The sequence below is a fragment of the Lycorma delicatula genome, chromosome 1, assembly GCF_047948215.1.
Source record: "Lycorma delicatula isolate Av1 chromosome 1, ASM4794821v1, whole genome shotgun sequence".
Lineage (NCBI taxonomy): Eukaryota > Metazoa > Arthropoda > Insecta > Hemiptera > Fulgoridae > Lycorma > Lycorma delicatula.
Window position 1 is genome coordinate 219726854 of NC_134455.1, and position 100986 is coordinate 219827839.

A 100986-nucleotide genomic window follows, 5' to 3' on the forward strand; every position below is an offset into this window, starting at 1 on the left:
TTGACTGCCTGTCTGGCATGTAATACAAAATCCATGTTTCATCGCCAGTAACAATTGAATTAAGGAACTCACCTTTTTCTGTGAAGCGCATCAAAAATTCCAAAGCAGACCCATTCGGATATTTGTTATGTGGCACTCAACGTGCACAAACCTTTCTGAAGCCTAAATGGTCATAAGCAGTGTGATAAGAAACAGCCTTGAAATATCAGGAAAAAGAAGGGGAGGGACAGAAATCATTAAGTGACAATGTTTTCTGATTTCATCATCGACGCGTTTGAACAAGTCCTCGGTGATTATTGAGGGCCTCCCCAAACGTTCTTCATCATGAACATTAATTATGTTATTTCTAAACCTTTCGTACCATTTTTGGATGTTTCTTTCACTCATTACATTATCACCATACACAGCAACCAACTGTCTGTGAATTTCAGCTGGCTTAACGTTTTGGTGGTTTAAAAAACATGTCTATGTATTTCACAGTCGGCAGCAACATTGATTTTCCTATTCATTTTATACACAACAACTTGCATGTAATCAAAGATACTACAACGGGACAACTTACAGATAACAATGCAGTGTGTAGTGTGGCTTTGAATGACACAGGTTCACCAACCTTAAGGAGAGAAATTTCCCAGCAGTCTTTACTTAAGAGATGATATCCACATTGTATGTTATCAAGGAGGAAAGAATTTCAATCATCCTTTAATTTGCAAAAATATACCATCATTTTGATGATAACTACTTTTGTAACCTAAATATTCAGCAGTATAAAGTCCTTTGAACCAGATTTCTTTGTTACCATCTAATATACACTATAATACAAATTTGCATACAATACAAAAATACACGTCAAAATTGTTTTTTACAAGACAAATATAAATGAAAGATCAGTTTGAATAGCATTTATACTCAAATTTTATGAATGGTAAAAGTCTAATAGGAGACAGCTGTTGAGCAGAAGGCATCATCCTCTCAAAAAACATGCTCCATGTTAATATTGATACAATGTTGTGGTCTCTGAAGTACAAAATTCACGTTCTACATTTTGAAGATAAAAACAGTAACTTGTTTTATGTTACGGGTAAATTTATTATTAATTATATGAAATTAAAAACTGTATCATGCTTTTTTTTTGACAAAGTCACTTATACTGTTTTAACTCAGAGCACTGTTTAGATAACATACAGCTAAAATGACTGATGATTAGTCATTTTAATAATTAAACCTGATGTGAAATTGTTTTTTTCTGTGTTATTTTTACAGTTAACTTGATAAAGGAATTCCATTCACCATTGCATAGTTTTCATATGGAAATACTAACTGTAACATCTACAGTTAACAGAACTTGTTTGGCTATTTGATCACATACTAAAACCATCTAAGGATAATCTAAAGAAAATTGAAGATTAATTTTACACATTATGGAAATTTTCTTTTTCTAATTACATTGGGAGCAATTGATAGTACGCACTACAAAATTAAATGTACAATCCATTCTTAATTAGCATATTGTAACTGTAAACAATTTTTCTCTATAGTGCTCCCTCCAGGTTTTCACATACACAGCAAAAGATTTTATAGAGTATTAAGGAAAAGAAGAAAAATTCATTGGAATTTTTTTATTATTCAGTTTTAAACGACTACTTGAAAGTGAAAATTTCAATTTACCATCACCAGAATAATACCAAGAAACAACATACCATTTGTATTATGTGTTAATTAGGGATGAGGTATATCCACAGCAGAAACATCTGCTAGCATCTATTTACAGGAAAATCCAATAAAAGGTCATCTTGTGTAAATTGCAAATTCATCAGAACCTTTATGCAAAATGGTGATTTTTATGAAGACTAATAGAGACTAATATTAAAAAAGCATGTCTGACAATAAAAGCTGCTTGCATATTACATAAGATTATAGATATTTAGAAGGTGTTGATCATCCTAACAATGTAACTACATTGTAACTGGGGTTTCTAGAAATGTAGGAATTTGTTTGTAACTACTTTTTGTAAAACAGATATCTACAGTGAATTGAATAAAGAAAATATGTTAATATTTTTTTTTTATGGTAAACAATAATAAATAGTGAAGATTGCACATTTCTGGTTTTAGTTTTTAGTTGAACAGCAAAGACTATATAATCCCTCAAATGATGTTGCACAATTCTTCAAAACACAAACGTGGCTGAAATGAATGCTCGCTGCTCTAGTCAACTCTGCAAGCTCAGATTTAAATTCTTATCACAAAGCTGTGCTAATACTTCCCAACATATTTGTCTTGCAGGGTCCATTCAGACTACAGACTTATGAAAGCATCCATACAAAGCTTATCACATCTTTTGTTCTCGCATTCCTTTTCAGCCCTCTTAATTAACAGTTGTTTACTCATAATAATTACTGCTTACTTTTCCCGAAAACCTTTTTTGAATGAATATACCAAATTTTAGATTTTTAGGTAGCCAGAATAAAAGGAGTGCAGAAAAGATTATAACCAGTTAAATTTGCTGACTAAAACATTTTAAACATGGCTGAAAGCGTACTTTAGAATGAGATCTTCCTTATTTTTTCTATTAGTAAAAAATTTGTTGGTTATTTGAACAAATTACCAAAGGGTTGATATGTTTTACATTTTTGATTTATTACAAGTCCAATAAAAAAGATCATTCTTGGTCATCTGCAAACAAAATATTTAATTTCAAAATATTAATTTCATGATACTAACTTGACCTTGCACAAAAAAAAAATTGTATTTAACGGCTAAGGCATAATTTTTCAACTGGTCCATTTTATAGAAAGTTTTATTCACAAGTTGGTAATTATATATTACATGTAAATAAAGACTAAATCCATCTTCATGTATAGATTTAAATTTCAAACTGAATTTGAATTCAATTTAAAATTTATAATAGTCAAGCGAAAATAAGATAAGTTACGGGGTAAATCGAACATAAACCGGAATTTTTGTTTATAATTTATTGAAGGATAATAAAAATATATACAATATTATTTTTCTACAAAATTTCTCTTTCAGAAATACATTTATCCCAGCAGATAGGTAACATTTTGATCCCACTTCATAAAATGAAGGTGGACATGACGTCAACCAATTGCGTACGTGTACCAATCCTTCAACAGCAGCACCGTCTTCAAATTTCTGTTCTTCAAGTGCTTCTTTTGGTGGCCCAAACACATTATAATTGCAGGACAATAAGTCCAGACTGTACGAAGGGTGCTCTGGTGTAGTCCAGAATAAGGATACAATTTTTTCTTGAGTTTGAGCTGCAGTACGGGGCCAAGCGTTGATATGAAACAGAATAATGTCTTGGATTGGAAATTGACATCTTTTCTGATGATATGCAAGTTTTGCTTTGTCTAAAAGTTGTCAGTAATACGCACAGAATTTACTGTTATGGTGTTCGTGGAGAAAATCAACATGCAAAACTCCTTTGAAATCAAAAAGTACTGTGGCCAGAACCTTACCAGCTGACAGTCGAGTTTTGACTTTAATGAATGCATTTCTTCCATTTTTTGAATTTCCATACTTGCCTGTTTTGATTCTGGGATGTAAGTGCTAAGTTTCATCGCAGGTCATGATTTGATGCAAAAAAATTCTCCAGCAGCTTGGTGATGACTCAACAACAGCTGGCACACCTCTAGTGGATAGAAGTTCTGACCTTTGGTGAGAAGATGAGGAGGCCCATTGTGCTGCCACTTTTTTAAATTGCCGGTAATAATTGTCTGAACACTGGCGCAACATACTCCGATCTCAGAAGCTATTTCTGTAACTGTTAATCAACAGTCATCCTCAATAAGTAGATGGACCATGAAAAGATTTTCAGCAGTAGCACTTGACCTTGGGTGATGGTAATCTTTTCAACTAGTTCTCGTCCTGAAAAGTGGTTATGCCAATCATACACTCAAGTTTTTTTAAATGTGTTGTTCCCAAATTGTGCCGGAAGTTTTCGCAAAATTTCGGATGGTTTTTCACCCTCTGCCATGAGAAATTTAATAATAATATGTTGTGCAATGCGTGATGATACCTTCTTCTCTCACACTGTGATACAGACCAGAAAAAAGTAGTGAGCTAGCTTTCTAAGAGAAGGATCCCTTCCATGCATCCCTATGTACAAAATTGAGTAGCCTCACCCCTCTTCATTAGCTATGTGTCAATGACAAGAAACCTCCGGTTTATATTTGATTCACCTTAGTATAATAAAGTTCAAAAATTAAATTAACAAAACTCTATGTTTATTAAGTGAACAGACCATTTTTTTCACCAAGCTAATAATTACTAGTATTAGTTATCTATGTTACAGCAGTATGCAGTACCACAAATTGAACATTGGAGTAATTTGAAGTAAACCCAATGTTTACTTCAAACAATATAGCGCACCACCAATTGCAATTTACAAGTTAGAAACTACCTACATCAACAATTTCATAAACATTGGACTGACTATGATGGACCAATTCCCTGGCCACTTCAATCCCCTTATGTTACATCACTCAATTCCTTTCTTTGGGTATTTGTCAAGCCAGGTTGTACGTAATGAAGATCATCAACATCAATGGATTAAAAAGAAGGAATGAACTTAATGGAATAACTCCAGATATTCTTTGTAATGAGACGTGAAGAATATTATATGAAATTGAATATCATCTAGACATTGCTGATATTTTTTTTTATTAAAACCTAATATGCACTGAATAATTTATGATCAACTGTATATTACTTATTTGAATAAAAAATACTTTCACTTAAATTAGACAATTTTACCAGACACATTGACTTTTAAATAACGAGTTTTTTTTAATAACTTCTTAATCATTAACTAAAAAAAATATTGTTTGCTGATAAATGATACAATTTAAATATATTTTACATAGAAAAAATTAAATAACAAAATGATCAGTCATCATAACGGATTAGTAAGAAACCATAAAGAGCAAAGGTGAATGTCATCTTACTGATAGTTACACTATTAGTGTGCAGCTGTCATTATCAAAGAAATCAAATTAAAAGATAATGAATATATTGAAAATTCATTTAAAAATACAAACATTGTTGATAAATGTATTTGAATATAAAGATACCAGTTCAGTTCTATACCTAAAAAAATAAGTATTGGTCAAATAAGTTTGATAAAGTACATTTACTTATTTGAATAAGCAATAATTTCACTTAAAAAATTTCCAACCATTATTTTATTCTGAAATTGTTTTCATGTTTGGTTTTTGTAACTAGGTTTTATCGTTATTTTTAGTTTTCTTGTTGAATCCTTGATTACCTAATGACATAGAAAACTTTAATACACATTAACTTCTGAATAAACAACTCTACAAATTAAAAATAAAATAACTCATGTTTTCAATATATATACACAATTATGAATCAATCAATTTCCATTTCTGTGGCATCCATGTGCTTCTTCTTCTTCTTCTTCTTTTTCTTTGGAATTTCTTCAGAATTTGCTTCCACTTCTATTGAATCATTTACTTGATTATTACAATTTATTTCACCTGAACAAACAAACCAGCATCAATACGTTTTGTTAAATCATTAATACATAAGGTGGTAAATTAAAAATCATTTTCAAAAAAGAGAGTTCAAAATACAAAGTGAACCAAACTAAACATGAAATACCTAGCCAACTGATTAAACAAATGAAGAAAAAGTATCATTTACATGAACATGGCTCTTTTATTATTTTTGTTTTATTAGTATGTTCATTTTTCTTTGAAAACCTATCATATATGAGAGCAATTTATGGCTAATGTCTGATCACCTATAACCATATGGTAATGCATGTCTTCTAAAGCACATGCAGCAAGATTTGGGAAATGTATGTAGTGTAGCTTAAAATCATTTAAAATTTTTTTAAATAAAATAAATTAATGAAATCAGTTCTTTTGGCTGTCTCTGATCTTTAGAATTTGTTTAGAAAATTGACTCCATATTCCACATTTAGAAAATAAAGAAGTATAGTTTATTAAATACATGTTAGTAACCTAGATCATAATGTTTGCAAAAGAATTCTCCACCAAGTCACAACAAGGTGATGTGTTATATTCTTCTATTAGGTTCTTTCATTGATTAAAAGAACTATTAATCAATTCAAAACCACACATCATTCAACAACTTTTCCAAAAAAAAAAAAAAAACAATGTTATCAAGTATTATTGTTTATCAAGTATTATTATGTTTGCTTCTACGTATTAGAATTCTTCCAACAAATTCAGTTTTATGTTATATTTTTCTTTCATAAGCATGCCAGATGGACTGATGTAAGCTTGGATCACGTTTGCATCTTCCTCTTCCATCATGTAAGTCTATCCCTTTTCCTTCTATAACATACTTGGTCTTGTTTTCCTTCTAAAATCTTCTTTCTCTTTCTTTTCATATAATAAAAACATGACCCATCCTCTCTGTCATTTGACCATCAAATTTAATAAATAACTATTCCACTTCAAGTTACTCTCAAAATCTATTATTTTATTTCAAACAGCTACTTAGCAATATGTTCCTCTCTTTCCACTTATTGTCTGTAATATTAGGGTTTCCAATGCTTCTAATTTGAATTTACATCGTTTCCTGTGTTGAGGTTTCTGGTGACTAACTTAATTTTAAAAATAAAATGGCTGTATGTTGATTGCAGTTGCAGTTAAAAACCTTTTAATTTTTTTTTTTAAATGTCAATTCATAATAAATTCTGACATCTAGTACTTAAAGTTATGAAAATACAGGGTGATTCAAAGAAAAGGGAAATTTTTAAAGTTGTGTTTGTAGCCGTGGGCGATTGGTACCACTTGATAAGTGGCGCCAGCCTCTCTAACCTAACCTGCCATTTAGTTGTCATGGATCCTTGTAGTGGTGCGCAACGTGCATTTGATATCAAAGCGTTTTACAAAAACAATGACAGTGTGGAGGGAGCACGTAGAGAATTTCACCGTCATTTTGGGACGGCACGACCATGTTCCATCAGCACATGCAATTAAAATATGGATATCTAATTTTGAGGAAACTGGATCGGCAATGAAAAAGAAACCTCCAGGCCGTGAGCGAACCGTCCATACACCACAGAATGTTCAAGCTTTACAAGATGCTGCCACATCGGTCAATCCGTCGTCTCTCAGCATCTTTACAATTGCATAGTTCAAGTGCTCGAAGAATGTTAGCGAAGGACTTGCAATACCATCCATACAAGTTGCAGATCGTCCAGGAACTGAAACCGAACGATGCAGTTGTGCGAGCACAATTCTGAAATGTAATGCTTCAGAAGATAAATGATAACAAAGAGTTTGTTTACGAACTGTGGATGTCAAACGAAGCGCATTTCCACCTCAGTGGATTTGTTGTTCAAGCATGGCTCGTTACGTAGCCATGCTTGAAACCTTTGTTGTGGAACAAAAGAGATTTCCACCAATTCTTAACACAGCCTGGTTTCAACAAGACGGAGCAACGTCACATACTGCATGAATATCGATGGCAGCTGTACGCCGATTGTTTGGACAACATGTCATTTCACGAAATGGTGACATTAGATGGCCTCCCAGAACGTCTGATCTCTCAGCTTGCGATTACTTTTGTGGGGTCAGCTTAAAAGCAAAGTGCTCCACAGTAGACCTGCTACAATGGAAGTACTGAAGGCAAAGATCCGAGAAGCAATTGCGGAAATTCCAGTTGAGATGTTACGTCAAACCATGAACAATTTAACGAAGGTAACCTCCTCTTCATTTACATAGAAGAGGAGGTCACCTGTTAGATGTCATCTTAAATGTTAATTTAAAAATTAACATTTAAAAATGTTAATTTTTCATTAACGTTTTTTAATTTCCCGTTTCTTTGAATCACCTTGTACAAGATTAGACTCAAAGCTGTCTGACCTGGACATGCCAAACAATATATATTGTACTTTTCTCTCTGATTGGCTTCAAACTCCTGAAACAATATAATAAAAACTGTTCAAGTTCAGTTTGTATCCATTCAAGAAAATGGTTTGTATGCTCTTGTAAATCTTTTAAACAAATTAAATGTGTTAAAATTTCAAGATTGCATGAACAGTGAAATATTGCAAAAATTAACATTGTGTTTTACTTAGTTTAATGAAAATTCTTCATTTTGAAACAGCTGCTGCTATGTTTCTTACATACATGCAGTAGAAGGTGTTACCAAGCCACTGCTACTACAGAAAATATATGTGCCAACCCCTGGTAGCAATTTCCAGCCTGTCTCTCAGTGTCTATGTATTATACATTTTAATCTTTATTTAATTTCCTAATGTTTATCTCCAAGACAATCCTCCTACAGTTGTACAGTATTAAGAAAACAAGGAATGTAGTAGAAGTATTTCCTTGACATTCATCAGTCGCTGATGTCCAGTTTTCATGGATATAGTGCTTACAATATTGCTAATACAGTAAGATTATTTTTTGTGAAACCTATAATTGGTTACAATTTATAATTGTATTTTATACTTTTAGTTTAATTTTTATTTTTTTTTAATTCAATTGTGTTATAGAACTCAATCAAATTCAGATTATATAAAAACAATGTCAACAATTCACAAAGATATTAATTAAAAAAGAAAGATTTACAAGCAGCACATTACTATAGAGAAACAAAGATAATAATTTCAAATCATGATACTATAGTCAAACTTACTTTAACAGTGAAAGAGTACTGTACATTACTCACCATTTTCAAGAGATCTTTTCTTTTTTTTTTTCTTCTTCTTTTTTTCATTTACCTGAAAATAATATCCTGTAGTAAATAAAAATAGAAAATCACATTGAAAAAATATATTTCTCAAACAATATCCCCACAATTACTAATCTGAAAACATATATATTAAGTAAACACAAAAATAGCTAGTAGTGAAATAAAAATGGGCAAGACATTCTTAAATAAATAATAGTGATCACTAACTGGACTATTTTTTTCTATTTCTATACGAAACTGTGACCTAACTATAAAGAATTTCTCTCCGGTGATAATTTGTTTAACAATTTATCAGTAAATTCTACAGATAAATAATGCAGTAGTGGCCTATATATTAATATTATCAAAGAACTAATTATTAATGCTCTAACTGACACTGTTAAATATTAAAAAAGCTATTTACAATGTTAAAATAAAGATTGCAAGTTTATATCTCGAAGCATATTAGAACATGATGATCTGAAATATTTTCAATGTTTTTCCAGAATGGTGGAAATGCCGCTTGACTGTTAATTTTCAATTCATGAAGTGAAAATAAACATGAAGTGGAGTATACAGAAACTATCTAATATGCTTCTAATACCTGGAGTATACAGAAATTATCTGAATAAAACTTTTGCCTGAAAACCTCTTGAAAGTAATTTCCACTTTTGTATTTTTTCACATTTAATACTCTCATGGAGATCTCTGCTTCATCTACTTTATTTTGAAATTAAATTAAAAACATAAATTAATTAAAAATTGTATTAAAATATAATTTTTATAACAGTGACAATGGTGTGCCACCAAATAGCTGGCATTCCTTTCCATATTTTTAACAGTTTAATTATGTTATTAGTTTAATTTCCTCAAAAAATATTCTGATGAAGCAGACATCTTATGAAAGTACTACATATGGAAGAAAAAGAAAGCAATAAGTCTAAGAAGTAATTTTTATAAATAATAATTATATTCTGCTGTTAGGATGCAATTTGTTAGACTATTTATTTTGGAATAGTCATATCATTGATAATGAAAAGCCAATCCTGCAGTCATTTTTCCATCTGGTTCTTGTAATCAATTTATCACATGATTCTGTTGCTTTTGAACACCTCTGTAAGAAGCAATGTATTTTGTATTTCATTCATCAATACATTTAGACACCTGAACAAATATATATGATTTCCAACACTTCTTGTCTACAGAAATGTAATATTAAGAGGCAGATGGCGGATTTATTTGGCAATTTCATTCAATCAGGATAAATAAGATAAATATTCTTCACAATTTACAAACAACTGCAATCTTAAATATACTTTACAATAAAGACAGATTGAGGTTATGTGACAACTATGTTAACTTAATGGCAGTTAGTCAGTAAGTGAGTGATAACAAGTCAACACTGTTATTACTCATCAAAGCTTATAAAACATAAATGTCTGGAATGTCTAAAACAGTAGTATTGGCAATTCTAATAGTACAATTGAACAAACAATTTATAACGTACTAAGAGAATTAACAGTAATCTATCAATTATTATTGATAGAAAAAACAAAAAAATTGATTGATTTCTACAACTTCATTATAGTACAGGATGATTTTTTAGTCCTGTTACCCAATTGTTAATGTCTGGTAATTTTTTTCTAAGAAAGGGAAATTTTGTTTTGTACAATTTTATTTGAAACAAAAAAGAAAGTTTCCGGTCATGTTATCAAGAGAATATCTTCCACCATAGAATGAGTTTTCATTCTTGAACAATATTTTGCTACGAAATCATACGCGAATGTAAAAGAATCATTTCAAATTAAATTTTTTGGTGTTCCTCCGCCAGAAAAAATGTGATTTTTTCCGCTAGCAAACTGATTTCGAGAGACAGGTAGTGTTTGGGACAGAAAAAAAATTATTTAATTAAATGCTTCAATTAGATGTTTAATTAAAATAAATTTAATTTTAGTTAAATAATTAATTTATAAGGATTTAATTTAATTTCACTTTTAATTAAATTAAACAGGATGTTATTTAGAATAATTTAATACATTGAAATAAATTTTTAAGTTTAAAAAACCTAAGGAAGATGGAAGATAATTATATTAGAATAAGTATATTTAAAAATACATAATTATTAAAAAAAAACTCATGGTTTAACTTTTATTTTAAGTTTCAGTTTAATAAGATAATTATATTAAGTTTATTTTCATCTATTTTGAACCATTGCTTTTTTTTTGTATTAAATTGGGATAATGTTAGGGGTAGCTTTATCTTCTGGTTTTGATGCTTTAAATTATTAGCTTTTAAGTTTCCAACTCACTTGACAGATGATGTTTTAGAGAATGTGAAAACAAGATTGCTCAATTCTACACGGAAAAGTTTACGAAAACTTCCACGCAAGGCGGTTTGTTACATTAGAGTCTTCAGAAAGCTGCTAAAAAAATTGAAATTGTATCCATATTGCGTACGATTAGTCCAAGAGTTTCAGCCTCGAGATTTAAACAAGTGATTGCAATATTGCCGTTGGTTTAGGTCTCCCATAAATGACAACGGAATCAAATTTTTAAACACAGTGTTCATTTAACGAAGCCTGGATCCATCTCGATGGTTATAGAACAGTCAAAACTGTCAAATTTGGGAGGTTGAAAATCTAACGCTTTAAAAGACAAATCTTTGCAACCTGAAAAAATTGGTGTGGTGTGCGATATCTCGTCATCGTATATTCAGAGCCATATTTTTCGAACGGCAGTAAATGGTGAAGTATACAGGAATATTGTGTGCCAAATTGTGTCCCTCCTGGAACCTCAAGAACGGTATTGCTGGTTTCAGCAAGACGGTGCTACATGCCACACATCTCGAGAAACCGTGGATTTTCTGCAAGAGTTCTTTGATGATTGAATAATAAGTAAGGGGGCTTATGGCCTCCAAGGTCCCCAGACCTCACATCTCCTGACTACTTTTTTTGGGGCTATATTAAGTCCGAGGCCTTCAAAAACAATCCTCACACTATTGATGAACTTATTGACTTAATCACGAATATTTCCAATGCAACTCTTAAAAAGGTTTCTGCTAATATGCTGAAAAGAGTCCGTGCGTGTATAACTGCAAGGGGTGGGCATTTTGAGCATATTCTTTAACAATTATGTAAGTAATAGCTTTTTATTAAATCTCTTTTGTAAGTAACAAATACATTTTTTATTCCACCAATATTTCCCTTTCTTAAATTACATTTAAAATTGGGTAACAGGACTAAAAAATCACTCTGGAGAATGTGTAATAAAACAATAAATAAACTTTATTGTTTAGGAGTAGCTCAATAAATTTAGATTTTAACTTTACTCTCACTAGGCACCTCAGCAACTATCTTGGCTTTCCGACCCTGGATAAGAAACGAAAGTGTAATAGATACAATCACCACTCCACTGACCTCAAATACAAAAGCAGATGTTCTGTCTGCTCCTTACTAAAAGGCGCTAAAAAAATGAAGGGATTAAAAAATTAAAAACAAGCTACAGGAAGATTATGTTCAACTCAAAGAAGATGTATCAACTGCCTTTGATAAGTGGAGAATCCTAATCCTGTCTTTTTCAGTACCATACCAGGGAATCATGGCCTTAAAGAACTGATGGGTTAGTAAGCTTTTTCAGCATTCAGTCTATTTTTACTTTCCTGGCATCATAGCTCTAGAGCTATGCTGCAAGAAGGAAAGTATGGTAATCAGTCAAAAAATGGGATATGGTTTTTGCCTCAATGTTTCATGACAAATGGACCTCCCCCCCCCCCCCCAGAAAAAATAGGGGAGTAATATTCATATGTACATGTATAGTCATGTGTACATGTACAAAGCTTAATGCCTTTTGACTGGATGAACCAATTTTTATAAAATTTGGCACAGACTTGTGAGTGTGGGGAAATTTGTTGGTAGAAGTTTGGGGTCAATTTTCTCAAAATTTTGCAAATGTAACCCCACTTTATATTAAACTAAATATATGCATGCGTGCTTGTCTTACTATTTAAAAAAAAAATTGTCCTAAGATTCTCCCTTCCCAAAAATTGAAAAGGACTATCGTTTTATTTATTGTAATTTTTTTAAACAATTTTTTTTTAATCTTTCTAGGCATACAAGTAACCCCCCAAAAAAATACTTTGAGGCAATACTGGAAGTGGGGTAGAATCTCCTCAAACATTATGCAGTTTTTATAATAAATCTTTCTTGTAAAAAGCCTGTTATTTCCTTTTCTTCAATTGCTTTGCATAATTTTATTTTTCCACAAATCATTTCAATTTATCAAGGTGATCAAACACGATAGTTTTCAAGTGATCTTCTAAATATCAACTAAAACAGCTAAACAATGGAAGCATTAGCAGTATTAGGGAACAGTAAATTTCCAGAATCATTTTTGAGTTTACAGTACTATTGTTGTTAACAGCAACTACAAAATCTTAACTTGCAGTATTTCAGTGATGTTCCCAATGTTTATACTGAAGCAACAGTTTACTTTTATTAACAGTCTTGAACTCATCATTGAGAAGTTAGAACTTACAGGTACCGTAATTGACATGTCATGAAGCATTTCACAAAGTGAAAATTCAGTTTCATTCTTTTTGGTTTTTTTACTAAGTCAAAGAGAATCCCTTATAGAAAAACAATTCTTAAATCTTGTAATGTCATAAGTTTTTTAGACTAAATTTGCATAATATTAAAAATAGTAATAAAATTCCATAATTCATATTAAATAAAAGATTATATAATTTTAAAAATGTATTGGGATTTCAAAAACTATATTATCAGAATAAAAATTGCTTATTGGTACAAAACAGCTTCGTAATAAATTGCTGATATTTCCATCAAAATTAACATCTACAAGGGCTATTTTTTTTCAACCTCTGGTCATGTATCTAAGTAAACAAGAGATAGGTGGAAGCCAGATCTCTGCTTGTTGTGCAATTGCGCCCCCCCCCCCGCCATAACCTCTGCCACTGCATCATTCTGAGCCAGTTCCAGGCAATTGTACACGGCTGCTACGATTGATGCTCCTGCCAAGTGTGAGTTGTGAAGTGTGATACATTTTCTGCAAGCAGAAGGATGTAGTACTGCTGAAATCCATCACAGAATGAGCCTAGGGTATGGTGAAAAGTTTTTGAGTGATTGCAGTGTACAGGAATGGTGTAGGAAATTTAAAGAAGGGTGAACAAACATCCATGATGAAGATGAGCAATGTCACAAGTCTGTCACTACTGTAGCCTTGTTGAGCATGTTGATGATCTTGTCCGCAACAAATGAAGGTTTACGATAAGTGAACTTTCTGCAGGAATCCCAGATATTTCAAGGTCTTCTCTGTACACAATTGTGACTAAACACCTGGGATACCAGAAACTTTGTGCAGATTGGATTCCAAAATTGTTGATGACAATTACAAAATGTAGCGAATGGTGTCAGCCTTAATGTTTCACACGCATTATGACAATGAGGGGGAAGAGTTTTTAAAGGCTATTGTTACTAGTGATGAGACTTGGATCCAGTATGACAATCCAGAAATCAAATTAATAGTATAAAAGCAATCGACGCACACTTCTCCAAACAAGCTGAAAAAGTTCAAACAGACACTGAGCAACAGGTAAACAATGAAGTTTATTGTGAATCTTTACGTCACCTCCACAGAGCGATCCAGAACAAACGAAGAGGCATGCTCATATGGTATGGTTTTAACCCACGACAATGCACGACACCAAACTGTGCCAACGTGACAGAAGACCTTCTCAAACAATTCAATTGGGAAGTTTTCAACCACCCACTGTACAGTCCAGACCTAGCACATAGCAATTTTCACCTCTTTTGATAACTGACAGCATGGTTGGGTGGACAAACTTTGCCACTAAAGAAAAACTTCAGGAGGCTGTCTAGACTATACTTCTTACCTCACTGGCGGCAAACTTCTTTGAAGAGGGCATCGGAAAGCTGGTGTCATGATACGACAAATGCCTCAATGTTTTGGTGATTATGTAGAAAAATAAGTTAGATACTACTCAACTTTAGTAATAAAATAATTTTATGTCAATCTGTCTTTTTCTTCACAGCCCATTGGAGGTTAAAAAAAAAACAGCCCTTGTATCTGTATAACAGTTCAGTCTGATGAACAAATATCTTCCGAAAGAATTCTTTCTTCTAATTCTAGATGGCTGGCAGAAGAGACTATGTATTTTGTTTTAAGACCTTCACAGAAAGTTAATTCTATGAACACAAGAAACAAGAGAAATCTGTAAACAAATTACAATAGCATCTAAAAAACCTGACAGCAGTTTTGGGAATCAGATAATTTTCAGATGACATTTCTAAAACTTGAGAGCCTGCTTAAAAATTAATTTAAAGATGTAACATAAGTTTAATCAATAGTGAGCTTATGTTTTGTTCCAAATAATACAAATCTTAAAAAAAGCATAGCATAGTAATTAGAAAAAAAACAAGAGCTGGGAAAATCTGAAGATAGAGTTGAAATCTTTAAATAAAATTCAATGCTCTCACTAAAAATAGCATCTCATTTCATATTTCTCTTTAAACTAGATATAAACAGAACGGTCTTTAAATAGATCAATAATACTCGTACTGAATATAACAATTACATACTGAATGATATATTTATTGCACTCTAACAAACTACACTTTACATCAATTATAATCCCTTTTTTATAATGGAAATCCATTATTTTCCAGAATGGTGAAGAGAACTATAAATGCTACCACTCAACCACACAAGTCTGTATGTGACTGCAACTACATCATACAGTAGCCCCTATTACCACATAACCACTGTTATTATGTCCACGATAACAATTTAGCTGAAAGGTTTAGTTGTAAGATTTATCATAATAGATATGGGTAAATCCCACAATATTATTTTTTTATATATGCTCTTTACAAGGCACAAAAATACTAGTTTCCCACAACAGACATAGAATGGAAAGAGAGAACAAAGAACATATTTGATTCTTTCTCTCCAGTTGTCATTTGATGAATCAAGAAAGACATTATTCGAAACATTCTCTTCTTTTCTTAAAACCACATTAATCTGAATACATGAAATTAGTCTCTACCAATTACTTTGGATAAAAAAGCTTCTATTAATGTTTAGTTAAAATTAATACAATAAAATATCGGTCGCACAATAAATTGTTTATAAATATTCTTACCAAAGAATTCACTTCTTCCAATGCTTCCTTCATCACATCGATATTTTTTTTTGGCTTTTCACCAGTTTCATAAAATTTCAATCTGTCTTCAACTTGTTGCTTTAGCTTCTCACCAAAAATATTTGTAGGCTGCTCTATAAACATTAACGTAAAATGATGCTTGAAACAAAACTATGTACAAATCTTACCACATATTGGCTGGTTCTCTAAATCAATTACAATTAAGGTTAAATAATATTTATTTCCACTAGCAAATATTTGAATATAATGATTAAAGAGCCTGTGCCCTGCACCTTTTCTTACAATTAAATTAGAACAGAGTTAAATATTGTATCACTTAGATTTGAACTGAATGAATAGTACTAAGTCATAACTGAACATGCTCTGCTATTTAAAACTATATATATTTACTATTTATATTTATTTTAACTATATATATTTAAAACTTATTCAACAATACATATTAATAATTCATTAATTTATAAAGAAAAATATTACTGGGTTACAGGACTCTTAGAAAAATAAACTTAAACCATTATAATGTCTACAAATATGAATCTAAAATTAGCTATGAATACTAATGTAACATCCATTATACAAAACTTTTTACAAAGCAATTTTTTTTTAAAATAATAAATTCATTTAATGTTTTGTTACAATAATAAAAGCAACTGTCATTATTAGAAGCAGTTTCACCAATCCTGAGAGTTGTATGGTGGTAATTACCTGATAGTCAGATTCTTCTTCAAAAAATAATATTCAAAATTTAAATTGTAAAATACAAAGATTATCTTAAATATGATATTAATAACAGTGGATTTAAATATGGTAATTATGTCAATTCTATTTTAAAATGGGAGTCCAGTATCCAAAGCAAGTTTTTAAAAACGTTTTTCTAAAGGTTTGTATTTTTGGATAGATATCATTCTGCAATCAGTATTATTGTTTGACAGATTCTGATCTGTCAGCCATTACAAAATTTAAGCTATGGTTTTATGATCACTACTAAATATACTTGTTCATTTATTGCCTAAACTTCAGAAATCTATTTTTTCTTTATCTTCCATAAAGTTAAATTGCCCTGAATAACAAGTTGCAGTCTCCATTTTTGTGATTTCAAGGCTGCTGCTCGTATTGTAATCAGTCCAATTTGGGCCAATGCGGTTTTCACCAGATCTTGATGTTTTGTCCCCAAAAAACTGGATGGAAATTTTTTGGATATTCATATGTATGTGTGTTTGGTGTCACACCTTACATCTCCAGAACTACTGGATCAACCTTAACCAAAGGTGGTCAGACTACTTCTGTATATTGGGCACTGACGTCATTAAATTTTCAGCTTAAAAGGTCAAGGGGGTGAGACTGTAGGGCAAGGTCACCCTTAGTATCTTGAGATTTCACCTAATTAAGGTCTTATTTTTCTTGGGCACATTTGTTAATTACAAAATACTATTTGCAAAACACATTTTTTTTATAATTACACCTCGACCCCAAAAAATGCTCTAAACTAGTGGCTAAGTAGATATACTGTGTCAATAGTACCTAAGCTTGTGACAATAGCTCCTGTCACCACAAAAGCACTAGTGCAGCACTGACGTACAGCTGTTATAAAAAAATATTTTATTTAAATAAAATGATAAATATTTTAAATAAAGTTGTTCATGTAAGCCATGCATCGTAAAAAAACCCATGTGACAGGTAAGTCCTACAACTGTGTTGTCGGCTTTTTAATATTAACTACAAAATTTTTTTCACAAATGTCAAAAATAAAACATTTTGTCTTTGGATGAAAAAATTAATGTAATCACAAGTTAGAAAAGGGTGTTAAAACAAATTAGGAATATGAAAAAAAGTTATTTACCTAGTTTGTCCATTAGTACGACATAAAAAAATTAAAATTTTAATTAGAGTAACTTTAAAAGAATTTGTGAACCAGAATTTGAGCAATTAATCAAGCAGTTCTGCAGTGGTTACAAAATTTGCATTCTTAATAAAAAAAATTTAATTTCTGAATTTTGAAGTTTCTTTGGTTGTGGAATAATGAATAATTAATTACAATAATCGTACAATAATTACAAATATAATAAATAATGTATTCATAATTAACTAACATAATGTATACACATAACATATAAATAATGTGTAAATATTACTTTTTAATGAATTTTTGATAGATATTTTCTTAGTGTTTTTGAATAATGCTGTATTGAGTACAAAAATATTTTGCTTAAAACTACATTATTAAAAGAAATATTTTTACATGTTGGTATCTTCATTTCTCTGAGAAAGTACAAGCTTCTTTCCTTTATGTTCTAATTTAATTTACACGTTGAAAATTGTTTTAAATTGCATTAAAATTCTAAAAATTATTCCAGGGTTCAAAATAAGTTAAATATTTATCACTTTTTAAAGATTGCATTAAACCATCTATAACAAGCATCTTGTTATAGTGGTGAAAATTGTCAATTCCTTCAATCCCATTACAGTGAGCTTTTATTGTATAATATAATCTGAGTTTTACTGAAAACTTTTAACACTCTATATTAACATAATTTTTTGTCTATTGTAAACTTTATTCTTTCATTCACAGTTTGTTACAATTGTTTAAATATCTTTTTTGCTCTGAAATTGGTGAAAAAAAGTAAATGTGTGCAATTATAGTGACACACTATGTTTTTGTTATCTATTTTTGTGACTCTTAACAAATGCTGACATTTTCTATCACTCATAGCCCTTTACACACATTGTAACTCACCATATCATTAAAACATATGAAAATTTTTTTAATGAAAAGCAGAAAAATATTTTTAAAAAATCTTACCTATAAAACAATCAATACGAGATGCTAGAGAACACTTGTTTGCCAAATACCTTGAAATTCGTCCTTTTTGCTTATTTTGGGCTCGACCAATGAACGTAGAATGAAACAGAAGTCCATACTTTGGAGTGTTACCTCTGGTTTTTAATGCTCTAAAAAAAAATCTCAATGCAATCTTTTTTTAAATAAACGGCTTTTATTAAATTAACTTAAATCCAAAAAACTTTTTATAGTTTTCTTAAACAAACAAAATCTTTAGTCCGGAGACCAAATGCCCTCCTCAAAGATCAGAAAGCACACCAGAACTAGTTAATTTCCCTTTACACTTGATTACCAAATCCCCAGAATAAAAAAATCACAACAATCATATAAAAAATATCCAGCATAAATAAACAATATAGGTATATAAACATAAAATATACTAAATACTCTACTTTTATGTAATTTGATATTTCAATAGAATTTTTTATTGAGAATCCATTATTGTACAACAATAATCTGATATTATTATTATTAGTCTGAAACAGTAATCAGATTAAAAATAATAGCGCTGAACTAAAAACTATTTTATAATTTGTAGTGCCTTTACTAAAATTTCTTAAGTAACTGGGAACATTACTAAATGAAAACAAATAATAAAAACAGGTCAACAAAATTAAATGAAAAAGATAAAATTTATACACATTTCTTCCCTACTGATGGCTTTTAGTGAAAGTAACTTGGCTTTTAATATCAACAGATAAAGCAGGTAATCAATTTGCATATATCACGGTCACTCTACTTCTACATATTTGTCTTCTAACATATAAAATTTTGATAAACCAGAAACACATATTATAAAGCATATAATTAAAAATAAACCATATTCCTACTAACATAATTGGAGAAATAATACAGATTATCCCAAATTTTTTTCCCTCTTTATTTCCTGATGACACAATTTTCATCATAAATACTAACCTGAAAAGGGCCTTTTCTGCTCCCAGGATCTGAACAGTAGATGCTGGATATTTAGCCAAATTTGTAAGAGAACCAGCATGAGCAATTAATCGAGCTCCAACTTGATCACCAATTAAAGAGGAAAGGTTTGGAGCAATGCCAGTCATCTTACTTTTCAAATATGCCATCAAATTTCTTCTGTAATCAGCTAGGGCAATAACCCGTTTCGCGAAGTGCTCTATATTGATCAAATCAATTGGAGCAATGTCCATACCTAAAATTCAAAACCAGAGAGGATTTAAAAATAAAACTACACTATGGATTACATTATAACCAAGAATATTACTGAGATTAAGCATAGAATTGTAATTAAAATTTAAAGTGTGCAATTAATCCAGGCAGGCTTTAAATTCTCAACCTACCACAAGGGAATTCAAGGAGGATAAGGTTAGGTGAAACAACTCGGTGATGAATCTAACGAAGAATAAAATCTGTTTAATTCTCAATACATTTAATTTATAAAAAATATACTATATATTAAAGGTATTAATAATTGTAACTTACTTGTTTTGGTACATCCCAAGATGTTCCTTTAAAATTGATTGCACTAAGCCAAATGAAATTCCTACTTAAGCTCTCCAGTTATTATCTGATGATCATTTATCACAATCTGTCATGAACTTGCTCAATTTTTTAAGGATTTTTCCTGTGCATGTCCACAGTTCAGCCAACTTGGAAACAATGATACTACTCTTTAATTTGTGTATTATCCACAGCTTGATCACCAAAAGCTGTTTGAATCTTCCTTATTATCTCTACTTGCATGTCAGCAAGTTTCTGACAAAATTTAATGCAGCTTCTCTGCTCAATCTGTTTAGTCATTTTTAATGCCAATGAAAACTTGACAAGCACTACTTACATGTTTTACTTTCACTCCTGCTAAGCAGTGACTTGCTGCAAATGCAACAAAACAGTGAATCATAAGCAAGTTCTCATTCCTCAACAATCTCCCTCTCACTACAACTGGTTCCCACAATAATAAAATAAGGTCAGATAACTTTTTATAACACCTCATAGATTTAACTACTACCTAATCATTGGATGATTATATTTTCTCAACAAAATACTGACCATGCATCAGAACAACCATCTGGTTAAATAAAACTGCTCAGTATTTGACAACTTCCAAAAGAAACAAATGAAAGATATCAGGACATAACACTTTAATATTTTATCTGAGAGAAGAGATCCAAGCTAATATTGTTAGCAATGTTTTACTGCCATGTAATAAAAAAAAAAATACCTTGTTTATTATTTTTAAATTACATACAATGAAACATTTTAATAAAAATATCATTAAAAAAAAATTAGTTACAATTTCTGCACAATTATTTGAAATTTAACACTTAAAATGAGCATCTGAAGTTTGCTTTAGATTAAACTAATTTTGTTATACATACCCATAGATGATTCAGCAGCTGAAATAATATTTGATGCTAGTTCTCTATCCATTACAACTTCTTCAAGATAATCTAGTTTGTGCTCGTTTAATTCTTTTCTGTCTTTAATAGCCTGTGCCACTCTAGCATACATATAGTTATCTGGCACTAATTTCACCAGTTCTGGAAAATGGTATGAATACCACTCCCTATAACAATATCATTTATTATCATTACTTAATTTCTGCATTTAACAAACATTTTAATAATTTCAAACAGTTCCCAAGATAAATTAAACAAGACTTAACATTTCTAAGATATATCATTCAAAAAGATCTGGTCAAATAATAGGTAGAAAGATAGAAGTAACAAACTGTTCTTATTAAATACTTGTAAGAAAAATATTTAGTCTTTAGTTTTCTATCTTCCACCAGCTTTTTTAATCAGCTCACTTACTACCTGTACATCTTCTAAGTCCCAAAGATTACATTTCAATTATTTAATAAATTCAAGACTATGAACCTGGGTAATTATACTTTTATTCATTGTGTTTTGACTCTATACATCTGACAAAATCATATCCTTTACCAGCATGAACATGTGATTGTAACCATTATAAATTCTGACCAAAATTTAAATTAAATTAAACTGGCTTATATAAATTGGTGAATTTATTTGTATTTTATTGTAAATTATTTGTTATATGGATTTCTTAATATGTCGACAAACAATATTTTATTTTTTAAAAAACGTAAAAATTAAATTAATAGCAGCATGATTCATTAGTTATCAAATTCCTTCTTAAATAGAATTTTAAGAAATATGACATCATGCATGAAGAATGAGCAAACGTTTTCTATACAGTGTTACGTTTGCGTGAGTACACATACTCACACAATTCGGAGAAATAGTTGTGGGGTTAGACCTGTGACAAAATCGGAAAGCGCAAGTTACATGCGGGACTTGGTCGTAGTTAGATGAGCAGAGTATTTAAAAAAAAAAAAAAAAAAACTGATCAGGAAAATCATAGACTGTGATTTGTACGGAATACAGGTATGAGAATTTGATATCAAAGTCACTCCATAAAGACATACAAGGATTTATCAGAAGATTTCTTATCCGTCAATTTTTTTTAATAATATTAAAAAATATTATTATTGAAATTATAACATGTTGAAATGACAAATTATGTTTAAAATTATTAATTCAAATTAATTTAGATTGGCCAACTCCTTACTATCACTATCATAAGTATTAATAAGATGCTTTGTTAAATTTTGGTGTATACGAGTTATGTAGTAACGGTTCTAAGAACTTAAGTAGACTAGTTATGGGACTTCTGAGTCAGATACGTTTATTGTCATTTTTCTTTATTTTTATAAGTAATGTGTATTACCCATCGCTGTTAGAAATATTTTCTGATGTGTTCAGTTATTGTATTTTTTTTTTTTTTTTTAACTTGAGAGAGAGCATAAGCAACATAACATAGTCATAGAATATTGTTTCGCAAATCCCAGCACAGTAAGTTTATTTTATTTGTTTATTAAAAATTCAGTCATAAAATAATAAAATTTTGTTTATGTGTTAAATTTAAATTTGATGCATTAAATGAAGCTCACATGATGAGTTGGAAAAATCAATACCATGACAAAAGAAACATGACAGAAGTCATCAGCATCATCATGTTGAGATCTACAAAAATATAATAACGTAGATAGTTTATAAATAATTTATGATGTTCACATAAATAACTAAATATAAAATGGAGGCTGCTTGTTGTGATCTTTTTCATAAAGGGATTTAATAACAATAATTGAATGACTGTAACTATATCTCAATTGCTACATTAAATTTTATAGTTTTATTACATATTTAGTTTAAAAACATTTAGAAAAAAATAAGAGCCAAAAAATAGCTTAACAGATGGTAGCGTAACACCTGTAATTCTTATCTTATAATTCCATATTGTTTTGTAGAAAAATTATCAACAAAATAAATTTGTTGAAAAATTAACAAAAATGATCCATCTTCATTAAGCAATCTTATAAAGTGTCTTATTCAGCTGATCCATCTTCATTAAGCAATCTTATAAAGTGTCTTATTCAGCTGATTCCAAAATATTATTCAGATGTACAGCACAGCTAGTAAAGTATTTATTTTTTTCAATTCATTCACAATCAAGGAACAAAGTTCTGTATTTTCTAGCATTCTCAACAGTTTTTCTTGGTAATAAGGTTTTAGAGTCATAAATATTCTGGTCACATGGTTGAACAAGTAATGATACCCAAGAGGGTAAAACTACTTTATTTCAGTATTAAGATACTGTGCTGCTGTCATAAAAAAAAGTAATTTTGCAATCCAGCGTTTTCCCACTTATCAGCTGTTCATTAAAATTTTCTGTAATTCTCATGTAACATGGTCTTAATTCTTTAAAATTTTGCATAAGAGACTGCTATTTTTAACTCAGTTAAAGCTCTTAAAGCTTTTTAACTCAGCATTTTGTTGACTCATTTTATAGTTACAAAAGGTTATTTTTTTGTCTTTAAATTATGTTTTCTTTTGAGATTAAACATTTTTTCTAATATTTACTCATAATTTATTTATATATTAACAACAATTATATTATTTTAACGTTGCTCATTATTATATTAATTAGTTGTAGATGTTATAGAGGGAATTTAGCTTGGTAAATCATTACTGATAACATTACCATAAATGTATAACTATAAAATAGATTACATTACACAATGTAGAATGTGTAATATACAGAATGTTCCATGTTGAAATGGGCGCAATCACTTAGTTTAGTCTATAAATAATAGTTTGCTGACAAAAATTTACCTAATAACTTACAGAAATTGTTGAATTATGTACTCCCACTTCTACACACTTTTCAACATGTTTGACTATATTCCTGGCTACTCTTGTTAGCTGTACTCTGTCCCTTCCTGGATGGCATTGGTAATGTTTGTCTTAAATTCCTGCAGGGTGTGCAGATTGCACCTGTACACAATTTCTTCTTTTAAATAACTCTACAGAAAGAATTCTGGACTAGTCAGGTTATTTGATCTTATGGGCCACAATCACTTGGAAATGATTCTTCCACTGAAAACATCCAACAGCATCTCCACATTATGGCAAGTGGCACTGTCCTATTGCAACAACCAGTTCTCTTGCAGCAAGTCTATGAACTACAGCATAATTGTTTGGTGTACGGCAGCATCTATCCAGTTTTTAAAAAAAACTAGTGTCCTATTATTCATCGCCTTGAAACTGCTCACCATACATCTATTTTTTGTGGGTGTAGGGGAGATTCAAAGAAAATGTGTGACTTCAGTACCCCAAATCCAGTAGTTCTGACTATTAACGGTATGTTAATAGTGGTGGGTATCACAGATTTTGTATGTATGTATTTTTGTATGTAGATTTTGTATGTAGCAGATTTTGTATCTGTGGTGGGTATCACCACAGTGAAACCATGCTTCACCTGTAAAAAAACACTTCATCTAAAATACCAGTGTTGCCTCTAATGTTCTTCTGAACCACTGACAGTAGTAAATCCTTTTAGCATAATCAGCATCAGTTACCTCATAGAAAACCTGTATTTGATATGGATAACATTTCAGCGTTCTTCTAACTGCAGTATGGGCTGAACTTAATGATGTTTTTTTTCCAGCTTAGTCTCTGCAAAAATTTGAGATCTTGTTAATTGCCATTTTAATGTCCTATACGACCTGCATCTAAATCTGTGCTGGACACATTTCTGGTCTAACACTCACAAAATCTTTTAACTACCTCTGAATATCTTCTCACCGATTGTTCCTTTTCAGATTTCTCCCTGATCTTTACCTGACACACATGAGATTTTGTATCTAAATAAGTTTCCATCACGAATACATGTTCTTCAAATGTGTTACCACATTTTAACTAACAAAACACAATTACAAAACCATGTTCAAAGCCAATACTAGACACAAGACTGGCAATACTCAGATGTGAGCCAATAAGCAGTCCTCCCCACTCCAGCTACAATCATACCATCTTCCACTTTACTTTATCCATCTCACATCAATACAAGAATTATAACACAAATATGCATTTAGTATCAACTACTGAGTGATAGAATCTCTTTTAAGTTGAACACCCAGTATTATAGTATGATAACTTGGTTTGCTTGGCGTTTCTCCTGCCACCATCCCATTTGGTCGCCCTAAAGCATAAGACTGAATGTCTGCCACGCATAGCTACTGAGCCTTGAAACAGTTTAGTGACCAATGTCCTAACTAGCTCCTAGAGCTTACCTAACAGCGGTGCTACACATCACCAGCTTACATGTCCCAACTGCTCACTTGTCATATATTTACTAAAATAGGTAAGCAGCCTTAATAAGCCATAATATGGCTTTCCAAGAAGCCCATATTACCGTTTTTTTCATGTAAGAAATCAAAATTTTTTAAATAAAATATTCCTACAACTTCACTAAAAATGTTTAATTAATAGAGACATATTTTTTTTTAATTATAATTTTAAAATATATTTTCTCATTTTATTCAGTAATCTTCAACAAAGTCTGATGCCAGCATAAACGATATGTGTACGCATTGGAAATGTATTTATAATTTTAATCTACTTCTTATGTCTGCTACTTTGTTGATTTGTGTTTGTCTTTTCAGCATTCACAATAATGAATTTCCATTGTTACAGAGAATATATAACCTGCCAGGTTAGTCTAGTGGTTAAACTCATCGCAAAATCAACTGATTTTTGAAATTGAGTGTTCTAAGGTCCTTGTCGGGTATTTCCTTTTATACGGATTTCAATGCTAGACTGTGGATACCAATGTTATTTGGTAGTTGGATTTCAATTAACTACATGTCTCAGGAGTGGTCAACCTGAGTCTATTCCAGACCATATGTTTACAGGTACATTTACACTCTGGCTACATCAGACCTGGCAGTAGCTGGAAAACTGGTTGGAGAAAACAAAGAATATATGTCATAATTGACACACTGCTCATTGGTAACGCCAGATTATTGTTATAAGTATAACACTATCGGTTCATATAGGGTTATGATATATTATCCTGAAACATCCATTCATGAATAATTAGTAGCCAACATAAAGTACAGTTTCTATTTTTGCTATCACAGACATCACTGAACACGAGTTCTTGAACTTTTTGTGGAATATATGTCTTGATATAATTTAGTATGTATTATATACATCTGGCAATTTAGTGTACCCTTCATCTGGTATTCTTTTAGATAAACCTGCTGGGTACATTGGTTTGTCTGGAATTTCTCCCACCACCACCCCATTCAGTCGCCCTAAAGCATAAGACCGAATGTCCATACCACAAATGGCAACTGTTCCTCAAAACGGTTTAGCGAACAATATCCTAATTAGCTCCTAGAGCTTACCTAACTGCATCAGCAGAATAAGGGTGGTGCCCTACACCATTCGCTTGCATGTCCCACTGCTCACTTGTCATATATTACTAAAAAGGATAGGCGCAACCCATCTGCATACTAAAATATATGACCTGTCAATAACTTAAAATTTATTCTGTCGATAGCAATTTACTATCATGCCTGGGTTGCTGAATGCCAGCAAATACCTGTCCACCATATTATAGCGCTTGGAGCTATATTTAACCAATGGCCAGTCATTTCTCAAGGGTAGCTTCCTATGGCTACCAGTAGGAATCTTATATCCCTTAAACTACTGATGCCGGTTGAACAAAGCAATGGCATCAAGGAACTCCCACATGGTCCGACATTGTGGCTCACGCCACACTGACTTGCCGCTTATGAGTGACCAATTTTCCCCTTGACCTCTAAGTTCCAGGGTGGCCTGAGTTCTGCCAATCCCCCCCCCCTGCAAGATCTGGGCAGTCAAACATCATGTGTTCTTTCGACTGGACCTCCCTGCAGAAGCACAGCTCATCAGCTGCCAGTTGGAACCAAAACAAATATTGGTTAAAATTCACGTGGTTCGATAACACTTGGGTTTCCGTTGCTCTTAAAAACGAACTAGAGGCGTACGATCCCCCAAGTCCTGTATTAATCTATACAAGGATCTACCCTTACTTGTGGCATGCTATTCTCGCTGCCATGCTTCCATCGCGAGACTGTAAAGCCTCCTCTGCAGGCAAGAGATGGGCAACTGTTTTAAATTTAGAACTAGTGCATTGCGATCACTGTCCCGCTCAGGTATAAGCCCAGCTCAACACCGCATCCCAAATACCTTGGCCTCCCTACCTCTTTGCAATTTCCACATGCCGCCCGAACCTTTACCACTAAATCGATTGGGAGAGCCTTTCCCAATACAGTGGTAGCCTCATAGGAGGTTGTTTTAAATACACCAGTGCATACGATTTAGGCTCTGTACTCCTTAAATTTTGAATAAGTGCTCGATTTCTTTCCAACCTATGCACCCAAATGGACACAGCAAAAGAGGTCATGCTTTTGAAGAACCTTGGTACACCATGTACAAATGACGGCTCAACAGCCTGTAATCCTTTCGACCAAACCTCCTAAGCTTGTGCATCACAGAGACAGCGTCTGCCGCTAGTTGTCTAATGTGGTTGCTAAACAGCAACTTTTCATCAAACAAAACACCTAGGTACTTATGAACTCTAACTCGGCTGATTACACAGCCTTTATACTTAATATGGGGGTTACAACAGTACGATAATTTGTCTGTACCTAATTTACGATAATTTGTCTGTACCTAATTTGTCAGCATAAACTTCAACTTGGGCACAGAAATCTTTAAGTTTTAAATGTCCATCCAGCCTTCTGCAGTTGACAAGGCCGCCTGCGCCCGGTCCTCTAGCTGTGGTCGTGAATTACCATGAATTAGAAGGAGATAGTCATCAGCAAAAGCCTGGGCCATGAACCCTTCTGGAAATGTTGTTCGCAAAAATCCACTGAATACCAGGTTCCACAGCAGGGTACTGAGAGCGAAACCCTGCAGGCTTCCCCTGGCAATCGATTTTGCCACAACTAGGTGCGCATCCTTAAACAGAGCTGTATGGTTAGACAAATAGTCATGTACCGCAACCTGAAGGACTAGGGGAACATTGCAGGGTTCCAACTCATAGAGGATATATTATAGTATGTAATATAGTGTATAAGCAAATTTATTACTTTACATGAAGTGAAGATTTTCATTTATATGTAACTTGCTTTTGTGAAAGGGAAAGGCAGAAGTAGTGGAGATACTGTGAATTCTTAACAACAGAAGGAGTATGTTCAAAAGCTAAATGAACTGATAGTATTTATGAATATAAAATTAATGCTATATACCAACTTACCTTATCCTCATTGAAAAAGTGTTAATATCCTTTTCAAGTTGATCTAACAAGGCAATACTTTGAATAACCATATTATCTACTCTGTTTACATTGAATTTTACTTTTGCTCTTGAATAACTATGACCCAAACCAAGTTGTGCTGTTCCTTGTTTGCCCTCCGTGATTTCTTTAACAAGATTATGAAAATGTAACCTAATACCTAAATAAATAACAAAATCATTATACATGTTAAGCATTTTCAATCTTAAAATAACATCTATTACTTATTAATAAAAAAAAGCAAAACCAAAAAAAAACCTAACATAAAAATTATTTTCAAATTTATTATTTTATAAATTTATTATTTATTTTTATTTTATTATATTTATTATTTTAAGAATAGAGTGCTTCAGAACAAGGTGCATAAACTAATGGTTAATTGTTATTATTTGTTTTTTTCTGATCTAGGCTGATCAATCCTGAAACAGTCATTTTGCAATGACTATAACATACTTCTTGATTAAATTTACAGCTAAACAGTTTATGGAAGTCAAGAATTGATGACCATTACAAATAATACTTTCTTTTAATCAAAAAGCAACAGGGGAAACAGAATAATTAAAATAGTTATGCAATATATACATTTGTACTCATACATTAATGCTACTAAATTTTTTAAAATACTACAAACTTTTCTACAACTTGACATTGTGACAATGTGAAAAATGGCATTTTCTCTTTTACATAAGGTTTCCAAATTTCATAACTGATGAGAAAATGTGCAGTAGGTTTTTAAGTACATCATCCCTTAGACAACTCTTGTACTTACATTTGATGAAGGCATTATACTGAAATGCTACTGCAGATCCAAGTTGATCCACACACTGTGAAAATTTTTATGAAAGTGCGTATGATAACTATGAACTCTTTTCTTTAACTCAGTTTAGTCCAGTTTTTTTTTTAGGCAGTCGACCCTGGGAGTTAATTAATACTTAATGTCACAGAAGAATTAACTCATTTCCAGTTTAAACCTAACTCTGTCAAAAGCGAATTAATTCTTGAACTCTCATAAGAGTTCTGGTGTGAGGTCTGCAAAACCTTCTTTAATGAACTGACAAAATACATTTTTCTTTATGAATCTCAAAAATCTCAGAATTTATGATTATTCAAATATTTGATAATTTTTTTTTTGCTGCTTTATCTAAAGTAAGCTCTTCTGTGAACTCTTCAAACATTATGATCTTGAATGAAGATTCCAATTGGTTTTTTAACTTGTGAAAATTCTATAGTTCATAGAATCCAATGTAGAGTACTGATATATCAGAGGATTTTTAAGCTGATGAAAAATTTCCCAGAACTAAAAAAAACAAGAAGGAGTTATTTAAATAAAAAGGTTTATTGTGGTAGACTTTACTGAAAATTTTTGCAGGCAAGCAACTCATGTAATGATTGATTTTATTTTTTTATAATCTATCAATGTAACTTTTATAAAAAAAACTCAATTTTCTCAGCACCCAGAGAGCAAGACCTTTACCAAATAGAAATTAAAAACAACACATTATCTGATTTACTGACTAAACTACCTACCTTTACCTTTAGTAACTTGATTCTTTTTTCAAGCACTGAATTGATACTTAAGATGTATTAAATCTGATCCTATGGCAAATAATGAAGACAATTTACCAATTTTTATAGGACCTCGCTGATGTTATGGTAAAGAAATTCTGTAAAAGGAATTTATATTTCTTTTTTTTAGCTATTTAATGGTTACACAAACGCAGGTTAACAGTCAAAAACACAAATGTAACATATTTTACACTAACAAAATATTGTTTTACCTCTCAGAAGTTCTGGTACAACTCCAGTAGTTTGACATGATATCTCCAGAGATTCAGATAATGCAGCACCAAGTTTTGTGTCACCAACCCCTAATATTACTCCTGACTTCTTTGAAGTTTTTGGTAAAGTTTTTTCAATGAACAGCTGAAGATCCTCAGGAATAATACCTAATCATAAAAACAAAAGATCTTTTAATGCATCTTTTCTGAAAATGACTGCAAAATTACTGATTTGATATTTAAAAAAATTAAAAACTGAAAAAGGTAAAAGAACTGAGGTTTTAGCATAGATGAAACAAGCATGCAGGATTACACTACACGATTATTATTATTTACCAGTATTATATTATTATTATTAATTTTTGTTTGATACAATTTAGAGGTTCAAAAATAGAACGGATTAAAAATATGTATTATTTTTAATATTTTATACATATATATAATAACAGAAACCTACTAGAATAAACAAAGGGTCATAGAAGCAACTCTACACATGGAAAAATGTTAAGACTATAGAAGAGAATTTGATATCAAAGGCCTCTCCATAAAGACATTTATTGATTTATCAGAAGACTTCTTATCCGTCGATTTTTTTTTATAACATTAAAAAATATTATTATTGAAATTATAGCATGTTAAAATGACAAATTATGTTAAAAATTGTTAATTAAAATTAATTTTTGATTGGCCAATTCTTTACTATCATAAGTATTAATAAGATATTTTGTTAAATTTTGATGTATACATGTTGTTATGTAATAGTGGTTCTATGAACTTAAGTAGACTAGTTATGGGACTTCTGAGTCAAATAAGTTATTGCTTTATTTTTATAAGTAATGTATATTATTCATCACTTAGAAATATTTTTTGACACTCGAGAGAGAAGCATAAGCAACATAGTCCTAGAACATTGTTTCGCAAATCCCAACACAGTAGTACATTTATTTTATTTGTTTATTTGTTTATTAATTTATTCTCATAAAACTTTAAAATTTTGTTTCTATGATCTATTTAAATTTGATGTTTTACATGAAGCTCACAGCTGCTTTAACATTTGAAAAATTTTAAATAAGAATATTTTTTTTTAATGTTCCACAAGGAATGCTGGAGTAGACTAATAACAATAACAGCTTCTTAAGTTCATGGTAACTGGTAATAATCTATGGTGTAGTAGTATGACCCAGAGACGTTCTGTCATCGCAGTGGAATTCATCATCTTCAAGGTCAAAGAAACCAAGATAAGTTAAGAACAAAGTAAAAATAATAATGAGGTTTTTTTTTCCAGCTACTCAGAATTGTGTATCTGTAAATATTCACCAGAAGGCCAAATTGTCACCCAACAATATTACTATGTAGAGGTTCTGCATTGTATTCATGATAATTAGTGCATGAGAGCACATCTATGGGAATCGCACAAACAGCATCAAAATAACCCACAAACTTATTTGTTTCATCTCAGGTTTCTTGATCAAGCAAAGAATTCCTCAGGTTTGAGATGTCTCGCTCAACACCACACATGGATTCTTGTGATTTCTTATAGTTCCCTAAGCTGAAGAAGCTGCTGCATGGATCCTAACTTAACAGCTAGGAAGACCTAATGATGAATACAGCTAATCATTCCAGAAGAGGACTATGAAAAATGTTAACAGCAATGGAAGGATTGCTGAGGTAAGAGCCTGGATTATAAGGGGACAACTTTGAATGAAACTAAAAATGTAAGCCACAGATAGGTTTTTTTTTTTCATCGTCCATAGTTGGATACGTTTTGAAGAAACCTCATTCACTTTGTTCCACTTATCCTGGATCCAAATGACTATTTTAAATATGTAACTTGACACAATAAGACAAAATTGTAAAACTACATCCAAAATTATAATGAAAAATGAAAGACATTCTCCTGAAATTTAAATGGTGAAAAAAGAATAATTAAAATCACACTGAAAACTAAAGATAGTAAAATGTACGCCACAAAATAAATGACGATATGAAATTAAATGGCATCACTTTAGAATGATTCAGGATGTAGCATCCTGGAAAATGATTAATATGCCATGAGGTTTCAATTATCCCCCCCTGGAGCCAGATCCACAACTAAACTTGTACACAGCTCCAGGGGGTACTATCACCTCAAACTACCTCGGCAGAAACTAAGGTTCCCCCAGGTCACCGGGACTCTGTCTTTAATCATTCGCTATGCCTCTAATGAGGGACCCAAGGAGGTCTCCCCACCAGGAGTTCAGTCTTGATGCCATGCCTCTAATGGGAAACCCCAGAGGGATCCCTCGCTTGTACTACGCTTTTTCTTTACCCTCCCCCCCCTGTCATGAAGTTCCAAATGGAGTCACTGTCCAATCATCGAAAGTGTGACAACTCTGCTCCCACCCGTCCTCAATGAGGCTGTCCCAATCCTAAGACATCCCAAAAGCAAAGGTGGGCGTGTTTCATTTCTTGCTGCTGGTCCTACAGCCACAGCCCCCAAGTGAATGCTGTCAACCTTACAGAAGGAGCATTTAGCCTTGGTTTGACAGTCTTTCCGAAGATGCCCTTCAGCTCCACAATTAAAGCAGTGTCCCCTTTTGTCAGGCCACTGCAGGGACCAGCCCCCGGAGTCCTACCCCCTAACACCGATGACATTGCTCTTCAACTGACCTCTTCGACACTCAACAGGACACTCAACCTTCAGCAACTGATGAGCCAGCAGCGGCAGAACTGCCACCATCAACACCTTCGTCTCTCCGTATGATGACCTCAGGGAGAGGAAATTGATCGTTACAGAGTCACCAGCGATCTTTCGCATGTCATTCACCAATACTTCCTCCTTGGTAAGGACGTCGACATCCTTTATCAACAAATACTCACCGCACGCCCCTATCTGCTGTCACTATCGTACCATCAACTTTATCCATTAATCTCTAACTTTATCGATTTTTAATCGTTTAAGTTTAAATTTTGATAGTGAAAATGTTTCTATGATATTCTATCTAAAACCAAATATTTTCCAAATAGTTATTTGACAAAATCACTAAAAGTGTTTATAATCCTGGATTTTAAAAAATTGGAAAACTGCCAATTTAATTTTGAGTTGAAACTTGGATCAAAGGAGAATATGTACATGCATATTGCCCTTTACAAAGAATTTCTTTTACTTTAATGTTTTAATTACATGTATTCTACATATTCTACCAAGACCGGTATAACGAACCTGAGTAACGGATTCCTGCCAATTCAGAAGAAAGTAGTAGAAAATATAATAATGGGAGGAATCCAGAAAGAGGCTAAAAGAAACCCTTTTATTAAAGATAACAGATCCGTTTAACAATCGTCTTTTGTAATATTGCCCATTGACACACTAAACAGATGTTTGTTCAGTGAGAAGAGTTACCGGACCAAGGCTAGAATGCATGGGAATGAAAGGGCTTGGTCAATTGTTCTCAAGCTCTGAGTTGGATCCAATCGGCAGGTAAAAGGCTAGTAGTATAAATCCTCCGGGGAAGACCAGTTAAAAGTCAGTTTCACAAGGACAATCTGCTAGATGAGAGTCTGCAGATGTGAGTTCTGCGAATCAGTCCACGAGACAGTTTCAGTGAGGAGGTCAGTGAAGGAGCGAATTTTAAAGAAATCTAAGTCGGCGCACCTACGGTAACGTTACACGTAATGGTTCGGTGAGTTACTATAAGACTATGAGTGAAAGAGATAATGACTAAATTTCATTCATTAACTGTTACGGTAGTTTTATTTATGAACAGCAAAGGCATTTGCAGTTCATGTATTTTTACTGTCTGTTATTATTATTAAAATAATAATTGCCACCAACAATTATTATTATTTATTAAAACAATTAATTATTATTTATTAAACAATTATTTATTATAATGTATATAATGTATTGCTACTAAGTTCAATTACTGAAATTAAGGCTGATTGTTCAAATGATGGGAATATTAAACTATGTCCCATAATAGCAAGATACTTTACACTGAGAAACGGAATTCATGTGAAAATTTTAGAAAACAATCAGCTGCCATGGGAAACTCAAACTTTTATCCGAAAAAATTAAAAAAGAAAATTAATGGGAAAACATGGGATACAAAAATAATACATATTATACAATTTTAGTTCATTCTCATTAGCGGTATCTTTAGGTTATTTTTTTACATTTCTTCCTTTTTTATTTTTATCTTTATACATCTCGTCTTTACGTTTCTTGGAAAAGTATTTTTGTTAACGAACAGCAGTGGTTTTTTTAATCTGTTCAGAAAACATTTAAAAACTTAAAACAATAAAAGCTATTTCAAAGGCAATCAACGAAAGAAACATATTGATAAAATTTTAACAAAAAAAATCAATTTTTTTATCTTCAATGATTTTAGGTCAACCCCAAACAATGTGGATAAGATATTAACTAATTTTTAATTTAATACCTACTTCTAAACGTTGAAATTTAAAAAGAATTGAAAAACGTTTGATTGAAGAGGAATTGCAATTATGTATGCATTCATTAGAAATCTTAAGTATTAAAAAAAATTGTGATGAAACCTACTTCCACTTCGTGTGGGTTCTACTGGACGGAATCGAAATGACTTTTTTATTGTTCCGAATTACCCAGAGATATGTCATCAAGTGTCATCGGAATACAAACTTGAGTCTCCTCTAAGAATTACTAAGAAATCCTCCCAAAGCCTTTGCGTTTCAATATTTTAAGATAACATCAAACAAACTGTAATATTTAGAAAAATAAATAAATTAAAGCCTTTGCGTTTGAATATTATAAGATATCATGAAATAAATTGTTATATTTAAGAGACTAACCTTCAGATATAGCATTAACACCTTCTAAGGCAGCTATAGCATTCTTAAAAGGTGAAAATCCCACAAGCAAAACTACTTTTTTAAAATGACTCAATTCTACAACTGATGACTCCAAGCGAGCATCCAGCATCGATATTTCCTCAAATTCAATTACTTTAAAAAGTGCAAAACCAGCTGCATGTTCAAACAAGATGAACAACTGTGACTGAAAAAGACAATACTAAATCAACATAATTATGTTTAATTTATAATTAACATTAAATTACATAAAATAAATTTAGTAATTATTTACAGTAATCCTTAGAAAAAGTAAAATGCATAACATAAGTACAGTAATGTGCAAATTAATCTGAACACAGGGAATATTTTGTTTTGGTCACTGCTTGACCAGACCCCAATCTTGTCTATGTAATGTAAAGTTATAGTTCTTTGGTTATTTAGCAATTTTTATGTTATAAATAGTGTTTTGTGAACGTTTCTTTCATTTTTTTTATTACAAAATCATATTTTCATATTATTTATTCTGTGTGTCTTCAATAAATAATAATGGAATAACTCCAAGAAGCATATGAAAATTGTTTCTCTTTCAGACCAGTATGACATAACAAATAGTTTACGAGTGTTACATTAGTCTAGGAACAGTGAATGCTATTTTAAAACAATTTAAAGAAACTGGTTCCTATACTACCCAAAGGAAAGGCAAATATAGGCATAAAAGATAAAATTACTCAGAGTGGAATTAAATCGAGAATTAGCAGCCAGAGGAACAGATTTACAAATGTCAATTGTTAGATGCCTTCTTCTTGCAGCTGGACGGAAAGCTTGTCAAAACAAAAAAAGGCAGCTTTTAACACCAGTAAAGTGCAAAAAAAAAGCTTTAGCAGGCCAAAGCACATGCTAATTGAATCAAAGAAGACTGGAAAAATGTTGACGAGTCAGTTTTATGTTCAGGAGCAAAGGGTTCTATACTTTAGAAAAGCACCAGATGAAAATACACCACCGGCTTATATCCAATAATCAGTTAAACATCAGAAAATAATATTTTGGGGTTGTTTGACATTTGAAGGCCTTTGTTCATTACTTCCAATAGATGATATGTTGAAAAATGATATATGATTCATATATATGATTCTGAAGGAAAGGGTTGTGACATAACTTCAAAGCAAATTCCCACAAGGCAACTGAGTGTTTCAACAAGATTTGCCACCAAGCCATAGCACCAAAAAAATGGAAAAATTTTTCAAACAATGAAACATCAAAATGCTGTTCAGGAAACTCCCCAGACATAAACCCAATTGAAAATCTTTGGACAATAATAAAAAATGACTCAAAAATGAATTGGAACACAAAAAATTGACCTTATTTATCAATATATTTTTGTTTTATGATGAAGAAATAAAAAAAAAAGTAGTATACTTGTTGAATTGATGACAAATAGTGTTATGTGAAGTGATTAAGAATAAAGAACACAATTATATTAGACATTGACAAATTGAAAAAGTATGATTTTTTTCTTCTAAATAGTTACCTTTTATAATAACAAATGTGTACAGATTAATTTGCAAACTAATTTAAAGTAGTAAATAATAACTTATTTATAAAAATGAAATTCTCCACTTACACTTTATTTAAATTAAAGAACATGGTTAAAGTATTAAAAATAAACTCAGGAATCTTTACAATCTCAGTCACCAACATAAAATTTTATACGAAAACATTTTATGTTTACGTATAAAATTAAACATAAAATTACGTTTACATATTTAAAATGTTTAACATAAAAGTGCTAAAAATACTAATTGTAAACGTACTAAATAAAGTAGAATAAATGAAGCAATAAGTGAAAAAATGAAATTTCATTGATAATATGTAACAGAAAATAAATATAGTTAAGTAAAATTTATAGGAACACTGTCTTGAATATTCTTACAACTTATCATACAAACATTAAAATACATTTTAAATGCAAGAATATTGTCTATCAATGAATCTGCATATGTGTGTGTGTGTGTGTGTGTGTGTGTCCGTCCAATGTTAACTGAAACTTAACAACCAAAACACAGTAAACAGGCAAGTAAACTTACACCAATAATCAACTTTCGCAGGATCCCACAATCAATTACACTGGTTAACATGATTTTTGTCTCACGAGTACCACTAGGTGTACTTATGCAGTTTTTTTATCCTGTTTTCAAATATACATTCAGAATTTCTCCAACACCCACAGTTTTTTGTTATTTTAATTTCTTTATATATTTTAAAACTTTTTTTGTCCATTTGTCCACTGTCAAGTAAAAGCTCCTACAGCATTGTAAATAACATGGAACCAAATGAGCTAACTCAAAAAGTAGCACTGCTACTGTTGTGTAGGTTCAGATACGTATAGACATGTACAAACATGATTTAGTGTAGCACACATTCATCAGACAATGCCAGTTGTGAAATAGTAGTGAACCAGTAAGCACGTCATTGTGAGCGAATTTTTATGTCTGAATTATAGTGTATTACATATTTACAACTTTTATTTCTTTTAATTAGTCATTAGTTACAAAATGCCTAGTTTGTTTAAACTGTCGTAACAATTTTTTTTATGTATGTGGTGAAGTGATGCTCAAGTCCCAAAGATGAAACCTGACCATTAATAAAAATGAGTTATGAACTTATTCTGGATGTAAAGTCAGAGACCAAGCAAGGGCCTGGACCCAACATATCTGTTGTTTATTGTGTTCTAGACTTCTCACTGCATGGAAAAATGGCACACACCACATGCTATTTGCTATCCCTATGATTTAGAGGGAACCCAAAGATCACTCATCTGACTGTTATCTCTACTTAACAAACATTAAAGGAATCATAACATTAAAATCAAAACATAGTGTGGTGTATTCTAACTTGCAATCTGCAATGAGACTAGTTCCAGGCTGCGAAGAATTGCCCATACCAAAGCCTCCAGAACATGTGACAGATGAACAGAGTTCAGAGTCTGATAGAGATTCTGGAGATACAACTTTTGAACAAAGCAGTTCACTTGAGCCCCCCCATTTACTGATTCAAGAAAATCTTAACAATCTCAAACGAGATTTAAAGTTATCCAAAAAACAGTCTGAAATACTTGCTTCCCGGCTAAAAGGATGGAATCTTCTTCAAAAGAATACAAAGATATGTACTCATCATAATCGTCATTCTGAATTTAAAGAATATTTTTCTGAAGAAAATGGCTTAGTGTTTTGTATTGACATTTCTTCTCTTATGGAGACACTTTGTAACAAACATAATGCAACGAAATGGCACTTGTTCATAGATTCCTCTAAAGTTAGTTTAAAACATGTGCTTCTGCATAATGGCAATAAATTCCCATCAGTACCTGTGGCTCACTCTGCTAGTATGAAAGAAACATATGAAAAATTTTAATTTATATTGGAAAAACTTCAATATACATTGTATGAATGGAATATTTGTGGTGATTTGAAGGTAATTGCACTTATTCTTGGTCTGCAGCTTGGTTACACAAAGTACTGCTGTTGTATGAATGGGATAGTAAGGACAGAAAAAACATTTCATTACAAAAGAATGGCCTAAACGTAAATCACTCATTCATGAAAAGAAAAATGTGAAACATGATCCATTGTATAATCATCAAAAAATGTATCTACCTCAGTTAATATAAAACTAGGATTAATGAAGAATTTCATCAAGGCCATGGTCAATACTCCTGGTTCCATGTACTAAAATAAGCGATGCAAAAATTAAAGAAGGAATATTTGTGTATCCACAAATACAATCACTAATGCATGATGAAACGTTTGAGGAACTACTGAATCCACTGTTGTAAGCAGCTTGGCAAGCATTCAAAAATGTTACTCAGAGTTTTTTGGGAAATCGAAAGGCGGAAAATTACAGTGACATTATCAACCACCATCTTATAAAAATTTGGGTTGTATTATGTCCTTAAAAGTACACTTCCTGCACTCGCATCTACATTTCTTCCCGGAAAATCTTGGCGCAGTGAGCGATGAGCACAGGGAACACTTTCATCAGAAGATTTCAACTATGGAAAAGAGGTATCAAGGCAAATGGAATCCTAACATGCTGGTCAATTATTGTTGGACCATCAAGAGCAATGCTCCACAGGCAAAATAAAGCAAAAAATTGTCATTTCTTACTTTCTAGGCAAGTCAAATGTTTGAATACTATGTAGTTAAGAATGCAGAAAGTATTAAAATGTTTGAAATTATAAATGACTGTCTCTGTAACCTTGCACAATGGGGAACACTGATACCATATTTAAATTCAGGAGAAAAAAATACTATCACAATCACGTACCTTTCTTCCAAAGACAAAAAAATTATTTTTTGTTCCCCAGTGTTATTGGTGTTAATTTCTAAATTTACTTATCTGTTAATAATGTTTTGGTAGTTAAGTTTCACTTAATATTAAATTTTATTAGCACAGTGATCAATAAGTTAATGAATATATATGTATAAATATTAGCTTTTAAATTATGATTTACCTAAAAACAACAATAAAATGGGCATGTAAAATTACCTAACTGTAAAACAACACTGCAAAAAATGGCTTAAGTAGCCATTAATGCAATTTCAATAACCTTCTGTTTTAAATGTAAAGAAATCCTAAATTTAGTTCAATGCTCTTAGACATTACAATTAAGAAATAAATTTTATTAATTAGTTAATAAACTATCAAAAACAAATACATGCATTTGGCACAGATCTGTTCATAAATTTATCATCGTATTGCTAGTAAGAGTTCTTCGGTCATATATAAGATGTTTAACTATTATCTGGTCACACAAAACATATCATAAATTTATATTCTTATAAATCAAATAAATAGTAAATTTAATAGGTATTATCAATAACAAATAAGTAAAATGATATTTTTATTTTAACAATGATTAACTCTAAAACTATTAAATTTCTTATAAACTTAAATTTCACATTTGGGCTAGGTAAGAAATGCAATTAAATTTTAGAACTTCACCAAATCATAATAAATGGAAAAAAGGAAAGTAGCTTGCTGAACTTTTGAGACTTCTCACTATTTCAGGAATTCTTATATCAGCAATGCTAGAAAATTAGTTTAATTTTTTATCAAATAACTTAGTATGGTTTTTTGTCTGAATTTTGACAAAACAAACTGGAAAAAATAGACTTTCAACATAATTTATCATTAAAAAGATTTTTTGCTAGCACATTTATGGAAGAGAAAATGATCATAAATTGTTTTTAAGATTTGAAGGTTGAAGATACTAAATTAATGTGTTATACCAAGCTTAATGTTAAGAGATTAAATGTTAAATCACAAACAATATTTATTAAGAATAGTTCTGACACTGTAAGACATGCTTGAGAATAATGAATTCACCAGGCTGAGTGCTACATTCAACAATTTCTTTCAATGTAAGTAGTTGTCTTAAATTATAAATAAGTATTAAAAAAATAAAAATAAAATAAAAAATCACATCAAAGCAAAGTTATCAATGTAACTTTTTTTAAATGTATTTTTATTTTGAGTTGTATATAACTTGAGATCAACAGTCAAATTTGCTTGTAAATTTTTTAGCACTATGAGGATTTTTTTTTATGTTTAAAATTTAACATTTTTCTGCCAGATTTCTGGTCTGTTTTGTTTTAAACAGCTGAATTTCTGAAACCTCTATTTTCCTGTTGACTTTATTTACATGAATTTTCTCAGAATTAAATTCTCCATAAAAATTTATTACAAATTTATATCTGTTATTGCTTATTTTACTAAGAAATTTGCAGAAAATCAAAAAGATTTTTTGCTATAATTTTCGGGCTTTACAACAATTTTCTACAAATCTACTGGAGATGCAGTTCTGATCTTTTTTGTTCAATTTTCAGGTCACTAAACATACACTAACACCACCATATTTTTTCCCCAAAAAATTCAAGTTTTCACTTAGCTCTTGAAGCTGATATCAGGGTGTAGCCATCTCAAAAACAAAGCATTTCTGGACTTAGTATAAATCTGCCACCTATCTCCAACAAAATATATGACAGGTTTCTATAATAAAATTGTTTTCTTTACATTATCTCCCAGTTCCTTAATATTGCTATGTAATTTAAAATCACCCATATAGAGCAAGTTTTAGTAAAGAATCACGTACAATCACAGCAGAAAATGCATAATGTACCTAAGTTTATTATTTGAAAGTAGTCTTTAGTACCTACATAGGTAATTATAACAATCAAACATGTGGGAAAAAGAATAAAAAAAAATACAGATAAAATATGTCTTGGTCCACAGCTAGTTAAAGCAAACCTTTACAATTTTATTACCACAGGCATTAGAATTTATCTGGAAAGAAAGATAATTTTTCCTAAAAAAAAAGTCTTAAAAATAATATCACATTTACTATGCTCATTAAAAAAATGCAAAACGATTCAAAAAAGACTAACATAATACAAAACGAAATGATTTTATCCTAATGACTCCACGTATTACCATATAATGAACAAAAAAAATTTTTAAATCAATAAATCATTAATTAATAATGCAAATATATATGGTATATGTATAAAATATATTATTAATATTACAAAATAAGGATAATGTTTCTTCGTACCTTCAACAAAAAAAAACCGAGTTCTGCAGTAATTTCTAGCATGAAATAAAGCAATTTAATCATATTTTCTCAAGGTAAAAAACTGGTTCAATGGTTTATTTACCTAACTCTCTTCTTTCTATAAGAAAATTACCAATAAAATTGAACATGAAAAACAGTGAAATTTCACTTTTGGTAATTTTTTTCAAGAGCCACGGATGGCATAAACAGGTTGAATTATTTTTTTATATGTAGGTATACATTAGTAGTTTTAACATAAATAATATTAATGGTGATATACGTACCACTAAATTTTTATGAATTTTCTTAAACAAATTTAAAAAAAAAAATGGGGCTGGTGATAAAAATCTCAATTTGCACAATTTACAGTGTTTTTGTAGATGTTTATGCAAATAAAAAAGTCTCTTGTATATTGTACTAATAAAGAAGTTATAACCTCTCAAAAAAACATGAAAACCCTGTTAAAAGCAATACCATTTTGACTCGCTAAGTAAATGCAACACACGGGTTTCTTGTCTTCTTGGCACTTTAATATTTTTTACTTAGTATTGTAGTTGAAATATAATTGTTTGAACCATTCAACTGTAGTGTTCATGTTATATAACAGGTGCTTGAAGTCATTTACAGTCATCAGGAAAATTCATGTTGCAACAAGCTCATTTATGCTTGTTGTATCATTTAGTTTTGCAGTTACAGACTGGTCAGTCTGATATTAGTCAGTGACCTGTTCATATCTTTACAGAGTGTCTCAAATTTCATCCTGTGTATGGAAGTATTTATTAACTAAATAAGTTTTATTTAATAACATTAAAACTACAAATTTTAAAATCAGTTATAATGGAAGAACAATGTTCCATGGGAATTTATGTGAATGAACAGTGTCATTAAACAGAGTGGTACAGTGCCAGAAGAACTCATTAAAAATTTGTCAATTTAGTGATGAAAACCAACAACTTATTTTTTTTACGCGTTTATTCATGTCATTATTGTTTGTAAATATCATGAAAAAAGGTTTTTGTCAAATTCAGTCACCTGTATGGACAGTTCTGTTGTGACCCTTTGAGAACTCATAATAAAAACAGTTAAGAAAAACTTTAAGACAAATAATATTAGAGCAAGCTCTATAAGAACACATTTTTCCAAATTTAAATTTAGTCCTGGAAAGTTTGTTTGTGTTAATTGTTTTAAAAATATTATTTCTAAGCAGAACAAAGAACTGTATAAATGGAAAGATAAAGAGCAATACATTGCCCCACATCTCAAAATTGAACAATTGGATGCTGTTTGTAGCACTTTGGGTGCATCACCTCCATCAAAATTGAAAAAATTAAGTATGGCTCAAAGGCCACCAGCATTAAGTATCTGAAAAATTAAAAAAGAATCTTGCAATTGTGTTTTGACTCAAAAGTTTCTGAAAATGAAAATCCAGCTCAATCTTCTTCACATGAATATGATGATATTTAAAATTAAATTAAAAATGTGTTCTTGCTTCTAAAGAAGAAAAGTTAAAATTATCAGTTTACTTCCCCAATCTTGGACCAGATCTAAAATAATATCAGAGTTCACTCTGTCTGAGCGTTTGGTTAGACTTACTACAGAATTGGTTAATGAGCAAGGCATTCTACCAGAGTTAGGTAAAAACAGGAATTAGTAACAACACAATTAAAAAAGTTGTGTTATATGAAGACAACAATAATAGCAGGCTGTGTCCTGCTATTAAAAAAGGTAAAAAGGATCGTGTTAGCATGCGTGTTGATGGTGTCAAAGTGCATAAGCAAAAGTGCCTTGTTCTGATAAACTTAAATGAATTATATGTCTCCTTTAAAAGTGAAAACCCTGAGGAAAAAATTGGAAGATCAAAGTTCTGCAAACGTCATCCAAAATGGTGCATCTTGGCTGGAGCAACCAGGACTCATACAATTTGTGTCTGCTCCCACCACCAGAACATCAAACTCATGATTGACAGTCCCAAACTTAATGATAAGGACTTAGTAGACATCTTTGTTTGTGAGAAGGATTACTGCTGTATGATGAATGTGTGCACCAAATGTCCAGGTAAGCAGACAGGTGTTTGACATGCTCAACTTTTGGGTAACACAGCTGAAAGGGCAGATATAATTACTGTTCTTAAGACCAAAGATGAGTTTTTCGAATCATTAGTGGAAAAATTGAAAACTCACTATTTCATGTCAAAATCTCAAGCTCAGAAAAAACCAGAATTAGGTGAAGAAGAATGTTTGGTGCTGGCAGACATCGGAGAAAAGTTTTCATTTCTTGTTGAAGTTGCGATGCAAAGCCATTCCACTGGGTCAACAGCCAAGCTACAGTTCACCCTTTTGTATTCTATTTTAAGGAAAATGATGTATTACAACACAAAAGTGTCTGTATTTTAAGTGATCACTTGAAGCATGATATAGCAACATTGTATTGATTTCACTGTTGAAGCAAGTTATCATGGTGAATATATTTTACCAGTTGAACATTTAGATTTGGTATGTGCAGTTTTTTGGCATTTCCCTTATAAGAAGTAACTGTTGAAGTTAGTAAAGTAAAAAATGACTTGAAAAGAAATCGATTAGTTTTTCTTCAATTTCATTAGAAAGTACTTCTTCTATTCCCCATCCATTAGAAATGAAAATGGATTAAAAAAGAGTTAATAAAAACAAGTACTTTTATCAATGAAACAATTATACATACAATCAAAAACCCTTCTCTAACTTAAAAACTAGATTTTATAAATTTACTTCAAATAAATTATAATGGAGTATGAGTTTCTGGAACATATTTTGTATAAGTTCAAACCATTCATCCCTTCATTAGTCTTGTTTAAGTGTTGGGTTTCAAGAGACTGCTTCAGAAAAATAATAATATATGACAACACAAGATGCATGCATGTTGAGCGACTTGCCTTCTGCATCCAAGTTCTTTGGCAGTTTTACTATTTATTGATGAGAAAGATAAACATTATGGATTATGATGATTACAAAATGCTATTGACTAATGCTTGCTGAAACTTTTGAAGAATATCTTAAAGACTATTCGGAATTACTATGGATACAAAAACCTTCCATACTGAATTATCATTCCTCACTCCTGGAACCCTAAACAACAAAGCAGAATCTTTGATATCATACAAAGCAGAATCTTTGATATCTAAGTTTTTTAGTTGCCACGCATCCAAAATAGATTAAACACCATAGAGTTAATTTGGATAGCTGTTTTACAAACACAATAGCAAGGGTGAATATACAATAACAGAACAGCAAGCAATAAAGCCAATGTCTAGTAAAAGATAACTCAATGTAACCTGTATGCTATGACCAATTTACTGGCAGCCATACCAGAGCTAACAAAGAAATGTATATAACACTAAAAAAGAATTAAAGAAAACTATTAGGAAAAAATAATTTATCAAAGTTAGCTTCCAAAGTACAGCCACTACACACCTATACCTCATCCATTTCTAGTAGTGACAACTCTTAATACTGATTTATTTTAATAACTATCATTTTTACCGATAGTATCTAGCATGAAGAGTAATGAAATTCTGTATAAATAAACAAAAAAATATTCTCTTAAAAAAAATGATCAAAAAATATATTTTTTTTAACACAAAAGAAAACCTCCAAAGATATATAAAATTAAAACAAAAAAAAAAGAATAAAAATATTTTCATTATTATAAAATTAAAAAAGAAACAAAACTTAGAATATTCAAGAATAAATAATAATAAATCTGTCCTACCATTAACTATCATTCAAAAACAGTAAAGTATACATAAATGAATCATTATACGAGAGGTCCACCCCAGCTACTACATAGTAATATACGACTCATAACAGAAACAGTTTGATAACCTTGTACTAAAGACAAGCAGGGCTGAGGGAAAGAACTTTCTATTACAGACCTACTCTATTGTTTTTCAAGCGGCTGTATTATAAAAGAATTGTTCATTCACACAGGTTAGTAATAAGTTTTGTAATATATTTAACAATTTAAGATTACTATCAAAACATACAATCTTGACACGTTTCTATGTCATACAGATAAAAACATAAAATGGTTTTACAAATTGAGAAGAAACTCATAACAGTTAAAAGATATAAGTCTGAAATGTATGGGATGATAAGTAAATGTCCATAAAAATATTTAATGGCAAGCAATCAAAATGTAGCTGCATAACAAAGACTAAAAAAATGTTGTCTTTTCCATTCACAGCAAAAATATACCCTAAAAAATTAGTAAATAAAAGTTCAACAACACAGAATAAAATCACATAAGTTTTTATGCGCATTGTTTTTAAATCGGGTGGATAGTTGTTTCTGTTTTTTATAAGGCCTCAAACTCGAGTGCATGTAATCTCTAAGCACACAGTCTGTGTTAAAATGTTTTTAATAGCAATCTTTTTTACATCAAACAATTTACAATTCTCAAAACCAACTTATATAAATTAATTAATCCTCTCAATATAAAATATGTCATGCAATTTAGAATCACTCAATACATATTTCATTTAGAAATATTAAAGTACATAACTTTTTTAACAAGCTGCATAATGGAAGCTATATAAACACTAATACACGGGTAGGACAATATAACTGTAACTGAAACCAACCTTTAATAAATACAAATTAATACTACATTAGCAAGATGTTTTGGATGTCGACCGTGATCTGTATTTATCAATTTTTTTTATTCTGTGTAAATAATAAACACATACAACAGATTTAGCTTGCTATTACCGAAAATTTCGATTCAAATAGCAAACTCCAATTAAACAAGGTAAATATAACTGTTTTCATTTGAAATAAAATAAATAGGTATAGGATATAATTTAAGAAACCACAACACACGCATAGCACATAACCTAACTGTACAACATGCTTCAAATTAAACTAGCCTGATAATTAAGTTACACGGATAAATTATTGATTTGAAAAGTAGAACGCATTTTGAGTTCCATACTTACCATTATTCAACTAAATTACAACATTCATTACAACAAACAACCACACGTTCTTCGAACAAGCCTTACCCAAACAATAACTATTTCCTTTCTGTAACAATTTTACCAACAGAAGAAATAAATGCCATCAATAGAAAAAATAAAAATTCATAATTTTAAAAATATCTTCAAACGCCACATACTTTAATGAATATTAAAAATATAATTTAAGTTAAATCAAATAACCAAGTATCTGATATTCCTTTAACAAAAAAAATATTAAGTAATTTTATCCAGATAAAGAAGCTAAATGCAGCAACAAAAAATTTTGTAATTGTGATCAAGTTTCCATTCCACTGACATGGCCAACAATTTCATATAATTCTCACGGTAAGCAACTGGTAACCGCCAGCCTCGGTGATCATGCAGAGGCTGTACAAACCATATGGCTTAGATCCGGCCCCTGCATAATAATAAGGGAGATTTTTTAGTGTGCGAGAGTCCCGCACTGGCAGTGAAGGCATGACGGTGGCTGGCGCTCCTTTTTCTTCCCCCTGCGAGGAAAAAAATAAATAAAAACTGCCGGCCTCCGTGGAGCGAGTGGTGTCGTCTCGGCCTTTCATCCGCAGGTCCCGGTCAGGCATGGCATTTTCACACACGCTACAAATCATTCATTTCATCCTCTGAAGCATGCTTAACTGTGGACCCGGATGTTGACAAAACAACTGGCAACCACGACGCAATTTGAATATTATTTTTCCACATTGTAACAACCAAAAACAAACCACTTTTTATTGTTTTAATACCAATATTATTTTCTATTATCAATTTTTTAGGTATTAAATAAACCTTGATGTTGGTTGAGGAACTTTTAGTGTTCATTGTAAATCTGTTTGAATAATATTGGAAAGAGACCTTAATATTTAACATCCTAGAACTTTCATCTGGGTTTTTAAGTTGTGAAATAATAACTGCACTATCAGGACATCCTATTTTTGGACAGCCGAAATTTTGTTTGAAAGATTTATTTGGTGATTAGGATGTGACTGTAACTTTGAGAATAATGGCCACAAAAAAGAAAATGTTTGCCCCCACATTATTTTTTAAGGTTGGCAGTACAAAAATAAAGTACTTATAAGTACTTTATTAAAATTGAGTGTATATATATATATATATATATATATATATATATATATATATATAGCACTTTTATTTTATTCAACATCACTTACAAACATGTTTGCTGATTTCATCTAGATCCTATTTAAAGCTATCAACTTATTTATTATAACAGAATAAAAAAGAAATATAGAAATCTGTGAACTAAATTCAAAAATATTTAATAAACTATTCAATATTTATACCTGGAAATTTAATGATAATTTATGACATGAAATAAAAATTGTTTCAGAGATTTGATGTAAAAGAACTGGCAGGCTAGTGCTGTTATGTGTAATTTTAAAGTAGTATTAAAAGGTTAATAACTTTTTTTTCTGGGATTTTGTGTATGAAATTTTATTTTCACAAAATTTGTATCACTAGATACAATACAATCTTATCATATTATTCTTCAGTTTTATAATTCTATTAACATTAACCGGAATTTTGTCATTCACAGTATTTAGTAATTGATCATGTATACTAGTTAAGGCAAAGTACTTTACAAAGGTAAAGTATGGTACAATTGTAAGTAGAACCTTACAACCAGAAAATCAGTTTTTAACTACATAGTTTTGTCTGTAGTATATTATAATCTCAAAGGTTCTGCGTAATTTGACTCGTCAGAATAATTAACATTTTAGTTTCTATTAATAACAAATTTTATTGCTATCTAAGTTATTTATTTATTTAAGAATATTTAATTTTTCTACAATTTTTTTTCTAATATCATATTAATATCTTATTTAGTTTATTTTATTTATAATCATGATTTTTTTTTTAATAATATAATCAAGTAAATTAACAAAAATAAAAATAAAATAGTCCCTATTCCTAAAAAACATAATATCCATGTCTACCATCAAAATGAGAGACCTTATTTTTTATGAAACTCAGGAAAATACTTTGGCGTGTTATATTTCCATTGCTAATTTGATTAAATAATTGATTCATTTGTAAGGCCTTGCCACCAATTTCTTTAAAATAAAATCAAAAGCCTTTCTTTTAATTACCAGTAATACTCAGTTGATATGTTTTGTCGATGTATTGATTATAAAATAATAAAAAATACACTTAATTTTTTAAATTTTCATTTAACTTGTACAAGATCTACTGAAATAATTTTCATTAGTAACTTTTTAATTTTTATTTATTCTGTACTTATTTTATTATTTCACATAATTAATTATCTTCATATATGAATAATTTTATATATTCAGTTCAATTTTACCCCATGTTTTCATAATTTTTAATTAACTTTAACCACTTCTATTTTTAAAAATTATTAATTGTGACTTTTTAATACTGCTCTGATCAAGCCAGGGTTTATGACATTTTCTTCAACCATCTAGGCAAATGCTAGGGCAATTTTTTGTATCTTTTGGTGTGGCACACTTATCCATTCCTGATTACCGATCCTGATTTTCCCATCATTCATGATTATCTAATATATTATTATCTAATGATCAGACTGAGTATACTGATACTGATTATAATAATTATATTAAAAAATTCATTAACATTAAACATGATGCTGAACAAGTGGATGGAGATCCCAAGTCATGAAGTCAATTACTTATAAATTTTGATGAAGTCTGCCATTATTATTCTTAAAAATTTCTTTAATAAAATTAAACTTGAACAAAAATGTCTTATTAAAAACAAAATTATAACTGACAACCACAGATTAATGATAATCGATCAATTGGTCATGGTAATTACTTCTATTTTCTTTCTAAAAAAAATACAAACAAGTAAAAATATTAATAATAAAATATCAGCTGTTATTAAAAAAAAAAAAAAAAAAACAAATAAATATGTAAATAAATCAGTGTTTAAGGTAAATGATTAATCTATTTCAAAATTTTGTTTTTATAATTTACAGAAATATCTACAATATAACAATGTAACAAATAAAACAATAAAAATCCAAAAATAATTAATGCTGTGGTAATTGATGAAGGGAATAAATAAAGACTACTATATTGTTTTTAACATAACAAATTAACAATAAAATTTCCAGAGAATCTCTTCATTATAAGGTACTAGTACTACTACCTCAATAGTAGTAGTTTTTATTTTAATTAGAAAAACTAATGATAAATTAAAAAATTAAATGCAAGACTGAACAAAGTGATAAACTTTTAACAAATATAACCTTTTAATGTTGACTTCCTACATATAATTTACAAACACAAGAGACTGACAAAGAATTCACTCAACTATGAAAGGTTTAAAAAATTAAAAGAGTAAAAACTCCAAAGGTTACATTAGTTCAAATGAAAAATATTTTCTATCCAGAATGATAACATTAAATGAAAACCCCTGACCACAGCATACAAACACACACTTTCACAAACTGTCAAAAATATTTTGCTCATCATTAAGCTTGTATTGTCTCTGCATTTTTTTTTTTTGTAGGAATATAGTAATGTTTTCATGTTAGCACCAGACAATGAATGATGGGAGTATTAAAAATTCAATTGCTATCATTTTAATCATCCATTGACTATAATCTTTTATTTTATCATTTATATAGTTAAAAATTAATGGCTTAATTAATTAATGATTTTTTTTTTCAATTCGAATGAAAAAGTAATTACTACTGCTAATTAATTTAGTATCTGAAGAATTCAAAAATATATAATATCTGATTTTATTATTCCTTTTTAATGAACAACAATTTAACTGATAACTTTTATTAAGACATAATTCTTTATTGAATAACATGCAAATCACCTCTTTTCTTACTTTATACCTAAAATCGAAGGATTTTAATGATTGTCAGTAAAACGTATGTAAGCTACATCATTTCTAGATCACTTCTATGTAAGCTATAAGTACTTCACGGTTTCAATTTTTTAAAAATTATTTTTCTGTTACTACCACTTTGTTTTAGTGTGTTTTTCCTTCACTTATTAGGTCAAACAGAAACTACAAATTACTTTTCTCACAATATGAGACCACGCTATGCACTTGTGTTAATAAACAATTATTATATATCAATCACTTTTCTTGATGCATTTTATTGACTAAGCGTTTCCTAATAACTTTTTCCAAGAGTTGTAAGTATAATGTGTGGTCTGTTCAAAAAATATTCATGTAAATAGTAATGTACCACTTACGGTCAGTTCATTCTGCCTAAGACAAGGATTAACTAACAGAACTTCCACATTAAAATAAAATAAAATGGAAACAAGATAAAAAGAGCACAAGTAGTGAAAAAAAAGAAAAAGTTTATTCATGTAGGAAATTTTTTGTAAATTATAAAAGTATAAAAAAAGAAACCAGATTTAATTTTTTTAATAAATATAAGAAAAACAAATCTAATTTGTATGAACAATCATCAAATCAAGGGCTAGATTACACTCATTAAAGTTATGCTATGCTGGAATGCATGGATTGTCATTAAATTAAAGGCTAGTGTGATTTTTTCCACGTAATTAGATAGTGCACTCAGGAAAACGTTTAAGGTATTTGTAACCATTTTCTAAGAACATTTTACCAATTAATGATTAATTATTAAATGTAATCTAACCACTAAGAAAAATACTACAGAATATATTTTCATCATGTTTTGATTATAAAGCAGTTACCTACCACTTAGGGTGACTATTTGATAAAATCATTTTTAAGTAAACGCAGTGAAAGGTAATAAGTTGTTTTCTAAATGAGGGCTACAAAAGCTCTGAAATGGCAACAGATTCATTTAAAAATTACACAGAAATTTACATTTGCTTATTTCTAAGTAATTAGTATTTATGTTATTCCCAATATTAACATATTAATATAATTCATATGTATACTTACATTCTGATGCTGACTTTTTTCTTTAAAACCAATTTTGAAAAATGTTGGTTTGAGATGAGAACCAATATATACACATATTTTTTTTTTTTTTGAAACTTTAATCTTCAACCAGTAACAGATTTAATTAATAATTTTAATATTGCCATGGAAGTTTTTTTGGTATTCCTGTCATGTTTTTTATCACATAACCAAAGTAGATCTTTTAAATGGAAAGTTACCTTTTCTACATGGAAAGTAATAATTATAATGTGTTTTTCAACATTTTGTCATTATTGTTACTTAATATTAGATTGTTCATTGTAATGATATTCAACCTTATGTAATTGACAGTATTTTTGTGAAAAACTGTCAAGAGAATTAAATGAGGAACTTAGATAAAAATGTAATACAAGTACAAACTTCCACTCTAAGAGAAACTTGTTTCAATCTGCAGGAGTCTTTTTACATCGTTTTTCAGGATTCCTTTCTTATTTTTTATCAAGACCAAAATTTATTTGCATACATTATAAATGGTTTTTTTTCATCAGCAGCAATTTTAATACCTAATAATATTATGTATAATATTAACAATTTTCTTCAATAAAATAAATTAATAAAATGTAAAATAAGATGAATCCTTTTTTAATGAAATAAAACGAATCTAAGAAAGTTACTGAAAAAGGTTAAAAAATATAATTTTTCTTTAAATTTTGGCTTTTAGAATTGACTTTTTTTTTTTTTTGTCTTCAGTCATTTGACTGGTTTGATGCAGCTCTCCAAGATTCCCTATCTAGTGCTAGTCGTTTCATTTCTGTATACCCTCTACATCTTACATCCCCAACAATTTGTTTTACATACTCCAAACGTGGCCTGCCTACACAATTTTTCCCTTCTACCTGTCCTTCCAATATTAAAGCGACTATTCCAGGATGCCTTAGTATGTGGCCTATAAGTCTGTCTCTTCTTTTAACTATATTTTTCCAAATGCTACTTTCTTCATCTATTTGCCGCAATACCTCTTCATTTGTCACTTTATCCACCCATCTGATTTTTAACATTCTCCTATAGCACCACATTTCAAAAGCTTCTAATCTTTTCTTCTCAGATACTCCGATTGTCCAAGTTTCACTTCCATATAAAGCGACACTCCAAACACACACTTTCAAAAATCTTTTCCTGACATTTAAATTCATTTTTGATGTAAACAAATTATATTTCTTACTGAAGGCTCGTTTAGCTTGTGCTATTCGGCATTTTATATCGCTCCTGCTTCGTCCATCTTTAGTAATTTTACTTCCCAAATAACAAAATTCTTCTACCTCCATAATCTTTTCTCCTCCTATTTTCACATTCAGTGGTCCATCTTTGTTATTTCTACTACATTTCATTACTTTTGTTTTATTCTTGTTTATTTTCATGCGATAGTTTTTGCGTAGGACTTCATCTATGCCGTTGATTGTTTCTTCTAAATCCTTTTTACTCTCGGCTAGAATTACTATATCATCAGCAAATTATAGCATCTTTATCTTTTCACCTTGTACTGTTACTCCGAATCTAAATTTTTCTTTAACATCATTAACTGCTAGTTCCATGTAAAGATTAAAAAGTAACGGCGATAGGGAACATCCTTGTCGGACTCCCTTTCTTATTAGGGCTTCTTTCTTATGTTCTTCAATTGTTATTGTTGCTGTTTGGTTCCTGTACATGTTAGCAATTGTTCTTCTATCTCTGTATTTGAACCCTAATTTTTTTAAAATGCTGAACATTTTATTCCAGTCTACGTTATCAAAAGCCTTTTCTAGGTCTATAAACGCCAAGTATGTTGGTTTGTTTTTCTTTAATCTTCCTTCTACTATTAATCTGAGGCCTAAAATTGCTTCCCTTGTCCCTATACTTTTCCTGAAACCAAATTGGTCTTCTCCTAACACTTCTTCCACTCTCCTCTCAATTCTTCTGTATAAAATTCTAGTTAAGATTTTTGATGCATGACTAGTTAAACTAATTGTTCTGTATTCTTCACATTTATCTGCCTCTGCTTTCTTTGGTATCATAACTATAACACTTTTTTTGAAGTCTGATGGAAATTCCCCATTTTCATAAATATTACACACCAGTTTGTATAATCTATCAATCGCTTCCTCACCTGCACTGCACAGTAATTCTACAGGTATTCCGTCTATTCCAGGAGCCTTTCTGCCATTTAAATCTTTTAATGCTCTCTTAAATTCAGATCTCAGTATTGTTTCTCCCATTTCATCCTCCTCAACTTCCTCTTCTTCCTCTATAACACCATTTTCTAATTCATTTCCTACGTATAACTCTTCAATATATTCCACCCATCTATCAACTTTACCTTTCGTATTATATATTGGTGTACCATCTTTGTTTAACACATTATTAGATTTTAATTTATGTACCCCAAAATTTTCCTTAACTTTCCTGTATGCTCCGTCTATTTTACCAATGTTCATTTCTCTTTCCACTTCTGAACACTTTTCTTTAATCCACTCTTCTTTCACCAGTTTGCACTTCCTGTTTATAGCATTTCTTAATTTCCGATAGTTCCTTTTACTTTCTTCATCATTAGCATTCTTATATTTTCTACGTTCATCCATCAGCTGCAATAAATCGTCTGAAACCCAAGGTTTTCTACCGGTTCTCTTTATTCCGCCTAAGTTTGCTTCTGCTGATTTAAGAATTTCCTTTTTAACATTCTGCCATTCTTCTTCTACATTTTCTACCTTACCTTTTTTACTCAGACCTCTTGCGATGTCCTCCTCAAAAATCTTCTTTACCTCCTCTTCCTCAAGCTTCTCTAAATTCCACCGATTCATCTGACACCTTTTCTTCAGGTTTTTAAACCCCAATCTACATTTCATTATCACCAAATTATGGTCGCTATCAATGTCTGCTCCAGGGTAAGTTTTGCAGTCAACGAGTTGATTTCTAAATCTTTGCTTAACCATGATATAATCTATCTGATACCTTGCAGTATCGCCTGGCTTTTTCCAAGTGTATATTCTTCTATTATGATTTTTAAATTGGGTGTTGGCAATTACTAAATTATACTTCGTGCAAAACTCTATAAGTCGGTCCCCTCTTTCATTCCTTTTGCCCAGCCCGTATTCACCCACTATATTTCCTTCCTTGCCTTTTCCAATGCTTGCATTCCAATCTCCAACTATTATTAAATTTTCATCTCCTTTTACGTGTTTAATTGCTTCATCAATCTCTTCGTATACACACTCTACCTCATCATCATCATGGGCGCTTGTAGGCATATAGACGTTAACAATCGTTGTCGGTTTAGGTTTTGATTTTATCCTTATTACAATGATTCTATCGCTATGCGTTTTGAAATACTCCACTCTCCTCCCTATCTTCTTGTTCATCACGAAACCTACTCCTGCCTGCCCATTATTTGACGCTGAGTTAATTACTCTAAAATCACCTGACCAAAAGTCGCCTTCCTCTTCCCACCGAACCTCACTAATTCCTACTATATCCACATTTGTCCTACCCATTTCCCTTTTTAAATTTTCTAGACTACCAACCTTTTTTAAGCTTCTAACATTACACGCTCCGACTCGTAGAATGTTATTTTTTAATTTTCTGGTGACCCCTTCCTTAGTAGTCCCCACCCGGAGATCCGAACGGGGGACTATTTTACCTCCGGAATATTTTACCAAGGAAGGCGCCTCCATTATTGCTATGTGAAAATGCAGAGAGCCACATTTTCTTGGAAAAAAAGCAGGTGTAGTTTTCCATTGCTTTCAGCTGCGCAGTACTCAGAGGACTGAGTGATGTTGATACGGCCGTTTAAGTCGTCCTGACTCACGCCCCTAACAACTACTGAAAGAGCTGCTGCCCTCTTTCAGGAATCATTCCTTAGTCTGGCTCTCAACAGATACCTCTCCGATATGGTTGCACCTTCGGTCCAGCTACTCTGTATCCCTGAGCACTCAAGCCCCCTCACCAACGGCAAGGTCTCATGATTCATAGAGGAGGTTAGAATTGACACTAAATTAAAATTCCTCAACCTCTTTAACTTATACTGGTTAACTTTTAATCTGGTGCTGACTTCAAACAGTCAAAAGCTGAAGATTTGTTCAACTTTTGAAAATTCTTGGTTATTTTTAACTTAATAATTTTTAACAAATCAAGAGTAGTTAGTAAGTAAAAATTAAGAAGTAATTGTTAATTTTGTACCAACTTTTAAAAGTCAAAATCCAAAGAAGAAATTAAAAAATGATTGTATTATCTTTTTAAGATGATTTTAAAAGTTTATTATATTTAAAAAAAAAAAAAAATTATTTTACACTTTTTTATCCTCTTAGCAGCACTCATCTTTAAACAGTATGGAAAATAACAGCCCCAAGATACCCTTATTGGTTGCAGTCTTTCTTTAAAATAAACACAGGTACATACTTACTGACTTTTTGGCACTAATGACCAACCTAGTTATTCGTCATTGTTAAAAAAAATTACAAATTTTATTAAATCTTATTAATAAACAGTTGAGTAAAAATCTCCATTAATTGTTTTGAAAATTTACTTCATTCTTTTACTTACTGCATGAATTATTTAAAATTGGAAATTGAAATAATCTACCCATAAAGTGAAAAAGTTTGAGGTGTCACAGGATGTAGCCTTAAATATGTTCTCAGTGTGCTCCACTAAAAATATAAGTTCTAAGTACTATTTGTTTTTACAACTGTTTATGCAGAAACCTATAAGGTGATTTTTTTTTTCAAGTAAGACAGTAGCTATACTTCTTACAGTCTGATAATTCCACAACACTTGGAAAAAGACAGCAGTACATTTCAACAGAATGCATCTTGGAAACTGAAAGTTGTGAAAAAAGAATAAAATGGGATCAAAGTCAATGTTAGGTAAATAATGTTCATGTACATCACTTATAGTAATTTGTGTAAATTTACACAATATTAGATCCAGGTTTTCTGGCTACTATTGGCATTTATTACCAGCCAACAACCATAGCAATTAATACTACTTTAATTAAAAAATAAAATAGTATAATTAACCTTAATTGACTTTTGCTGATATGAAAAGAGAAAAATGTTTTTTTAAATTAAACTTTAAATAGCTTTAACATAAAAATATGTATTAGAAATTTAAATTTGATATATTTACTTAGCTAAAATTTCTTTATGACTCAGCGGGATTTTAATTTACTCAGTGATTTTTAAATACTCTAGAGCTTTTTTATAACATTCATACTTTTGTGATGTAATGAATATTACTTACAAAGGTGATATCTGGAAACTTGGAAGAGTATGAATCTAATTATGGTATTTTGGAAATAAATAATTAAAGAATAAAAGTTAGTAATAAATTTGTAAAAAATAAAAATTTAAAAACATAATCAGGTTATTATTAAAGTTAGGTATTTGCTTCAATTTACAGATCCTCATTCAACTGTTCTTGATACCTTACTTTTTTTAATTATAAGATTTAAAGTATAAAAATAAATTTTTCTCTATTTACTTGATATAAAATTAAAAAAAAAAAAATTGTATACAGTTTTGTCAATAACTTCTCTTGTAGTTATAGTTTCAAAAACATTTTACAAATCCTCTTGTCTGAACTCTCTCTCACTGGTTCCATTATGCCAGCTCTCTAACATCTGACCTACTCTGTTTAAGGTAAGGTGCATAAAGAGCTTTAAACAAATATTCACAATGAAACAGATTGGTTGTGGTTCTGAAGCAGTTCAAATGTTTTCCTACTCGAAGGATTAGTATTATTTAATACTCCTTGAATAAATTTGGTAGTCTTTGAAAAGTGTAACGACAGGTCATTTAAAAAACTGAAAAGCCCTCTTTGTATTCAGACCAAAATAAACAAAAAATTCAGGGAATATGTTGTGTGATCCAGTTGCCTTCCTCTTTTCTGATACTGGAATGTGCAACTACTAGTTCTTCAAAAATTGTGCCTGCAGTACTGTTTTCTACACTGACGTCCAAGGTCTTAATAGTAAGATATTTATGTTTACTTTACTAAAGAACTGTCAACTTCATTTTTGCCTTTATTGGAAGATTTTATGATACTTTCAGTAATTAAATTTGGATTTATTTTACACATTCTCTTTTAGCATTATTTTTTAATAATCACACATTTCAGCAACAAGCAAAGTTCTCCTATTATAATTTTTAGGTTCAGCTATTAAACAATTTCATTTCACTTCTTTTTTCAGCCTGCATTCAGATACTCTGCCTGGACTATAATGTGCATTCAGAGACTATAAAAGAGCTTTTACAGTTATTGGATCCATGTGTTTATACTGAACATAATGTTCCTCAGATTCAAGTTGCTGAAACCCGTTTCTCAAATTTCTTCTTTGAATGATTACTTGGCTATTTGGTTGTGCTAATTGTGATGCCCATAAGGTCATAATTGTCTACTTTGGGAGAGATCCATCACATTTGAATCATCATATATTAGTCATTGAAAGGCTTCAAGCTCTTCAGTTAATAAGGGTGCACAGCCTTTTAATAAATAAAAATGTATGAGGATAAATCAGTAATTATCCATATTGTATTTGCATTTGTGTCTCTGTAAAAATGTTTGTTGCTGTGTAAAAATGGCAAAACTGCCATTTTTACATGGAGATGTTACATATTGTTTTCATTTTAACATTTCTGTGTTGATTTGAGGTTCATTTGCAGTTGAAAGAAAAGGCTATATTGAAGATCTGTGCTAAGCAGAAAATATCCTTTCCTGTGAAAATATCCTTTCCTCATCAGGAATACAGAAAATCCCTCAGCATGAGGAATCCTGTATAACCCAGTGTTAGTTATGTCCAGGCTGTCCCTAACAATGTGAAAAATGGAAAAAATGCACATTGTGCAAAGAACTGACCAAAATGGTCCAGGTTTTGCTGGACCAAGTAAAATCCCCTCACATCTGCTATTACAGTATTGATTACAGGAAAGAAGAAGAATACTTTTACTAGAAAGACTGATAGTAGTTTTCCAAAAACTACTTCAATCAGTACACCGCCAAAAAATTCCTGCTACACCAATTATGCAGCAAACTACCAAGATCCCTGTGATGGGATTTATTAAAACATCATTGCCTGGTACATCTCCAACCTCCAAGGCTTTTCAAGTCCCTACTACCACCTCAAGGTCTCTTTGAAGATATGGGGGCGGATTACTAAAGCACTTCCTAAAAATTATAAAAATACAAAAGAAAAACTGGATAGTACTTGATAAATAATCTATACACAAGAGTTTTACATAAAACAGGAACAAAGTATTTTATATGGGTACAAATATTCTTTCATTGGATTATTTTCTGCCTCTGTTCTCACTATGAGGATGTTGAAATCCTACTAAAGAAGAAAGTCGTTTAATACTGTGTCTGCAGGAAGCTCATTTCATCCCCAGGATGAAGTGTCTTTTCATGGCTATGTCTGCGAGAGATGCAGCCAACAAACAGAGGGTAGAGGATGTGGAGGTGTGGTTGTTTTCCAGAAGGAAGTTGTATTAGTCATGTGGATTCCACTGGCTTTTAACATCCTTGTGATCTCAGTGAATGTTTGGCACCATTTAAAATGAATATCTGCAACTTGCACCTTCCTCCAAAATCCAATATCAGTGAGGATGATTTATCCAATTTGTTATCACAAATTCCTTTGCCCTACCTAATAACTGGCGATTTCAATGCCTATTGCTCAACATCAATAAGGCTCAACATCATGTTTTTCTAGAGATACTATAGTCGATCGACTGAGGCAGAAGTTGGATATCTATTTATATAATGATGTGTTATTTATATAATGTAATATATGTAATATATTAATTTATATAATAATATAATATAATATATTAATATATATAATAATATAATATAATATATTAATATATGTAATAATATAATATATAATATTAATATATGTAATATATATAATATAATATATGTGTTATTTATATAATGATCATCTAAGTCATCTTCATCAGGTACATTTTCATGCATTGACCTGTCCTTGTGTTCAGCATCCCTATTACCATGTCTTAGTTGGTGCGTGTTCAAAGATTTATTTGGAAGCAATCATAGACCAGTTATAATCTCATATTGTAATAGTGATTTACCTCAGAGTTGGCCATGCAGATGGGTAGTTGGGAAAGCAGATTGGATGGGATAAAAAGATTCCTTCAGGCATTATGACATTAGTGGTAGCAGATTCACCGACTTGGATATTTACAAACCTGATATCCGGTAGGGCAAGTGAATTTATCCCCCTCACATCTGAAAAGCCAAGGTGTCCTGTTTTTCCTTGGTGGGGTAAAGACTGAAGGAATGCACTCAAGGATCGTCCTACGACAGTATTACGCTGCGCCTTCCGGAATATGAGAACTGTATGCCATCGATTGTTTCAGTGTGCTAAGTAGAAATCGTCACTGAATTATGTTTATACCATTTCTCGAACAAATCCATCACCGGTTGTGTGGAGAAAATTTCGGGTGATATCTGGATTAGGACAATCTTCGCTGCCGATTGAACTGGAAAATAACTGCATCGTAGTCACCACATCAATTGATAGCGAATACATTATTCATTGTTTACAATGTATATTAGTTTCCCTTACATCGTCATACTATCCTCAGTTTCTGAGGTATAAGTTGCAGATAGAAAGTATTCCATTTAATATTGAAGAGACTCACAAAATGAATTGAATATTCCTTTTTCTTCTGATAAGCTAAGGTATGTTTTGAGTAATTCCCATGACAATTCCTCAGAAATGATAATATCAGACTTACTATATTATCTCTCTTCCCAGATATATTACAACATTTTTTATCTATTTATAACAAAATATTCTCTGACCAGATTTTTCCAGTTTCTTGACCACAAGCATTGATGACCCAATACTGAAAACTGGTAAAGAAAAATCATGCCCTTCAAATTATCATCCGGTTTCCTTGACAGTACCTTGTGCAAGTGATGGAACGAATGGTAAACCATCATCTAGTGTGATGAAACACCCTAATTGCCTCCGACCATGCAGTTTCCACCAACGTTAATTGTCTCGATCATGTAGTTGCCCTGGAATTTGTTATTCAAAAAACCTTCCTACTTTGCCAATGCCTCGTCACTATATTTTTCAATATGTGAAAGACATATGATACAGCTTGCAGAAGAGGGATCCTAAATCCACTGCAAGAGTGGGGTATGCAAGGAAATCTCCTAGCATTCATCAGGGAATTCCTCAGTAGTCGGTCCTTTTGAGTCCAGGTTGGAACGACTGTATCCATCAATTTCAAATTAGAAAACAGAATACCACAGGATAATGTCCTAAGTGTTACCTTGTTTGCCATAGCCATAAAAACTGTAGTATATTACATGTGGAAACCTGTTATGTGTTTGCTAATTATAGAAGATTTTTCAATTTACATTGGATCTAGAAGTTTAGGTATGCTGAGAGGATACTTCAAACACAATAACCCATTTACAGTCGTGTTGTAAAACAACTGGATTCACCTTTTCACTGGAGAAAATAAAATGCATTTTCTTTCTCTGTTTGAGGAAACATGTTGGCCATTAACTATTTGTGTGGTGTTCCAGTTGAGCCATGCACGAAGGTTAGATTTTTAAGATTGTGGTTTGACTAGCGACTGACGTAGGTAACACATTTAAAGTAACTAAAAATAAAATGTCTAAAATTGCTACACATACTGTGATTTCTATCTACTACTTTTTGGGACCTGATCGAGTATGCATGTTACGCTTTTACCGAGCTTTGAACTGTTCCCACTTGACCTAATGATGCTGTGCACAAAAAAAAAAAAAAATGAAGTTGTTCACACAGTTCAATTGTCACTATTATAACATTAAGGATGGCTTTATGATTGAATCAGAGTCCATTATTACATTTTTCATGATCTGAAGGTGTATTAGGGACATAATTCTCTCGAAGATGTTTAGCACATTATAGGTACAGTGTTTTAACTTTTAACACAATGGATTGCCTGAAAGTGGATTGAAAAATAAAAAAAATGATTTTACAAATGTTATGCACAAGGAAGAACCCATATACCTGACTAGAGTTACAACTAACAGCAAAGTTGAATGTGTACATGTCATGGTTCTGAAAGAAAGACAAGTGAATACCAATGAAATGGCCAATAATCTTCAAATTAATGGGGTTTTTATCCCACAAAATCTTCCTTAATAGATTTAACTTCATAAAATTTGTGCAAGATGGGTCCCAAAACAATTCAAAATGTATCTGTCAACAAATTTTTTCCCATTATGATAATGAAAGAGATGTTTTCTTGGACAGAACCATCTTGGTGATGAAATGAATCTACCATTTTGACCCAGAGGGTAAACAGCAGAATATACAAAGGATATAACCATAATCAATTACAAAAAAAAGTTCAAAAGTCAACCATCAGCAGGAAAATTGATATTAATTTTTTTTAAACTCATAAGGCCCAGTTCTGAGGGATTATCGGAAAAGAAACTCACAATAAACAGCACTTACTACAGTGAAATGCTTACTGCTAAGTTGAAGCTGAAATTTGAAGAAAACATTAAAAATGTGTCAAATGCCATTGTTTGGTTGCATAGTAATGTCCTTTGTATACTGCTGAGTCCATATAGTTGAGACTCTCCAGAAAGTCAAGTTTGAGTTGTTGGTTCTCAAACTGTAGAGTCCTCTGACCTTACTTTTTCAGATTTTAGTGGTTAGATCCATTCAGTGATACATTAAGAGGTTGTTGATTTACCTCCATCTAAGAAATGAAGGAAGTGGTGCATCTGTGGCTTATTGCTCAATCAAAAACGTATATTTTTTTGAGAACATAAAGAAGCTTGTCCAATGATGGAAAAGGTTCACTGGAAGAGATTAATTTTAAAACAAGTGAACTAGATTGAAAGATGATGTTATTTTATTTTTATTGTCAGATTTTTTTTGTTTATCAAATTTGGTATACAAATTCATATTTTTCAGATATGTTCAGTATTTATGGCTTTTACATGTCATTTGAAATATTTGCATGCAGTGGTTAGTATGTTTTTAACTTTTTTACACCTGGATATTGCATTTATCAACGTGCACTTTATTTGTTTTACATATAATCTGTATATTTTGTTATTTTAAATAAAATGCAGTGTTCTTTTTTGTTCTCTTTATAAAATTATGACACTGAATTCAGGTATTTTCTTTTGTAAGTCAAACCATAACAGAAACTAAAGAAAAATTATTCACAGGGGTATTTACACCATTATCTTCTGTATAAAATATATTATCTGTAATGAACTTATCAATTTGTAAAAAACAATCTTTGAATAGACCTATTTTATAAATATTTCTAAAGAAAATATTTTGTAAAAGAACAGTTCATGAAGAATTCTAAAAAAATCTTTGAATTTTTAGATAATTAAGTCTTGCGATGTTGAGCAATTAATTTTAATGTATTTGTTTCAGTATGTGTTTTTATTTCCTGACAACTTGTGGCCAAATTCTTAACCTATTCCAAAAATACTACACTAAGTTAAATTAGTAATTGTTTGATGTCAACTACAGCAGCCACAAGTGTATATATCAATTATCAGTCAGTATTTTTTTAATGTCTGTAATTTACTATAGTTAAAGCAATCTCAAAACAAAATAAGTAAATTTTTAAAATTTCATAATGAATGACAAAAAACTTACAGAATTAATGCGTGCACATTTGGATTCTAACAAAGCATACAGTAAAAAATTCAACAGTTACATAAGAAAGGATTATCTGTGGAAGGAGATTGAATCATCTTTAAATCAACCAGGTATATGACTTCGCTATATATTCCTATAAATAAAGACCCACTCTATAAATAGAGTCTGAATTTTACTTGACCAGAGTCAAGTCTAAAATAACAGTAGGTGGCTTTATTTGAGCATAGTGCATAAATCCAAATTTATATTTGGAACTCAATTGGATATTTTCTACTACATGAAGCCTTAAATATTTCCAGATGTATCTTTCATAAATTTAAAAAGCATTTTTATTTATTTCTACAGTATAAATAAAAATAGCACCACATGACTGAAAAATAGCTTATTGAAGCTATGATAAAAGAAAGATATACTAAGGAATTTGTGTACCTTAAATTCTACCATTTGATAGAAGAGTTAATGACTCTCCAAAAAGTAAAAATATGAATAAAAAGAGAATAGCTATATGAAAACAGTCACCAAATATATAACTATTTTTTCTAAATCTATTCATTCCATTTACTGTAAGTTAAAAGTTTAAGAATGCCAGATAAAGATAAGGTAAATTTTGATTATGCAATATGCTTGTAAGTACAATACAACTGGTAGATAAAAAATTATAAATGGGCCAACATATAAACTATAAACATTCAGCAAATTTCTTATGAGCTTAATACAATAAATGTGTAAAACAGTCCACAAATTTGTACTGAATTTTAGTACATGGAGCTTTTTGAAAAAGTTAGAGTAAATGGAACTAGAAGTTTCACATCAGTTAAATTAACAACAAAGTAATTATAATTTTATACAATAAGGTAAATGAATATCAATAAAAACTAAAAATTGTCTTATGTTTCTAATTTATCATGAGAATAATAACCTCATATTATTCAAAAGAACCCTTGGTATAAATTTTTACTTATTCAATTTTTCTTTCAGTTTTCAAAGTTGGCTAACTTTGAATGGAAAGAATTTTACCCTTGGTAAATAAATCACTAATATTCTGAAACTGTAGTCTTTTCAGTTGTTCAAGAAACAAATTTTTAATTAGGGAATGAAATTCTAATAATTGTTTTCGCTATTTTACATAAAGATTCATGTCCATTTTCTACCTCTCTCACCCCAGATCTTAATTAATATTATTTACCAGTGCATCAAATAAGGAAGCAATTTTAATATGACCCCTGCAATATCTAAATAGATGATGATTTTAAATGTCTGCATAATTGTATATTAAGCTTTCCATTATTTATTTTATCTGCTATCATTGACTTTTTTAAATAATTGTATATATGTCATATGAAATATAAACCATCAAAACACAGTAATCAGATAAGTTAAAATTTCATAAAATAAAACATAATTTCAAATAAAATGACAAACAATTAAAAGAATATGTTTTAATGTAACAGAATGATACCAACTGTTTTAATGATACAGAATTTAATACCAACTGATGCAGGATACCATGAAAACTAGTTATTGGAAATATGTTAGCTTATGTTATTACAGTGTTTTGGCAGTTTATATTTCATGTAATATTAAATTTTATTAACCCAGTGGTTAATATGTTAATGAGTTATTTGAATATTAAAAATATATATATATATATATATATATATATATATATATATATATAAAATTGTATTTATTTATACTTTATTGCCCTTCCACATTGTTTTTTTTTTTCAATAAAGATTTTAATCTTAAGAATAGATGGGGACATTTTAATGAATTTCAGTGTTGATGTATCAACATCATCTACAAAATAAATAAGTATGGAAATTTTACAAAAATTCCAAAATGGCATCCATTTAATTTTTTAAACAATAGTAGCTCTATAAATATTAGTTTTATCAAATTGTATTCTGTTAAATAAAATGTTAAACCTTTTATTGTGAACAAAATGACATCCTCATTTATTCAAATCAGCTGACAAACAGCCGAGATATGGCTAAAATTGTTAAAGTGGATCGCAAGATATACGCAGTCGGACAATTTACTGCATGATCAGTGCATACAATTTTTTGTTTTTAGTTTTTTAACTCAATTTTTCTTTTAGTTTTCAATTTTTTTGTGTTTCAGTCTTGCACTTTATTTACATATTCACAGCTGATGTTTTATATACCCATCTATTAATACCAACTTCGTACAGTATAATTCAGAACAATTTCCAATCATTTAAAATTAAAATCTTTCCATAAAGCACAGTTTCTTGAAGGAAATGTGATTTCTACTGTAAGCCTGAAAATAATATCAATGCTTGCTTGTGAATGTCTTATATTAATTTATAACATAAATTACAAGATAGAAAAAATAATTTTTTATTTAACATTGATTGAAAATTTAAATACTGAAGAAAGTGAATACATTTACAATCTTTACCCAACTCTTCACAATAAAATGTCAAAAATAGTGATGAGGAATGTACAGACATGATATAGAAACAGAGATCCGCAGCAATGATTCTATCCTGAACTTTTAAAAATCAATTATGAAGTCCAAGCTTATAAGGACAGTGCAGGTTTATATACCAAACTCCTTAGCAGAAGAGAAAAGATAAAAACCATACATGATGAATTAGATAATTTAATCAAATATATAAAGGGAGATTTTTTTTGAATTTGGTAGAATTGGGTGTTTGAAATGCCATAATAGTATAAAGGAAAAAGGGATAGTAGTTAAAATTTCAACTAGATCAAAGAAATAAAAAAGGAAATAGGTTTCCATGATTTTGGAAAAATTATAAACTAGAAAAAGGATAACAATCACATTTGGAATAAATAAATAAGTTCAAGAAAATAAATTTAAAAAAATATATTTTGATTTTTTTTATTATATCTTATCTCGGATATCCCTAAAACTACAAATTAAGACAGGAATAAGAAACAATTGTAACAAATGTAAAATAAACTGCACCAGTTCAAGATGCTCCATTATTTAATAATTAATTCACTCATTCAATTATGTTACTAAATTACAAATTTTCTATTTAAAAAATATAAATCTTAAATTTCTTTTGGTTAAAATAATTCAACTGAATGAATGAAGTGAGGTCACGTTTTAACCTAATCTTTTGGCACTCCATCTTTGTCTGTAATGCAGTTAAAGCCCAAAGTATTTACTGATTTTTATGAAATTTGACATTAAGATTCCTTAATGCAAAGTATACGAGGGAGGAAGATGTATTTATGTACAATTTTGAATGTATTACTACATAAAATTTCCTATCTCAAAATTGGCACTCTTATCTTTATTAGTCAGAGCCGATGGTGGAGGTGTGTGATGAGGAAATTTATATTGCTATGTGGTTGCTTGAGTGAATACTTTGTTTTTAGTTCCAACTAGAATACTTGTATGTCATCAGCTCTGTTTATCTGGTAATGAAAGAAATAAATCACTAGATATAAGACAAAGTGTAACAGTTTTTTTTTAAAATTAAAACTTCATTAAACAATGCATATTTATTCCAGCTTCATTTCAGCCCTCCAAAGCTGAACACATAAAGGTACCACTACTTTCGTTGGGTTGAATTGGATAAGGCATCTCGTTCCTGTAGAAAGGCTCTTGAGTTCAAAGCAATGAAAATTATCTTTAATGATTTCCAGTTCAATATTGATGTTTATTTTCTTTACTGAAAAATTATTTCTAAAAACACATTTTTTTCTGGGAAAATTTACATTGTGTATTTGTACCAAATTTGATTTTTGCAAAATGTGTTTTATTAGTGAAAAAGAAAAAAACATCTTTTTAGTGAGCTGATAAAAAAGAAGGAACTTTGTAGTTTTTAACTTGCGAATGGTTTCCTGATCTTAAAAACTTTGAATCAACATTAAACACATATAGTGATTTTTTATATTTCATAGTTTTATTTACCTTTTTTATCCAGTGCAGTGAACTCTACAAGTAATATACCCTCAGATAATACACACATCATTGGATTTGTTATGAATTCAATATTGTAAATTAAATTAGGTTTGAGTAATTCCATTTACTCAAATATAATTTTTTTAAATATGTTAATACAGTATAAAAAGAGAACATTAAAGAGTTTGTCATACTTTGCAGTTCATGATCTATTCCCTTATTTTATCACATAGGCATTCTCCAATTGCAGAGATTATTTTTTTATGATGATGATAAAGAAATTATGAAAAAATACCATAACATACCCTTGCTGATAATTGAACAAGGGACCAGATAAATTATAAATGAAAATGGTGAGAACATAAACTGGTTGTGTTGCATATATGTTGCTTCACTGGCCTGTAAATTGTATTTCAATAAAAAGCTTGATAAAGTGCACTCTATTTCTTTTATCTCTCATACATACCTATGTATATACAGACATTTATTCGTATTAACTCTTTTCTTCTATCTTCTATGCATGTAATTTAAAAAACCTCGCTCATTCACTGATGCAGATTCTAATTAATAAGGAGGTCTTTATTACAGGAACCTTTTTCATTCCCTAACAATGGAACTTAGAACAAATCTCAGATTTGGAGAAAGACTTTCCTGCAGTTCCCGCAGATTTTTTTTTCTAGTAGAAGAAAAATTACAAAAGATCTTTTTGTTGGAATAAAAATACCAATCCATTCTTGGAACCGTTGGCTGAATCGAGGCACGGTTTGTAACATTTGAGGAGGTGTTTGGAAATTTAATGAAAAAGTTTGTTTCACTAAAAAACATAATTTTTGTACTTTTGTAGTGATCAAATTCAGTGAAATAAACTGCAAGATCTTATCAAGACTACTACCGAAAAAACTGCTCATGAATTAATGCAGGTTAGCCCAGAAGCCACTGGGCATAACCATCGCAAATTTTTATGTATATAGTACTTGGAGTACAGAACAGGTAGGACATTCTTTTGACAATCATTTTAATGATACTTTTAAATAAAGAAGAAAAGAAATTGGTCCTTAGCAGCTTGTCCTAATCTTGTGAAACATGTAGGAATTTTTTGTCTCTCAGAATCTTAAAATGACAAAAATGAACAAATTCTGGTATTTCATTACTATACTGCGGTTTTTCATTGTTGTGTTCCTGAGGCTTAGTCCCTTGAGAGAATTTCTTCTACATATGAGGATTTGGAGCGAAAAAGCAAATGATCATTTTTGTTTTGCATATACCATTCGCCAAATCAGGCTGTGTTCCACTGAAGCACCTAGCCCCCACCACAAACTGTTTTTTTGCTAATATGCAAACAAAATAAAACTCAACACAACTGGCTTTACCGGAAACAGCTTGAAACTGCTAAAATTGCTGGCTAAGTCGACTGTGACTAATCGCAAGTAGAAGAATACTCCATCCCAAAACATTTTTCCACTTCATGTATCAACTGAGTGTGGAAATATAATGCACCATGACCTCCACTGCATGTAAAAGAATTGATCAATTAACATACCCCAAAAGAATCAATGAGTAAGATCACTAAATAAAATTACAGATGTCAAGAAAATGGAAAAACAGTTAATTTAAAAAAAACCACTCTTACATAATTTATATATCAACATATTCACTCCTATTCTGACTTCAACCGCTTTTAACACCGTAAGCACAAAACATATTTTTCATTATAATAGTGAATTGTTTATTTTTTTTATTTTATAAACTGTTCAATTATAAAAGATTCACACTTTAAAATAGAATTTTATTTTATTACTTTAATTAATGCAAACTTTGTTGCTACAACTGTTAAATATACTTGTTAGTTGGTACATCTCTTATAGAAATGCTCATACATTTTTTATTTATTTATGAATTTCCAGAAGTCTCCACATATCTCATGCAGCTGTCTGTATTCAGAACCCATAGGCAGCCGCGTCACTTGTTTGTCATGTGTGAGTTTGGTGTAGTCTTGTAGAGATTCAGGTCAACCATACCTGAGACTGTGATTAATTGAAACCCAACCACCAAAGAATACTGATATCCATGAACTAGTATTTAAATCTGAATAAAAGTAACTGGCTTTATTAGTATTCATACCTGAGAATTCTCGACTTCGAAATCAGCTAATTTACAATGACGAGATTTACTACCAGACCAACCCGCCGGGTTGCTGATGTACAAGGTGTTAAAAGAAGCCCCATCACACTTATAAATATTTAGTGTGGCATTTAGTAGTTTATATGGTACTTTCTGATTAATAGAGGCCACCTGTTTTCAGAAGGAAAAACAATTTGTTAACAGACACATTTTGTGTCCATTAACACATTGTTTTGAAGTTGGCAAACACTCTTTAGACTGAAGGAAATAAACAGTTTCTTCCTCAGTTTTGGGCAAATCCTAAATCAACACACAGTCACTCATTTCATTAGTAAGCGTACACTAAAAACAACAGGTAGGAACAACGCAAAAACAATGCAGTGACAGTGACAGATAGCGATCATGATAACACATTGTTGTCACATTGAGCAATGAACTTGGCCTGACTAACTTGACCTTGACTGCAATAAGCGCCAATCTATTTAGAAAAGTGTTTTCTCCAACATAGATAGCAAGCGAATCTCATCCTAACAGTTGCAGCATGCTGTGTTAGGATGACCTCCGATTAATCAGAAAGTACTGTTTAAATGCATATATTGATCTAATATGGGTAAAATAATGTAGAAGATGTTGGTGCAACTGGAGCTGGAGTGGGGAGGACTGTTTATTGACTACACATTTGAGTATTGCCAGTCTGTATCAAGCATTGCCTTTTGAACAAGGTTGCATAATTGTGTGTTATTGAACTGTTGAAGAATATGTATTCACGATGGAAACTTATTTAGAAACAAAATCTCATGTGTGTCAGTAAAAGTTCAGCTAGAAATCTGAAAAGGAAGTACCAGTGAAAAGATATTCATAAGTCAGTTAAAAAGTTTGTGAAACAGGTTTGGTGATTACACCAAAAACTTCTCTGACACAGGTCAGGTTTAACGACGCAGGTTGTACAGGACATTAAAGCGGCAGTTACAAGTTTTCTTCTTAAATCTTTGTGGAGACTAAGCCGGGAAAAGAAATTTCACTAGGTTCAACCCACACTGCAGTGAAGAGAATGCTGAAATATTAACCATATTGAATGCAGCTTTTCAATGAGCCAACTAATGTTGATTATGATGAAAGTGTTCATAATTGTCAATGGTTTAAGAATTTCATTATAGGCAACATTGGCATTTTAGATGAAGTTTTTTTCACAGATGAATCATGGTTTCACCTTGGTGGATATGTTAATAGTCAGGACTACCAGACCTGGGGTACTGAAAACCTACACATTTTCTTTGAATCTCCTCTACATCCTCAAAAAATAGGCATATGGTGTAGGGTTTCAGGGCAACAAATAGGAAAAGCAGGAACAACAGAGTGGAAAGTTGTACAGTTTTTGGAAAACTGGAACAAAAAAGAATTAGAATAAGACAGTGCTCGGGAAACTGTAGCTTCTAAAGAAGAGGGAGATAGGAGGAAACTTAGAAGAGTAGAAATGTGAAGTGTTTAAAAATGGTAGGTGATGAATTGCTTACATAATGATAATGATAATGATAATATGAATTTAAAATATTCAATTGAACTACAATAAATAAGAAAAGGGTGAGATATGTACAGTTGGAATATTGAGTTATAGAGAGAACTATTGAGATCAGGTGGGTTTTGTGTAATGACTTCCAGAAATTTTTAAGAGAAACTTAAGATGGGTAAAGAAAGAGAAGGAAGGTTTATGGGAACTGGGAATGAGTTGAGAAGTTTTATCAGGAAATAAATTGAAAATGCATTTCAATCAATAAATGGTGGGAATTATATTTAATATAATTTTGTCCTTTGTCCTTGTCAGACTTCTTCATTTTTCTTCTTCTAGATTTGTACAGATAGTCTTAGAATAAACTTGATGTCCTTCAGATTCTTTTATCATTACCTACAAGTATATAATCAGTTACATTCTGTATCATCCTAGTTGTAGTTAATAACTCTTAAAATTATTAAATAAATTACAATTATTATTGTTAAGTATAATTAATTATTCTTCTACTTAAGTTTCAACTTTCTTGCACCATCCATTTATTCCTATTGAAAAAACTGTGATGCTGTTGTTGTCTACCAAGAAATTATTCAACAGTTCAAAGCCTTAATGCATGAAAGTGAGTGTGACTGCTGGTTATAACAGAACAGCTCCACTTGCCATACAGCTCGCTCTAGTATGAAGATGCTACAGGATTTTTTCAGTAGAAAAATCATTTTTAAAGGATTGTGGGTTATAAGATCTCCTGATGAGACTAATTCAGACTTCTTTCTGTGGGTTACTGAAAATAAATTGTTTAAAGGAACAATCCACACGCCCAGACAAACATTACCAGTGCCATACAGGAAATAGATAGGGTACAGCTAACAAGAATAACCAGGAACATGGTCACACATGTTAAGTGCATCGAAGTGGATGGACATAATTTTCAACACCTTCTGTAAATTATTATGTAAGTGTTTGCCAATAAATTATTATTTACAGGCTGAAAAAAATGATGATTAAATTGAATACTATGTATTTAGAAGTGTGTGACAAAAAATTAGAGTAAAAAATAAAAATCATTTTATTTGTACAAAGATTGCCTGCTCCATACAAATTACTAGATAAACAAGGTTGATGACACACTATTTTGCTAGTTTGAACCCTGAGTTCCCCACTGAGTACGGTATTATAAATTTTTATATCTTTTCAGTATTAAATTTCTTTTAAACCACTTTTTCTGATGTCCAAACTTTAAATCTACTGTCAGTATTACTTTCACTTTCTCATTCACTTGTACATGGTAAAACATGTGTGTATGTTAAAAGCAGTTTTAATCTATCCCAATAATCTGGCAAAGCTGGCTCCAAAACAATAGTTACCCATAAACATAAACACCATGATAAATCTGCTATTAAATAAACCAAAGTTTTTCCATCATCCATTACAATACCAATGTCAGATTTGTAAAGCACCTTCCTATTTCAAACTGTCTTCTTGACTTTTTCTGTTTGCATGCCGCTTCTGATCGAGATAACTCTCTCAAATAGCCTACATTAGCAGATGACTTATTCAATCAGCAGTTTTTAGAACTCTTTATGTTTCCTTTCTTGAAGAATAGAACAATCTCACTCTCGCATCAATCATAGGAATTCTGTTATTTGCTGAATAGCCAAAGTATTTCTAGTGGTCTTTATAATACCTGATGCTATTTTATTTTATTGTAATAATTGCCACCATTTATTGATTTAAATGCCTTTTCAATTTCTTTTCAAATAAATTTTTTCAACTCCTCCCCAGTTCCCATACATGTTTCTTCACTTTCTTCAACCATTTTAAGGTCTTAATGGTTTCTGGAAGTCATTACACAAAACCCTCCTGATCTCATTAGTTCTGTCTATAACTCAATATTCCATATCTCATCTGTACATATCTCACATTTTTCTTATTTAGGTAGTTCAATTGAATATTTTCATACTCATATTAACATTGTCATTAACATTATGTGAGCAATTCATCTCCTAGCATTTTCAAACACTTCACACTTCTACTCTTCTATGTGTTTCCTTCTATCTCCCTCTTTCTTCAGAAGCTACAGTTTCCCAAGCACTGTTTTATTCTAATTCTTTGTTTGTTTCAGTTTTCCCACTTCGATTATTTTCCTTTTCTCTTTTAAAATATTGTGCAGTATTCCAAATTTTGTTAGTTGTTTCTGCCAAAGAACTTACAAAAAATACCTTGCCTTCTTTTCACTTCTTTAAATAGTTTAAGGATGTTATCATTTTTCTCTGTTCCTTTGAATCTTCTCTAACTGTAAGTTTACAATCTTTTGTCTTTGTCAGACTTCTTTATTTTCCTTCTTCTAGACTCGCACAGACAATCATTATTATTATCGCAAGCCAATTATTATGTTTTTCTTCCTTAAATAAATATAAAATACCTCAATGCATTTTCATATACACCAATCTATCTCTACCTGCTCGGGCATTAGAATATTAAAAAAAAGTGCAATTCTAATATTCTTCAGCACAAAATCAACTTTACTCTAAAATTTATTTTTCCCTTTAGTCGAACATCTTAATCAAGGAGTATAGAAGAGTGTTTATGTAGATTTATCGTCCTCAATTCTATCATCAGTTTAGCCTTTCATAGTTCAATGACACACTACTTAATCTTTTTGAAATACTCATTTATTACTATTATTGACTATCTTTCTGATGTGGTTTACCTTCAAGAATGTTTCTATTCTATAATATCAGCTTTCCATCCCAAAATTGAATTTTTCCACTGCTCTTTAAATTTCCGTATGTTGTAATCAACCCAAACACATTAAAGTTTCTTTTCTTCATACTTATTTCCCAATTTTTTCTGTCAGGATATTTAATATAAAATCCAAATTTAAGTCAGGAATATTTTGGGAAATCCAGACACTTACAACTAGTTCTTTTGTAAGGGTTTGTTTTGATTTAAAACTGAATTTTAGGTCACGTGAGATGTATACTCAGCCGCACTAAAAAGTGTATCTAATGTAATCAAGCTGCTGTAATATAATGCAATGACAACCATTAATATACTGACTCAGTAGAGCATAATTTTATAGTTGAGTAATAATACTTCAACAAATCCTTATTGAAGTAGCAGGCCATTTTTAACAATAATTTTCTGTTATTCACCTACAAAATTATGTTCTAATCATTTGGTCAGTTTAATGGTGATTTTGTCATTGCATTACATTATGACAGCTTACTCACCATAGGTAAAATAGGCTTTATATTCATTGTAAACTTAGTGAATTTAGTAATAATAAATTTAAAAAAGAAAATAATATTAGCCTTTTTTGTATGAAAATTATCATATTGCTTTTAATTTTATGATGAAATTTTGAGGGCCTGCATGTAAGAACAGATGGGCGTTCTTAAGAGACCAATTCAAAAAGACAAAAAGAATCCCTAAAGGAGGTCAATCAGCAGAAAATTCAAGAAAATGGAAATATGTTGATCAGTTGTCATTTTTACGATCTTTTATTTGTGATAGACCATCTGGGACCAATATCAATAGCCATTCAAGAGAATCTGACAATAAAGAACAACTAAATATCAATTTTCAACCAGACTCTAATAACCAATGCATCATTTCAGAAGAACAGAATCTAAATATTGATCATTCAGTTGGCAGGAATAGAAAACAGTCAGAAAAGCAACGTATATCTGATCTCCGTAAAGTCAGAAAGCCATATTCACTTCTGAAAGGAAGCAATAAAGAGGTTTTATGTTCAGCATTACTTAAGCGTTATCTTATGGATAAAAGTAAAAATAAAGCTGATCCTTTAGAATGCTTTTTTAGTGGAGTTAGTGCAACAGTCAAACAACTGTCACCCTACTATCAAAATATTGCAAAATCTAGAATATTCTCCATAGTTACAGATTTAGAGATGAAGCAAATAATGGAAACAAAAAGTAATTCAAATGAAAATTTATCAGTTAAACAAATGAACCAAGATCCAACACATCCACATGAAGAACAGTTTAGTGTTAACAAGTACACTACTAATGATCAACCTACCCAGAAACTTAGCACATTAAATATAAATGTACCATCTAGTCTTTATAACATGCAGTCAAAGTTAACATACAATGAATTTGATAACCTTTCCTCTTTTTATCCACTTCATTCATCAAATACAAAATTGGAAGGTATCAGTGTTTGATTTTGTATAAAATATGTTGTGCTTTTTAAGTATCAGGTATTTAAGAATATTGTTCCACAAAAGGATGTAAAATCATTAAATTGTCATGTTTAAATTAGTAAATCTATATGAATATAGAAAAAGTTGTGATGTATTATGAAATGTCTTTGTTGTCCATATTGTACGTATGAATAAAACTATATGAAGAAATTATTAACTTTCATTATATTAAAAAATAAACTAAATTGCATTTCATCATTTACCTTCTAGTGTATTTATCTTCTGGTCACAAACCTGACAAACTAATATTTGTTAGGTATGGGGGTGAATTTATTCTATAGTTTATCCTGACCCCTGTAAGGAAAGACATCTGCCTTGTGATGATCACACACCACCTCCTTCATTCCTAGCCTTGATGGGCTTTACTGGAGGTCGTCAGTTTAGAAGTCTAAAACCTCATAACACAATACAGTCATCAGTTTGGCCTCTGATGCTACCGATACAATGCATCAGCAGACATTTCCATCAATGCTTTTACACAACTTATCACCTTTGTATGGCCTCTTCCAACCACAACCCCACCCCTACCATAACTTACAACTCTCATCTGTGAAATTAACTGATTGGTGGAAGTGTGATCCCCACGCCTTCCTATATATAACTTCAATTAGACTAAGCACTCAGATCATTACTTGATTGAGTCTTTAAACACCAAAAATACTATTCTCATACCAATAAAAGAAAATGTTGATCGCAACAATGGCAATTTTGTCTAACAATTCAATTGACTCATAGTTCTCTTGATTTAATTAAAAATCAAGAAACAGATTCACAGATTTAATAAGCCTCCAATGAAAAAATACCCTACCTCTCTCTCTATCTCTCTCTCTCTCTCTCTCTCTCTCGCTCTGCTCTGCTCTGCTCTGGTCCGATTTTGTGAGTGCCTTCCCACACCGCAGCTCCAATCTTGGCAAAGTAAGCACCCAGCCAGGTCCCTAGCTAGCACTTTGGTTGCTATTCTACCTATACATCCAGAACACTATCAGACCCCCTCAGCCATCTATGAAGCAAGAATCTAAGCAAGCCAGCAAATATATTCCATTCCCTTTCAATTTTACAATTAACTTGCAGATTTAATCAAACCAAATCTGGCCAGCCTATCTTGAAAAGTACTATGTCCAGAAAGAAACTATGCAGTATGGCGAGTGGGGGAAATCCACCCAACTACCTGCATATTTCTTACATGAGGAAAAATACCAGCATGTAACAGCCATAGCACAATTCAGTCTCGAGCTACAATGTGGGAAGGTGTAGGGATTGACCATGCTGCTGAAAGCGGACAATCAAAAGGGGGCTACAACTTTAAAGTTGTGCAGAAGTTTAGTCAAATTACTTACAAAATCATTTGAGGTGTCATTTTAAAACAAAGTGTATTAGGTTTTTACTCTTCTAATGCAGTAGTACAAAGTGCACCATTACACTATCTCACAGAAGTCCAATTGGTTACAATTGTCAGTGAATTGGTCAAGCTGGCTTAGCTCCATGACCACCTTGTTCCTCAGACTAGACCCCACTCAGTTTTTTAGGGGGTTTCATTTAAAATGAAGTGCTTCTTTTGTTTTTACTCTCTAAACTTGTTGGACTCAGAAATGTAATCACTGCCAAATTACTTTCTGCAATCAAGTTTGGATAGAAATTGATTAAAATGGAATATTGCTGTACTTCCAGTGACATTCACATCAAACTAAAGTTACTGTTTCATGGTTTTATGGAAATTTTATGAGTTTTGCTATAAAATGGCATCAAATCTGATAAATGTTTTGAAAAAAAATTTTAATCACTTGTATGGATTATGTTAAAGATTGTATATTAGCCATTTCAGAGATGACAAGTAAGATAACTGCTTCAGCATTTGCCTGGAAGGATGAAAGGGAGTCATGGAAAAAACCTTATCATAACAACATTACAAAATTCAAAACTATCAATTAAAAAATATAATTTAGTTAGTCAATTTATTAATCCATAAAAATAATATTATGAAATAATATTTATTCAGACATGCAAAGCTCTTCAAATATTAAAATTAGAACCCAATAAAATAGCAATTCTAAAGGCGTTAATTGCTAATCATTTAAGTATAACTTGAACAAAATAAGCAAAAAATCCAGGTTTATTTAAATAATATCTATTATTTAAATATTCATCGAAAGAGTAATATTTTTTCTAAAAAGAAAATCTTTAAATTTAACTTTAAATAAATAGACGGAAAATATAAAAAAAAAAAACTTTAAAAAAAAAATAAATTGAAAAATCTTTTAAATAATTAGGTATTTATTAAAAATATATACAAACTGAAGTATAATATAATCATTTCTCATCAACTGAACTATAATGTTTTGTAATGTGAAAATGGTGGCATTGTCTGGTAGAAGCTATTGATTTACGGAATGCATTCTCTGGAATGTAAGGATATTACAGAAGCATTGATGTATAAAGAAACATCTTTTTACCAAGGTACAAGACTGTGATATGACAGAAAAAGCATTTCAGGAATAGATAATTGGTCTCCTCTTTGGACTGCATTATATGACAATTTACTAAAATTGAAACTTCCAAAAAATGTACAATATTGTATTTGTACATGGATATCATAAGAAATATAGGTTATTGCTAATAACAGCCATTATGCATACATATTTAAATATTCATAGAAAGAGAGAATATAGAGTGCTAATAACATTATTGCCCCTAAAGTTAATTCATCCAAAAACATTAAATGCTTCACCAGTCTAGGCTTTTAGCTGCAGTAATTTTTGATAAGACAAATGAAAGATGATTGAAAAATTAAGTGCAAGCAACACATAAAAAAATATTTATTAAGAATAAACTCAAATAAAATTTTCTGGAAAGATTTCAGAATAGAAGAAATATTGTTGGACTTATAAGCTCATTCCCAGCCTGAAGAAATGAGTAGAACATAGAGATAAAATATTATCTCACACAGGCTATGACAGTACATTGCTTTTTTTAGAAGTACATTTAACAATTCATGCTAAAAGCCAATGTGTGAGTATTTGCACTTCATAAGATAATGTGTAACATGCATTTTTCAGATCCAAAAAGCCGGCAGCAGAGTGACAAAGTACAAAAACAGCAAAAGATGTTACACCAGAGAGTTTAACAGTATTAATGGTATTTTCAGAGACAAATTAGAGAAACATTGAAACCTTTGTTAAGAAATGTTAGAAAGAAAGGACCATGTATTTAAGTAAATTCGTATGAAAGCATAACTCAGCATAAATGTAAAATGTAGAATGAATATATTTACATGTTGCATGCATTTACTGTAATTGTGAAGTAAATGATATAGGTAAATATGTATGAGAGAGAGAGAGAGAGAGAGAAATGAATGAGAGAAAACTGAAAGTTGCTACCTCCCTTTTGTTAAGTAATAGTTCTGCAGGCAGGTGAAAAAAAGATCTACATACAGAGAACAGTTTTAATGAATAAATATTTCACATTATTTGCAGATGGCATTTTGTCACTAGATTGCTCCTGGTGTCTGCTTGAAGATTTCGACCTACTATTTAAAGGTCATTTAAAAATAAAGATAAGACTAATACTAATAAAGATAAGAATAATCTAGTATTTAAAGGGTCTGTAGTGTATAGCAACTATTAAATAATATGCTCTGCAATTATTACTTTTTCTTTATTTATTATGTTAGCCAATAAGAAAATTCCAAATACATTTAACAAGAAAGTTTACAAAATTACTGTAGCACCTGAAATATAGGAAATCAGAATGACTAAAATGGCCAAGTGCGACTTCCTTGTAAGATAAAAATGTATGAGTGACATCGTTGCACAGAGTTAAAATGTACAGGAAAGTTTTCAGATGACATTAATAATAGAAAAATAATTAGAGAATTGATGATAGTGATTTGGACATACGAAGTGTGTGAGAAAAGTAATAAGACTGACTTTTTACTTACCAAAGTTTTTATTTTTTCAAACAACAATATTATCCCCTTCAAAGCAATTCCCTTAGGCAGCTATACGCTGGTGAACTCGTTGTTCCCACTCCTGGTAGCAGCGCTGGAAGGCTTCAACTGGTAGGGCTTTTAACTGGTCGGTCACAGTTTTTTGAATGTTCTCCAGAGTTCCAAAATGATGTCCTTTTAAGATATGTTTCAATTTTGGGAAAAGGAAAAAGTCACAAGGACTCAAATCAGGTGAAGAGGAGGGTTGAGGAACCGTAGGAATGCGTTTTGAGGTCAAAAATTCCCTGATGGAAATGGCCGTGTGACACAGGACATTGTCATGATGAAGCATCCATTTGTCTGCAATGTCTGGTCTCATGCGAATCACTCTTTCCTGAGCCTTTCAAGGACACCTTTGTAAAACACTTGGTTGACAGTTTGTCCTGGCGGAACAAATTCTTTATGCATGATACCCCTACTGTCAAAAAAGCAAATCAGCATGGTTTTGATCTTTGATTTGCTCATTCTACATTTTTTCGGTCGAGGAGATGACTGAGTGTGCCACTCTTCACTTTGCCGCTTTGTTTCAGGATCTTACTCAAATATCCAGGATTCTTCACCCGTGATCACACGATTGAAGAATTCTTGTCAATGTCAATCCTATCAAGAAGATCAACCCACACGTTTCTTCGATTGTCCTTTGTTCCGTTGTGAGGTTTTTCGGCACCAATTTCGCATAAACCTTTTGTATGTCCAAATCGTCTGTCAAAATTTGATGTACAGTGAAAGTGTTTAAATTTAACTGTTCACTCATCATCCTTATTGTTAAACGAGGGTCTGATCTCATAAGAACCCTCACACGCTCAACGTTTTTGTTAGATTTTGAAGTTGAAGGTCTCCCTGAGCGAAGTTGATCTTCAACGTGTTCTCGGCCTTCCAAAAATGATTTGTAACAGCGGAAAACTTGTGCTCTTGATAAGCAATATTTCCCATAGACCTGTTTCAGCTTTTCAAAGGTTACACTCGTTGGTCCCCTAAGTTTAACACAATACTTGATTGCTCAACGTTGCTCTAAATTCCGATGCTCCATTTCGTAACACACAACAAAAACACATTTTCACTGACGGCGCTGTCAAAAATAATATGTTGGTTGAACAGAGTTGAAACTTGTACTGAGCATGTGGAAGGGATGAACAAACCGGTCTAGCACAGACCGGTAGACACAGTGTTGTCAGATCATTCGCAGTGTTACCAATCTGATAACTTTTCTCACACACCTTGTATTACATAGAAGGATGAAGAGTAGAATGATTAGTAAAATAGAATGATGGCATATATAGAAGAACGTGAACTTCACGACCAAAAACATGTGAATGAAAAATACAAGATATAAAATTTCAGAATTGATTAGTTGATATGGAAACAAAAAAAAAAGACTTTCTGAGCCTATTAACTAGAAAAACAGAAGTAATGACAAGCTTGGAAGACAATGAATGTGCATTAAAAAAATCTATAGTTCATTTTTTATAGGCCTTTTTAACAAAAAAATATGTCATCCACTAAGATGCTATAATTCATCATTCTTTCTCTTAATTTGAATGACATCCAACCACAACCTACTGTCTTTTGACCAAGTTCTGCAAAAAAATTGGTTTCTACAAGCTCTTCATTGATAGGAATATGTCATAGGAAAAAGAAAGGACTTAATACAGTCAGTAGATTATCAGTACATACATAATTGGTTCTGCATATCAACTGGAGTCTAGTTGGGTAGTAAAACTTATACATTCCACACCACACCATTCATAGCTTAAAAATAAAGATTGCGAAAATGTGTCTGATTGCAATGTAGACTGGGTAACTGGGCAGACAAGAAAAAACAACAAGAACAAGAACCTTCACAAGAATTGACTTGATTTACTACTCTTAAGACCTACTCTTTGCATACATTGTAAAACAAGCACTGAAATAAAAATTATCTTTTTAAAATTTATTTAAAAATTATGCTGGATAGGATTAAAAGTTCAGTATATTATAATACAAGAAGTTGTTAATATAAGTCCATAAAAGAGGAAGACCTTTTGGCTAGATAAGAAGTAAAAATACTGTAGTTTCTTTTGGTACTGAATAGCTTATCCAAAACTGCACAGCAGCTTGTTACATACAGAGCAAAGTGAATGTGGTCAAATCCAATCCCCAGACAAAAAAATATCAATACTCATAATTTAAATATCTATATTATTGTTAAGCGTGGTTGTTGCTGCCCCCTTGTAATGCATTAAATATCCTCCATTGGTAGTTTTAAATAGTTATAGCTGACGTATCTGCTTCTCATTTTTTACAATTACTTCTCAGTCAAAAAATCAGTGTTATGTCAACAATCTGATGATAAGCATACTGTTTCTATTTCTTATGAAAACATATTTTGTTTTCCACTAATCAGCATTGCTGGTTGCATACTGTATTTTATAACATATTTGATTTCTTTTAAAAGAAATAAAAAGATTATTTACAAATAATTTTATAGTGTGTGATCAAAGTGACAAAGGTTCTGATCACAATTATGTTTATAAACAACCAGTAACATATTTCTTTTTCAAATTACCAATGGGTTTTCAAATACAATAACAATTATAACTCGTGCTGTTTAATTACAGAAAACACTGAAATGCATGCATTATTTATACAAACAAGGTAAAAACTGAAATCAAACAGATTTTTAATGTAAAGATATTTTTCACAGACCTTGAATTAACAGTAAGAATATTAGAAAGTTTTAAAAAAACATTGGGAAATTGTAGATTTTATCATGACAAGTAAATATAATCTTATAAAAAAACAAAAAATAAAACTGTTGGAGTGACACAACCCTAAATCCCTTTTTAATGAAAATAATGTATGGTGGTATTCATTTGTTCAACAAAGTATTAATTCAGGAAGTAAATCAAGAAAAAAAAAATTTTAGCATTGAAATAATCAGTAACAAACAGCATTACTTCTCTGGCAAGAGATGAAGTAAAGAAAAAGAAACATACATCCAGTGAAGTCATATACCAGTAAAAAGGATGTCTGAAATCTTTAAAATATACATCTGATTTTATAGAACATTATACTGTCCAAATAGTTCAAAAGGAGTAAGAGTATGTCTACAAGCAGTACAGATAATTGTTCTAGTCAGATTAGATTTTAGGTCAATACCTAAGCCAAAATAGTGCAGGTTTGTCATTCTCTTCTGCAGAAGATGAAGGGAGAGAAAGGATCTATGAAGAAATAGATTATGGAATCAAATATATAAAGGAGGTGAATACTTGCTGGAAAGCTCCAGCAGGAGAAGAATGAGCTCAAAGAAATGCAAGAACAACTGTATTTTCAGAATTCTACAGATAAATCAATGATTTAAAACATCCGTTTTAAAAATCCCCAAAAAGGTAAGAATGGAAAGACTAGGAAGTTAAAAGATGCCAGATAGACAAGGAAAGTAAAAAATCTGATGTGGACATCACATGACTTCCTTTTATGCCTATTAAATTACATTACACGTTTTTTGGTACACTTCATTTAAACTTATTTCATCTGAAAGTGAGATACGATCCTCAAATTCTTTAATAAAGTGGACAGTTAATCAATTGCATTGTGGTGGACACCACATTTTTTGTGGTTTCTGTATCAGTATTTTATATTTGTTTATATATCAATTTTGTTTCACATCACTCAAGTAGTTACGTGGTGTAAGTGAGGATGTGTTGGATCCGTAATCATGGATACATCGATTAGAATCTGACTAATACATTTTTTAACTTTTTTTTTAATTTAAATGATTTATTGATAATTATTAACCTCTGTAAAAATGTTTAACCAAAAGAGGGAGAATTGTTATTTTGGTAACATTTTGTAAATTATTAATGGATTATAAAGAGAGTGGCTAAAGTAAGGTAGAAATCATACTTGTAAGGACAGCTTTCATTCAAAAAAGAAATCTTCTTGAATCAAAACACAGATTTAAGAAATACAAAAATATTCTTTAAAATACTTTACTGGATTGTAATGCTTTATGGTAGAGAATTATGGACAATAGTTAACGCAGGAAAAGAACATAGCATTTGGAATGCGGTGTTGCAGTAAGATGTTGAATTCAGATGGTTTGATATGAAGACAGACAGGATAAGAGAGAAATTTGTTGCACAATTTTGTAAAGAGATGAGCTAGATGTTGGAAGTTTAACTATTCAAAATGACTGATATGTACTTTACACTAACTGAGAAAACACACTGAATGAACAAGAGTAAAGGTTGGCATGGAAAACGTTGTGAAAACCTATCTAAAAAAACTCGCTTTATTTGTTGTACAGAGTGTCCCATATAAAACGCAACCCATCAATCACTCATCCATGAAATTTCAAAAGTCAAGCTTACTCCCCACTGAAATGGACTCGTCCAACATCTGAACATCGCGGCGATGCAGTAGAACACTACCGATAGTAACAACAATGCAATCATAACGTTCAGTGTATTGCTAGAGACAAGATCGTGTTTTCGCTAGATGAACGTGTTTTCATTGTTGAGTCGTACTTCAGTGCGAAATCAGTGGTTGCAGTGCAAGATTTTTTTCGCCATAAGTACCCAGATAAACTAGCTCCTAACAAAATATCAGTATTAAGGTTAGTTGCAAAATTTAGAGAGACTGGTTCTGTTAATAACAAGGAACACAAAAGATCTGCGTCAGTATTAAATACAGATACAGTCAATGAAATCAAAGACCGAGAACTCGCCTCGCCAAATATATCGATCATACGTTTGTCTGCTGAAATTAATTTGTCTAAACCAACTGTTCATCCAAACAATTACAATTACGACCTTATCGCATTCAAACGATTCATCAACTTCTTGAGCCCGACAAAGAAAAACGGCTACAATATTGTCAATGGTTCCGTCGATTTCTGAGTGAGGGAATTAATGTTGTGGATTCGTTATTTTAAACAGATGAAGCACGGTTTCATTTGGATGGCTACGTAAACAGCCAAAACAGTAGAATTTGGAGTGCTGAAAATCCCCACGTTTATCACGAAAAACAATTACACCCGCAGAAGTTGCGCGTGTGGTGCGCGATATTGCGGAAGAAAATAATCGGGCCTATTTTTTTTTCGAGTACGCCATTAATGCAGACCTATATCAGGGTATTTTATTTCAGTTCATTGCACTCTTGGAAGAGGAAGAAAGACACTGCTGGCTACAACATGACGGTGCGACATCGCACTACGCAGGTTCAACTTCTGATTTCGTTGAGGAATTCTTTGGTAATCGTGTTATCGGTCGAGGCTTGTGGCCACCAAGGTCTCCAGATTTGACTGCGGCGCATTTTTATCTATGGGTTTACCTCAAAGAAAAAGCCTACAGCAACAACCCACGAACACTTGAACAATTGAAAGTCAATATTGAACAAGCTGTATTAAATATCCAGCCAAAACTTTGAAAAAAGTTGCAAGAAACGATGTAAAAAGAATTGAAGATTGTATTCAAGAAGATGGCGGCCACTTCCAACGTTTACTCTAAATGTAAGGTAATGGATGGTAATAATAAAAATTACATTTACATTTACACGTGCCTTTTTATTATTTCAATACCTACCAATATAAGGTTGGGTTGCATTTTATATGGGACACCTGTAGATCCAGAGTTAGGGCAGACATTAATAAGCTATCAAAGATTTACACACACCAAGCATATTGCAGCCCTTTATTTGTTGAAATATGTTCTTAATAAAGGGAACATTTTTACATATATTAAGAAGGAAAGTCATGCCTAATAATATTTCCTAATAATAATTGTTTAATATATAAATGCAAGTATTTTAATTTCAATTTTTTTATTTTTTTATCCTTTTTAGGATTTATTTCAAGATTTATTAAATTTAATTTATTACAATTTTTTATTTGTAGCATTTCTTTTTATTTTTCTCCCAAACTGATTGAAACTTTATTACAAAATTTTGTGTCCCTATGGGACACAGGTGACAACATATATACATTTCTAGGTTGTAAAATATTTTCTCATAAACTCTTCTAACGACTAAGTTTGTTAAGTCTGAGTCTAGTTTGTTAAACAATACATTTCACAGAAATATTCCAATTAATCTGTTTAAAAGGTCGTATTCCCATAAAGTGTACCAATAAAAACATTTACTATCAGCATAGTGGTTAATAATAAAATACAAAAAAACACAAATATTTTTTTTTTTAATTTTTAATGCACCTATTACAATACATAAATAAATACACATAATATATTTTCTTTATTATAAAAATGATATAATGTTCCTGAACTACAAAATACTAACTTTCATAATGTATAATAATAACTTGCCCAGCATTGATTAGAATAATAGGTAAGCAATACTATTTATGAAGAATAACTTTTTCTTGTAACCTTTCATTCAATGTTACTTCACAGATGCTATTTCTAAACCACTTTATGACTGCTTAACACAAACTGCTTTTAAAAAATAGATAGTTATCTTATGATAGAAATTAAGGAGTGGTAAAATTTTCTTAGTCATTAAATAATTTATATGTGAAGAGATTAAAAATTGTCCCACAAAAAATAAATAGTGATAATAAAAATGGTTAAAAAACCATTATACTGTTGGTGTAAATAAGTTTTATTAATGGAAATGAAAAAAAATTACACATAAATCTACCTAATACTAGAACTTATGTAGTTAATCTATTTGTACCATTTAACTAGAACTTAAGTATCCAAGGTAAGGACCAATAAATAAATAACTCTCACCAGATAAGTGGTTGGATACTGTTCTCAATTTTAATAAAATCAATTCATAGTTAGGGAAGTGCATGTAAATACAATTTAAAATCATATAAACTAGTTGCTGACATGTCACTAAACAGTTGAAAAGTAATTGCACGTACTAAATTATGATTAATCAGAGAAGTTTAACAGCAGTAATATTGCTCTTTCCATGTACTCATGATATACATACACTTCCAGTATTATGTACAAACACTAATGCCAGTACATAATATTTTTTTTACGACTATTCTGACATTTCAAGTTTTATGGTAGTTTGACTCTAATTAGAATAATCATATCTAGAATGATGAATTACATTGGATTAAACAATCAGTACAGCAACACAGACAGAAGCCAAGATCAAACCAACCAACCGTTTTAGAAAATGGGCCAAAAATAACATATAATTCAAAAAACCGAAGATAGTACCATAAAATAAATGTACACAATATGCACAACAAAGTTTATACGTACCATACTTCGGGTGGAGTATGTTAAATAGCTAAAATAATTGTAAAAATAAGAAGGAAAATTAAAAACTTAAAAAAAAGCAACACTTAATTACTTATTTTTAAATCGCTTCTTAAATATTTAAAAATTTGTTACTTGATTAAAAACAACTATCCTTAATAACAGAGTATTATATTAATAATTTAAATGATAAAAAAACAAACTTACAATTTCTCCTATTTAAATACTCAACAACGATTCAAAAATATGAAACTGACTAAAATGTCCACATTTCTCAAATAATCACTTCTCCTTACACCAGGAAAGAAGCAAACAGCTACAATAAATATCCCGATTTTTCAGAATCTCTTCCACCAATCCTTTAATTACCAGGAAAAGTGGCTACTGGTGAAAAGATAACTTAATAACATAATTGCTTTCATTGTCGTTACTTTACTAAACACTCATAAAAATGTATGTTATACGTTGATTTTATCTAATTTACTTTTATTACAAACTGCACAATAAAAACTACTCGTATTATCCAACTATTAAGAGGAAAAAAGGATGCTTCTATCCAGAGAGAGGTACAGTACATTACTCTTGATGACTAAGGATCATAAAATCTACTATAATTAATTTGTATTAGATTCTATACAGGCTTGAGTTTATGCTTTTTAATTAACAGACAAATAATTTATAAGATTTACTAATTACTTTATATTTATATTACTTTAATTTATTTATATTACTTTAATTTATTTATATTTACTTAAATTTCCAACTGCTATCCCTCAATTTAATGAAAAAGACTTTATTTCTCAAACCACTTTGGGAGGTGAATAGCACTGTTTATGAAGATTATGATGAACATTGTTATGATGAAATGAAGTGGATTGTAGATGATAGTACTTGAAAATAACTGATTTTAAAACCAACATTCTAACCACGGCATCAATTAATTTGGAAAACTAAATTTCATTTAGAAGGCTATCATTGATAAATTTCTACATTACAAAAATGACATGCATCACAATAAAATAATTAGTCATATTATTAAAATGACTAAAACGTTAGACAAGTAATAGTTATGACCTCCCTCACATCAGAAATCTTCAAGTTTTCAATTTTAAAATGTACTCAAATATATAATCTTAAATATTTTCTTTATAGATAGAATAACCATTCAAATAAACAAAAAATCATACATCTTTAATGGAATAAAATAAGTTTAAACACTAAAGCACTTAAGACAAACATAACTGAATAATACAATTATTTATATAAAAATAATAATAACAAAACAATAACAATTAACAAATAACAAATAAAAAATAACAACAATAATAATAATAATGCCCTGAGGTAGGTAATCACCACGTACGCAACACAACATCTACGTTCCACGTCCAAGGTGGCAACAGCTGTACTCACGTACAATACATGCAGCTGGCTAACGAGGTTCCGAGTGTTGTTCTCGGACATGCTTTTATTCGGCCGAATTACATCTACAGGCCGAATTTAAGGGCTGGATTTCGCGGCCACCTGCAGGTACGAAATTTTAAACGATTAAGGACATGGATAGATACCACCTTTAGAGCGCGTGTGGCGACCACGGTCGAAGTTATTTGCGGGTGTAACAGAGGCCTTTCGCTGTCCACATGCCCCCCGCGATGGCAAGCATGTAGTTAAGGTGGCCATGTTTTTCGGTGCATGGGAGCCCTGAAAACCTCGGTGTGTAAGGGCCTGGAGTCAGTGCAGAGATTGCGCATCCGCTCTCTGCCAAGATATATGCCTGTTCCACCGGAGTACCGGAACGGAACTCCAGGGTTGGTAGTCTTGGAGTGGGGGTGTACCCCGGCGGCTAGCCTTACTACAGAAGGGATCAAAGGTGATGTAAACTGATCAAAAACAAAACGTGGCAGAGGGTTCACGTAAACACCCTCGTTTAGAACCGGCCGTTTCGTCTGAGGCAAAACGGAGAAAGAGCGTGGAACCAAGGAAAATTGAAGTCGACGCTAGAAAAAGCTTACAAAAAGCTTTTTTCAACAATTGTAATGTTCCAAAACCTAAATACTTGGTCATTACAAAGGAGGATGGTAATTTCTCTAGGGTGAGTCCTTTTCTCATTGCTCGAGAAATAATTAAATGCGCTGGAGGCCCTGTTTAAGAAATAAGGAAGACTTTCACTAGACTTCATGTTGAGACTGTAAATGATGCTCAGTCTCAAAAGATCCTAGGGCTTAAAAATATTGGAGAATTGGTTATACGCGTCGATCCTCACGGCAAGCTCAACACCTCAAGGGGTGTTGTGGTCTGTTGGGATCTTCTAAACTGCACGGAGCAGGAAATTGTCGTAGAGTTAGCACCGCAGGGAGTACTAGAGTGTCGGAGGTTGAACATGAGAAGGAATGGCGAAATCATTCAAGCCTCTCCCAGGGGCGGTGACTGGCGCGATTCCTGTGTCAGGGGTCGGTCAGGTTTCCGCCTCTCAATCGGCGCCTGAAACCGGCGTCGATCCATGTCCGTCGTCGTCGGCGGCTTCGGTGGTCTCAGATTCGGAGACCGGAAGCTATACGGCGACGACGTTCTCCGCAAACACGAAGCTGTTCGCAGTATGGAGAAGAAAAGAAAAAAAAGGCTGGCCGAAAGGTAAACCAAGGCCATAATTTAATTTAAAATCAGCGAGTCGATTGTACAATGGAACATTAATGGATGTTTTTCAAACATCCATGAGCTCCAACGCTTGGAACATGATGTAGAACCGATTTGTATATGTCTGCAAGAAACATATTTCAGCCGAAATGAAAATTTTAAATTAAGAGGATACGATATATTTCGGCGAGATCAACCGCCAAATGTAAGTGTAGCCATATTAACATCGACTAGAGCTACCGCCCAAGCGGTTGATCTAAATACAAACCTACAAGCGGTCGCCATTAGAATGAAGGCGTCCGCTTCAAATCACTGTCTGCAGCATATACTTACCGAATTTTGATTGGAAGGAGGATGACATAGCGCGATTAATTTCTGAGCTTCCCCTACCTGTTTTACTGGTGGGTGATTTTAATGCTCATAATTCTCTTTGGGGATCGGATCGAGTAGATCCCCGCGGACGAGAATTGGAAAGGTTCCTGATGAATTCCGAACTTATTCTTTTAAACGACGGTTCAGGAACCTTTTTCAAGGCCAGAGATGGATCGACGTCCTATATAGAACTTGCTCTCATAAACGGATCGATAGCACCATGGTACACCTTCCATGTTTTAGACGATTTGCATGGAAGCGATCATTTCCCGGTGCAAATTGTACCTGATGTTACAAGAAAAATATACTCCATCTCTAAAAGATGGTTATTTGATAAGGCAGATTGGACGAGCTTCACGGCTAAGACGATACTCCCCGAAACAACTGGAGTTATCGGGGACGATGTTGACGCTATAACAAATGCGATACTTGACTCGGCATCGAGATATATTCCCAAAACATCTGGGAAACTTACGACGAAACCCGTTCCATGGTGGAACGATGAAATTAGTGAAGCTATTAAAAGAAAGAAAAGAGCGTATAACGCCTTTAAGAAACAACCCACCACAGACAATCTTATTGTCTTTAAAAAATACAGGACGTATGCAAAAGTCTCATGATAGATTCAAAGAAACGATCCTGGCAGCAATACGTGTCATCCATTGACAGAACTACTACTGCATCGGACGTTTGGAGGAGAGTGAAGGCGATTTGTGGGCGTAAAATCTTTGCTACCCATAACTAGCCTTCAAGATGAAGGTGAAATTAAGGGCACTCCAAACTAAATCGCAGAGTTATTATCCAGTCACTTCAAGAAGGCCAGCAAAACGGCTAACTACCAAGAAGATTTTCGGACGAAAAAAGAAGAACTTGAAGGTCTACTAAATTTCAGAACTGAGAATAATTACTCATATAATGTACCATTTAAGATGGAAGAATTCGTGAAAGCGTTGGAAAAAGCAGGCAACACAGCTGCTGGTCCGGATGAAAATCCATTATAATATGATCACGCAGCTGATTATAACGTAGATTAATTAACGCTAGATTAGTTAACGTAGATTATAACGCTGATTAATAACGTAGATTATTAGAACTGTATAATCAAATATGGCGGGTTAGAATGTACCCGCAGCAGGGGAAAAAAGAACATGTTGTTCCAGTACCTAAGAAAAATAAAAATTTAACAGATCCCAATAGCTACCGTCCTATTTCTTTGACGTGGCTTATGGGAAAAATGCTTGAAAAAATGATTAATAATCGACTCGTTTAGCTTTTAGAAAAAGAAAACCTGATATCACCATATCAAGCAGGTTTTGGACAATACCATTCTACCACCGATCAAATGATCAACTTAGAGAACATTACATATAACAGCTTTATTACAATGAAGCATTGCTTTGGAGTCTTCTTCGATCTGCAGAAGGCTTTTGATTTGACCTAGCGACATGGAGTAATGCTCCAGATACATGAATGGGGCATTCGTGGCAATCTGCCAGTATTGCTCAGCAACTATATGAATGACCACCGTACCTTCCAAGTACGTGTCAACAATGAATATTCATCTGAAAGAATCTTGGAAAATGGCATACCACAAGGATCACCGCTGAGCGGTACCTTGTTTACAATCGCCATTAATAAATTGATATTAGCCATTCCAGTAAAAATCAGCAAAAGCGTCTAAGTTGATGACTTGGCAATTGTGTATGCCAGCAACAAGACGGCTATGGTGAAATACAAATTACAACGGGCGATTGACACTCTAAACGAAGTTCCGAGGAATAATGGATTCCAATTTTCACCAAAAAAAACGTGCTGTGTATACTTCTGTAGGAAGAGATTTCCTCACCAAAGTCCTACGTTGAAAATCGGAAATAATCCGATACAATATAAGGACAATGTGAGATTTTTAGGACTGGTATTGGATAAATCCCTTACGTGGGGATTACATATGCAGGACTTGAGTGATAGATGCAAGAAAACCCTAAACATTATTAAATGTTTATCGAACATTAATTGGGGCTCAGATAAAGAGATACTATTGAGATTGTATAAGGCATTGGTTCAATCGAAACTAGACTACGGATGTATTCATCCGCTAGGAAGTCGCATTTAAGAAAGTTAAGACATAATTCATAATAACGGAATAAGATATGCGACAGGTGCTTTCCGCACAAGTCCGGCGACTAGTCTAATGTCCGAAGCCGGAATAATGCCACTACATTATAGAAGAGAGATCCTTTTGTTAAGATGTGCAGCAAACGTATGGGCTTTTCCTGCTCATATAAATAACAAACTTTTTACGAATCATCCTATGGCTGCATTATATGAACATCGTGCTACCTATTCCTGACCAGCCGGAATTAGATACAACGAATTAAGAAGAAAACACGAAACTGCTATTCCAGATACATTAGCAATTTCTGCGAGACAAATACCGCCATGGCTCTTGCCAGCGGTAAATACAAGGTTGGATCTCTCTGAGGGAGAAATAAAAAAGAAGCCAGCAGTTATCATCCAACAGGAATTTTTGGCAACCGTCAGTAGATACGAAGAACATATTAGAATTTATACTGACGGTTCTAAAACCAAACATGGTGTTGGATGCTCCATATGTGTAAATGGAGAAACCCATTTTTGGAAACTGCCAGATATGGCTAGTATCTATACGGCGGAACTTACTGCCATACAGCAAGTCTGGTACACAGAACATTATTGCGAAGAGAGAGTGCTGATATGTCCGATTCCGTAAGTGCACTTGTTGCAATTCGGAACAAGAACATTAAGGATGTCCTAATTGCAAACATCCTGTCCATTTTATATATTCTAAATCAACGAGGACAGCTATGTGTATTTCTATGGACTCCAGGGCATGCTGTATTGCAGGTAATGAAAGCGCAGACGAAGCTGCCAGAAAGGCAACAGTCTGCGATGTTTTGGATGCAATTCCTGTAAGGGAGGCAGATGTTAAAAACTGTCTAACAACATAATAAGAAACAAGTGTTATACTGATTGGAGGAGTTTAAATACAACAAAAAAACTACGTCAAATCTTCTCCATATAAATGGAAAAGCGACGTGAGGTTGACTCGCCGAGAACAAGTGGCTGTGACCACACTTAGAATCGGTCACATGCGAATAACAAATTCATCATATTTGTTAACCGGCGAAGAGAGACCAAAGTGCGGTGTTTGTAATAAAACACTTACAATTAAGCATCTAATAGAGGAGTGTACCATATATGAGGACCTCAGAAAGAGGTTCCTGCTAAGAAATAATATTGCTGCTGATCTGGATAATGGAAATGAAGAAAAGGTAGTTGCTTATTTACACGCCAGTGGACTTCTCAAAAGTCTATAAAAATGAAATATTTAAAGCGTGTTAAACTCTATGAGGTAGTTTTATATATATATGGGAGTCTCGAAGCGTGGCACGTATAGTAACGGGAGGTAGCCCTCTTGCCTAAGCCACTCTGGCTCGCCTGCATGCAAGAGCAGCGAGTCGGGGTGTGTCCAATGATGACATGGGGGACCCTCAAAGGTGGACTTAGGGCGCGAGGCTATGGGTAAGCGCAATGCTTGCCTGTAGCCAAGTAGGTCAGAACCGGGAAGAATAACCTCCCCGCCGTCCTGAACAGGGCTTTTTGGCCGTCCTGAACAGGTGGTCAGATTGTTCTTATGACGCTGGGAGGACCCCGATGGGTTACGTCCTACGGGACTGTTTATAGGGGGAAGTCAAATGCCCCGGCATCCTGAGGCGACTGATATGCTGCTTAACGGCGGTTCTGGTCGCCCCGAGGGTGCTTAAATAAGTAATTAAAGGAGACAGGTAGAAGGAAATATGGTATTGTATTTTCTAAGACTTGTATTTTCTATTTATATTATTTGTAATTTTTCTCAATTTTTTTTAAATTGGAGCCCTTTACAATTACCGTAAGTGTTGTTTTGTTTATTGTTGTTAGATTAATGTTTTTTGTGTACTTTGTGCTTTTATATAAAAATGTAAGGGCCCTTTACACCGTTACATATGACGATCCAGATACAGGTGATACTATCCTCTTTTTCAAGAATATGACGAGGCTAATGACCTTAGCAGCTGATGCCCGTAAAAAAAAATAATAGAAAAGATAAAATAAAACTAAAATCCTAAAAATAACATTAAATTTACTTTGGAAACCCTTAACTTGCATTTCTAGTCAATCTTAAATAGAAAAAACCTGATGTGGACACCACATAACTTACATCTGGTGTGTTGTATAAATAAAATTTATTAATGATTAAACTATTCTGTTTAGTGAACTCCTGTATACTGGTTACAAATGTTAATTTCGACCTTACGGTGTAAAATATTCAGTTTTTATTATGATCCTACAGGAAAAAGAAAGATAACATGAAGAAAAATATCTCAAAAAAACAACAAGCTGAATATAAAGAGGAAGAAAATGTTAAAACCAAAGAAAGAATAAAAAGATTAAGAGAGGATGATGAATATAAAGAGAGAGAAAATTTGAAAATAGAGAATGTGTACACAAATTAGGATCAGAAGAATAATATCAAACCAAAGAGCGATTAAATGATTGGCTATAAAAAACAAATAAATGAAATGATGATCAACTCCGCCTTATGAAAAATATTGTCCAACAATATCAGAGGAGTAATGAACAAAAAGATAAGAATTTTTTGCAAATTATTAAAGATCGGGCATGTATGCGTCAGTGTATATGTTGTTCCTGTTAGGTTCTAAGTTCAGTCACTCTGTAGTTAACTTTAATGTAAATAAAATTAAAAAGAAATTAAACTATAAAATTCAAAAATAATACGTTCTAAATTACAATTTTCAATTAATATTAAATAATCAGATGTTTCACCAAATCTATTACATGTACACATAAGTAATAATGCCTATTAAATTACAAATACACATCTTTAAAAGTACATAAAATTTTATTTCACTAATAACTTCTGATTTTATTATTAATTTTTTTTTTGTTTGCTGTTATTATTTAATTATTATTTATTGTAAACATTTTTCTAGAATAACGGGTTAATAAATCAATATATTTAAAATAAAAAAAATAAAAAGATGTATTTGGCTATAACTCTGGAACCAATGAAAACAAGTACCACTTATGATATATCATTGAAAAGCTCTCAATGAGGGCTTATTACTGCAGTTAAGAAAAAGTCCAAAATCTAAATCTTATGGGATTTTTGGTTTTTTTTGGGCATTGGTTCAGTCGATTGCAATCAAAAGGGACGGTGCATAACTAGATGTTACAACAGTCCTAAATCCAGAATATCAACATCCTACAGCCAATCGTTTTTTAATTATTCGAGGTACGTTCAGACGTCACGCCGAACCCTCTGGGTTGGAGTAGCGGTGAACGCGTCTTCGCAAATCAGCTAATTTTGAATTCGAAAGTTCTAAGATTCAAATCCTAGTAAAGGCAGTTACTTTTATATGGATTTGAATACTATATCGTGGATAACGGTGTTCTTTGGTGGTTGGTTTACAATTAATCACACATCTTAGAAATGGTTGACCTGAGACTGTACAAGACTACATTTCATTTACACTCATACATATCATCCTCATTCATCCTCAGAAGTAACCATGACGGTGGTTCCGGAGGCTAAACAGGAAAAAGAAAAAGTCTATTACAGCTGTGTAAGAAATGTCGTACATTTGGTAGGAGCCTGTCTGATGCAGAAGTAACGTGTTTGTATTATGACAGACAGGTCATGCGCCCTCTGAAAAAGGAAATAAATATGTAGTAAAATTAACAGGATTAGGTAGGAAAAGAGACATACTCTTAATTACAATGTGTGCAGGAAACTGAGGACTATTTATGAGGACCATTTATAAGTCCGTTTGAACTCATTTTTAGCATTCCAGGCAATAGCAGGTGATCTAGATGATAATGATCTAGGTGAATTAATTATGATGCGATGGCCGAAGGGTTGTTATACCCATTCGGTCGAGTAAAAGAAGACCTGTTCTGGTAAACACGATGGTGACGTGGCGGTCATCCTTGACCTCGCGAAGTCGAAGGGCCCTTTGCGGCCCCTCTTTATAAAACGGTCCCTGAAGTTAGAGCCCGAATGACTGGGGGACAGTTGACCGCTGATCAATTGCTGGCCTTCACAGCTTGTAAGGGCAGAAATGAGGAGCTCCTAATTCGAATATGGGACAAGGAACAGAAGGCTATTATTTCAGAAGATCCAAGATGGCATGCAAGGGGTACAAGTCACTTGGAGAAAAAAGGAGAGACTGAAGAGGGTCTGTATGAGGAATATCACGGCATTAACCTGGGAGGAGGAGGTTGTAAATCCTGTTGCGGAACTCATTACGTTAGAAGAAGAACACAAGAAGTCCTTAAAATTGCGGCCTGTTTACTCTGGCAGTCAGGTGGTGACCTTGATGGTGCCGAACACTCAGGCGGTTATTCTTGAAGAAAGGCAGGATACTGATGGATTGGATCTCCTGCAGTGTGTCCCTTAGAATCGATGAGAGAAGGTGCTGTAAATGTTGGGACGTGGGACACATAGCTGCTAAATGTCAGGGCGCTGATAGGTCCCGATGCTGCTTCAACTACAGCAAGGAGGGACCCTTTAAGGCAGGATGCAGGGAACCCACGACCTGCAAGAAGTGAGGTGCGGAGGGCCACCGATTTGGCAGCCTTCAAGTCATGCCTTCAAGCAAGTCATGAAAATTCTGCAACTAAACACGAATCGTTGCCGCCATTCGCATGACCTGCTATGGGTTATGGCTGGGGACATAGTAGTGGATTTGCTCCTGGTCTCTAAGCATAATTGTCGGGCTGTTGCAGAGGATAGATGGCACTTGTGCGGTCACTACGGTAACCACCAGTCGACTGGCCGTCATCAACTGGGGAAGAGGTAAGGGATTTGAATAGGTGATTATGGCGGGGATTACATGTTATAGTTGCTACGTCTCCCCTAACATACCCCTCAGCGAATTTTCCAAGGTGATAGAGGGATTAGCCTTGGAGATTAGGAGTACGCGGGGTCCGACTATCATTGGTGGCGATTTTAATGCTAAGAGTCACGTGTTGGGCAGCGTGGTGGCTGATAAAAAGGGTACATTTTTGGCTGAGACGACGGCCTTCCTTGGAATCGTATGTGAATGAGTTTGGCGCACTCACGTTCGATAGGAGGAGTGGGGATGCCGAGGGACAAAGTTGGACCTGTCATTTGTTGGGGATAATTAAGCCGGCAGTGTGCAGTGGCGGGTATTAGACAGGGAGACGCTCAGCGATCATAACTGCATAGAGTTGGTCATTGGGAACTCTCTGAGTGGTCGTACTGATGTGGAGGGACAACTAAGCAGGCACCCTCTTTCGACCTTGGCTGACGACAGAATCCCAGATAACGGTACTTAGGAAGAGCTTCTTAGATTAAGTGTTGGGTCTGGATTTGCATGAACCGAGAGGATGCACGAAGAAGCCTGTAAAGAGATCCTGACTAAGCGTAGGGTTTGGACAGAATGTCGTCGAGTACATTGGTGGAACTCTATAGAAGAGCTGAGAAGGAAATGTAACAGGATAAGAAGAGTATTTACCTGAGGAAGAAGCGGTGATGCTGCGAATGAGGAGGCAGCCTTAAGGTTACGACAGTCCAGGAGGGAGCTTGAAAAGACAATCGCAGACGCTAAGAAGGAAAAATGGCGTGAGTTATGTGCGAAACTGGATGAAAATTCCTTTGGTGACTCGTACAGACTAGTCATGGATAGTTTCGGGAGGGCGTTGCCCAGACTGCCGGTGGATCAGCTGACGCGGGTTCTGCGAAAATTTTTTTCTCGGGAGGAAAAATGGAACAGACGAGAAATCGTGGCTGGAGAGATCCCGAGATTCACGGTGGAGGAGTTGGAATATGCTGTCAACAAGCTTAGATCCCACAAGAGTCCGGGACCAAACGGGATTACGGCGAAGGTGTTAAAAATTATGGCTGAGGCGTCTCCTTTGTCATATCTTGAGGCGTTCAATCAGGCCTTATCTTGTAAGGTAGCTGAAAAATGGCCAGGCTGATTATGGTACCTAAGGTGGAGGCGGTTATCGACCTATATACCTGATTAATTCTGTTGGAAAGGTCTTTGACGGTCTCCTGACTAGGAGACTTGGCCTGGAACTGAAGCGGCGTGGTGGACTGTCCAAGAGACAATATGGTTTCAGGAAGGGGCGGTCCACTATGAACGCAATAGGTAGAGATTTGGAGATTGCTAAGGTGGCTGCATTGGAGACTAGACATACTCGGGAGATACCGGTGTTGATTATGGTAGATATTGAAAATGCTTTCAATATTATTGGTTGGAGTGCTATTTTGGACTCACTGGTGAACAGGAAGGTTTCTCCTTACCTGATCAAAATGATTCAAGACTACTTGACAGGGATCACCTCCGAAGAGGGTGAGGAGGTCGTCATAACCATGGAGAAAGGGGTGTCCCAGGGGTCAATTCTAGACCCCTATTATGGAATGTGGCATATGACGGCCTGCTGGGTGTTGAGGTCTCTTCAGGGGTGCAGTTACTCGCGAAGGAACGCTAGTGAGGTTAAGCTCCGGGTCAATCGAGCCCTGGTGGCGATGAAGTGAACTGGCTAAATGCTAGAGAGCTCAAGGTTGCACTTCATAAGACTAAAATGATCCAGATGACGGAAAGGAGGATCCCGAGGATCTCCGTTGGATTGGAAGGAATAGAAGTGACCTCGGAGAAAGCAAGGTATCTTGGTGTCTAGATGGATCGTAGAAGGGGGTTCAAGGTGCATATTGATAAAGGCGGTTTCTAAACGAGGGTGTTTACGTGCACCCTCTGCCACGTTTGTTTGTTCAAGTGTTTCCATTAGTGTTGATCCCTTCTGTAGCAAGGCTAACCGCCGGGGTACACCACCACTCCAGGGCTACTAACCTTGGAGGTCCGATCCGGTACTCCTGTGGAACCGGCATATGTCCTGGCAGAGAGCGGATGCGCAATCTCTGCACTGACTCCAGGCTCATACTCACCGAAACTTTCAGAGCTCCCATGCACCGACATACATGGACACCATTGCTACATGCTTGCCATCGCAGGGGGCATGCGGACAACAGAACGGTCTCCGTTACACTTGCAATAACATTGACCCTGGCCGCCACATCGCCAGCTCTAAATATGGTATGTGTCCACTTCCTAATCGTTTAATTGTTCGTATCCTGCAGGTGGCCGAATAATCCAATCCGTCTGATGACCCGTTAGCCAGATATATGTAATACATAAGTACAGCTGTTGCCGCCCTGGACGTGGAACGTAAATGTTGTGTTCCGGTGGGGATTACCCTACTCAGGGCATTATTATTTTTTTTCTTTGTTTTTACGGGCATCGACTGCTAAGGTCATTAGCCTTCGTCATATTCTTAAAAAGAGATTAGAACCACCATCAGGGTCGTCATATGTAAGGGTGTAAAGGGCCCTTACATTTTCATTTAAAAACATTTATACACAAAAAATAAGCAAGCAAACAGACACTTAAGGCGTGTAAAAGGCCCCAATCTTAAAAACATAAATGTAAAATACTAGTCTTTACAATACCATTATCTCCTTCTACCTGTCTCGCTTATTTATTTATTTAAGCACCCTCGGAGCGACCAGTACCGCCGTTAAACACCATATCAGTCGCCTCAGGATGCCGTGGCAGTTGACTCCTCCCTATAAGCAGTTCCGTAGGACGTAACCCATCGAGGTCCTCCTACCGTCATAAGAGCAATCTGACCACCTGTTCAGGACGGCCAAAAAGCCCCTCGACAGGGAGGCTACCCTTCCCGGTCCTGACCTAATTGGCTACAGGCATGCATTGCGCTTGCCCATAGCGTCGCAGCCTCAGTCCGTTGAGGATACCCCCATGTCATCATTGGACACACCCAGACTCGCTGCTCTTGCATGCAGGCGAGCCACGGTGGCCTAGGCAAGAGGGCTACCTCCATATGTCTCTATATGTGCCACGATTCGAGACTCCATTATATATATAAAAAACTACCTCATAGAGTTTTTTAATACAGCTTTAAATTTTCGCTTTTACAGATTTCTAAGAAGTCCACTGGCGTGTAAATAAGCTACTATCTTTTCTTCATTTCCATTATCCAGATCAGCAGCAATATTATTTCTTAGCAGGAACCTCTTTCTGAGGTCCTCATATATGGTATACTCCTCTATTAGATGCTTAATTGTAAGTGTTTTATTACAAACACCGCACTTTGGTCTCTCTTCGCCGGTTAACAAATATGATGAATTTGTTATTCGCATGTGCCACTTGTTCTCGGCGAGTCAACTTCACGTCGCTTTTCCATTTATATGGAGAAGATTTGACGGAGTTTTTTTGTATTTAAACTCCTCCGATCAGTATAACACTTGTTTCTTATTATGTTGTTAGACAGTTTTTAACATCTGCCACACTTATAAGAATTGCATCTAAAACATAGCAGGCTGTTACCTTTCTGGCAAGCTCCGTCTGCGCTTTCATTACCTGCAATATCAGCATGCCCGGGAGTCCATACAAATATGCATCGCTGTCCTCGTTGATTTAGAACGTACAAAATGGACAGGATGTTTGCAATTAGGACATCGTTAGTGTGACATCCTTATTGCAACAAGGGCACTTAAGACAATCGGAACATATTAGCACTCCCTTTCGCAATAGTGTTCTGTGTACCGAAGAGCTTGCTGTATGGCAGTAAGTTCTGCCGTATAGACACTGGCCATATCCGGCAGTTTCCAAACATGGGCTTATCCATTAACATATGTGCAGCATCCAACACCATGTTCGGTTGTAGAACCGTCAGTATAAATTCTAATGTTGTTCGTAGTCACTGACGGTTGCTAAAAATTTCTGTTGGTTGAACACTGCTGGCTTCTTTTTTATTTCTTCCGAGTTAGATATAACTTTGTATTTACTGCTGGCAAGAGCCGTGGCGATATTTCTCTCGCAGAAATTGCAATAGCAATTTCGTGTTTTCTTGGATGTTTGAAAAACATCCATTAATGTTCCATTGTATAATCGACTCGCTGATTTTAAATTAAATTATGGCCTTGGTTTACCTTTCGGCCAGCCTTTTCCCCTTTTCTTCTCCATACTGCGAACAGCTTCGTGTTCGCGGAGAACGTCGTCGCCCGTATATCTTCCGGTCTCCGAATCGGAGACCACCGAAGCCGCCGCCGACGACGACGACGACGTACATGGATCAGCGCCGGTTGAGAGGCGGAAACCTGACTGACCCCTGACACAGAGATCGCGCCAGTCACCGCCCCTGGGAGGGGGGACACTGGCCCCCATGTGTGGTTTTTTGTGGCCTCTGTGGTTTAGAGGCCACCTCAGTTGTAGGAGGCTTGGAAGCCTCCATAACGGACTGCGAAGCAATCACTTTCTTCTGATCATCTAGAATCTCTCTAAGACGGACTTTGACTTGTGGTTTGGCGTCCGTTTTCTTCTGAACAGGGGCAACTTTCTGTTTCGGAGTTGTATCTTCAGGAGGCTGTACAACTATGTTTGGCTTAACAGCTTCTTTATTGCTGAAAGGCTTCATTTTGTTTTCAATGATCCTTTCAATTAAAATAAAATAAAAGCAAATCAAACAAAGTCCGAGATGGGTGTAAAAGGCCCATTCTCGGATAACAAGAGCACAAAAATGGTACAAACAAGTTTAAAAAAATAAGCAGCAAACATAAAACTAGGTTAAAACTAAAATAAAGAAATTAAATAAAACTTAAAACTAAGTTAAAAAAATAAAACTTAAAACTAAGTTAAAAAAATAAAACTTAAAACTAATATCACTAGAAT

General features: G+C 32.4%; 2 protein-coding genes across 4 annotated transcripts; one reads left to right on the plus strand and one right to left on the minus strand.

Annotated features, from left to right (window-relative positions):
• Nucleotides 1-5061: 5061 nt before the first annotated feature.
• Nucleotides 5062-46695, minus strand: Nop56 (Nop56 ribonucleoprotein). 3 transcript variants are annotated; one of them, XM_075372753.1, is made up of 11 exons: nt 44534-44557; nt 35016-35220; nt 30207-30374; nt 28390-28588; nt 21093-21280; nt 19654-19906; nt 18697-18845; nt 15876-16009; nt 8697-8748; nt 7886-7940; nt 5346-5521 (listed from the first exon to the last, which is right to left on the minus strand). In XM_075372753.1, exons 1-10 carry the CDS (start codon nt 44540-44542, stop codon nt 7933-7935), a joined length of 1365 nt encoding a protein of 454 aa, XP_075228868.1. In that variant the 5' UTR covers nt 44543-44557; the 3' UTR covers nt 5346-5521; nt 7886-7932. The 3 variants fall into 3 exon arrangements, with proteins under 3 accessions (XP_075228858.1, XP_075228849.1, XP_075228868.1); XM_075372743.1 differs by lacking the exons at nt 7886-7940; nt 44534-44557 and adding an exon at nt 46595-46695 and having other exon boundaries at nt 5062-5521; XM_075372734.1 differs by lacking the exon at nt 7886-7940 and having other exon boundaries at nt 5062-5521.
• A 16488-nt stretch (nt 46696-63183) lies between these two features.
• LOC142317759 (uncharacterized) lies at nt 63184-74958 on the plus strand. Its single transcript, XM_075354309.1, has 2 exons — nt 63184-63316; nt 74109-74958. The coding sequence occupies exons 1-2, from the start codon at nt 63184-63186 to the stop codon at nt 74927-74929; spliced, it is 954 nt and encodes a 317-aa protein (XP_075210424.1). The 3' UTR covers nt 74930-74958.
• The last annotated feature ends 26028 nt before the right edge of the window (nt 74959-100986 follow it).

Excerpts from the sequence above, each read along its gene's own strand:
- Nop56 (XM_075372734.1), bottom strand. Across the intron at positions 30,375-35,015 it reads TGTTAATGCTATATCTGAAG|GTATTATTCCTGAGGATCTT; the intron begins GTTAGTCTCTTA and ends TTTTATGATTAG. Across the intron at positions 5,522-8,696 it reads GAAAAGATCTCTTGAAAATG|GTGAAATAAATTGTAATAAT; the intron begins GTGAGTAATGTA and ends TTGTTTGTTCAG.
- LOC142317759 (XM_075354309.1), top strand. The coding sequence starts at position 63,184 with ATGAATGACAAAAAACTTACAGAATTAATGCGTGCACATTTGGATTCT. Across the intron at positions 63,317-74,108 it reads ATCATCTTTAAATCAACCAG|GGCCTGCATGTAAGAACAGA; the intron begins GTATATGACTTC and ends TGAAATTTTGAG.